General features: G+C 35.2%; 5 protein-coding genes across 8 annotated transcripts; 3 read left to right on the forward strand and 2 right to left on the reverse strand.

Moving 5' to 3' along the window:
• Positions 1 to 5,574: 5,574 nt before the first annotated feature.
• On the reverse strand, positions 5,575 to 76,964 carry LOC129253226 (uncharacterized). Of its 4 annotated transcripts, XM_054891512.1 has the most exons (8): positions 76,734 to 76,964; positions 76,560 to 76,686; positions 60,810 to 61,401; positions 10,972 to 11,087; positions 10,132 to 10,884; positions 6,818 to 6,896; positions 6,634 to 6,739; positions 5,575 to 6,462 (listed from the first exon to the last, which is right to left on the reverse strand). In XM_054891512.1, the coding sequence occupies exons 3-8, from the start codon at positions 60,892 to 60,894 to the stop codon at positions 6,393 to 6,395; spliced, it is 1,209 nt and encodes a 402-aa protein (XP_054747487.1). In that variant the 5' UTR covers positions 60,895 to 61,401; positions 76,560 to 76,686; positions 76,734 to 76,964; the 3' UTR covers positions 5,575 to 6,392. The 4 variants fall into 4 exon arrangements, with proteins under 4 accessions (XP_054747487.1, XP_054747486.1, XP_054747488.1 ...); XM_054891511.1 differs by having other exon boundaries at positions 76,560 to 76,964; XM_054891513.1 differs by lacking the exons at positions 76,560 to 76,686; positions 76,734 to 76,964 and adding an exon at positions 64,683 to 64,902.
• A 3,033-nt stretch (positions 76,965 to 79,997) lies between these two features.
• Positions 79,998 to 84,287, forward strand: LOC129253232 (V-type proton ATPase subunit B). Its single transcript, XM_054891525.1, has 5 exons — positions 79,998 to 80,119; positions 80,194 to 80,345; positions 81,275 to 81,780; positions 81,851 to 82,606; positions 82,693 to 84,287. The coding sequence occupies exons 2-5, from the start codon at positions 80,267 to 80,269 to the stop codon at positions 82,828 to 82,830; spliced, it is 1,479 nt and encodes a 492-aa protein (XP_054747500.1). The 5' UTR covers positions 79,998 to 80,119; positions 80,194 to 80,266; the 3' UTR covers positions 82,831 to 84,287.
• Positions 84,288 to 93,809: 9,522 nt separating this feature from the next.
• On the reverse strand, positions 93,810 to 101,056 carry LOC129235379 (cell death abnormality protein 1). Its single transcript, XM_054869192.1, has 6 exons — positions 100,778 to 101,056; positions 100,494 to 100,630; positions 100,273 to 100,408; positions 100,060 to 100,203; positions 94,660 to 94,938; positions 93,810 to 94,590 (listed from the first exon to the last, which is right to left on the reverse strand). Exons 1-6 carry the CDS (start codon positions 100,860 to 100,862, stop codon positions 94,373 to 94,375), a joined length of 999 nt encoding a protein of 332 aa, XP_054725167.1. The 5' UTR covers positions 100,863 to 101,056; the 3' UTR covers positions 93,810 to 94,372.
• Positions 101,057 to 109,699: 8,643 nt separating this feature from the next.
• On the forward strand, positions 109,700 to 111,194 carry LOC129235791 (histone H1.1-like). Its single transcript, XM_054869830.1, has 2 exons — positions 109,700 to 110,486; positions 110,549 to 111,194. Exons 1-2 carry the CDS (start codon positions 109,824 to 109,826, stop codon positions 111,131 to 111,133), a joined length of 1,248 nt encoding a protein of 415 aa, XP_054725805.1. The 5' UTR covers positions 109,700 to 109,823; the 3' UTR covers positions 111,134 to 111,194.
• A 5,947-nt stretch (positions 111,195 to 117,141) lies between these two features.
• LOC129249223 (heterochromatin protein 1-binding protein 3-like) lies at positions 117,142 to 118,631 on the forward strand. The gene is made up of 2 exons (XM_054888913.1): positions 117,142 to 117,752; positions 117,820 to 118,631. Exons 1-2 carry the CDS (start codon positions 117,279 to 117,281, stop codon positions 118,573 to 118,575), a joined length of 1,230 nt encoding a protein of 409 aa, XP_054744888.1. The 5' UTR covers positions 117,142 to 117,278; the 3' UTR covers positions 118,576 to 118,631.
• Positions 118,632 to 144,179: the final 25,548 nt, after the last annotated feature.

A 144,179-nucleotide genomic window follows, 5' to 3' on the forward strand; every position in this document is an offset into this window, starting at 1 on the left:
GAGAGTGCAGAGAACTGCATATGTAGGCATAACTGGTCGCACTACTGCCCTTAACGACATTCTGCACTTACTTCCTGTGGATCTGCAGGTTAAATCCATTGCTCAGATCGCTATTAGGTTGAAGGAGATTGGAATCTGGAGGCAACTTCCTGTAGGACATAGTAGCATCTTGAAGTAGATCTCCCCTTCCTTCTCTGTACTTCATACTGATCTCTCCATCCGCAAACTGGGTTTTGAGGGTTGTGAAAGGGCTATCTTCCCGAGCAGGCAAGACTGGAAAGTGGGGAGAGTCGGCACGGATATAGCTACCACTTTTTCACTGACGGATCCACGAGGGAATCTGGAGTGGAGCAAGGGTTTTCTCTAAATCAGCCAATATTTCAGTCTCCTTTAAACTACCGGAAACGAGCACCGTTTATCAATCAGATGTCTTCGCTATACTGCAAACATGCAAAATGTTAGGCATCGCTGTTGGGAGGGAGACATTAATATTTTTTCCGATAGCCAAGCGGCGATCAAGGCCCTGTCGTCGCCGTATTGCAGCTCTCTTCTGGTAAACTCCCGTAAGGAGAAACTCAAACGTATCGAACGTACATGAAACATTTCCCTTATCTGGGTTCCTGGGCACAGGAATATAGAGGTAAATGAAATTGCCGATGAGCTTGCCAGCAAGGGTCAGAACCGGTTTCAGTTGTCCCCTTCTCAGACATCGATGTCCCCTTGACCGTTGTTAAAGGAAAACTGCACAATTTCCTTCTAAAAAAACGCAAGACAGATGGGGATCTGTCTTATCGAGTGCTATTTCACAAACAAAATGGCCCCAATACGATAGAAACAGAACGCTTAACGCTTCATGGGAATTCCTCGCCATTCAATTTCCAAACTCATTGCGGTGTTCACTTGTCACTGAGTGATCGGTACTCATGCGGAGAAGCTTGGAATTCCGTACAACCCCTATCTCAGAAGCTGTGGGGATCCTGCAGAGAAAGAAACTGTTAATCACTTTCTCTGTAAATGTCCGGCTCTGGCGGCTAGGCGCTGGAGATTCCTTAGCGTCCCCTTTGGGGATGGCTTAAAGAAATTCTCCAGCCTAGATCCCTTTTATCTCCGTCACTACATCAACAGCACTGGGTGGCTGTAGACGGTTTTCTCTTCCCTAAATAAATTTTTTCGCAGGTAGTTGTCCACATTATGGTATCAAAACGGCACGTAAGTGCTACTTGAAGTGTACCTGGGGCACTCTTGCCATCTAACCTCAAAATGGCGGATACAAAATGGCGGACATATTTTTTTTAAAAATGTTGGATACTCACGAAACTTGATATTTAGGGGTTTTTGAGGTCGCTGATTATGAATATAAAATATGTCCGCCATTTTGTATCCGCCATTTTGAATTTTTCAAATCTGACCCAAAATTCGTAATCAGCGACCCCAAAAACTCCCTAATATCAAACTTGGTGAGTATCCAACAATTTTTCAAAAAATATGTCCGCCATTTTGTATCCGCCATATTGAATTTCTCAAATCTGACCTCAGATTCGTAATCAGCAACCCCAAAAACCTTATAGTATCATGTCCCATCTTTATACATTATGTACTTTGTTGAAAAATGAATTTTTTCCTGAAAATAGACGATTTTTTCAATTTGTTTATCTGTAATTGTTTATAAATTCACGCAAAACAATTTTCTTAGTTTCAGTTACATTCTTTGATATATGGATTATCATATAAATAAATTTTCTCGGTCCCATTTTCATAAATATCAAATCTGTAGAGAAAAGTTGAGAAAAAAGAAGGTGGGAACCTGACTTCCCACCATGCTCCTAAGGGTTAATAGAAAATGTGGATTGATGCATAAACATATGGTCATTAAAATAGGTGCCCCCACGTTCATACGGAAAATGTATGTTTTTAAATTAATAATAACAGATAACACATGGGCTGAAAAGCCCCGGGCCTAACACGTAGATGGCACTAGTTTTATTGCATTCGCCTCTTTTTTAGTTAGTAATAACCTTAAAAAGACAGTCCACTAACATTGCATGATATTCTATTCATTTGTTCGTGAGTTATTGTGCTAAGAGTGACGCTACTTTTGTTATTTTCAAAAAAATGGATCAAAAAGAATTTCGTGTTTTAATTTTACACTGCTTCTTAATGGGAAAAACCCGTTCAAGCGAAGCAATAGTTTCAAAAGTGTTATTTGGACTAGGCTACATAGAAACAACAACAAAACGATGGTTTGCTGACTTCAAACGAGGTCGTAAAGACACCGATGATGCACAAGACAAGATGACGTCCAAATGAGGCGGTATCACCAGAAAACCTCAAAAAAATCTACAAAATCGTTTTGAATGATCGAAAAGTGAAGTTGCGTGAGTAGCTGACATCGTAAAGATATCAAAAGAGCCTGTTTAGCTTTATATTGCATGAGGTTTTGACTGTCAGAAAACTCTGTTCAAAGTGGATGCCGCCTTTGCGCACTGTTGACCAAAATCAAGAACGTGTTAAGGGGTTATATACCTTGTGTTGGACTAAAAAATCGAAAAATTTTTATGGCATATTTTAAAAGTACATCATTTTAAAAACAGAAATTCAAAAAATCATAAAGATTGGAGCATTAGAATGTAAGTTACAGACCGTGGGACCTTATCCATAAATGTGACCTTATCCATAAATGAAGTGCCCGCAGAACTTTAGACGCAATTATCTCGAAGCCGTGTTTTTTGAAAATTACCGTCGCGGTGATCATTATTTATCAAAAACTATTTGAGCGATTTGCATAAACTTTTTTTTTAATTATTCGAAGTTACAACCTCGTGAATCTGAATGGTTCACTTTTTATGAATATTGGCATAGTTCGCTGGAATAAATTTTTTTTTTAATTTTTCAACCCCTCAAAAATCGATTTTTTGGTGCACAGCGGTTTTCATATCGGGAAAATTTTTTTTTGGGTAAATACTCGTAAACCGTTCAGATTCACTAAAAAACATTTTTCTACAATAATTATTTAATTTTTTTGATTTCAGTTGAGCTGCTCATGCGCTCTGAGCCTCTTCTAAAAAATGGCGTTTCGGGGGAGGGGCGATATCAACAATAAATAATAACATTTTCTAAAATAAAAACACCAAAATGTATTCTTCGAGAGTTACCCTTCAGTATGATATATGCCTCATTTGAATAAAAGTTCTAAAACATATTTAAAAAAAATTATAACAATCGTCCATTTTTTCGGGATCACAAGGTGTACTATATAACCCCTTAATCATTCAAAACAATGGCACAACTATATGAATTGAACTTCAAATTGCTCCCACATACATCGTATTCACCAGGTTAGGCTCCCAGTGACTACTGCCTGTTCGCAGACCTGAAAAAATGCTCGTCGGTAAGAAATTTTGCTGGAATGAAGAGGTTATCGCTGAAACTGAGGCATATTTTGAGGCAAAAGATAAATCGTTCTACAAAAGTGGAATTGAATGGTGCTGGAATGATGCGTTGTTCTTTATGGAAATTAAGTTGATGAATAGAGCGTATTTTCTTTGTGACTATTCAATTGTAGGTGGTTTTTATTTCATAAATTAATATAACAAATATTAATAATAATTCAGGGTTATTTTAAAACTTCAACTTGTGACAATAGGAACAAAAAGGAAATATTCGTGTAGTCATTAAAATAGATACAAAATAGAAATAGATACGATACAAAGAGAACTTAGTGATTTTGTTAAAAATTCTGATTAGTTATCGAAGTTTAATCAATAACCACTGTGTCCACCATCATTGTCAACGACTTTTTTAATCGACTTCGCATACAATTGATAATCTTACGGTAGGTTTCTGTGGGAGTAAAATATAATACTATAGTTTTTTGATTGCCAAAAAATCCTCTTTAGTTTTAATGTTTCCCAAGGTTTTCAATAGGGTTTAGGTCGGGGCTTGGTCAATTCTTAACTTTAACCTTGTTTTGTAAAAGTAATTCACGTACTAACATTGAGAATTGTTTTCGGTTATTATCTTGCATACAAAATGCGAAGTGGCATAATCCTCTCTATAAATGGTATCATCACTTTTAGAAGTATGCCCCTTTTAATAAATTTGGTTATGAGGTGAATAGGTCCAACTCCATACCAATAGAAGCGGTCCCAAAATCATTAAGTGGCCGTCACCGTGTTTGACTGTTTTTTTGTTAACCTCGAACTTAACTCTTGTCCTTTAGGACGTATCATCTCTAAATACATTTTTTTTTTTCATCGCTCTAAAGTATGTTATACCATTTTTTCATATCCTCTGGTCCTACCCATGTCTTGTGTGCTTAAGAAAAATTTGTCTCTTTCTTAAATTTGCTAGTTTGTTGCCTCTTTCTTTTTTCATATCCGTCGCTATCACTTCAACTTAAATAGAAACACAAAGTACATTTGAAAAGCACGTGCAAAGTCAGAGAGATGACATTGCTTGCGCGCATCGAGATTATGTTTAGTTAGTAGCAACTCTTCGAAGAACACCCACCAAGTTTCAGCCAGATCGGTATATTTCTTTGAGTTTGACATTCATTTGAGTCGAGGAAGTCGAGTGATTTTCAAAAAATATACGACAACGCATCAGCTCAAGCCTCGCTTCACATGCCCCCTATTCTCCAGACTTGGCTCCCTCAGACTACTATTTGTTCCCCAATTTGAAGGAGTGGTTGGCGTGAAAAAGAACGAACGAATGACTATATTTCAGACTTTGACAAATTCTATTATTCGGAAGGGATCAACAGACTAGAACAGCGTTAGACGAAGTGTATAAGAATAAAAGAAGACTATGTCGAAAAATAAAAAAGGTTTACCCCAAGCTATTAAGTAGTTTTTATTTTTGCACAAACTTTTCAAGGAACCATACGAGGCTTTAGGTTTTGCTTAATTTAAAATTATTTTGACAATTCAACATTTATTGCGAATTAAAAATGCAATCCAAAACGAAGAGGAACTTGATACCTATTTTGAATTGAAAATATGTCACGATTGACGTAACACGTAATTTTGTTGCGTACGATTGCGCATACGAAAACGGATGTGACGATTCGAGCCAGATGGCACTGTCGAAGTAACAAATGTTAACAGTAAATTGACTGCCAAAAGTGTTGGATGGTATTTGTTTCGATCTTGTTTAAAAGCTCATCGATAATGATGACAACTAACACCCTAATAATAGTCTTCGTTAACTTATAATTGCCCGGAGTTCTTGAAAAAAATCGTGGTGGCACTTTAATCTCTTAAACACTAAAAAAAAACCCCGGAGTGTTGGAAAAAACTCTTGAAACCTAAAAAAAAAAAATCAAATACAAATACCAAAAAAAAATTTAAAATTAAATTACAACTTATTAATTCGTTGCGATCCATTGCTCAGAAAAAGAAATTTAAATTTAGGGTGAAGTTGAAGAAATTGCACCAAATATCTTGAAGGCCTCTGCTGGACAATTTAATAGACTCCATTTGCAGTATAAATCCTTTTTCATTATACATAATTTGAGCAGCCCATTGAACGATACAAATAATAACAATGTTTTTCGTACACTTAATTTTTTTTATTATATTATTTCATTTATGAGTACAAATGTTTGCTTATCGTATGTATGTATTTAATACAATCTGGATAATGAGACAAAGTAGTAGGGATCAAGCAAATACAGACAATTTTTATGTATACATACATATATGCAAATGAATAAATGAATTTTTTACGTTCAATTCAGAGAACTAGAAAAAACGACCGAAGTTAAAATTACACATAATATGTGTGTATGTATGTAGTTGTAATTTGATATAATATTTACGCATATGTGGTCATGAGCGTTTTAGTATCTATATAAGAAGTGCTTATGAAAGTCTAACTAAGTGAATAAGGCGTATATGGCTCGTGGAAAAAATTCACAGCCGAGCATATTTGCATATGTATAGTATACGTACATATGTATGTATATGTATACTTTGTGTAGATGTACAAGTGTGTGTATAATAAGTATTGTATTAACTAGGGTAAAATAATTATTATTATTATTATTGTATAAATACAAATACAAATACAATTACAAATTATGTTTACCATATACAATATTTAAGGGAAAATATACTAAATAAATTAAACTTAATAGCGAAGACAAAAACAACTGCACTGCATTTTCGTCACAACATCTCTCCAAACGATGCTGGCTTCTCCACAGAAAAACATACATACGACATTTGTGAGCATGTCTACTGCCTCTGGCTCCGCAACGAATTTACAACTGAAGTCAGTACCAACATTTATACACCTAAAATAGTTATGGACTAATGTATGTACGTAAGTAAGTATATAGTAGCTATGAGCTATAAGCTAAAGTTGTTTGTTTGTGTGTGTATTTGTGATCATCAGTGCGAATTTTGGTGGCCATAGGTTTCCCGGAATCTCTTCTGTATCAACTGGTATGCGTTGTATACCCTAGAAATGATTTCAAAAAGATAAAAAAGCTATGCGTTAGGCAACAGGGTTAAAACATTAAATATGTTGTTGATTGGAAAGGTGGAAAGGATAGTTGCGCAAGCAGCAGCAATAATTATTATAAATAAATACGTTTATAAAAGACTTTTCTTTATATGTGTGTGTGCATACTTTTCTTTGGCCGCTTTGAAGGACTTCTTGCGCGGCTTCTTGTCGACTGTGTCTGTGCCGACTTCGTTGTTGGGCAGGTCATTTGGCGAAATCATCGTCAAGTTATCTAAAATATAATTTCAATTATTAATTATAATTCAATCATTCAATAGATGTATTTAGTTTTCACTTAAGTCGCACTCACCTGGATGGCAGAAGAAGGCGATGGAATGGCGGCCACGCGTGCGTATGTGTGGCTGCTCTGGCACCACAACACGATGTTGCTGCAATGAAAGAAAGAAAGGACATGGGTATGTTTTCATTATTATTGCTATTAATATTATTACAAATTTAGCATTTGCAAAAAGCCTGAGATAAAAAACAAACGAAAACGCAAAGTATCATCAACTACCATACATTGAAACGCATATTTTTCCTTATATACAGTTGTGCTTGCAATAATAGTAGCGCGTGAAATAGTTCATACTGTAACTTAATTTTTCTTAAATTTTCAAAATTTAAAAAACTGAAAAAAATGTTCATTAAAATTTCAAATTCTAATTGTGTAATTGTGATTTTTAATCATTTTTTTCGAAGATGTTATGCATTTTCGCAGCACAAAAAAATATATTCATAAATCAAAGCGATTTTTCAACTACTACAAACTACATAGTCCTTATTATACCAAAATTTTTCTGCTTCTGCATTGTCTTTTATTATATATACATATATATGCATATATATAAATTACATTTCATTACAAGAGTAAAAATAAAAATCATTCAAATCACAGTTCCAATATAAAAATAAGATATTATATATTATAATAAAAAGGAGTTGTATGTGTATTCAATTAACGTAGATATCCAACTCTCTTTCCATCGTTTTGGAGGTCTTCCCGGTGCACGCCATCCATTTAGTTTAGAATCTCTAGCAAACCTTACTATTCGATCACTGGGTGCCCTTGTTTTATGGTCTTAACAGTTTAACAATGTCAGTAACTTTCTTTTCCTTCCTTATTGCTTAATTTTTTACGCAATCTAGATGAGTTTTTCCTGCGATGGATTGTAAAATGTGCATTTATGTAGTGCGTAGCATTTGTTTAGTTTTCACATTTGAGCTCGCGCCTCTGCACCATGCGTCAGAATGGGTCCTATCACAGATTTGCATATTAGGCTTTTACTTTCCATTCTTAAGTACTTATTCCTTCATATTATGTCTCTAAGGCATCCTGATACCTTACTCCCTTAAGCACATCTTCCTTGCACTTCCTTAGTACGGTCACTGGAGATCTCCACCCCGAGGTATTTAAACTTTATCACTTGTCCGACCTGTTAGGTCTTCTTCCAGTTTGCGCCTTATTGGATTTTTTGATATGACTAAATTCTTTGTATTTCCATATTAAATATTTTTGCAGTGACTACAAATTTGTGTAATAGACGTAGGTCATCATCTGAGTTGGTTATTACAACATTGTCGTCCGCATAGCATATTATGAGGATGCTTGAGTGTTGCATTCGGTAATCTACTAATTGCTTGACCTTGAGATTAACGTTTTTGGTGTGCCATAAATTATTTTTTTATAAAAAAAAATAAATAAAAAAAAACTTAAATAAAAGATAAACAGTGCAAACTTTTCTATATGCCGTGTTGCTATTATTGTAAACACAGATTTTCTGTAAAACCAATTTTAAAATTTCAAACATATTTATTCGATAATAATTATAAATATTATCATACGAGCACTATGGTTTGTACGGAACCAGTACGAACACCAGTTTCTGAAATAATGGAAAGCTTTGAAACTGGAATTAGAAGTAGTGTTTATATAAAGAATATATATTTTATGTCACTCCTTCCAATTTACAGATATTTTATAAACAAGTTATATTCCTAATGAAGTACACTAGGCTGTGGGATTTCGATATAGACGCCAGACTAGCTGTGTGCGAAGGATTTTGGCATTGAAAATCCATTTTCAAAAATACTCAACCACCTCAGTAATTAAATATATCCTGATCCAAAGGTGCGAATGTGGCATATTTTATCCAATTTTTAACCTATATAGTATAAGAGAAAATATGAAAAATTTTTTTCCTCCAAAACAATTTTTTTAGCAACGTTTGAAACTCCAGTTAACTCCGGTTTAATACTCGTTTTTCAGTGCAGAAATGAAATAATTAAAGTGCCTTAGTATGGAGAAAAAATGTAACGGATGGTCAATACTGGTAATTGAAGAAACAGACGTGCTAAACGATGATCGTTGCAGTTTTATGTAACAAGAAAAAAGCAAAACCATTCAACCGAAAAAACTTGACCGGTATTTTTATGGCATTTTTAAGTTTCGACAGGTGATAATTTACGGGTTTTCAGGTATTTCAGAATATGATAAATATAAAAGGTTGCTAGAATAGGAGTAACCGTTTAAAAAATCAATAACAAAAAAATAATCGATAACAAAAATAATCGATAATTTAAATAGTATTCTATAAAAATGGTTGTTAGATTCAAAAATGGTTTGCAAAGTATTCGGTAATACATTAAATGCGTTTATTCTAAATAAATTGTCCGAAAAAAACCACTTTTTAAATTTAAAATTGGTTAACTATCTGATTACTAAACTTGAAGAATAGAAAGCTTGCACTGTCCTGAAAATTCAACAATTTTTGTGTGTGAAAGAAGGAACACAATGTTTTTGAATTAATTTTTAGTGTGGAATCTGAGCTCAGTACTTTTCTATATGTTTACGTTCTTGAATTTAAAAATTAATTAATTTAAATTTGAGTTAAAAGGGGTTGAGACACCTAAACTTATGTATTTGGGTAAATTTTGAACAACATCTGGAGGTGCAACACGAATAAGAACAGGAGCTCGGGCAAGCACCCAAAAAGAATGAAGGATTGAAGGTTTTTAGGCCTGAAGTGCTATAGTTTCATTAATAGAGCAAACTCAAGAGGAATATTTACGTTTCAAAAAAATCTAAGGTCCAGATTGATCGGCTGCTCCTAGTACGCTTTGAATTTCTCTCTGCCTGATCTGGCTTTTTGGCCAGCACTGCGTATACGAAATCAAACGTTTGCTGCAGTGCAGTTGCATTTAGAACTTTTGGTGAAAATCAGAACGAAATGGTCTCTCCTCATTTATTTCTTTTTTTTTTTGTGAAGATTTGTTTTCCTTTTTTTTTAATTGAACTGTTTGCAGTGAGCGGATTTTCGTCATTGCAAATTCTTAAAAGTAACCAGACTTTAAATGAGAAACCACATTTCATATCGGAATCTAGTAGAAGTCAATGTATGCATATCCACATACATATTCAAATTCAAAATATTTTTTGTTTTTAATTAATTCGTCGTATAAACTTTCTATGTTGTAAGAAATAAGTAAAAAATAAACATTTGCATAATCTTTAACTTTTTTGCCAAAATCTACTCTAGCCGTTTTTTCGAAAGCAAATATTTAACTAGTTTTTTCTGTAAAAATTTACATTACGTATCTAACTCCCTTCTTTCTACCACTTACCAATGCTGGATACCGTGCTTTCGTCCATATCGACAATATTTCGCCGCAGTTTATTAGTATGGCACCTGGTAAATGACCAACACGTTGCCATTTCACAGTACCCGGCAATTTTACTTCAAGGCCACCCTCCGAGTCCTGTGCCAACAGTGTGAATGTACCATAATCTGTATGTGCGCCACAGCGTACTATTTCACCGTTGGGAAACTGACGTTCGGTGGTGTCCTTGTTCTCATCATTGCCATCCACTTCATTGATTTCATCACGCGGATTCATTTCTGGCCGGAAGTCGGGCTTATCCGACAAACAACGTTGATAACTATAGATGCAACTGCCTTTGATAAAGTCATTATTCTCATCCTTATCCTCAATGATGGGTGGATAGTAGAGTAGACGCAGTGTAGACTCGTTATCGTGATCACCAGACAACATGTGTGAGTGTTTCTCCAGAAAGAACGATTGCGGTATATCGAGCGAAACGGCGAGTGCCTGCAGTATGAAACGCGAAAGGGCTTTGAAATCCTGTGCCAAAGAAGATATATGCTCCGAAAAGCCGGGTAATGGTTCCTCGGGTAGATTTTTTGTATTTAATGTGCAAATATTGAAAGCATGGCGTAGCTCGGGTGTTTTGCCATCGAAACGCTCCATGGCAGGACGCACATAACCATGGTTATCATCACCGGTGCGTATGTAAGTCTCCTTCACATCGACAGGTAGATCGACGAAGTCATCAAGATGATCCCAAGCGGTCTTTAACTGAAAGTATAAAGTATAAGTAAAATTGAGTGAGATAAGTACGCGGTGTGAAGGGGAAGTGAATTGCAGACGGGCTAAATGCATTACCTTTTCATCGGAAATGCCATGGTTTACAAGCAGGCACAGCCCTTTTTCAGACAAACATTTTTGTAATTGATGTCCAACACGATTCACAACCGAACGTACCGGAGCCTCTTCGGTCCCTGCGCATGAGAAAGAAATAAAAAATACGTTTATTAGGCTTGTAAAATAAAGTCTGCTGCAAGTATCGATGAGTAAATTTTATGAAATTAGTTACAATTAAAAATGATTTAAAAGTAAGCGAAGCAATGTCATGTACAGGGTAGGCCATTTAAAGCGGGCCCATTTGTTTCTGAAAAAAAACATTGAAAAAAACATTTTTTTTTGTGTTGATATGAAAAATCATTTATTTTGATTCAAGGAGATTTGTTCCAGCTAGTTTTTGAAAATGATATCCTTCAAATGTTTGCCTCTGGCCTTGATGGCCAAATGTGTCCTTTTTTCGGCGTTTTCCATCGTTTTGGCCAATATTTCGGCCGGTATGGCGGCGATTTCGCGTCGGATATTGTTTTTAAGTTGAGTTAGAGTCCTTGGCTTGTTGATGTATACCTTGGATTTCAGATAACCCCACAAATAAAAGTCCGGTGGCGTCAAATCTGGTGATCTCGGTGGCCACGGAAAATCACCATTTTTCGAAATCAACGGTTTCGACGGCCCATTTGGCATAATCAAGCCGTTTCGGGTAATCAGCCGGGTTTAATTTTTGTGCCATTTGAATTTTGTACGGAAACATTTTCAAATCGATGCGAATTATGCGCCTGAGTGTTGTCCTGGCGATGCCTAATTCCTGAGAACGACGATAACTCGATGTTCGCGGAGCCTCCTCAACACTGGCTCGTACAGCCTCGATATTTTCAGCAGAACGTCGTGTACGTTGTCTGGATGCGTGGCTGGTATTGCTGAGACTACCGTGGTTAATAAATTTTGCGTATAAACGCTGTAAAGTGCTTTTGGATGGCGCACTTTTAACTTTATTTTTTTTTTTAAACGCACGTTGAGTTTTCACAATTGAGAAGTTATTTTGGATGTAAAGCTGAATTATTTCAGCGCGTTCTTTTGGAGTGTACTGCTCCATGGTAAAAATTGTCTTGGACTGACGCTTCCAACGCGCTATGTCATTAGTCGATCTGACGTTCCTGTCAAAAGTTATAGGGTTGCCAGATGGGCCCGCTTTAAATGGCCTACCCTGTATTACTGACTAATTACAAATAATCCAGATAAATGTGCAAAGCAATGGTGGTCAATGCGAAAGTTTACGATGGCAATTAGTGTCAATTAAAATTTGTAACGCTGTACGCTGTGTGGAGCTGCCTGCTAAAAGAAGCTAGAAATATGAAATTGTAGCGAAATAGCTAAATTTTATAGCTGTATAGCCAAATTTTATAGCCACCTACTACTACATACATTCATTTAAAAAATAAGTATACCCTAAATCTCTCGTCTCGACACCACGGTCGACCGGAGGTTGCTAAATGATACTTTGCAATTAACTAATTTAAAAATTAGCATTTTCCTATTACGCCCTTTTTCTTTTTCCAAAGACAACAAAAACATACCCAGTGAACAATTTAAGTTTCTTCCAACTTAAGACTAAGCTAGGAGTTGAAGTACTATTTGAAAAATCTCCAAAGCTCATTTTCAACGGTATACTGTTATGACTTATAGAAGCGTGTCCAGCAAAATTAAAATTTCAAGTTCCATTACAAACAAAATTTAATTGCTACTAAATACAAGTAGATGTATCCTGCGGCATTAAGTGCGTTGCAATTTTTTAGTTTTGTGAGCAATTTAGAAAGCGTTCGTTGTTTTTACAAAATGAGTTCAGTGTATGAAAAACAATTTGATGTAGTGTTCCTATATGAACACACTAAATGTCCAAAATTGCCATGTGCATCTGTAGCAAAATATTACAAGAAGTCGAAGACTTTAAAAGTTAAAAACGTGGACGACTTCTCTGGATGGGTCCCAGAAAAAACAGAAATAACTCTCCGCAGTAAGATCAGAAGATTATTGATTTGTTTGCGATAAAGCCGAGTGTGAAGCCGAAGCAGTTTTAGGGAAAAGAGGTGTTAATGTATTCCAAGACACGATCCAAGGATCTTTACGTGCAGAAGATCTCAAATTCCGGAGTACTGCTGCTCCTATTATCACACATTGAAAACGGACTTGCATGAGCTAAAACAATTTCAGAACGAAATTGGGCAAACGGAATATTCGCGAATGAATCTTGCTTTTGCGCGAATAGTTGCATACGTCGGTCCTAGTGTACTGCTGATAATCGACAACTTCAACGAACTGTTAAGCATCCAGTCAAAGCTCATGTTTTGGGCTGCATCTCCGAAAAATGATTTGGTGAATAGATTTTACCAAAAATCATCATTGCTATCAGCTGCGAAGATATTTGGAAGAACAACGATCACGTTTAAGGTTACATTTTTTTTGTTATTTTATTTTTATTTGCTAAAAATACACATGAGTGTATGTATGTAAATACAAGAGATCATTGGAATGAAAAATGGCTGGTGAGACATAAAATTCCGTTACTTTTTGTTTATTTCTGAAATTGACGACTCCAAAAATTTTGGTAAAGGTTAAACCCTTTGCCCCATTTTTTTCAATAATTTCACATTTTTTCTTTAACGAATGGGATTTTTTCGAAGCCAAGTGGAACAGGTCCATTCATATCTAATTACTTTTTTTGTTTTAAAAATTTCAAGGAGTTCACTTTATCGAATGTTCACTATATGCAGGCACAACTGAATTTCCAATACAGAGATATGCACATAATTGATTAAAACAAAAAACGTTATATTTGTGTCGTTACATTGGAAAAATATGAGTAGTTAACATAACCTCAAAATTGATTCGATTAATTTAAAATTATAACTTTCGACAAGATTTTAAAATTTTTACCCTTTTCTATCACTACAGAAACAAGGCATATTTAGAAAATAAAAAAATAGTATTTTATTTTATTTTATTTTATTGATGATGTTTTATGTATGATTACTTCATTACGATTTTTGTCTTTTTACGTTTTGCGAGTAATAATTTGAACAAATAACCCCCGACATAAAAAAACAGCTAGGAAGGAGAAATTTTTTTAGTATTTTTTAATAAAATAAATACATACTTTTATATTTGCTTTAATGATCGTGGAAGGGTAATCTGTTTCTTTGTGGTCGTAAATGGACAAATTTTCATTTTTACTAGAGCTATTCTTACTGTTTATTTATTTTTCTTCACATAATGGCAGGAGTCTATGCTGCTAATATTACCTCTAATTTCTCCCAGAAAAGGTGTTCATTTGACCAACTGCATATAAATATGAAACGAAACAAATTTCATACCTATTTCAAAAAGCGTTTAAAATTTAAAGTCATTTTTTCTTGTTTCTGGATTCTACTTATCTCATGTGCTTGTGGTGCAAAATAAATCATCAAATTTTGTTTTTAACAACTTTTTCAACAACAAAAAAAATATTTTGACTAATTTATGTTGACCTTTACGCGCCCCCACGCGCCGGGTCGTATCGTCAACGCCACAACATCATTTTCTATAGTAGCGACGTTGACGAAACGCTTACTTGTCCGCACACTATGCAACTTGTTATCGTAAAAGTACGAGTTGTCAATATGTCTAGCGATGAAGAGGAACTTAATTTATTGTATTATCTTCTCCATCGGAGGAGAAATAAAAGAAAAAGGAAGCACTGGGTGCATCCATACATTACGAATAACTCAAACAGCAGCTTATTCATTGCCACAAGGGAGTTACAAGAGGATGATTACCAATTTCAGATTTTCGCTTACACAAATGACTATAAATTTCACACATTTTACGGAAAGTCTAAATATGCCTTTAAGAAGCTTGTAGAAATTTTGAAACATACCACGTTCGATCCGGATTCCTAATGGTAGCCAAACTACAAGTCTACAGAATATTTGACGACTCTGCTGTACGATAAGCGTCATGCTGCAAACTTGTTGTGACGAGTACGGGTAACTAACGACTCGGGTGCGGTTCGTCATTTCAACTCAAGTTTGCGACAACGAAGCGTGTGCCTCGCGTGCATTTTGTCGCGTACGCTACTTGATGTCTGTCTTGGGTATTATGAGCTATAAAATATACTCCGAAGAATCTGATGTACTTTCATACTTTTCGTTACCTTCCGATGTTGAAAGCGTTTATGACCAGTTTTTGGTCAATTCATTAACCAGCATTCGATTTTTTTATTCTATTTTTGAAAGAAATATTATTATACGATTCGATTTATTTCTTTCTCACGTATACTTAAAACGCAATTTGCTTTGCCAATACCGCCGTTTATAATGTTATCTATGTACATATGTCGCTACTACAGATAATGCCATTGTATTATTCTCAACTCCACACCGACTTGAATTCTAATCAATGGGAGCACGAATGTTAGCTATCACTTTGAAACTTCTAAGTTGAGAAAATATTTTTGCTGCTTATTGGGTAATTATAAATACACTTTAATGTACCTAGGCCTGTATAAATATATATTTACATTTATGCATCTATATTTTTCATTCATAAAACTGATTGAAGTCACTACATGTATAAGAGTGCGTATTGTGGATGTAAGCTGGTCATCAAAAGCTGAAGTTGATTGGTGTGGGGAGCGGCGCGGGTAAATATATTACTTATAAGTATGTACATATATTTAAGCACAATCCATAATCAGTCAATTTTATGGAACTTTTGTGATAATGGGACAAATTTGTTAATTATCGCACGAATGGTGATTTTTAATTTAAATTTATGGGAGCAATATTTTATGCTCACAAAATTCTTTTCACTTGCGATAAAATGTAAAAAATGCGCTTCATTCGCCAATAATGAATTCACCGATTCATACGCCAACCTTAAATGTTTAGGAAAATAATAATTTGCAATGTCGTCATCAAAATTTAATATGGCGATGATAGTCCGTCAGCAAGATCCACAATTTATGCCATGTACCAACACACAAAAAATTTTGACTGCCACATCAGGAAAACCAATCAAGATTAAAAAATCTTAAAGAAAATAAAGATTATAATACAAGGTGGCGCAAAATTAATTAATTAATCATCCAAACTAGCTTTTGTATAACTTTTCTACTAATAAACAAAAATTATTTTGAGTGATGAAAATTTGTATTTTGACATTTACGCTCTCCATTGCTTGTCTGCTTGAAAATTCCAGTTGTCAAGTTCACGAGTGTCAAATATGATTGACGCATGACGCCATTTGCAACAATTATGCGTCCTTCTATAGAGGGATTTATTTTGTGACACCTTGTATTGAAATATAATTTGGATAGCATAATATTTGGGCAAATGTTAACAGGATAAAAAAAGAAAAACGAATGAGTAAACTTTAGTTATTAAATTTGCTTCCTATAAAAGTTAAGATAAAATATATTTTATTCTCAATATTTTCGTTCAGAAAATTCCGACAAATTTTCATCAAACTCTCAAACTTAGATACGCAGTTTTGTAACCCAATCAATTTAAGTATAATAAAATTAAAGTTTGAAGTAACGCGTTGGTTTTGGAAATTTTTTTCTCTTGAAGGCATTCGCTTTTATTATATTATATTATATAATTTTTGATGCTTGGTTCTTCGTGGTTGTTTTTTTAATGTTTTATTTTCAATTATTTATATAACTCCGAAATACAATTGGGTGTGCAAATTCCGAACAATAATAGAAGTAGAGGGGTGGAAAACAGGAATGAAACCTAGCCCCGTTACGCTCAGTATATTTACTGACGGCTCAAAAATGTTAGACAGAACAGGTGCAGGGATCTATTGCGCAGAGCTAAGCATCAGGTAGCCGTTCAAGCTGGCTGATCACTGCAATATCTTTCAGACAAAAAGACATCGCGCAACTCTAAAATAAATATATGCATTGACAATCAAGTAGCAATAAAGATAATAAACTCATATGAAATGTTATCTAAAAATATTCTTAAAAGCAGGGAACCAATAGAGAGATTGTCCGTAGACGAACGGCTGTACATCTATTGGGTACCCGGACATAAAGGCATTGCGTGAAATGAAATTGTAGATGAGATTGCCAAGAGCGCGGTTTACATGCCATTTGAACAAGAAAACGACATATTAAAACCCTTTTATTAAAATCGTGAAAATCATGTGTGAACAGAATGCAGATAAATACGCCCTACTAGCACTCTATGTGGAAAAGAAAGCAGAACTATCGTAGGTATACTGAGACGCCGCACTTTGCCAGCAGCACACGCATGCGAGATAGGAATTACAAACAACGATAACTGCAGATTTTGCAATGACGAGAGGAAGAGAGGAAACGCTAGAACACCTTCTACAGGTATGTTCGTTATCTGCATTAGCTAGAACACGTATAAAATGCGTTGGAGCTCTACAATATAAGAAGTTGGAATGTACCTCGGGGTTAGTGCTTCACAGCCTACTTAGTTTCGCAAAAGGCGCTGACTTATTACTGGATGCCTACTACAGAGAAATGTGATGGTTTTCAGCCAGCCAGGCCAACCTAACCTAAAATTTCAATTATTTAGCCGTATGAACAAAATTACTATATCAACAATATCAATAATCATTTTTAAATGTATTCAAGTAATGTTCGAATAAAATAATCGAATAATTTATTGACTGAGCAATATATGACTAAACTATTCATAAATCGTATAAACGCACAGACCTACTTAAAATTTGCCTGTTTATGCATATTAAAATCACTCTCATCGCATTACATAAAAAAAATTATAACAAATGAGCTGGCGTACCCGCTGATTACAATTTGTGGGGAGCTTCTTAATGAAGCCCCATAAGCCGAGTGATGGTCATTGTTAGCAAACATCTTTTTTTTTTTTAATTCTTAGCTTGATCAATTCTTATTAATATTTTTGCTATTATTATTATTATCACAAAATAAAATCAATAATCGCGCAACATGCAGCCAAGCTGACGCTTTCAAGTATAGTAATTTTAGATGTGTATCAATTGATATAAATGGGGAAATAACAATGACAAAGTGCATTTGAAATTGAGTAAATGGCACTGTAGGTTAGTAAAAGTATAATGAATAAAATATAGGGAATTAAAACGAACAAAAGTGGCAAATTTTTGCACAAAGTTTTCTCTAGAATGTAAATATGTACATATATTAACAAATATGCACATACGTACATAAGTAACTGCATACGACTTAAAAAATTTTTAAGCACCAGCAGATGGCAGTGAATCAAACCAATGTCATGGAGGAAATGGAAATTGAAGTAGAGCTCAACTTTTCAAGCGAAACGAAATACTTGTTAGTCACTTAGATACTTAAAAACTTTGAAAATGTTAATACAGTTCAATAAAAAATATAACTACTTTATTTCGAAATGGCTAAATGAGTCACCTACCAGCCCATATCATGGTGCATGGCCAATGATGCCGGTGCGATTAAGATACATTTTTAAGCACAATTTACACATAGGTACACATCACACAAACACTCTCAACTTAAAAAAAAACCAAATACCTAACTTTGTTAGATGGTTAAATTTATAGCTTCATAGCTTTCGAATTCGCGCGCCAGTGCGCCACTGAATGAAGCATAAATCACCCTTTAAAAAAATTAGTGCTTGATAGAGCGCAATATTGCCTAAATTGTTATATTTTATTATATATGTATGTATATTTGACAGTATTTAAGCGAGTTACGTTCTCTGTTTACTTTTTATTTCACCAAGTGCACATATATTCACTTCTCGCCCGCCTTATGAAATAATTTATTAAAAGCGTACGCTGGCTGCACATTATAACAATGTTACAGGCATATCTGGCATATCACAAAAGGCCATGAAGTGCAAGCCTCATAAAGAATCTATACCAAGCAATGACATTTAGCACAGATTTACAGTTAGTTTTTTGCTGATGAAGAACGACCATATCGTTGGGTTTTCACTCTTTTCGTTCGGTTTCCGTCTCTATGGTGGCCGCACTTCGCTACGGGATGAATTTCATGGAGGTCACCCGAAATCGGTTGTTGTGCTTGATGATGCGCCTGAACTGATCAATCTTACGAACGCCATTTGACACATCTTGAGATTGAGGCATACGTGGGCATAAGATCCACTCGTATGTTCGTACATTTGGCATTCAAAAAGATTTGTTCGTATTGACTACCGTATAATTTGGCAATCGCTCAGAAAAGAGACTTGTATTGAGTGCTTCGAAAAATTGTTCATACGTATGCAAAATTATGGTGATCTACACGGATAATATTTTAAAAATCAATGAAGCTATTTTCGATTATAAATTTATTTTTGTTTGTATATTTCAAAACTTAATCAGAATGTCTAATATTTTATTTTCATTATGTTTGACTATCGTAAATTAAAGGTACAAAGGTGCGATGGGGATTTGACCGAGCTTCTACTCATATTTGTGATTTTGATGTTTCTGCACGAATGGAGGGACCTATAGTTTTATTCCTACCCGAACCGGTACAGAGTTTTTCATGAGGATATTTTTTTATGACAGAAATACACTCAGAGGTTTGCCATTATCTGCCGTAGAGCGACCGCTTTTAGAAACAACTTTTTCTACCAGTTGGTGTTTCGTGACCGTCACGCACCAACCCATTCGTAGCCATGGAGACTTAAAAATGCGATATCTCAGTGAAAAATTAAGATATTTGAGCAAACTCAACGGCATTTAAAAGAGGAAGACTTATAATTTAAAATACCACGTCCACTTTTTTATGAAGAGCAAAATCTTAAAAATGGGCAAAAACAGCGTTTTTTGCACTTTTATGTTAGGATATCTCAAAGTCCTGATCCGGATTCGGATTGTACGCAAAAAATTACTTCGGAAATGACACTACACTTTTATAGAACATTCCGAACCCATTTTTTTGCAGACCTGTGTAATCGGATGAACTATGACAAATAGAATCTAATATCAGAGTTTACTATCCTCTTTTTTCCTGCTTTTCCTTTTTGTGGTAATTTTTAATAATTAGCTAAAAGGGGAAAAGGGAATTTTATACCCGTATAGAAAAAAAGTAGGTATTCTGAAGCTGTACACTTTTTCATAGCTGTGTTGAACACAAAAATATCTAAAAAATCTTTAATTGCAAAAAAATTGAAAAATATGTCTAGAATATGAAAACATAACAGTTTCATTTAATGGTGAAAAATAGAAATGCAATTTGAAAAATCTTACCATTGATAAAATTTCACAATATAAACATTTTAATGAATATGAATTTCCAAATATAAAAAAACAACATTGTATCAACTCTACCTCCCTCAAATTCAGACACCAAGATATTTTTTTCTATTAAAACAGACATTAAATGTAAAAAAATAAATCGGTTACGGTCACATACAGTACAGTAAAAATAAGAGCCTCTTTTGATTCGAAAATAATCTAACTATTGTATTAACTTCGAGTTAACGGAAATCCTTTGAAAATACAAAGCCAAAGGCAATAAGTTTCAATTGATGAACTTGAAAACAAATAAGAGCTAATCTATAAATAAACATGTGTGTATGTAAAAATGTAAAAAAATTATAGGTGTCTTTGATTCGCCATGCGTTAGCGAATTTACGCTCGGCAACTCGGTGGTTGGCAATTATTTAGTTTAGTTTCACAACATTCTAAAAGAACCAAGAATGATAGAATAAAAGATTGCGCCTTCCGAAAACGCTACGAAAAAAACTGCATTTGGAGGAATTTTTATAATCCGTGCTTTCACAATTTAACACGCGGCACTTGCTTTTCATTAGTTAGTTTAGTTTAAATGTCATAAATCACAAAATTACCGGACATTTAGTGAATTTTTACAAACATGTAATTTCATCTTCTTTTGTTTGTTTTGTGTTATTATGGAACCTGACGTCACACTTGTCAAAATCGCGACAAATACAGTAACGGTTTTCAGAAATCGCCATCTGAGGTATTCAATTTGCCTTGTAAAAAAAACACCGGAGGACAAAGTGTGTTGCCCAAGCACAAGTGACTCAGTGAACTTCAAGAAAGCCCGAAAGGCACTTATCTATACTATAAAGGTGAATATCTGTACGTTGTCCGCGCATCACTACGAAACGACAACACCAAATGACGTACACATTTTTATACATTCATATTTTCACTTAATGAAGGTTATAGGCATTTTTTTATGATGGAACTCCCTTCCCACAGCCCCCAGGCCGCGCCACCACTCTCATTCGTCACTAATAATCCAATATTTGCTTAAATTTAATCTAAAAAATCTTAGTTTTTCCTATTTCCCACTATTTATAGCACACTCTAGACTTCATAATCCGCATAAGCTATTCAACTATGACCCAAATGCAAAGTTCAAAAACGGTTTGAGATAGAAAATTAATAAAAATAATTTTGCTTGATATTTTTCTGATTGGTTGTTTTGGTTTTATTCAACGAGGCATAGCAACGGATGCCGGGTATTGTATAATAATATTATGGTTATTAATAAAAAAATATTTTCTATGAAATTATTGTTTGTAATTCTTTTATATTCATATCCTAAGTAACTCAATCCCTGTAGGTCCCTCCATTTGTGGAACAACATCAAGACGGACACCACAAATAGGAGGAACTCGGCCAAACACCCAAAAAGGGTGTACGCGTCAATTATATATATATAAATCTCTCAAAACTACTCCTACGCGAGCGGGGCCGCGGGTTAAAGCTAGTTTTCTATATTTGACGTTATGTAAAAAGATAAGGTACTCCTTTTTCAAAAATGGGCAGCACTGCACAACTGCACCAATGAAACGTCACGCACTCTCTGTAGCGCGCAATCTTGTTTCTATCATTCTTGAGTTTTATGAGGTGTAGCATTATTCACTAGTGACGAATCTTGCTCGATAACGTTCTTGTTGCTTTCACGAGAATATTGGTCGTCAAGCGAGCAGAGAAATTTGCCAAATCGACGACCTCTTATATAAATTTGATTTGTTTTGTTTTATTGGTGTGTTAAAAAACGAGGGATTCCCTTGTCCGAAAAAGAGAGAGAACACAGGAAAATTATAACCTTTGTGAGGTGAATTAGCAAGTGACTTTGTGCTAGTGATCTCAGAACAGTGAAGTTTTCTGCCTCTGCCCCGGCAGCTCCTATTTGCACTAATTTTGTCGCAAAGTGTTAATGTAATAAATTTATTTATTACGGTAATTCCTGTCAGGCGCTTAATGCACGCTTACATTTATATTGATGCTAGTCACTGCTCAACATTTTATTGTATTGTCAAGTTCAAATTCTTACCTGTTATGGTCGAGTTTTTATTTAACTCAAACACACATGCATATGTAAATGTAAATGCGTGTATGAATTCCCTTGTATATATCAATATGCATGCTTCTCTGTATACACACAAGTACGTACCCATGTGAATATTGCGCAGGTTAGCGTGCCACCCACTACCAAAACTACCCGCGGATAGACAAAGGCCATGACAATGTTGGCAATGTTAACAATGCAAAGGAAAACAATCAAACAATCGATTTCCAATGACTTTCGAAGTAATCAATGACGATTTTGTATTGTTCGTTTGTACATAGGTACATAAGTACTTTTCAGTATATTTTTTGTGTGTGTGCTTAAGGTATTTACAACTGTTGTTAGCACACAATAAAGTTTGGCTTGGGTTTTTACTATGGCATGCGAGTTGTGTATTGAAGTGTGGCTGTTGTCGACAGTATTGTAGGAGGTTTACTAATGGCAGATTTGTTTGTAAATACCAGGATTTTGTCAACGACTATCAGGTGTGATAAGCTTTCAAGTGGCGAAAGCCAACTTAAGTCAAAAACTCTTGAATTGTGATCCAAGCAGTGATTTCACATAATAATGTAAATTTTGAAAATCTTGATTAATTGTCAAAACAAAAATAATGAATCAGAAGAAAACATTTAAATTTAATTATACACAGAGGATACGCTTGTAGGAGTAATTTGCTGCTTATTATATTTTACTGAGTTTGAAAATTTTCAGCCCGGATAAAAATTTCATTTTCTTATATGTTGCAAATTATGGAGACTTAGCGAGTTCATTCAATTAATTTTTAAGAGAACACAATTTAGATAGAAGCCGTCTTTCCATTCTCCCTATTCGCTAACAAGTTAAGTTATAACTGGCGATTCTGTAATTTAAGTAAGCACCTCGGGATTTTTTAGACCGTAAACATCGAAGACAAGCACTCGCGGTCATCGCCCTTTTTTACATTCAAAACGGCTTTAGGTAAAAGATGGGGCATACAACTTCGCACAGTACTCGGGCTGTAAATTGAAGTTGTGGCGCCCATCCTCATCTATGGGGTCAGTGTGGAAAGGATACAGAGGGTAGCGTCCATGCTTATCACAAAAGCGCTGTCTTCTATCCGCCATTGATATCTAGCGCAAATTGCAGGCTAATCCTATTTAATAAATGTATGTCCATGAAAGATTTCAGATTTTGGCACTCGAATATTCACGGAACTCTTCTGAGAAGATATATATGACAATAATTTTTCCTCACGAGTCCTAGAGAGATGTGAATAGGATAATTTTAATTGCCTTGACCCAGAGTCAGTGATTATTACCACTGACGGTTCAAGACTAAATAATAGTGTTGCGAGGCACATCCACTCAGAAGCGCTGCAGCTGAACCTAAGTTTGCGGCTACTTGACTACTGCAAGGCCCTTCAAGCTGAGCTAATAGTTGTAAAGGAGGCTGCGTTGTGGGTCAGGGACTCGTTCGTCACATCACTATCTACTCTGACAGTCAAGCTGCGACAAAATCTCAACAGTGCTAGGGTACTTCATCCAAAGTGGCAATCTAGTGTAAAGCTATTCTAAATGAACAGGTTAAGCGGTGCATCGCGAACGTCGTCAGGTTTCCTTGGCACAGAGACACTCCTAAAATTGAAGGGAAACTGATCTAAAATCAGTAAATTTCGCCTAATATGTGGGCATAATTTTAACCTAAGGCAAGCTCTGGATCAAGTCGGTCTACATCGCCCAAGCAAACAGTAGATGTACCACGGAGCCCATTTGTGAGGTAGCAAGACATATCTGGCCTAGAAGGAATTCTCCTAAGTTTGATTGTCTTGTTGGAATCACAATTTGAAAACAAACGTTTTTGCTTCATGACATGTTTTTAGAGTATTCTGTGTAGAAATGCCAAGCACTTCGACAGCTGGCTTCACAGTTATCACTACAGAAAGCTCTACACGTCCGAAAAAAACATCCGTTAAGAATTGCATACTTCTTCCATTCCCTAAAGTGATAATAAACTTATTTATTCGTTTTCCTAGTTTACTATCATGTTTGTGCTATAAAGTTTACTCAGCGGTTATTGTTGCTTATTCTTCTGATTTGAAATTGTTTGCTATCTTTTTTGCACCACATCTTCGTACATGTTTACTTGTTTAACTTTAGCGCTGTTGCTATGTAAGTATTGGCAAAATATATACGATTTGTTCAAGCATTTATTTGCATTAGACTATACATTACTTTCGTAAACAAATGCAGAACACGCTTATTGTTTTTTATGTGAGTTAAAGCCATAGTTCTCCATGACAGCAATGATTGGGAGATGTCTTTCCAGAAGAAAATAATAAGAGGCGGAGAAATATGAATCAGAGATGCGGGCATGCTTGAGGTGTACGCTGAAAGTTATAAAACAAAAAGCATGAAGTAAGTGGTTTCAAGACCGGCGTGAGTTGGCTTCAAGACAGGCGTTACTACGTCACATATGACATATATACAGGGTCCGCCATATAACTTTACGGAATTAAAAATGCTATAAAAAAGAAACTACTTAATAATTCTCAAACTGTTTTTTTATTTCGAAGTACAATCCTTCCGGTTAATGATGGAACACAACTTCATTCATGCCTCGGCTAGCCATGCACCATCCCATACGATCGGTCCAATTTTTCAACACATTTTCGATTGTATGCGGCTGTATTTCAGCTATGACATCGCGTATGTTGGTCTTCAGTGCATCAATTGTTGCTGGTTTGTTGGCATAACACTGGTCTTTGACGGCACCCCAAAGATAATAATCCAACGGCGTCAAATCGCAGCTCCGAGGCGGCCAAACGATATCAGAAGTTCGGCTGATAATGCGATCTTCGAAGACAGTCAAAAGATTGATCGTAGCATTCGCTGTGTGGCAAGTAGCGCCATCTGGTTGGAACCAAATGCCACCAATATCCTCCTCTTCAATTTCTCGGAACAAAAATTCGTTCAACATACCCCGGTATCGCTCTCCATTTACGGTTACGGCCACTCCTCGCTCATTTTCGAAGAAAAATGGACCAATGATGCCTCTCTACCAAAATCCGCACCAAACAGTGACTCGTTGTGAATGTATCGGCTTTTCTTCGAGTGCGTGCGGGTTTTCTGAGCCCCAAACGCGGCAATTTTGCTTGTTAACATACCCGCCGAGATGGAAATGAGCTTCATCCGAAAAGATGATTTTTCGGTAAAAGTCTTCATCTTCTTCAAGTCGATCCCAAGCCCATTAAGCGAAGCGAAAACAATATTTCCCAGCGTTTATTTCAACAAGACGGCGCTACGTGCCACACAAGCAAGGAAACCTTTTACGGGAAAAGTTCCCGGACCGTGTTATCTCTCGAAGAGGTGATCACAATTGTCCATCGAGATCTTGTGCTTTAATACCTTGTGACTTTTTTCTTTGGGGCCACGTGAAAGAGAAGGTCTACGCCAACAACCCAGGGCCGATTCAAGACCTCCAAGATGGAATTCGTGAGGCTATCGATGACATAGGGCAGCCACTTTGCAAATTCGGTTATGGAAAGTTTCACGAAAAGGATATTATCCTATAAGCGTGGTCGTGGTGGTCATGTGCCTGATGTTGTTTTCCACTATTAACGGCTTACCTTCCTCTTCATATTAAATAAACATCCGATCATTTATATTAAAAAATATAATTTTTCTTGGAATACCAAAATAACACCTATTATTGGAAAACCCTTTATTTACCATTGAATTTAGTATAATAAAATGCAAGTTTCACGAGGATAAAAAATCGCGTTGATTTTTGACATTTTTTTCTGCTGACGGTGTTTGAAGTTTTCTTCTATATAAAAAAATGTGGAATAAGCGTTAAATGGAGAAAATACATAAGACCGCATCCGAAAGAAATTCTCAAAAATCAATGTAATATTTTATCTACTCTTTACACAATGCAATATTATACAATTATAGCAACTACATCAATTTGCATCTCATCAAGTCATTCACGTGCAAGAAGTGCTTAACAAAACTAAGAGGAAGATGAAGATATCGCCAGCTGTATGCGTAATTTGAGGCCTAAATAATAAAGTTATGTAATGTAAATCCTTTACAATACTGCAGCATGCAATTTAAAATTATTTGCTTTGGAATTCTTGTAAATATTTGTAATGTACTCGTATAACATTTAAAAACAAGCTATGTGCTAAAATTTTTTTTTAGTATTTTCAGCACGAGAATTGGTTAATATGGTATTATACTTAAGCGAGGAATTTGCAAAAATTTATTACCTTAAAATTTTCCTCCATTATTATAAATAACTGTTATAATCTTTGCTTTCTTTATTGCTTCATATACATACATAGATTAAATTTTACACTATTGCCCATCACACAACACTCTCAGCACATATATAATATGTACACCTGTGTTCACAATAATAGCAGCGCGACATATTACAAAGTTTTGATAATTTATTTATTGTTTATTTATTTATTTTTTATTATTAATAATCTAAAAATGCAGTCTTTCTTACAAATCATGAAAAACAGATTAATGCTAAACAATTCAATCAAAAATAATTTGAATTTATAATTTACTTACTTCATTTTCATGACGAAAATGTACAGTTTACAAGGAAAGAATAACTGAGAATAATTTGATCTGGTTAAACAATTCATTTCGTAAAAGTTTGAAGTATGACAGTTCTTCCTGAAAGAAAAAGCTAGACAAATATGGTTTGAAAGCGTATTAAATTCTCTCAAATTATAAAAAATTAACGCAAATTTTAAGCATTTTTCTTAAGGTTTTGAAAAAAAAAATTTGAAATTTTTCGAAAATCTAAGTTCTTAAATTTTTTTTACAAAGTTTGAAAATTTGACTTATATGACTTTTGTTGTAGTAAAACACAATTAAATAAAAAAAAAATCAAAACTTTTCAATATGTTTCACTGCTATTATTTTGTGAATACAAGAATAGGTGGTGCAAGGTGACGCAAAATTAATCGCAGTATTAGACGTGAAACAAATGGAGCGCGAAAGGTCAAAATAAAGATTTCCATCACTCAAAATTATTGTTTTTTATTTAAAAAGTTTATCAAAAATAAGTTTAAATTAATTTAAAAAATCATGCAAATGGATGATTAATTTTGCGCCACCTTATGCATACATACATACATACATATATGAGTATATTTGTGTATTTGTATATTTATGTATCCATTTAGTTTGCTTTTAATCTGGTACAGTGGGCGCAATGTGGCTGTTACAAGTGCTCGGGCGAACACAAAACCAACGTTCAGCGCAAACAGCAGTTAATTAATTGATAAACAAATTATTTAGTAAAATATTTGAATAAACGATAATAGCGTAAAAATGGCTTTTAGAATTTTCCATTTCCACGCGCTTAAACAGCTTAAAATGTTTCGTAATGATTTTTTTAATAAATAAAAGGTTAAATTTGCCCAAACCGAGCGTCTACAATAAATTTCCGCTGCACACATTTACATACAAATATTCATACATAAGCGTATAGATTAGAGGAAGTAAAAAGTTCTTAGCGTTTTTCATGATTTTTTTTTGTTTTTTTTTTTTAAAGAATATTCAATTTCTTAGCATAGTATGAATGCTCACACGATGGCCCGACTCGACGATTTCCATGATTTGATCGAACCAGAGCGGGTTTTACATCCGACGACGCAAAATTAGTCATACTTGTTTTGTTCCTTTTTTTAATAACATTTTTAATAAATAAAAAAATATATTTTGTGTTATGGAAATCTTTATTTTGACATTTACGCGTTCCATTGCTTTTCCCTTTGTATACTGCCGCTGTCTAATTCCTAAGTGTCAAATATGATTGAGGTACAACCGCATTTGTAAATATTATAAATCTTCCTTGTAGAATAGAATCGTTGGACCCACCGCTGTGCTATTGCACTCGATATGGTATTGCATCCTCAAACCACCACACATTTTTTTATCCGGTTTCTACCTTGGCCATAATGGTACTAGAGTATGTATTGAGCTTTGCTTTTTTACCTCCATTTTGGAACGCCGTAACACACTACTGGTTTCAGCAAATTTGCTACTGGTAAATATGTACTTTTTTTCAAGCGTAATGCCACTTTCGAATCGTTGTATGCAATATACACATCGTAAGAAATGGCTTACTAGCTTACTAGACATCTAGCGGATAATGATATGAAATTTTTACTTTGCTTCTTTATTAATTTGATTATTTATTTTACGAAAGAAAAATAAGAAAAATTAAAGTGATAAAAGAGATTTCGAAAAATTGATTGAAGCTTGGTTAAAAATATTCAGGGCAAACATATTTAGACCCAGTTGTGTTCGTAAAAATAGTAGTGCAAAGCTCGTAGAATTTAAAGCTTCTTTTCTTTCGAACCTTTTCTGTCTTGCAAATTTAATCAGTGTGAATAGAATATAAAGTGTAGAAAAGTAAAAAAAAAAGTCCGATTGCGAAAAAAATGCGACTCATTAAAACAGTATTACATATGAACATATTATATTTACGTATGTAAGTATACAAGTATTATATATGTTCGTATGTGCACAACTGCGTGCTATACATAGCTAAATATTTATCAGTAATTTTTAAATGTCATTTTCTTTTGGTAAATGATAATAACTTTCGGTTACTGACTTCAGCTGGTCGCAGCTGCTAGTTGCAAAAATTTGACAAAAACGCCACAGCGCAAATGTATGTATACGTATATATTTAAGTAAACAGCGTAATCAGCAGTAACTGCAGTAGTAGTGGAGAAGTAGAAGAATGCTCTAAACACATACATACATACCCCCGTATAACTGCTTATACTTGTATCCATGCGCCAGCCACGGTTGTTTTGTAGAAAAGTTGGTACATTACTCACTAATAACTGAGAAGTTAACAGGTATGTATGCATGTATGTATGTTTATAGGTGTACATTTTATAAGTGTAAGTACGCGTGCGAGCACCCCGTACATCAACCCGCGGCCCGCTCAGGCACAAAGCCTCAATTTACACTAATCGAAGTGTATGTAAACAAACAGAAAGCATACCTGGTCAGTTTAGTATTTTATGGCGCATGAGGTTTTTGGCAAATATTTTTTTATAATTCTACTCATAAATTGTTTTAATGATGCATAATAAAAGTTCTAAATTTGTATACTATTTCGAAAATTCCCATTTCTTGTTTAGCTATAAAATTTTACAAAAAAAAAAAAAAATCTTCAATGGTCTTCAGGAAGAGGATAAAAAATAAATATTATGTATTGTATTAATTATCAATATTATTACAATATTATAAATATAGGGTTATCCAAACAGAGGTGTTATTTTGATATTCAAAGAAAAATTATATTTTTTAATATCATATAAATGATAGGATGTTTATTTTATTATAAAGAGGTAGGTATGCCGTTAGTAGTGGAAAACAACATCAGGCAAATTACCACCACGACCACGCTTACAGGACAATATCCTTTTCATGAAATTTTCCCATAACCGAATTGCAAAGTGGCTGCCCTATGTCCTCGATAGTCTCACGAATTCCATCTTTGAGGCCTTGAATAGACCCTGGGCTGTTGGCGTAGACCTTCTCTTTCACGTGGCCCCAAAGAAAAAAGTCACAAGGTATTAAAGCACAAGATCTCGATGGACAATTGTGATCACCTCTTCGAGAGATAACACGGTCCGGAAACTTTTCCCGTAAAAGGTTTCGTTGCTTGTATGGCACGTAGTCCCGTATTGTTAAAAATAAACGTTGTCCAGATCAGTACCATCCAATTCCGGCCATAAAAAATCGTTAATCATCTCTCTATAGCGATAGATAACACCTGTTATTGGAAAACCCTTTACAACTATAGGTTATTTATACAATGATTGGCTTTATGAATAGCTTATATATTTAAATTCTGAGAGAATTTCGGAACAAAGTCTTAATATAATAATATTTTATCGTCATTGCTATGTTTGAGTGCCAAACAGCTCGATCGTCTTTAGATTTTATGCCGAGAAAACCCCCGTACATTTCGAGCAATGCGCACAACTGGCGGTGCTTTACCGATTGTTGAAGTTGCGCGTTCAGCTTATAACAATACAATAAAATATTAAAAAAAATAAAATTTTTTATTGGTATACACATTTAGAAAAAACGCCGTTGAGCTGCTTGGGATTCTCCGATAGTGTTTTTCAATGCTAACTGGGACTCAAACGATTCATGATAGACCTGATAATAATTAGTTTTTTCTTTTTGGGACTGTCATCCATATCAATCATACCTTTTTTCTTCATATATTATATATAAATATTTAAACTCCTTAGTTCTATCAGAAGCTTTTAAATATAAATAAAAGCTTATAACTGCAAAAACAAATATGTTTATTAAAAGCTTTTATAGCTTGAAGTAACTAATCATTTAGTGGACTTTTTTCATAAAATCATTATCTAATCTTTTTTACGAGTATTTTTTTTTTAATTTTCATAAATATTTAAATTCCTTCATTTTTTAAAAGCTTATAAATCTAGTCAAATTCAGTAGTAACGAAAATATACTAAACACTTTGTTTACAAGCTTTCGGAACTTTAACCGACTACTAATCAATTGGCTACAATTATTGTTATTTTTTTCTTATAATGTCTTTAAATAACATATTTGTTTGGGGAAAATGTTATGCACTATTTTAGCGTCAAATTTTAATGCAAGTGGTTTAAAACTGTCTCATGTTCGATCTTTAGCTACTGGGCGATGCTTCGATTATTAAAATGGTGATCTGTGATTTTATCGATATTTTCTGCAGCATCAAATATGACATCTACCGAGAAAAGAATGGATTTCTTTTTCCCCAACATAGTAATAAAAACTTAGCAATAAACCGCTTGAGAGACAATGCAAACTTAAACTATTAATATTTTAAGAAAATTGACTTATCCAGACAAACAGAACACAGATCCGTTATCTACGACCCAAAATTAAGTTTACGTGTCTCAGCAGTTTTTTGTATCATTTTAGGAATTGATATTTTATCTATGATATTAGGTCTCTTCTATTCGCCATTTCCCCGCTAGCTATCTCTATGCTCGATTAACTTTACGAAAAATTTGCATATGAAAGCAACAACAAAGGTATCGAGAAAGATTGGCCTCTAGCGAGTATGTCTATAGCTCATTAGACGCACTGCCTTACACATGTAATATAAAGCAGTTCCTTTCCCGCGTTGCCAACATATGTGCATGTGTACCCGTTGATTCATCTATTCGCCCCTTGCTAACTCTTGACGAAAAGAAGAGGCCCATTATTAATAATTTCTCTCCATATCATTCTTATCGAAATATTTTATGGATATTTTTCAAATTTTCTTAATTTTTTCAAAAGCTTACAAATCTAATTGAATTCAGTAGCAGCAAAAATGTATTAAAAACTTGCATAACCTTAACTGGCTAACTATTTCCTACAATTATTATAAATATTTTTTTCTCAATCTTCATATATATACATATGTATGTATATCTCACTTGCCATATATAGTACATACATACATATCTATACCCGCTGGTCCATACCATAGTATACACTTTATTGTTCATTTATTGTTGCCTGATTTGCATGCAACACTCCAAACTCTACCACAATCAATTTCCTTGCATACTTCATTAGCCCTTAGACAATTGAAAATTAACTGGTAAAAGGTACCAGTTAAAAACTACTAACAAAGAGCATACTACGAGTACTACGTCCTAAAGCTGAAAGGAGGCGCACAGCTTACAAATATGAAGTAGTAACAGTGTGGAGAGTTTTTTTGCATTTACTACACACTAAAAATATTGCTCTAATATACAGATTGAGAGCACTTGCATATTTTTCCTAGGCGCTGTCTTTTGAAATATTTAAAACTCCTTTTTTAGCGATTTAAAGTATATTTAATTTTGTAACCGGAATATCCGAATACCTGCTAAGAGTGCTTCCCTTTATCAAGCTATTCAGTTTTAAGGAATCTACTTAAAATTAAAGTGTAAATAAAGTAGTTAAATAAAGTTTAGTGTTGCTAAATTTTGAGTCAAATATTTGATTTCCATTACGCTGCCTTCAACATTCTACAATAAGTGGCTCTTTGTACCACGCTGGAACCATAGGAAATAATAATAAACACAATAGGTTCAGCTTTTCAATCCCAAATTAAAGTTTTAACACATTTGCTAGTTTCTTATGTTTACACGAATTGTTTTTGATGGAATTTCGTGGCACTGATGGTGCTTACCTGCGTACTAGTTAGTACTCGTACCATAAAAACTAATACAGGTTTTTTGCTGGGTACTCACTTATGCAAACACTCGTACTAAATTCTCACTTAAATGATTTATTAGCTTGAAATTTCAATTGAAATGCGCGGAATTGAAAATTAAAATTTATATGCGTCTCGTTTTTTGTGTTATGTGTTATGTGCTACGTTATTGTGATTGTTGTTGTTGTTATACTACTGTTCTTATTGTTGTTTATGCTTTAGCTAGTCACAACTCAATTAGTTCAACCACGCGTTTCCATTTTCATTTATTCAACAAGCATTGACCGTTGGCTTATACTCGCACAAAAATAAAGAGCCAAAAAAACAGCAACTAGTGCAACAAACTGAGTAAAGGAAAATGTATATAATATTAAAATTTAAAAGCAATAAAAATAAACCGGAATTACGAAATATAAAACACGTTGGCTAAATTTTTTCGGACAAATTACTTTTTGCTATAAATTGCTAATTCTAGTCTTTTGCAAACGATCAGAAACAAAAGAACATCAGGTAATTTAGCGAATTTAATGGAAACCAAATGCATAGAATAACCTACTTGGGTTGATATAACTGATGTTGCTCCGATACTGCCATATTTTTGATACCTTCATTCGTTAAAAGTATCCATACCACGAAACTATCGGAGAGAAGTACTCAATACTTATTGATATTGGATTCATTCTAAAATGCACACAGACAACTAGATTTGAAAATGTTCCTTAAAGATCTTTCCCGTCTTCTGACGGATTACTTTTCAAGACAGAAATTAATACCAATATATATGTAGGTGGAAAATTCGTCAAGATCTTGTCTGCCTAAGCACGAGGCTTCAGTGGTGTAACAAGCTCTCTAATATTGTGAGCTGGTTTTGAATGAGCATTGAGATCCCTGACCTGATTACGTTTGAATCTAAGTTCCAAAGTTGCATCAATAGCAATTGTTCTATGAAATTCTACTTCGGCAAATGATTTTTTCAGCCCCGATGTACAAGTATTCCCAAACAACTACATCATGATCCATGAATGTATGTATAAAATCAAGTAAATAGTTGATAGATCGCTACCTGAGTACTTATATAAAGGACTCGAGTACAAAAAGTATTTTGTACCTTAACAAAGTTTCGAGACTTTACACGTCGTTACTCGTATCGGAACAACACTAAATTTAATATACTCGTATAAGTAAATTTGATTTGAAAGCGGTTAAAACTATGTGCGACCTGTTTAATATTGTTGTAAATTAAAAACAGATACTATTGTGAATGAGCATGACCATGAAAAGTACTTGAGGAAATTCCAACTAAACATCAAAGCTAATTCCATTCTATATATTTTCTTCGGACAATGGCAAAGAGCGGTAATCAGTTGAACATTGCATAAACGTGGTCTAAACGTTTTATGAAAATAGACGTTCTGCAAGAAGTTCTTTTCGCACATACGAGGGATACGTCTATAATCTAAATGGATACGTTAATAAGCTAAAGTTCCACATTTTGCGTACTGAAAATCCATATGTCATTCAAGCAAAAACTATGCCCCATTACGAGGCACTGTTTTGTTGCAGATTTTGTGCTGGCGGATTCATCAAATCGTACTGCTTTGAAAATCGTGCCGGTAACGCTCTTACTGTGAGCTTTATTGTGACACGATAACAAACTTTTTATAACCCGAATTAGATGACATGGACTTGAGCAATATGTGGTTCAACAGAACGGTCCCGCTATGCACACAGTGCATGAAAAAATAACACTTTTGTGAGCGAAATTCTCAGGGCGCATTATTTCACGAAATAACGAGGCCGAAATCTTGAGGCTACCTGAAAAATTTGGTATATCCCAGTAAGCCTGAGTCGATTTCAGAACAGCAGAAGGAGATCATACGCGTTATAAATAATAAACAGCCCAAAATATAGCAAAAGTTCATAGACAATTTTTAAATGCACATGCTGTGTTGCAAGAGAAGTCGTGGTGGGCAATTAGCGGATATTGTGTTTCATACATAAATGCCATGGCCTAAAAAATGTGATGAAATAAAAAAGCCATTTCGTCAAATTTTGTTGTGTTTTATTTATAAGGGAAAATCTGCGGTCTTTTTAAATTACCCTGTACATTACATGCGTTTTTTGTTTCTGTACCAAAATTTCTACAAAGAAGCCGCATACGGCAGATTGGTGTATACCAAACAATAAGCAATATAGGGGGGTCGCTCTATACTCGTTACAACTGCAGATTAGTCAGCTAAGCCGTTTTATTAAAAACTGTTTACACGATTCTGTATTATAAATTTAGTAAAATTTGTAATTAATTTTGGAGAATGCGAACAATGTTCACAAGTATTTAGCGCCTTTCACGCAAAAAACAGAAAAAAAGAATTTTCACAAGTGTCTTGTAAGAAATTGTTTTATATAATACTGATCTCAATACTTATGTAATACTAACTGATAATACTACACTCCAATACACCCATTTAAAAAAATGTATTTTCAACAAGCAGTCGATCTTAAATATTGTCGTTTTCTTTGTTCTTTGTTCTTTGCTGTAGTGGTGAATAAACCACAAAGCGAAAGAGGCGTGGTGCAAACGTAACTGCACTGAATTTGGTTCAAGTATTCGACACTCAGCAGTGCAGACACCACTCAACAAAACAGCTGTCAGAAGTTGTCACTTATGTAAAATGTGTCTGCGAAAAGTTAAGTAGTATTCCAATAAATAATATAGTAAAAACGAAACACTGTTTCGTCAGATTCTTGATGGCGCCTCATCAAGCTGTGCGAGCGATCGTTAGCTAGTTTTGTTGAAATTTGAATGCACAACTCAAGGTTGACATGCGTACGAACGAAGCCTTGTCTTTCAAAAGACTTTCACATATAAATGTAAACATATATTTGTAAATATGCTCAAGTTTAAGTAATTAATGGAAACATTGATATAACTGCATCAGAGGATAGAATATGTTAAAATAAGGTTTACATTTAACATTAATATTCGTAGTAAAATTATGATTAAAAACATTAGAAAGTAATAGTAAAATAGTGCATATATCGGTGACAGTTATTTACGCCAAGCTTCCTCAACAATTGGTTTTTAATGGGCAGCACAAAAGTGGTGTCTTAGAGAAGTATCTTTTTATGACAGAAGCCTCTCCATTGTGTGCCAAAGTCTAAGACTTTTTCTGCTAACAAAACTTAGATTTTACTTAGTTTTCATAGAAACTCAGAGGTTGTTACTAAGCATGCCATCACGAATGCGCCTGCAATATTTTATTTTTATACTTATAATGTTTTGTTTTGCTTCTGTGTTAGCTTTTTCTTTATATAATATGTAGGTATTCGACAGCTCGCTTTAACGCATTTCCATATGTTTTACATTTGTAAAATATAGATATATTATCCAAACTAAGTAAAAAAATTATATGGTAGCATGGATCAGAGCTTTAAATTTACATAAAATACATAACTGAGGAATCTTAAGCTTACAGCTCTCTTATTAGCTAAGTTAAGTGGAATTTAGGATAACCAGAAACACAAATTAGGCTTGGTTAACAGGACTGCAAGCCTTCCTTCTGCCAAAATATGTCGGCTCATGATTGTGAAAAATTACATAAATATGGTATGCGTAAGAAAAATATATTTTCTTCGATATATTCTTGGTTTATTCGAAATGGCAAACATTCCCATCATTTATGGAATACAATTTCATTCATGTGGATGCCTCGACCGGCTTCCTCTTACACAGTTCTGTAAGACCTTGTTGACGGTTTTTGGTTCTATCGCACCAATGGCTTGCTCGATATTCGCTTTAACGACCTGAACCGTTAATGGATTATTCACATAATGGGACGACGGCACCTTACAAAAAGTCTAACGGCGTAAACTCGTAATTTCGATGTGGCCAAATCACATTCCCGAGATGACTGATAAAACAATTATCGAACTCTGCGGACTAAAGATCGATTGCGGCTGGGCTATGTGGCATGGCGCACCATCCTGCTGGAACAAAATGTCGTTCTAATGTATGCCTTCAATTTTCGGACACAAAAAATCGTGTATCGTGCTTCTGTAAAACCCAATGATACCACCGCTCTAAGGATTCATTGGCTTCTCGACGATAACGTGCAGGTTCTCCGATCCCCAGATTTGACAACTTCGTCGGAAAAAGTGTTTTTCGAGCAAATCTTTGTCCAATATTTGTAAAATATTTCGCAAAGTTGTTCAAGCATGAAGCGATTTATTTTGATCCGCGGAGATGTGACACTGACCTCCTGTCATGATTTCCACTTATTATACCTTGAGCAATATGGAGCTAATTTGAAATTACATTTACCTCAGCGCCCATCAGGTACTTCAGGCCATGGCGTGAAACGTTCTACCATGGTTAGGCAGTATTCTTAATGTCCCGGCAATATGATAATGACTATATGAACATGGTCAAAGTATCAATCTACTGGGTTAAATTTTTGGAATTAGCTCGCCCTTTCCTCGACAAAAGTGATATAGTTTTATTGCACAGGTTTTAGTAGTTAGCAGTTTGTTAAGGGACTCCACTGGTGATTACTATTTTGATCCGAATGGTTACCAATGGTGGTATTCAACGCCCCTTATCTCTTTATATTACGAGTACAATACCTGCGGAGATCATCTGCGGTGCCATAGACCAGTGGAAGTTCACTTACCAAATATGCCAAACTATAACTTCGTCAAATGTTTCTTTGAGTTCTGTGTGGCATTTTGCATCGACGGTTAGTTTCGCTTACTGCAGAAGAAGATAAACGCAGCAGTAGATCTTTTGGGCTGAGCTCCTTGAGATCAATATTCAAAAGCGTCATTCTGTCGTAACAGATTGGAAACTCAGATACATAAATAATTAAATGCAGATTATTCAACTTCCAGGCACGCTGGCTCTGACTAGGCGTTGTGCGTTAACGAACATTTTAAACTGCCTGTACGATTCGAGACTGTAATAGTAATGACTCTGCGACAAAATACTACTTATTCTCGACTAAACCACTTCGCAAAGCCGGTTGAGGTCAAGTAAATGTTACGAGTGTTAACTCGTTACTGCGTCGGCTATTTCATTGCCCTCGACACCAGTGTATCAAAGTGTCGCAGTATTGCACCTGCTGAGCTCAATAGTTTACGCATTTACCTGTGCAGGGCATTAGACTGGGTTTACAAAAAAGTTGGAAAAGTCTAGGGCTGCATTTAAAGCCTACGTTGAGAAGATTCTGGCGGCATAAACATATTTTTTTCATCGTTCTAAAAACCGCAGAAATCGTTTTTTTATATTAAAACTTAATTATTTGACAACCGATTTAAAAAAAAATATTTACATATATCACTCTTCTTGGCTTGAGGAGTTCTATATTACGTTCCTATGTCCTTTTGAGCTAATAATATATTATTTAATTTATTTATATTATATTAACTATTTACGAAAATTCGGTTAGTGGGCTGGTGTAATGGGAAGCTGCTGTGTGTAGTCCATTCGACGAATGATTAGTGATACAGGGTTAAACATTGTAAGTCTGTAAAATATAAAAAATAAACTTGCTACCCACCGCCTACTGGATACGTCTTCTTTGTTGCAGCTCTGCAGCTCCTCTTAAGAGGGACACAATAATGGCATTAGGGAGGAAATTCTTGAAGCCATCATTCATTATTGCGATGCTCTGGCCGTTTGGCACTTGATACTTCGAGAGCGAATTTGGAAGCATTTTTCATATGAAACTAAATTTTTTAATTACTCATACATAAGGAACTATTTGTATAATATTTGCTTGCTTCACATTTTTTAGAAAAAATAATATTTGTATTTAATTGCAAGACACTGCCCCACTTTGATTGATAGAAAATGTGAATGTACAAGAACATATGTATGTCTAACCCAATTATTATTTTTAACTCGAACGAGACACGGCAAAACCCACTACCGCCAATTCACGCAGTTTATCTCTATGAATGAAATGTTGGCGCAACAACTGGACGAAGATCGATTGCATTTCAATTGACAGTCTAAATATTGCTGTTACTGTCAATTAGGCTGCTATTTCATAATATAATACTTGCGCATTCATACTTATGGCCGTATATACACACATGCCATTAAATAGTTGAACTTGAAAATGGAAAGCGTCAAAAAAATATATACATACACCAGTGCAAAAATTAAATTAGCTAGAGAATTGGTACACTTAGATTGCCATGCCGATGGCAATAATTGATTCTAAAAGAATATTTCAAGTGCTTTTTCCGGCGCTGGCGCAATTGCAACTAGTATAGTTAGTAAATATGTTTAAAATGCTGAATTTCAATAAATTTGTCATAAATGCTTTCACGTGATAATAAATAAACACAAATAGATGAGTACAAAGTAGACTGGCATACAAATATAAGCAAGGGCAGTGATAATGAATTTGTCAGCAGTACTCGTAAATAATGATTAATACAATAAATAAATAGTCGACACTTCCATTTGTTTCACCCCTTCAACTGCACTTTTTTAGCACTCAATCGCTATAAAATAGTTGTTTATTAGTTACTGTTACTGTTATATTAAAAAATACCACAGCTGACATTTTGTTGTGCTAATGAAGCGTGGTACAAGATGGCACTGGCAGGAAGTCAAGTCATAAACTCCAAAGAAATACGATTCGTGTGACCGCAAAAGTGTGAAGGAAGTGATCAATTGCTAGCTACATATGACAGGTCTGTAGAAGAGGGGGCTATGTGTGTATGTATGTATGAGCACATTTATATTTTAGTAGTACAGTGTGCTCACTATTTCGTTACATAAATATAGTACGCAGTGGAATGCTATCAATATCTGATAACAGTAACTATGACAGTCACACAGAAACAATAGAAAACTCATAATAATAGCAATTCAAATAATAATAATAAAATATCTATTAATAGAAATGTAAAATTGTTTTAGTAACCGCTTGACTTGTTGTTAACAGGCACCTCAGCGCAACTCAACTAAATTGAAGTAAAATTGATTAAACCAGTTATGCCCAGATGTCAGTTCAGTCACAAAGATGGTTACAAAAAATATTACAAATATTTGTATTCCCTTTCTTGTGATTTCGTGTGCATATATATGCATGTAAATATGTATATACTCGCGTATGCACATACGTGTCAATTGCATTTTTATTTACATTTGTGAGATCTAAATAGGCCGCAGCGCAAATAGAAACATGGTAAGAATTAACCCTCAAATGATATCGCTTGTAAACTATACGGTTTAAATTTACAACTCAAAGTTTTGTTGTTGTTTTTGTTGTGGCAGTTCAGCAAGCCCTGCCAATACGATGTAGTCACCGATCGTCATCACCTACCTCGTCTAACAATAGGCCCAGGAAACATGCTGGTTGGGCCCAGAGAGAGAGGGGTGTTAGGTGAGTAGGTTTAAGAGGGCATATGAATCGATAGAGCGGTGTACCTTCACATGCTGGACATACATACATATGTATATTGAATATGTCGGTGTCGATTCAGGATAGATAGGAGTTTAGCCAGCTACAGTATTCAGAATGCAATTGAGCCAAAGTTACGTGGATTTCACGAGGTAGTTGAAACTCCTCGTCTGCGATGGAACTCCGATAACGGCATTTGGAGGTCGGTGGTTTAGAAAAGCGGTGGTGGAGACTCCCGATGAATGTCGTTTAATGGCTATCTGCAAACTGTTCAAGTTTTGTCTTGCACTTTGCTCACACTTGCGCGACTTTCAAATATCAGCAAAATTCAGAGTTATGACTCCTACAATAAATTTATGATGGAAATTAATTCACACAAAATTTTTACATTAATACACAATTAATACACAATACTTTCAATATTTTCGTTATGAATATTATTTTTTTTTGACATTCAAAAAATGTGCATGCGAGAGTGAAACAAATAATGCCCGAGTTGCAATTGGGTTTGTGTAGTCTAAGTGCTCCCAGCATTGAAAATTGATACCCTTACTAATTTCCAAGAAAAATTATCAAAAAAATTATCAGCGAACTGGAAATAAGTCGATAAGTGTAAGGAGGCCATCCGAAAGTATTCAGTGTGGAACACTCAAAAATTTATGATAGCACCTAAGATGAAATATCCAATATATTCCCCTCCCTTACGGTCCTATACCGCGCTGCAAGAGTTCTAGTAATAGTAAAAAGCGAGATAATTATTTAAATGTAAAGAAAATAAAGCAAAATACATAATTTCATCGTTCGATTCGAATTTATTTGTGAAGGATATTTACATCAAGTTTGATTAGTCGACTGATAGAAACTTTGCTCTGAGCATAGCCGAATATTTACATCAACATTGACCTTCATGCAATTGGTAAAATGACTGTCACTGGTCTTGCAGCAGACTTAGCCTACAAGTAAATAGTCGAGGTAAATTCTTGCTTCGCTTCAAGTATTGTTTTTTGTCAAAGTTGTGCTCAACTGTTGAATTGAAAGAACATTTTTTGACCAATTTACTGAAGTGTGAATGTATTGAAAAAAAAATTTAAGTGTACTGGAAATTGAAAAACAAATTGCCTCTAAACTTGCACGTGTAAGCCGTAACTTACTTGAAAGTGCCTAATATGATCAACTGTCAATTCACGAAATTAGCTAGATAATCTATTTCACTGCTATTCCACTCCACCTTTTTCACCAGATAAAATACAAATGTTTGATTAAACAAACTGCATATTTGGGTGAGTATATGTAGCGAAATGTGGCCTAACCGTAGCCTCTTTTCTTTATATGTGCTTTGGCAATGGCGGCAACAACAACTTTCAGAAGATTTTTCATTTATTTCAATTCAAAATTTTAAAATGAAAAAATTGCACCCTAAAATTTAGCGTGCACGTAAAATTTGCTTACTATCAATCAATCAACTAACTATAATATCTTTCTAGGGTTAATTTCGTTGGCATACGCGCCATTGTGAGACAATTTGTTAAATTCTATTGCATCGACTGATGTAATTGATAAGCCCCTTCGTGCGTTAAAGTGACGCGAAACAATTAATTTCATGAATCGAGTTCGTGTCGTCGATTTCAATGTTAGATTTGGGATAAAATTGAGTGCTAGACAACACTTAATAATGCTCTTATATTTTATTGTTATGAAAAATATAATTTTTTTTATCTGACAATCAGTAGAAATAATTTCAAATAAATTTAATTAAGCGAGCTTAAATCATCGGTTAGCCAGATCTATTTGTGAGTGATTGAAACAACAAAATCAAGCTTTGAAATTGCGGTCGGGTTACGGAAATGGATTTTTAAATTAACACCTACGTATGTATGTATGTGCAACAGGGTGTCACACCAAAACAAAGATTGCGTTTTACTCTCTTGAATTATAATACAAGATAGAGGCGATTAATATCAGAAGATTAATAATGTTGCTAATGTCGTCATACGTAAATTATGTTTGACACTTGTCAACTTGACAGCTGCTGTATACAAAGTAAGTAAAAATGTGTAAAATTATAAATTAAGATTTCCATCACTCGAAATCATTGCTTTTTTATTTAATAAAGATTTATTTAAAAACAAAATTGGATGATTCATTTTACGTTACCTTGATAAAATTGATAAATTTAATTTATGCAGAGTGCTAGGTAATATATAGTATGAAAGTTTTATAGCAAAAAAAGTTAAAACCAGCAATTTAGCAATTTTTGATTTACCGCAAACATCAATTTCATGAAAGACTAAGAGGTGTCCTTTTTGTAAGTTTATGCAATTTAAAAAGAAAAACTATACAGAGGAAATTTGTTTCAAAGTACAAAAAAGATTTAAAAACCCGTGCAAATCGGAGTTATTACTGTGTACCCTTATAGAACTTTTCCAATATTTTTCATAGCAAATTTGTTTCGTAAATTTTTTAATAAAAACCTTATGAATCAGAGTTCCAAACTTTTTACAACATTCACAAAACTTTAACGAATTTCAAAAAAATTGTTATCAAAATTCTCAACCTTTTAATCGGAATCCTCACAACATTTCTGGGTATACAGTTTAGCTTAAATTATATTGCGAACATTGTGAAAAGGTTAAGGGACTTAATTATGAGAGCACAAGTGTAAATATTTTTGGGATTCATATTATACGCGAAGAGATATTAACGTCTCCACATAAGCCGATAAAAATTAAGCTACCGAAGAGAGATCACAAAGCCCTGGAGATCAATTCACAGAACCACATTGTGCGCCTGCCATTTGTTTAACCAAGTTGGAAGACTGCTCCGATATACGAGTATATACATAAGTCTATATGTTACAATTATGAGCTCATGGAACACTTCATTTAGCTCGGAATATTCTGTTTCAATAGAGAATTACTCTCGGAACATGTGCTCTTTGGACTAAGCAGGCAATTGAGAATGAACTTTTCTTTAATGAACGCTCAAGGAGAACTCATATTTGATCTCTTTTGCGGACCTTCGAGGCAGAATATTAATGATATTTAAAAATGTTCCATTTAAAGCCGTCTACCGTACAATACGAAAAACTGGAGGCAAAACATGGCCTAAACAGATTTCAGAGATGTAATGCGTCAGCCTGTTATTGATAAATCAATCAATCATTCACTCAATTAACCAATCAAAATTAAAGCCACAAACATACGCAGTTCAGACATTTTTAGTTTTTTTGTTTTGGTTAAATTGCATTCAAATTCATTGGCAGCAAGTTATTATTTTTTAGTCAGCTTCAAAATGTTTATAATACATTTTTAATAATTGAGTATTCATACAAATTTCTCACGAAAATGTGTGGTGGTAATTATTCACTTGTGGAAATAATCATTAATTCATACAACTTATATTTGTATGCACATTTATGCTTAGGAAGTTTTATTGTTATTTTTTCCCGACTTCGTTTCAGTTGACCTTTCAACTTACCAAAAAACACAAAACTCAATTGTAGTAGATATTTGGTTAAAAAACGTTAATAACTTAGGGTTATTGCACTAGAGTAAACTGGTTTAAAATGCCATCAGACACACATATAACACATATGCACATCTATATATGAATATATGAATATACTATTAATTTCTATTTACCTGCATAACTTATATGCAAATCAAAAACAGAAAAAAGCTTATAAATAAATAGTAGTCACACGTCAACGACATGTGATGGATGAGTGATTAACTGTCTGACTAATTTAATAATTCGAAAATACATTCAAATATTAAAATTGACGCAAACTAGCGCGTGTTAAAGTATGCGGGCAAAGATTGAATCGATTAAATGCGCGACAGACTATCAAATTTTACAGCCAGTGTTAAAAATATTTCAACATTGAAAACGCGTTAATTAGGAAAATGTTCGTGTTTTGTGAAAATAAAAAATTAAAAATAAAAATATTACATTAAAGAGACTAAAATTAAAAACAAAATATTAAAAAAAAAATTAAAATTAAAAAAGATAGATTTAAACACAATATTTAATTTAAAAAAAAAAAAAAAAAGAGATAGGGAAAAAATGTATATTGAAAAAAATAAATATTTAATATTTAATAAATATCCGAGTGTATTTCTGCCATGAAAAAGCTCCTAATAAAAATATCTGCCGTTCGGAGTCGGCTTGAAACTGTAGGTCCCTCCATTTGTAGAACAACATCAAGACGGACACCACAAATAGGAGGAGGAGCTCGGCCAAACACCCAAAAAGGGTGTACGCGCTAATTATGTATATATATAGGGTGATCAATCATGAGGTGCTTTTTTCAATAGTTAAAAAAAAAACAAAAATGTAAATTATGTTCAAAACCTTTATTTATCATTTGAAAGGACATTCTTTGACATTTACTTTTTGAATATGACTTCATTCAAATGTTGACCGCAACTACGCTTAAGGTGGTCCATTCTGAAGGTCCAATTTTAAATCATTCCACTGGTATGTCGTGAATAACACGCGTAATGTTGGCTTCCAGAGCTTCAATCGTAGCTGGTTTATCAGCATAGACCTTGGACTTCACGAATCCCCAAAGAAAAAAGTCCAAAAGTGTGATATCACAAGATCTTGGTGGCCAAACCACAGGTCCTAAACGTGAAATCAGCTGCTCTCCGAAATGACTTCTCAATAAAGTCATTGTTTCACGAGCTGTATGGCACAGAACGCTGATTTTCATAATACAGTTGAACAATTTGTAGACGTTGTTGCGGTGTGAGTCTTTCCATGATGAAATGCCAAACGCTGTTCAACAAATCCACGATGACAGTTTGCCACAACTCGCGCGCGATCTGTAAAAAAAACGCAAATGAAAAAAACTCCTCTTAATTGATCACCCTATATAATAAATAAATTAAATATTTAAATAAAAAAAAACTAAAATTAAAAAAATTTTACTTAAGAAAATAGATTAAAATTTAATTGAAAGAAATCAATTAGGTAGGTAGGTGAAATGTTTGAAGTGCCAGTTTGGCACTCCTCAAGCAGCACTAAAGCGCCTTCGAGAGGAAGATATCTACAGCCAGCCAGAGCTGTTGAAATTATGGAGAAGATTGATGGGATTAAGGTTGGCGCACTGCTCCAGGCTGTCGAAGAAAGGAGCAGTTATCTTAATCGTCTAGTTGCCAAACCCAGACATTTACAAAGAAAGATCTCAACAATCTAATTGAAAGAAATCATTTAAAAAAAACAAAAATTAAATATAAAAAAATTATCTATTCTTTAAAATAGAAATGTAAAGCATCATGCTTTAAATTATTGAATCAATTGCTTAAAACTACAAAATAGAATTGCAATAAATTTAAAAATAAATTTTAATTGAAAACAAAATTAAAATACAAAGATTGTATCAAAGAAAATAAATTAAATTTAAAACAAATTTAATTGAAAAAATGAAATTAAAATTAAGAAAAGAAGAAATAAAATGAAACTGAAAAAAGGAGAATTAAAATTGAAGAAAAACTGATTAACTAAAACAATTTAAACAAATTAAAAAAGAAATTAAAATTAAAATATTTGAATTAAAATAAAAAAAAAAATTATAAAATAAAATTTAATCAAATACAATTTAAAACTAAAAAAATTAATTACCGACAAAAAATGAAAAGTAAAAAGAAAATTACAAAATAGTTCTAATTAAAGAAACTATACAAATTTAAATTACAAATATTAAATTCGTTCTTTATAAAAGAAACGTAAAAACAGTCAACTGCTTAAACTATTCAATCGAAAATCAAAATTCAAATAATTATATAAAATATAAAATAATAAAATTCATATAATTAAAATTAAAAAAAAAAAAAAATTGAAAAAACATTGAATGAAAGGAAATAAAAATTTAAATTTAAAAAAAATTTATCAAAGAAAACAAATTTAAAAAAATGCATATTAATATAACAATATAAAAAAAATTTTATTTAAAAAATGTAATTAAAAAATTATATTAAATAAATAGGTAAACAATTTAAATTAACAAAAAATAGAATTGAAAAAAAAAAATTTACATTAAAAATATACAGAATTAAAGAAAAAACAATCAAATAAAATTAAAATTAAAAAAAATTTTTTTAAATATTCTGAGTAAAAGTTTGAAATTTTCTGAAAACTTGAATTTTTGAAATTTTTGTAAAAAAGATGAAAATTCGATTTGTATGGTTTTTATTGGAATATAAAAAAATATATAAAACTTTAATAAAAAATAAACGCATAGGCAAATAGTGAACATAAGAGAAGTTGCTTTTGCAACTGCTGTGGTACGTCAATCATATCAGGTCAGACCATAAGTTCGTGCGTTTTTTAAAGGTGGTTTTAAAATTAATAAAAAAGATGTTTAAAGTATTTATTAATCATAATATATTTTTTTCATTATTTACAATGTTTTCCCAAAGTTTAGGCAAATTTTTAATTCCCTGCCCTAAAAATTTTTTGTCCTTGGAGTCAAAATACGCTTCGATATCCCTTTTTATAGCTCCTTTTGGGGAGTTTGATAGCTGATCGGAATAATAATCAGCAGTTATCGTCTGATTTGGTTTCACAATTTCCACATTCACTCTCTGATGAAGTTTGGCGACGGAAAGTCTATGCGGAACCCATTTTCCCAGCCTTGAAACCTTTCCCAACTGAACCAGGTGCCTGTGAACTGTTCCATGCGATGAATTTAACCTCTGAGCTATCATATCGACTGTCAAATTTGGCTCAGCTTTCACGAGCTCGAGCAAGGCGTCGGAGTTAAAGACTGATCGTCCTGAAGATCAGTGCGCGGGTGACTATATTTAATGCAGTCTTAAATATATTTAGAGTCTAAACACTACATCAATAGCATTTTTAGGACTTGATCGTTTTACCCAGAATTCCAATACGGGTGAAATGTGCTTTCACTGCAACTTTGCTTCACTTTAGTGTTACAAAACTACTCTAGTATTTTCACTTAACTCTAGACTTAACCACTGTCACGCAGCACTGTTTCAAGCTCATAAATTATCGAAACATTGCAAACTTCTCAGTCAACAGAAGTTGTACGAGTATACATAGGAAGTAGACGAATGTTGTACATATTCTGTTACAAAAATAAATAATTTTTAAATATCCCAAAGCCTTTTAATAGACTATACCAGGTGGCGGTAAAAGTAAATTGATCGCACAACAAAGCAATAAATTCCTTTATTCAACTCATTCCTATAATTGCAGAATGTAATTATCCGAATGCATTATTACCCATCGTAAAATGTTTTTTATTTGTATACAATGAGTTGTGGTTCGTTGTGCTGTGAGCACTTGAAAAGCAAAAAACACGCATCAATAAGCCACAAAAATTATATTTTATATGTACGAGTATAGGCTATAAAGAGCTACGCGCCACCGATCAGCTACAGACAGCCCAAGTTTATGTGGAAAAACAAATAATAAAATTTTTGCAATTTCATTCCACATTACTTAGAATCCATCAATAAACATTGCATTTTCCATGTCTAATCGAAAAATTGATGGTATTGAAATGTGAAAAATGGATTTCGCTTTGAGCGTGCGGATTTCAACCGAATTTCGTACAAGGGACGAGTACAAATATCTACAGATGTTTTTTGGTTGGTTTTGATCTTTTGTACATTTCAATTGAATTTGCTATTTTAAGCTAAAGATTTTTATATTACATACATACGTATGTACATGAAGATGGCTATTTCGTTTTTTTCTATGGTTATTTGCCTCTTATTTCTTAGGCTAAATTGAACTGAAACGATGACAAGTTAATTGTGGATAAAACCAACGAGAAAATAAACCGGCTGCTGCCAAACTCTCAATGCCTGAATCCTTGAATAGAATTTGAAAATTTCAAAATATCAAACCAATAAAAATAAACAATACTAAATTTCAAGTAGTGGCACAACGCAACGCAAAAACGAATAAAATCGCATCTAAATAACACACAATTTATGTAAATAAACCAAATACAATTTTTATTTCAGTAAAAAATAGAAACAGTTGCGCACTCTATAATTAGCTTGAGGGGGGAAAAAACAGATCAAAAACCACACGAAACAATAAATAAGTATAAAAATAATTACGTCAATTACAAAATCACTTTGGTGATTTGCTGACTCAGGTGGCTGTGGTGGACGTACTGGCAGCAATTCGAAGTGCACTTTTTTGCTGCCTTTTTATGTATTGCTATGTTAATTCTTGCGATTTTCACGATCGCGGTATTGTCGGGATCTCTTTGATATATTCGCGGCATTCCGGGATTAGTTCAGGGATTTAAGTATCATATATATTCATTATATGGCAACAACTTAAATCGAAAAAATTACATCAATTTTAGAGGCTCTGCTACCATATAATAAATAATAAATATTAAATAAAGAAGTTTTAAATATACTTTTCTATTAAAGGTGCAATTTATTGCATTAGTAAAAAACAAAGGACCGTAGGTTAATTTATGTGACAAAAAAAAATATCGATGCAAAAAAAACTGAAAAAGTAAACAAATGCATTTTGCGATTAAAATAATTTAATAATTTTAATTAAAATTTAAATTTAATTTTCGAATCACTTACAACTTAAGCGGTTTGTGAATAACTACCATTCGGAGTTCGAAACCCAATGAATGAAACACCTGATAGAAAGTTTTTTCTAATAGCAGACGCTCCTCCGCACGCAATGGCTAAAATCCGAGTGTAAGTATTTCTGCCCAGAAAAAGCTGATAAAAAAGAATCTGCCCTTTGGAGGCGGTGTAAGCCATTGTAGATTGGGTTAGGTAAAATGGCTGTTCATCTAAGAGTTCCCTTGGATAAAGAATCAAATTCGTCCATTGTGATATCATACAGTGGAAAATATGGGCGAAAGAAAGCAGAACAGAAGGGAAAACTAAATTAGACGACTAAACGATGGCTAATTATGTTTGCGTTAACCGCTTCTAGCTATAGACGAAATTCACCAGGCGTGTGATATCTAAACCTACTATATCCGCGGTTGCAGCAAAAAAATGAGAGCAAAGATGAAGCCGGATTTTCCTGCCTCTATTTTATATGCCTCGTAAAAAGTTACAAAATCCCGAAAAACCCGGAATGCCGCGATTGACATTCCTAGTAAGTGCATAACAATGAGCAGCAGCAACGGCAAAAAACAAAAAACGAAAACCAGCAGCTGTAGCTGGAGCAAATATGGCAATAACAAGTTCATTAAAATATTTTACTGTTTTGCCTCAAAACCGAATGAATTTCCTGAAACAGAATACTCACTCGCATTTGCTCTGTGTGTGTTAAGTGGTGTGCGAATGTTGTTTATTTTCATACCCTTTATGTGACGTGCGTTTAGTGGAATGCGAGGATGTTTATTTTTGGGATATGACTCTTCTTCTTCTTCTTCTCATTAAAGTATCATCTCTTTGAAAAATCTTAGTGCAGATATAATTCCTTGACCATAGCTAAGTGGGGTTGTACACGGTCACTGGAAAATATTCATATGTAGAAAATGTTTTCTAAGTGTGGTCGCCCCTCGGCAAAACTCTGAACTACGCATAGAAACCATTTGCAGTTTTGCATTAGTAGATACCTCAACTTGGAGCACAACATCATGTTGAACAACGCAAATTAGAGGAAAGGCTCAGCCTAATAAAAGGACGTACGCGCCAATTAAATCAGTAGATCTAGGAAATTTCCATATTTATTCAGAAAAGTTAATAGCTAAAGAAAAAACTATAGAAAAGCAAATCAGTTGCAGAGTATTTGTATTGGTAAAATATAGCGCCAATACTGTAATGAAAGCTATATTGCATATTATTTACATAGAACTAGCAATAACTTCGCAAGTGAATGGAAATCAGGGACTTTCCCCACTTGCGTGGACTTCTATATATGGAACCATCCTCCATAGACCTTGAAGCTGTATGAGCTTAACGAGTACATACACATAGCGCAGCGAATAAAGATCAAGCGGCTTCGTTGACTGGGTCGTGTTGTCCGAATGGATACGCACGCTCCGGCTCTGAAAGTGTTTGATGCCGTAACATCTGGTGGTGGCAGAGGTAGAGGAAGGCCTTCCTTTACGACGCCATGATGAGAACAACTAGCTGTCAAGCTCAAATCAAAAAAATATAAGCCGTGTACACTTTTTTCCCTTCTATCGGTCTTGGTGTTAGATCATCCATCTAATTCACCGGTATTAAATGGAACAAGAATCGAACCTACTGAAGCTGTAAAGCTGAAGCAGCTGACAGAAGATTTCTACCAGTGTTGTAAGGGTATAGTGAAGGTGCCAAGCTCTACAAAGTATGTGTGCATACAGCTTATATTTATAAATCCATCGCAGCTCTATAGCATTAATTTATGTTTCAACTCTTATAACTTTTACCTGGAAATCAAGTAATGCAATCAAGAACAAAGAACAAATAATACAAAACCCAAAAACGACACACAAAAAATAAAAACCTGATTAATGCCTAGCGAGAATGCAAGTGACAGATTTGTAATCATAATTACTGACGTTAATTACAAACGTAAATGCATGTTGTATTTGATACCCAACCCAATAAATACATACACAACAAAAGTATGTACATATGCGTTCACAGTATGAAATCAAACGATCTCAAGTGAGAAGTAGTTGCAAACTATTCTCTTTATGCCTGGTGCAAAACGATTGCCGACTGAATAAGTTTTGATACAGATTCAGAGTTAATTTATATGTAGATGGTAAAAGTACTCGTAAGTGATAACCAGCTGTTCTTTTATGATTTGTAAAAAGTTCTGACCGGCGCAAAATTGAACATCCAAGTTGGTTTTTGAATAACTTGTTTTCCAAATAGAAAAAAATGATTTTGGGTGATGTAAATCTTTATTTTGGCCACTCCACTGCTTGTCCTGTTGTATACTGCGGCTGTGTAGTTCACAAGCGACCAAATACCTAACCGGAACGACCCGGATTTAGGTCCGGCCGAAGACTGTCACTCCAGCAGCATTCCCCGTACAGGTATGGGCAATAATTACAACACTGACGTACGACGCGATTTGCAAAAATTATAAATCTTCCTACGGCGTGATTAAAAATGCGCCACATCAGCATAAAATGTGTATTTATTTTTAATTAAGAAAGAAAAAAGAAAACTCATAATTTGGCGAGCTAAGAGAATCGCTATTACAATTATTCCAAAAGCACAGGCCCTGAATGTCGAAAAAGCTAGCCAAATGTTTACAGGTTCAGATAATTGCCATACATATAGTATGTACATACGTACACATTTATAGATGTAAAGGGTGCCATTGAAAACAATAGTTTGGTGTTAAGCTGTGTGTACTCCCTAAAAATGGGCTAGGCTTTATATAGTCCGATTCTCTGTAGGGTTGTATAACATTGATGCCGGATGAGTGGGCGATCTGTTAGAGGGGAGCATCAGAATTGAGGTCGACCGCGCCACAGCGCCGATACGTTCAGTGACGCATGCAAAGTAAACGCCATAGAATTAGGCACGTCACAAGGTTCTTTTATTTGTATTTTAAATTGCATACCAAGCTTTTGTTGTTATTATTTTAATATACAGCTGTGTTAAAACATGTGATATCTTCTGTTTGTTTTTGATATACTATCAGCGTTACGTGTGTGCATAACCAGTTTTTTTTTTTCAAATTCCGTTTGGGAATTTACCTATGTATGTATAGATAAAATTTCAGCGGAATCTGTGTTTAATCTGTAGTTTATTTTTGTTAGCGCTATTGTGGCTGGTTTCATTTGTTTTAAGCCAAATAAAGTAAAAGATTTATTTAATAAATTGTTGTAGATTTTTATGAGAGTAAATTCCCGTTCATTAGAAAAACGAATCGCACACAAATGACTCAGCAAGAAAAAGCTCGCTCGAAAGCCACATTTAGCGTGGGTTTTTTTCATTTTTATTTTTAATTTTTTTAATCACGTTGATAGCATGCAAACTGTATGCATAACTAATTGCAGCGATTTACTACTAAAATCATTGTGGATCAAATGTAATGTACTTTTAAAGCGTTAATTGCAGTATCATGAAAGTAAAGCACTAAAATAATAAAACATATACACACACACATTCAAAAAGCACGCATACATACAAGAGAATAAGAGCGAAAAGGGCATAGTTGTTCTAGGGAAATTAAAATTGTCTGTGTATCTCTTTTAAAACTAAGGGTACTTTCCAAACTGGGAACCCTGTAATCTTTTGGTGTGGGATGAAGATTGAATAAATTAACCAAGTATTTGCGTAATAAGATGTTTAAAAAATTATTAGCTGGTACGCAGAATTGGCAAACTTCTGCCACTAAAAAGTGCCACTTAGAAACAGCTGCCGTTTAGAGGCGGCTGAAAACTATATTTCTAAAAACTGAAGGGTGCGGGTTGGCCTAAATACTAGCGAGGTATTTACACTACATAGTATATTTACTATTTGTTGTTTAATTACAGTCGATTTTAGCATAAAAAATTATAAAAATGTACATAACTCATACAACCTTGACTGGTTTAGGACGACGGGCTTCACCAATGTGACAGCAAATGTACAGCGAACCTCAAATTTGCGTTGTGCACATAGCGCTGTGTTCAACTAATACTATAAGTAGTGTTCATATGGAAGAAAGTACAGCACGTGGCTATAGAAATGGTACAACAACTCCAGTACAGAGAGCAGGCAAGTCGGAGGTGCGACCGCCAAGAAAGTGCATAAATAAACTAGCACAACTACTCAGAGGTGCAAATGCAGGTAAACTGACGGCACCACATTTAGAAACTAACTTTTTTAAGGTATGAATATGAAAATGGTGGGCGGGGTACTGATCCAGGTATTTAATATATTTTTCATACTAATAGTATAGTGCATTCTACAACAGTAACCATATTCAGTAATATTCATAGCTCCAAACTTGATACAAAATTCGCAAAAATTTAACAAATTTCAATTTTCTTTTTGGTTATTCAGTTGTAAAGCCCATTCAATATTAGTATAACAAAGTGCAAGTTTCAAGTACCTCAAAGGTCACGTGAGTTTTTAAGCTTTTTTTTCGCTGATGAGGCGCTTAGCATTTTTTTCCATATAAAAGACTACCGACTTTATTTGGATGAAAATTCTCCACACCATATGCAAACAAAATGTTAAAATGCACTTTATTTTATTAAAATTTAATAAGCCATAAAAATACATTGTTAGATATTTTCTAATGATTCTGATTAAAAAGTAGAAACATTTGATGACAATTCTTTCAAATTTATTAAATTTTTGAGAATTTAGTACAAAGTTTGGAACTTTCGATTTAAAAGGTTTTTGTTATACAATACAAGAGTATAACAAAAACCTTTTAAATCGAAAGTTCCAAACTTTGTACTAAATTCTCAAAAATTTAATAAATTTGAAAGAATCGATTTAAAAGGTTTTTGTTATACAATACAAGAGTATAACAAAAACCTTTTAAATCGAAAGTTCCAAACTTTGTACTAAATTCTCAAAAATTTAATAAATTTGAAAGAATTGTCATCAAATGTTTCTAAATTTTTATAATTAAAATAATGAAAAAAACAAATTTCCATGAAAAATATTTCGAGTATTTTATATATATATATTAGGGCGGGTCGATTTAAAAATCGCTCATTGCTCTGTGAAAATCGTATTCTAGGGATCAAAATAAGAAACTTGGCCGAAAGAACCATACCTCTAAAACGAATTCTGGGTCGAACGAAAAATCCCACTTTGACCCATTTAGAGTGCTCCAACCGAGTCCAAATGTATGTCCGACCCCCACTAACTTTGGACGGCCGATCCACCCATGCCAGTGGCACCCCCCCCTGGAACTCCCCTCGGGGCTTTCCCATACAATCATTTCAAAATATCACCATTTTTGGCCTTTACATGAGAAAAGAAACTAAAAAGTTCGACCCAAATTGGGGGACATCAGAATTTGTTTTAGAGGTAGGTATGGTTCCTTCGGCAAAGTTTCTTATTTTGATCCCTAGAATATGATTTTCACAGAGCAATGGGCGATTTTTTTGCCTCCCCACAAATTGACCCGGCCTAATATATATATATATATAATTGGCGCGTACACCCTTTTTGTGTGTTTGGCCGAGCTCCTCCTCCTATTTGTGGTGTGCAACATCAATTCCACAAAATGGAGGGACCTACAGTTTTAAGCCGACTCCGAACGGCAGATATTTTTTATGAGGAGCTTTTTCATGGCAGAAATATACTCGGAGGTTTGCCATTACCTGCCGAGGGGCATTAGAAAAATGTTTTTCTTTTTCTTTTAATTTTGGTGTTTCACAGAGATTCGAACCTACGTTCTCTCTGTGAATTCCGAATGGTAGTCACGCACCAACCCATTCGGCTAAGGCGGCCGCCATTTTCGAGTATTTTAACAAGATAAATTTACTCAATTGTGTGACCACAAGTGTACATACGAACTTATATAAAGTATTCAAATTAAATTAGTTGAAGTATTTCACAGTATTTGTAGGAAAATTTTTTTATTAAAAACGGTTTTAATTTATTAAATGCATACTTTTTAATATTTATATAATCAAAACTGTTTTCGCTCGCGAGCTATAATTCTGGGCCTTTTCTATTTGATTTTTCTAATCTAGAACAAAAAACCAAACTGCTTAAAAACTGGTGCAAAAATAATCACCCCATCGGAAGATTTATAATTTATCCAAATGGCGTAGTAAGTCAATCATATTTGACACTTTTGTACTGGACAGCTGCAGTATACAAACAGACAATCAACTGTAACTACCAAATGTTTTGTGGAATATAGTCCACTTTATGTAATTAAAAATGCAGAAAATCTGGCATGATTTTTGGTCTCTAAAACTAGGAAATTCTTTTAGAATAAAATTCAAGCGCTGGTATAAAAATTTCGCTTCGAAGTGAGCAAAACTTGATCTTGACTAAAATATAATATAATAAAGTAGCGCAAAATTAATCATCAACCGTGTTTTTGAATAGCTTTTCTAGTAAATTAAAGAAAACAATATTTTGCTCGTGTGCTTGTTACGCAGCTGTCAAATATTACTGATCTTCCGAATATAAATCTTCCGATAAGGTGATAAATTCTGAGTCATCTTGTACAAGTATTGAATACCGAATACTGCAATTAAAAGTTCAACTTGACAATTTTTTTTTTTTTAATTAATAACAGTACTGACTGCAATATATATATAATAAATCTATATAAGTAAACATACACTCGTCAGAAAAATGCATACAATTTAACAAAATTTGTTTTGTCGAAAAAGCTTATTTAAATGATTTACACCGCATGAGCTTATTTTTTGAGCATTATAAAAACACTGGTTGCTATGCTTAACATCTGAAATATGAAATGACAAAAATGTAAAGCGTTCATACATACATACATATGCACACATGCACTTAAATGGCTTAGCTTGGATTAGCCTCGAATTGAGTCAAGTTCATGGAAGTACGAATACGAATACAATGTATGCACAGAATAGGAAAAACAAAGATATGCTTTAAAATTCAAAACAAAAACTGCTTTATACATTCGGCTTTAATGAAAAATAAACTCAATTCCTGTTCAAGCAAATTTGTTTAACAATAAACGTGGTAGAAAGAGCTCTGGGTTCATGGAGAAGTGGTTTATTGCAAAAAGTAAAAAACAAAAACATTTTTGAGAAATACTTAAGAGCCACATTTAACCAACAAAACTCAGTAAATAACGAGACTCAAATATCGATATGAATGATTGACAAAGTACTTCGTAGGTTAACTAAGGAGTTTTTTCATGGCAGAAATACACACAGAGGTTTGTCATTAGCTGCCTTCAATATTTACGCAAGTCAAGTTAGTCAAAAATATTTAGAGCAATTTCGAATATGCAGTTGAATTTTGATATAATGAAATGTATGTCTGCACCAGTTCGGTGTTTTCTTCCAAAAAAAATGCCGAGCGATCGTTGTATGGAGAAAGTGTACAATACCGCCAACAAAAAAAATTGTGAAAAATCAACGCGTTTTTGAGCTACTTGAAACTTGCACTTAATATCAAAATACAATCAGCTATAAAACTGATTAACCGAAATTTTTCTAAAAATTCTTATTAAATGAAAATGATGAAAATTTGCTATAATATATTTTTCACAAAGTCTGAAACTTTAATTTATGTGGTGCTTGTAGGAGAATAAACTATCTATATTTTCTTAGAAAAATTATTAAAATTAAATAAGAAACAAATACATTGTTAAAACTCATCAATGAGCCTTAGTGCTATAATTCTTTACAACAGCGTTTTACGAATGTGGTGAATGACCGCAAAATTTTAAATTTTTAATGTTTTTCTCCCAGAAGTGAGGAAAATTTTATTTATTGCCAGTGAAAAAGAATTAGTAAGCGCTTTCAATGGGTTTGGCTCATTTTTGTTTGGATGATAATATGCACAGTCTGCGACAAAAATATAGCACAACCAACTACGTGGTTAAGAAAGTGCTTTTAGTTATAAGGATGAAAAATCGTTTCTTTGGGAAATACATTTTGATTTATTTATTAACATTTTTTTGGAAATAAGTTTGTTGGTTTATTTATTAAATTTTTTTTAATTTATTTTAATATTTATTATATTATATTATATTATATTATATTATATTATATTATATTATATTATATTATATTATATATTATTATATTATATTATATTATATTATATTATATTATATTATATTATATTATATTATATTATATTATATTATATTATATTATATTATATTATATTATATTATATTATATTATATTATATTATATTATATTATATTATATTATATTATATTATATTATATTATATTATATTATATTATATTATATTATATTATATTATATTATATTATATTATATATATATATTATATTTATTTGTTATAATTTTTTCGCTTATTGAATTTTCCTTTGGAAATATGTTTGTTTAATTATTAACTTTTTTTTAAATTTATTTTAATATTTTTTTCGCTTACTTTTTTTGCAAATAAATTGTTGATTGACTCAACTTTTTTTTTAATTTATTATAATTACTTATAGTAGTTTTAATTTCATGGCTACAAAAAACATTATATAAAAAAACTACTAAAAATTTCGAATACCAAATTACTCTCATTTCAACGTGTATTTCTGCAATTCTCTTTATCCAGTTTTGAAAATTAATTGAATACAAGAACATAATAGAACGTCAAAGGTTTATGTGCCAGAATCTAGACCTATTTCTCTAACATAACTCGGCTAGGAAATTTCATTACACAAAAACCCAATTGGGTGAGCTCATTAGAATCAATTGCGATCCAATTAAGTTTTTGTGTCGTGAAACTTCGTGCCATAGTTTCGGCAGTAGAGCAGACCGAAATTGTAGTTTCTTTTCTTTATATCTTCTCCGGGAGATGGATTTGCAATGGGGTAGAAATAGCCTAAAGCAGACGAGATGTCTTCGTTGGTGTAGTACCGGCCCATTTCGCTGCCTAAATTACGCCGGTTTATTGCACCACGTAAACAATTTATTTATGCCGAGTTTATTTCTATTCTAACAAAAAAAAAAGGTTTTGCCATATGCAGTCACTTGTCTTTATATGTTCCTTGCCTTTAATGAAATATAATAAGTTTACCTTAAAAAAAATATAATACAAAAATAAGAAGAAGATTTAAATGACCAACTGAAGTTATTTCAGTTTCATTATGAACGAGCACTGAGAATTTACGTGTAATTGAACTCTTTGCCTTCGTCTAAGTTTATATATTTTTTCTTTAATTTCGACATGTGCTGCATTTTGTCGCAATATTTCCTGCACCTCTGTACGTTTTGAATCTTCTTTATCCTGATATTTATGAAGCTTTTTACGAACAAGTGAAGCATAGGTAGACATTTTTTTTTAACCTATTGCTAAGGTTGAGTGCTAAATGTGTTATATTTTTGAGGCAGAGTGTATGTATATAGTGCATATATACAATATTATAATACAATGATTTAATTATTTATTGAATTTTTTTGTTAATATGGGTACTATAGTTGCATACACATGCTTTTTCACAATAAATTTATAATTAGAATGAAACGTGAATTCCGATGACTGAAGTTAAATTCACATGAATAATAATACATACATATGCATATAAAAGGTTTATTGTATATTTATTGTGCATTACTAAATAGTAAGCAAATCCGCCACAAATCACCCTTGCAATTTCAATCATCATGCAATTTTGCAAAACTGAGCTTTAATTTAAGAGAAGGGCATGAGTATATGTACAGATGTATGTATGTACTCGTAGTGAAACCGATAGTAAACGCCGTGAAAGTAAGCATCCCTATTAAATAAATGTTTTCCTGAACTGGTTAAATTTTGCACAACTGACTTCCAATGCGAATAAATGTAGCTTGAGAAAAAGTAAATTTTTGAGTAGTTTCGGTTTATACACTAGAAACTAATTTCTAAAAATAGTAGAAATGTAGGAGATATACACTAAAATTTTGATTGAGAGCAGTAAAACATATTGTATTGCTTCATTATTTATGGCCGCCATTTATATGTTCGCCTTTGACTCGAAAAGTATTTGAAATAATAAATAGGATTAAATTTGATTTTAGATATATTAAAAACAACTCCAACCAAGCCTGCTAAGAGTTAGGAAAATAATAAAATTTAGAAAAGTATATTTTTATATTTTGAGTCGACTTTCGACCATTGGACGGTCCCTGTTATACAGATAAAGCGTTGCGCTGTGTAAAATCAGCTACTTCGCTTATGCTTTGTTTACGTTGTTTTTGGAGTTTTGTTCGAACAAAAACAGAGAAGCCTAGAACTACAAATTTGCGATCCATACGAAAGATGAAATTTCTCTCGAACCTTCGACCAACACAAAACAAAATAAAAGAAAAAGATAAAAAAAGAAAAAAATTATAAAAAAAGATTAAAAAAAATATATAAAAAATTAAAAAACAAAAATTTTAATAAAAACTAAACAAAAACCCAATTTATAAAAGAAAAGTATATAAAAACAAGATAAAAATAGAAAAAAAATTAAAAAAAAAAATTGAAAAGCATTATAAAACAAGATTTAAAAAAATTGTAGAAAAAGATTAAAAAAATATATATATAAAAAAATTAAAAAAAAAAGTATTAAAACAAATTACAACAAAACCAAATTTATAAAAGAAAAAAAAAAAAAGAAAAAATTAAAAAAATATATAAAAAGAATTTTGTATAAATAAAATAAGTCCTAAATTTAAACGAATTTTGTATGAATAAAAACATTCCCACGTTTTTTGTTCTTAACATACTTATGTACACTGACTTTGTATGGTATCCGCATTAATGCTACAATAAAGTTTTTTCACCAACCCTTCATAGATAATAGGTTCTGTCGTCTTCACTTCAACTGTTTGCGGTCGCATTAAATTTGGACATGGATGTTGTACTGGTCGGAATTAATTTGCGTTGAAAGAGCGGTGATACACAATGTGCAACATTATGAAGGAAAACTAGATGTATTAATTCTATTAATAAATGCAGTATAAAATAAGTGATGTTCCTTGCTGTGGTGGCTGAGAGCAGACATACGACCGAAAAGAGTTAATGGTAATTTTCTCAATCTGTGATCTATTTACAATACATTACCTGTTGAACTACCAATTTCGTTTTCACTAAGGTCCGATTAGCTAAATAATTTCTAAAATTTTACACAATAAATCAGAAAAAACCATTGCAAATACACGAAATCTGTACAGCAGATGAGTTTTGCTTACAATTAATGTGTGTTATTTATCCTGATGTTTCGTGTGTGGCATTTTTATTTTTGTTTGTTTACTCCAAAAATTTACTTTTAATAATGGAGGGTACAAGAAGAAAGGGTGTTGGCACAGTGACACACATATGATATTAAAAATAAGAGGGAGGAGAAGCAAACAATTTTTTTTTGCATTTTTATTGTTCTTCGATACGCCTCTGATTCTGATTCAATTTAGATAGACGGTGAATTCACAATAAATTTTCCCTTAAAAAATATAAAATTTTTCGAAAGTTCTAAAATGTTAGCAAAACTAAGTTGCATTCATAATTTTCAGTACTATCAACAGTGAGAGTGGCTTTTTAAAGCCTGTGATAATCACCCAGATTACCACCACCTTGTCATGTTCTTACGCCAAGGAAATGAACAGAATAGCTCAGAGATGAGCGCATGTTGTTTGCTGGCTTGTCCACGCTTTCCTAATGAGAATTTTAGAGTGCAGGCTAAAGGAACGGTAACGCACTAAGAGAAAGTCGGAAAGTCTTGCGGAATTAAACTGGAAATACACATGCACCTACATATAATATATACTCGTATGTTTTATATGACAAGATTGCCAACGCTATTCGTTAATGCACCTAATAGCTATAATATACCTTAATGCACATAAAGCAAAACCGTCGCCGGTAACTCGTAAACTCAAGCAGATTCTACTACTAAACCTAATTACATATAATCAACCTTGCCCATGCATAATTCTATGCATTCACCTATAAATCAGGCATATATATAGTATATACATACATACATATGTACATATTTACACAGAGATAGTTACTTTGCATTGTTATGTGCGCGCATTTCTATGTGGAAGTGTATAAATGGTAATTCGACCTTTATGTAAGAATACAATAATATATGTATATATGTACATCCATGTATGGATGATGTACTTACAAACGCTGTAGTTACTTACATATGCAGTACTAGGTATGTTTAATGAGAATGCTCATAATAATTGCAAAGCAATGGCGGCAACATGCAACTACAACTACAAGCATGCGATTCACTAATATACTTATATAAACACATATACACATACATACATATATAACGCTTACCGCAATGAGCGAGATCAATTATCGGCACCAGACCCTTGGTCAGCAATGTATCAACTTTATCGTCATTCGCTTTTGTTTTCAACATTTTTGTTGTCTGTTCTTTTTTCTGTTTTTTATTTGGTTTGTTCTTGGTGTTACTGCGGATGCTGTAGTTGTCTGCTGCTTTTGCCTTTGCTGCTATTTCTGTGTTTACAATCACCAATTGGTACTGACACTGGCACTGTTGCTAACTTATTGCTTTGGCTTTGGCTGTTTATTTACTACTCTGATTATGCCAATTGCAATGAACGCTGACGATCGTCGGTCGCTGTCGATGCGGCTGAGCAACAGAGAAGTTCTATGATTGTTTTAATAATTGCTGGCTGTTGCCTTGGAATTGTTCTGCGTAGTAATAGTTTTATTGCCCAACTGCACTGCCAAGACTGTTAATCGCTGCTCTGACTATTGTAGCTGAATATGACAATGCGTTGCTTATCGCTCCTTATATTGCGTTGGTTCTTTTGGTGGGTGGAAAAATTTTATTTTAATTGTTGAATTATTGCAATGTCGCTGTTGAAAATTGTTTTTTGTCGTATTTTGCCTTTGGTGATAGCTGTGAAATGACGTAGGTAGTCGATGTCAAAAATGTTATTTATTAATGTAAACATATAAAAGATTAATGAAAAAAGCGGTTTATAAATAAACGAAGACTGCACTGTTTACGTATTTGTGGTAAATTAATTTATTCTATTATAATTGGCAGATGATTAGTTGCTAACTAACAAATTTGCTTGATTGTTACGCGCGAAAAAGTGTTGTGCCATTTCCAAATTATATTAATATATATTTCGGAGTCTAATCACAACAGACTTATATTGAAGCGTTTACAGCTTTATCATCGGTTATTGTTTGGCTCTCGAATTTTCACACTTCATTTTCCCTCCTATTGGCAACTATTTTTTATAGGTTTTCTATGGAATGTATAAATATACCCTATGTACATACATATGTATGTACTAGGCGCTAATTTTTGGAATTTTTAAACCGAAAAACGCCTGAACTTTATTCAGGAATGTCGGTTTAATCCAATTCCAATTGGCATTTCTATAAATCTGTATGTCAATTCCAACAATTATTTTCCACTTCGTTTCATAGTTTTTATTTATCTACTATATTATTATTGCTAAATACTATTTTATTATTATTGTGTTCTTCGCTCTATTCATAGGTATAGTATTGTATAACACTTTATTTTATTTGATTTGATTTTATTAACCTTAATTTTTTGTATTTTATTTTAATTTAATTTAATTCAATTTAGTTTGAATTAATATAAATAAATCAGACTCCATTTTACTTTTTCAATTTATTTTATTTGTGTTTTATGGTATTGGAAAGCTTTTTCAAATTTTTATTTTTTATTTTATTTTCTTTTATTTGAGTTTAATTTTCTCTAAATTTTTTTCGTTAATATTATATGCCATTTTAACGTATTCTATCTTATTTTATTTTACACTTTCTTATTTTATTTTATTTTATTTTATTTATTTCAATTTGATTTAATTAAATCTCATTTAATTTCCCTCGGCTTTTTTAATTTTCCTCTATTCATATTATTGTATTTTTTCTTCTTTCTTTTTCTCTTTTATTTTGTTCTGTCTTATTATTAATTTTTTTTTTAATTAATTTTTTTTTAATTCAAACTAAAGATTTTTATTTTCAAATTAAAGTTTATGAAATATGATAATTAATTATTATTCTAAATATGTTTATTTTGTTGATAATAAGGTTAAACACTTGTTTAAAGTTTAGCAATTGCAGTGATCACAAAATAAATTTTTTTTTCCAATCGATCCACAAAATAATCAAAATTTGGTACAGATTATTGAAGAATCAACGACCACTGTTACTTCTACTGATTGAATTATTACGTTGACATGTCTAGGAAACTACTGCTGGATCTAGCAGAACAACCGTTGCATTAAATTACTTGTCTAAATTGCTTTATTTAACTTTTTTTGGTTCTTATTCTTGTTGGTATACATTTTTTATTGCAAATATTCAATATTACATTAATAAACTTTAATTTGATTTTAAAAAAATTTAACTTGAAATTAAAAATCTTTAATTCGCTTTTAAAAAAATGTAATTTGAAATTAAAAAACTTTAATTTGAAGCTAAAAACCTATACATACTGTAATATGTATTTTTTATATATTTTTATTTTCATATTTATTTTAATAACAAATAATAATATTATTTTTATTTAAAATTTGTATTTCAATTTGTTTTATTTTACTTTATCTTATTCTTTTTAATTTAGTTTATTTTATTTTTTGTGGTTTTGTTTTATTTAAAATATATATTTTTTTTATTCAATTTCATTCTTTTTTCCGTTACTATATTATTATTATTGTCTTGTTATTATTTTACATATATTGCATGAAAATTGAATGAATATTGTATAAAAATATTTAAAAAAGCTGCAACTTTTCAAACGAAAAATTTGTTGTTTTGTTTTATTTAAAATGTTAGTGTTTTATAATTTTTTTTTATTCCAAACTAATTTATTTTAATAATTTGGTTTTATTTTATTTTATTCAATTTCTTTTTTCTCTCTACTATTATTATTGCGTAGAATACGTAAATGCATATTCATTTAAGAATGATTAAAATTTGTATGGTTATTTAATTTAATTTGTTTTTTGTTTTACTTAGTGTTTTGTAATTTCGTATTTCATTTATTCAAATTTTTTTGTATTTTATTTTATTCAGATTTATTTTGCTTTATTTGGATTTATTTTATTTTACATTATTTGTATTTATTTTGGTTTATTTTTATTTATTTTAGTTTATTTCAGTTAATTTTACTTTACTTCATTTCATTTTTTCATGTTTTTCCATTTCTTTTTATTTATTTATTTCACTTAATTATTATTATTATTTTTTATTTTACTTTATTTAATAACATTTTTTGTATCTTGTTTTATTTTTATTTATTTATTTAATTTAATTTAATTTTTAAATACTTTATTTTATTTTGTTTTATATTTATATTTTATTTCATTTTTTATTGTAATTTCTTTTATTTCGTTTTGATTTAATTTAATTTTACTTATTTTTTTACGTTTTTTTATTTTATTTTGTTTTTTTTTTTTGTTTTTTTTTATGAATTTTAACTTATTTAATTTTTATTGTGTTTAATTGCATTTAATTTTATTTAAATTAATTTTTTATTTAACATTATTGCATTTCTTTTCATTTTATTTTATCGTATTTCATGAGATTTAATTTAATTTTAATTCATTTCATTTTATTTTCATTCGCTTTAGCTATGCGTGTGTGAAAAGAATTTTGTTTGTTATCATAACCCTAAAAACTCAACTATTTTCATATTCATGGATCACTGCACTTTATTGAAGATTATTTGTGTTGCTGTTGTTGCTTCTGTTGCTCCGTTTACACGTACAACACGAGGGTTGACTTTTTGCGACTGGCACACGCTCAGCGTAAAAATTGGTGTAGTTGACAAAAATTTGCGAGTTTTTTTGTTTATAAAGCATATATCGCTTTTAGTTGTATTGTTTTGCTTTCATATCACCAACGAAGAATACAACTCTCGATTAACTGCACGTTAACAGCGTGAAAAGTAATGTAGATACTAACTACATACCAGCATAAAAGATATCTCTTATATATGTACATATGTACGACTATATAGGTATTATCTGTACGTTTGAATGTATTATATTTGAGTAAGTCTGCGCCGCGGAAATTTCGGCTGATCATCACAGATTGCGATACTAATCACTATTGATAAATGAAAGCACTGACAAATTGATTGTGCGAATGAGTGAATAGGTGTTCGGAAGGTTTGTATGCATGTACTCGTACCTGCTTATGTATGTATGCACAATACAATAATATAAATATATGTATGTAGCTCCCCACAAGTGATTAAACAAATTGTGCAATGAAAGCGGACGTTTTTTGTCAGCGTGTTCGCGCGTTGATTACTCGATCGAAAGAACTTGTGAATGATCGCGCGACGACTAGGTGCACCGACGATTAGCAGTAATTGGGCGCGTGAAGGTGGGTTCAGTGGGGTGTGGTGCTTTGTGGGACAATTAAGCCAAATGATTTACGCGTTTATGCCGGTGACGGTCACAGCAAGTCGCCGCCGCTTTGCTTACTATTTTCATTATAAGAAGCTCAGATTTTTATTGCCTTTTTCACTCTCGACTGATTCGCACATTTAAATAAATTCTGCTGTCATCTAAGTATGTTTTATTGGGCTTTTCAATTAGGGCAATTTTCATGCTTGTCACATACCCATATTCAGTGATCAACTACACAAATAGGTAAAGGTGTCGTCCCTAGCCGTACAATTGTACTCTTAATAATGAAATTTTTTTTATACCTGTTCGCTTTTTATTTTGTTTTTTCTTAGTTTCTTTTCCTTTTTGGTTTCAATTCGTTATCATTGTTATTCTATGTGGGCATACATACTTGGGTGAATAAGAATAAGAAATAAAATATTTGCTTAATCAAAAAATGGCATGAAAGAAATTGTGATAACCGCATTAGCACATTTTTACCTGTACCAAAGCGAAATGCGGACTAAAAAGCCAGAACTTTGTAGATGCGAATAGACGAAATCATAGAAAAGAAAAGGCTAGATATTAGAAGAGAGCTTCGCATGTAAACATATGTATAAGTATAGTCAAAATTGAGACCTGTGAATTCGGTAGTTCGAAACGGATGCAGAGTAGCAATCACTTGAATATCATCCCAGCAGCAGTTGAGCACTGGCTTTGACAAGATGTTATTTTTTTCCGAAAAATATTTCTCAACTAGTACAAACCCCTGCTGGGTAGTCATGTTAAATATAAGCAAGTCTGAAAGGCATTTTTTTATGAGAAAAATTTATTACTCACGCCAAATAGTATTTCAAAATAGCAAAAAATCAATAACAAAAGTTAAGAGAAACATAAAAACGTAAAAAACTAATTGCTTTAGGTAATTTTTTGAAACAAAACTCTACGTATTTCTAAAATAATTCATCAGGGGCTTTACATAAAAGGTGATGACAAACAAAATTATACTTTTATTAAACTCCTTTAACTGAAAGTTAACACATCGAATCAGTATGTGTTAATTTTATTGTGTCCATGTATATATAAATTCACTTCGTAGTTTCTGATTCTAGAAAAAAAAATATGTAAAAAATGACGTCGAAGCAACTTAACATGGGCGAACGCAATGTGTAGTTCCTTAAAGAAATCAAAAGTAATTTGAATTTTAAATTAGTAAATGAAATATTTACCTATAAGCATTTTAAAAGCAAGATCTGCTTTATATAGAAATCTTAAGCCTATGAGAGTGACAGTGGAAGTATTCCATTGATAATGACTAGGCCCTGTTTTGGCCCAGCTTGAATAGGAACTTCAACAGTAAGGATGGCATGAGCCAACGCGGCGCTGCTGGAGAAATGAACTGCCAGCAGATTTGTACCTGCAAAACATTAAGAAAGCACCAAATAAAATGACGAAAAAAGTTAGGTCCTCAAAATACACCGTCGAACAAATTTCTAAAACGAAGCCGCAATACCGATAGACGATTCGAATTTTCAATAAAAAGTCAGAATTTCAGCTAATCTCAGATACCTGGAAATGATCGATTTTATACAAATAACGTTCAAAATGTGATTTCAATGTGAAACTATTTGAAATATTAATCAAGGCTTTAGTTCAAGTGAAGTAGTATTGCAGTGAACAACAAAGTAGGTATCTATACCACAATCAATGTTTTGGGTAAACTTGGATTCCTTTCCTTTAAAAGCATTATTCTGCTGGCAACTTTGTTTTCAAGCCTAACAAAGTGTCGTCTCTTTACGCTATTAAAATGCAGAAATTTTGAAATAAGCAAAAAGTTTATTTTGTACCAAAAGAGGGTAAACTTGGATTCCTTTCCTTTAAAAGCATTATTCTGCTGGCAACTTTGTTTTCAAGCCTAACAAAGTGTCGTCTCTTTACGCTATTAAAATGCAGAAATTTTGAAATAAGCAAAAAGTTTAATTTGTACCAAAAGAGGGGAAACCCCCAAACTTGCGCAAATGTTGTGCAATAGAGGATTTCTTTAAAAATTTAAATTCTATGTTATACAATACGGCCGAGACAATTCAGAATCAGCTGATTTGCTGACTAAAATTGTGTTGCCGTCTGAACAACGACTCATTAGAAGAGCGTAAAAACACGTGTGAAATGAGCGGGCACAATTCTGCTGCCGAATCCCATTTGACGTGGTAGCCGAAGTGACCAATTGCTTCTGATGTCCAAACCTTGTAATAATCTATCATCCTCGGGTATACAAGAACAACTGGAGAGCAAAGAATTGTGAAGAACTCAAAAAAAATATATATATAAAATATGCAAAAATGGCGTCCAACGGTCATTGGAATATGCCACAATAAGTTTTCTTAATGCTCTACCACCAACAAATAATTCTTATGTCATTCCAAATATATTTTTTCACTTGACTACTACTACTCTATCTTTGAAATGGTAAATAGTGCAAAAGCGTTAAATCGGCGAATTTGTGTATAACATTAAGAATTATTCTCACCGAGCTTTTCAACCGAACAGGCACAAAATGTGGCTAACATATTTCAATATCAGGTCGTTCAATTGAAACTTTATGATATTCTTTAATTCTTTCTATCTCTCTCGCTTTTTCTTTTAGCGGAGATATTTTCAATTATAGCGAGTCGACAACAATTTTTTTATTCAGGGCCCTGCTGGACGATTTACTAAATTGACGAATTGACAAATTGACCTAAAATATATACAACTTTGTGAAATTGCCAATTTTCATAAATTGACCATTTTCGTAGTGAGTTTTAATCATTTAATACGGATATTCAGCGAAATCGAACGCACTTTGGTAAATTGCAGATTTTCTATTGTACTTAATAGAGGCCAGAGAGGTCATCGAGGTATGACAGCTGTCATAATAAAACAGTGCTAAACAAGAAACTCTCACTTGAAAGACCCTGTAGTTGCCGCATATTTGGAAGATGGCATACATCTTGTAGATGCACATATGCATGTACATATATACATATGTATTACCAAGAGAAAATGCACAATGCCATCAGCAGGAAAAAAACTTAAAAATTAGCGCCATGTTTAAATCACTTCAACCCTTCTTCACTTTATTATACCAAAAGTTTCATAAACATTCTGAATAAAAACTTTAAAATTTTTATTGAAAATTCTAAAATTCATATGGTTCACAGGTTCAGTTTAAGAATTAACTATGGTACATTTTCGTTGCAATTCATTAAAATTTAACACCAAAAATACAAAATGTCAAAATTTATAATCAAAATGGATGCCGCGTTTTTTTCGAATAAATAATAAAATTACCAGCAAAACATTTATACAGGGTGGGCCATATAGCGTTTGCTTTTTGAACCACCTATTTTTTTGAGAATGGTAACACAAATGACATGTTAAATGTGTTCATAATTTACTTAAAGGTTTGACATTTACGAAATGGGACGCTATACGCTTGAACAAATGGGCAGCAAATCGTTTGACCGAAGATGAGCATTTTTACCGAAAGATCATCTTTTCTGATGAAGCTCATTTTCACATCGGTGGCTACGTCAATAAGCAAAATTGTCGGATTTGGGGCTCAGAAAATCCACACGTTACTGTAGAGAAGCAAATGTATCCATAACGAGTCACTGTTTGGTGCGGTTTTTGATCTGGCGGCATCATCGGGCCATTTTTTTTCGAAAATGAGCGAGGAGCAGCGGTTACTGTAAATGGCGAGCGTTACCGTGACAAGCTCAACGAGGCTTTGTTTCCAAAAATTGAAGAGGATGACATGGACGACATTTGGTTTCAACAGGGCGGTGCAACTTGTCACACTGTCAAAGTTACACTCGAACTTTTGGCTACCGTTTTTGAAAACCAAATAATCAGCCAAAATTCCGATCAATTGGCCGCCTCGGAGCTGTGATTTAAGCTCGTTGGACTATTTTTTGTGGGGAGCCGTTAAGGGCAAATGCCATGCGAACCATCCAGAGACGATTGATGCTTTAAAACACGAAATCGAAGTTGCCATTCATGAAATTGGAGCCCGAACAATCGAAAATGTGCTTAAAAATTGGGTTGATCGAATGGTCTACTGTAAGGCCAGTCGTGGCAATCATTTGAACGATATTATTTTTCATTCATAAATGACAATGTTCAATCTTCAAAATAAAAAAAAAAGTTTGAAAAAATATTGATTAGTTTTTTTTTTATAGCCGATTCGAAAAGCAAATTTTACATGACCCACCCTATACGAGCACAAGTATGAATGTCTAGATTTAAAAGTATCTGAATGTAAATGCATATTATGGTCATATAACAGTATTTCGCACCTGGGCGATATACAATACAATACAAAATTGGTATACTCGTACATACATATGTATGTACATACGTCGTATTGCCAACTGTTAAGTGAAATAATCTACTGAGTATTAAAAAACTAAGTCTAACGTGATAGCCATTAATGTTTTACCGCTTGTTTGTGTCAGGGAAGACGAAAACTTGTAGAATAGAATGGAGGCTTGAGGAAATATTATGTGTACATACATTTATTTATTGGAGTTAGCAATTAAAGTTATAGCGATTACACGTTAGTCTAGATGAAAATAATTTCTAATCTACATATTGTTGTTTTGTCGATTTTCGTTTTTTTTTTATTGCAAATCATCGAGCACGTCCATTTTCTACGTCATCAGAATCACAAAAATTTGATATGAAATTCCCACTTATTTTTCAACTGAAATCATGACTTGATCTTGTTTCTTACCCAGCAACCGAACTTAATCAAGACGCCGATGAACAGTTGGCACGCGAGTACTGAAATACTACTGTAAAACTTCATATTCGCCTTTCCTCCAAAACACTCATTTCGATAATTAAAAAAAAAAGGAAGCGGCTGCTTAAAACTTAAAAGGACAGTAATAGAATGGTATTAGGGAATAGAAATAAAAAAAATTATAGAAATTCTCGTAAATAATAATTGAAGCGATTAAGCACAAAAACCAAAATAAATTTTCATAGATACCGGAAACCGAATTTTTTGGTTCTGTTCGCGAAGTTCATAGAAGGAAGTATTGGAGAAGACGCTAAAATATTGATTGATCGTCGTACTCAACTTGTTGGCCTTTGTCCTTCGACTACGTGGAAAATTTTACATAAGGATTTTGGCTTACGTGCCTACAAAACGCAGCTCGTGTAAAAATTGAAGCCAATTGAAGCCAAACGAGCACCGTTTGCGTCGTAATTTTGCTCATTGCGCTTATTTAGATTTATTATTCAGATGTACTGAAAAAAAGTAGTCAAAAATTGGACTGCTCGAGCGGACCATGTAACTCGTAGCCGCGGTGATTATAAGCCCGATTTCATATTCAAAAAATAAATGCCGTGAAATTATTTGTCACATTATAACAAAATAATTCAATCCAACAATACTTCTGTTTTGTATTTTTATTTCAAGTTATCAAGTTTTAGGAAAATCATCATCTGACTCAGCGAAGGTTGCACCTTATGGTCTAAATTCTCCAGCTAGTAAAACTACTTCCATGGAGTTAACATTACAAAGCACCAATAGAAGCGATGTTTGGTCATACCTTACTTCTCTTTTAATATTCATGCATTTCAAGCATGAGGAATAAAATAAGTTTGTTTTTATGAAAAATTCCTATTCCATGTCTCCATTTTTGAATTAAGCCCAATTTTTTATCATTGAAGTTCAAAAATTATGTAAATCAGTTGAGGTTTAAGGAACGAATGTTGCTAATTGACGCCATTGGACTTCTTTCTTTGACAATTTTTGAAAAGAAAGGTTACCTTCGTCGAATGGCCCATGAAAAACCCCAAGAAAACGAAATTCAACACGCTATTGAATTGAGCTAGATAACATCGTAAATTTATTCAAATGAGCGACATCAGCCACGGTTCTTGTGTTAGATAAAACTCCAAATCCACATCGTTTTTTTTTATTTTTGCTTTAATTTTAATGAAACGCAAAACCGGTGTGAGCATATTGTTGTGCCAACAAATTCATATACAAATTAATCATCCAATTTTGCATTTTAACCACTTTTACTAAATAAAAAAACAGGACTTTGTGTGATGGAAATCTGTATTTAGACCTTTACGCTCTCCATTCCTTGTCTCTATTTGTATACTGCAACTGCCTGGTTTACAAGTATCAAATATGATTGACGTACAACGAGACATTTGCAAAAATTACAAATTCTCCGATAGCGTGATTAATTTTGCACCACCTTGTACACACATATGTACATGCGTGTCGTTGAGTTTACGCTTCTAACAACAACTTTGCTGACGTACTAGGATTTTTATATTTTTGAAAATCTCTGATGACAGTCGCATTGTTTTCCGCTACGTAATGCAGTTACTCAAAAGGAAAATTTTGCGCTAAAATTTACGATAAAGCACGCTTAGTTATCTGCATATCTACAAATGTACGTATGTATGTATATATGAGCATACATATTGTATTTCCGAGATGACTAGGTGACACTTTTATGCGGTAAAATTTACATTTCTACAATGTGACTTTAAGATTTTGATTTTTACAAAACAGTTAATCAAACAGGTAAGAATATCTTTAAGTATTTGCCAAACCAATAAGTGCCTATACCTACATACAAACGTATGTAATATATTCATAAGTATATTCGTGTATGTGCACAATAAGTAACCGCACACTTATATCTCAGACAAACTCTTACTTGCTTTAGTATGCACAGATAACAATATAAAGTTGAGTAATTAACTGTCATGAAATAAGCTCGTGATCAACTACTGTATTTTCTGTATATATGGAAACGGACATATATATAATACATATATACATATATACATACGTGCAGGTATAAGTGTTTGGAAGTTTTGTTTTACTTGGTTTTACTTTCTTTTTAGTTCAAACGTCTTAAAGTTCTAAGCAATACTTTATGGTCTATAATAGTTTTGACATTTAGAGATCGATCAAATATAGGAATATATTGCAATTATTTGTTACTCAATTAAATCCCAAGATCGATCAAGTGGTGTTAATGAAAGTTAGAGCTTAATATTTTGTGTACTCAAATCGTATGCTTGAGATACCAGCGATGACACGTCTTTAGCGCAATGCGCGTCTCTAGCTCATGTCTGGAGCATGAGTCCCGCTGAAGTCTATGAAGAATTCTGATGAAGAGATGGTCCCCGGATCTCCGAATTAGCGGCTATAACATCCACTGCTTCCGATTCATGAAACGCCTAAATGTTAATTTTAACATCGTCTTTCAAATGATAGTGTAGCAGCTTTTCAACAGGGCATTAAGCTATACACCGTTTATGCTGACTTATCCAAGGCTTTTGAAAGGATTTCTTATGTTATCCTCTTTAAAAATTTAGCCTGTCTTCAATTTCACTCAGCCTTTTTGAGTTGAGTTGCCTCTTACTTACTCTTCTCTTCAGCAAGATTTCTGCTTCCGTCTATGTATTCGTTGATCAGCAACTCGCAAGATTCTCAATTGTTGCAAATCGATATTGATAACGTTAGCAATTGGAGTATCAAGGGTCGTATTTCACTGAATGCAGGCAACATTTACATATTGTTGTTGTTGTTGTAGCAGCATAAACATTCCCCATACTTACATACGGAGAATGCTGCTGGAGTGACAGTCCTTGGCCGAATATAAATCCGGGTCGTTACGGTAACGTAGAACCGACTGTCGTGGAAACGGGCAACATTTACTCTTTCCCTTCTCTTAACGTTGCAATACCATTACGCCCCCATTGCGCGTAAATGAAATTAAAGACTTGGGTGTAATCTTTGACTCAAATTTTACTTTCGTGAATCATATTAGTTTTACTATAACCAAGTCATATGCCATGCTTGCTTTCAGTAGACGTGACCCATATACGCCGTAGGTAGGTAGGGTAGGTAGGGATGGTTGCCCAGAGAGTAGGGCCCACTTGGACGAAAGAAGTTTGGTGCATTCTTTGTGATGAGCTGTAGCTTTTGTATATGACGTTCGTTCGTTCGAGGCTTGAATACGTTTCTTTCCATGTTGCTGGGGTGGAGAGAACTCGGAAAGTATTCTTACGCCTTGCACTGAGGAATCTACGCTTTTCAGATCGCACCGCCTTCCTTGAATTAAGATTTTTATCAATAAATTTAAAGTCTTTGCAGATTAGGAAAATAATCTTGTATTTGTATTTCGTCTTCGATATATAATACTACGTAGTGTTGTTTATAATGTCGTGCTCCTTGAGAGGATTTTCTTCAATATTTCCAACAGGTCCCTTCGTTTTTCAAAGTTTTTAATATAGGCTTTCTTAGGTCCCTTGTATGCTCGAAATGCTCCTATTACCAAAACCTGAATTGAGTTCCAAAGAATCTCAAAATATCACTTCATGGATTCTTTCAGGCTCTTTTATAAGCAGGTTGATTTAAGTAATCTCTTATTCCTACTTACATCTGAAATAGATACATCTTAGCCTATGAAAATTTTTTAATATACATTGTGTTCATTGACTAAACAAATAAGTAAATATACTTGGCGCGTACATCCGCCTCCCATTTGTGACGTGCATATTGAAGTTCTTGTACAAATGGGTTGGCCTACAGTTTTACGCCGCTTTCGAACGGGAAGTGGAATTTTATGAGGAACTTGTCATAGCCGAAATACACTCGGTGGTTTGCCATTACTTGCCGAGGTCGACCGGTACTGGAAACAATTTTTTAATCATTTGGTGTTTCATGTCTGCAGTAGACTTCGAGCTTGTGAACGTTAGTGCTCACGCACAAAATATTCGTCTATGGCGGCCGCCAGTTTTTATATTTCGTATATATTTCTAAAAATTAATAGCAATGGAAATAATAGTTCGCAGAATCCAAAATTGGTGTAAATATTATAAGAGCTTTTCTTACTTTGCAATTTTGTTTTCTGTGCGGCAAATTTCCACGAATATACTTCAGTTTATTCAGGTGAAAAATCGCAGCGATATTTAAGCTCCAGCTAAAACTGGCTATTCGCTGTCACCAGAAGAATTTATTAATTCGTCATCGATTCGTCCTCATGAAATAAATTTTGTATGGAATTGAAAATGTAGAAATCGAAATTTTTGCATCGATTTGGTTACACGTTAGTCATTGGCTGTTCATTGAATGCCATCTCGGTAAAACTTTTTAACTGGGAACATCATACAATATAAGTAGATGATCTACTTTTTCATGCTTAACTCCCAATCCGTAATTAAAAAGCGTGATTTCCCATACAAAATTTCTCTCCTAAAATCTGAGATTATAAATGAATCCTAGATAATAACCATACTTTTGGCAAACCACCCCTTGTTTTCTTTGTAATAGATCAGTATTTTTACGAGTGTAAAGAAAAACGTCAGAGTAAAAACTAAATAAAATGGATGCCGGCAAAGAAAACAGGTTTGTAGACATAATTCTAATAAAATGTTTATTAGGTATTCTTAACTATGCATTCATATGACAGAAAAAAAGCGTGTGTCCATAAACGTGTACCCTCGTATTACTTATTATAAAATGTAATATCGAATTTCGCATGCGTATTGCTGCCATCATTTTTGCAACCACAGTAGGCGTCCTTTACGGATTTTTCCAAATGTGTATTATTAGCAGCCAATTGCGCAATTAAATAAACTATTTCTTCACTTTGCCTTTTCTTCATATCGTTAATAATAATTAAAGAATCCAAAAAACACCGAAATATTCCAGCAAAATAATTTCTATGAAGAAAAACCATTCACAACAGTATTGAAAGCTAATTGTCAATTCTGCAGGTAATCTGCCGTATGTGAACGGGTAGATTAAATTGGTGGATTTATTGGTAATTAATGCATATGTGAACGTACTTTTAGATTGGCAGTTGGCGATTTAAAACAGCTGATTGGTGGTTTGCCTATTGACACTTAAATTGCCCTTTTGCAGTTCGTTACTTGGCAATCATCTGCTTTCGGCGATTTTAAAAAATAAAATTTACCGAGAAACGAGCTTGGTGTGAATACCTCTAGCATGTCACTGAAGGTTAACATATGTATGTACATGCATACATATATACACAGATGTAAATATTACCAACAATGTTTGTTGTTATACTGTGCGGAAGCAAATCAGGTATTGCAATGCCGCATAAAATTCTCATATTGCACGTTTTGTTTATTGTGAAGCAAATTAATCACAAAACACTTAGTAATCCGTATTCCACAATATTTCGCAGCAGAGTTTTAGCTGATTACTGGTCATACTTTCAGCATTCCGCAAAAATGAGGATTAAGCAATGCAGGTCTTATAAAGAATTATTAGCCGGAAATTACCATTCAAAAATTAAAAGAAATAAATGACAATAAAGAAATAAAAACAATAAAACAGCGAACATTAGGGGCATCACATTGAGCTCGGTAAAGTTATAATTTTATAACGTGAGATACTTTCCTTGTTGTTGTAAAATTTGCCGAGCATCGAATAAACCAATGCCGAGCAGCAAGTCAGATAAAGATGGTAAGCAACTCGGTATTGCAGCCAGATCTTTAAAGAAATAAGTATACTTTGTTTATTTTGAACTATTTGTTTTTGTTTTGTTGTTGTTGTTTTTCTTTTGTTGCTCAGAGGAAATTAAATTTGCTTATTTTCCACATTACCGAGAAAGAGAGAAAATAAGTTAGTTACGATTTAGAAAGCTTATGGAGTTACCGAATACCGAATTGTAATGTTACCGAATTCGGTATGACAACCGCTGGCGAAGTGATCGCACTTAAGGAACGTTCACAGAATTTCAAATAAGTATTGTATTAAAAACAAGATGATGGCAAAACAGGAACAATTTTCCCGAGGTGGCGGTACCACTAAGGTAATAAAATGACACGCCTCGCCACTCCACTGCACCTCTTTAATTAATTGAGGAGGGAAGTGGCAGAAGAGTGGTTGCGCTCCACTTCAATTGAAGTGTTAAAAAGTAAAAGATAACAGGGTGAAGAAAACGGCGGGCGGTATGCGGCGCTTTTGAGGGCGCATGAGTAAGCGACTTTCACTGAACTGGCGCTGGAAACATGCGTACATACATACATATGTACATTTGTAAATACATATTTACATGTAACAGTATATACATAGGTATTTCCGCAACGATTTGTCACCACCACCACGACTGCCTGTCGGTTCAAACGTCAGACCCAATCACGCTACTAGCACATGATATTTGCTGGTTAAGCATTCGCAATTCCTGTCTGAAAAATAACATTGCACTTCATGTTGCAACAATGACATCCCGCTCGTTGCACAACTTTCCAGTCAGTATTGGCCAGCTGCGATTGGTGGTCAACACGCAGACGTGGCGTGCCAATTCAGCATCTGCAGCAGAAGCCGTAAAATACACAGAAATTCGGCAAATTATAAAAAAGAGCAACAACAACTTCATCTGCCTATCCGGCTGCACGCTTTGGTAATATTTTCTTTTTTCATGCTGCTATTTTAGTGCAGGTTTAAAAATAGAGTTCCATTGCTTGCAGCTTTTGCACTTATTCAATATGTTAACAATTTAACAGTTTGCTTCGTTTTGAATTTTCGAAAGTGCATTTGTCATTCGTTTACTTGCGTCAATATTTGAATTAACCCATATTAATAAAACAAAAACGATAGAGGAAAAATAAAACTCACTTCGCTCCACAAATGCAAATAAACAAACATCGAAATTACACCAATAACAACTACGGCGGAACAACAGTATTGAAAACGAAGACTGAACCGCGACCGCGATCACTGCGACGGAACAAGATGGCAACAACTGTAGCAATGGGGATAGCGAACTGGCAATATGAACATTGGCGACACGCAATACAATGAATTCACACACACTATGAACGCTCCAACGAACAACCGAACGCACTGTACGCGTGAGAATTTTGAACTCGAAGCGGCGCACTACTCCACTCTACAACGTCGTCCCCAACACTAGCTCCAAAAACACAAAACACCACATACACGAGGACGGGCAGCAGCCACAGATATTTGTTTTAACATTTCCAACGTTTCCGTCAAATTCTGCACACTTGCTAACCCAGTATTTTGAGTTTGTGCAATTGTTGCTACCCGGTATTTTTTGGCTCGGTTTGGTATTTGTTTTGTTACTATCGTAGGTGCATGTGCGATCAGTGTACAAGGTTGCATTTGCTTTTTTGAAAATTATATAAGAAATTAAAGTCGACTATGTATTTAGTATAATGAAAAAAAGATGTAAAGAGGGGATAGAGAGGTGTACCTCCATCTTAAAACTGAAAACCGGGCCTTTAGTTTTTAAGTAATTTATTGTTAAAGTTGTGTAATTTAGCGAAATGTTGGTGTGCCAGACATCTCAAATAAGAAAGAAGTTTGTGGAGAGAGCCGTGTACTGGAAGGATGTTTGTAAATCTACACAATTTTTTGCTTAAGTTTGGAATTGAGAAACATTTTTGAAAGTATGTTAACGGAAAAAACGTCACAGGAGACAATTTAGATAAAATTAACTCCGGTTACTCCATCCATAGTATTTTTACGTAGAACTTATTTCCGCGTATATTATAATTTGCCAAACAATAGTGAAGTTCTCGAAGGCACTTTGAAAGCAAATAATTGCAAATCTATTATTTTGGGACTTATAAAGGTTATTCGTGAATCAGTTAATAACATCTCCACCAATTTAATTAAATCAGTCATTATACTTTGCCTAAAATCGCCCATTTCGCATTATACTAAATCCGACCTGTTTATGCTGAATGCTAAGTGTATATTTTTATTCATACAAAGCTCTTTACTTTGTTGCAACAAATGCTTGATTTTTTGCATTACGAATCTAAAGCTAGAAGCAACTCTGTAATCTTCGAAAAATTCGTAATTTCGAACAATATTTTGAGCGCCCTCGTAGTAGTCCACTGCTTCCAAAATTTGTACACGAATTTTGTCAAACTCTACACTCGAGGTTTTTAATTCCTCATATTTTGTAAAATAGAAAACTATAGGCATATATTACTTTGCCGTAAATAAACTACTTTATTTGACGTGTTTAACACTAAAATGAAGACACATATTAATACATATAAAAGGCAAGCGTTCTGCTCACCAAGTATTACTTTAAATGTACATATGTACGCATGTAATTCCATTGCTTTTGAAAGCCTACCGGCCGAAAATACATATCTAATTTTTTTTAAATGTGATAGAACAAGTTTTGCATACACATTTCATGTATTCGCTAATTATTACCAAAATAAGAAAATAGTAAAAAATGTTATAGGTGAAATCTTGAGGTGATAGATGTGGTGTTTTCACTTTTTGTGTGGTGAGAAACATGGTGTGGTGTCTATATTGCCGCTATTCTAAAATTTGTAACTAGAGAACCTTTTAAAACTCAATTGTACTAAAAATACATTAAGCATACATTTTTTGAGCATCCTGCACCCTTTTATCAGGTTCTTGCATCTGCTTTTCCATTTTCATTGTGTGGTGAGAAACATGGTGTGGTGTCTATATTGCCGCTATTCTAAAATTTGTAACTAGAGAACCTTTTAAAACTCAATTGTACTAAAAATACATTAAGCATACATTTTTTGAGCATCCTGAACCCTTTTATCAGGTTCTTGCATCTGCTTTTCTATTTTCCTAGCCATATATTTTTGTTTTCGCTTCCGATAAGAAATGAACAGTTTTAAAAAGCAAGTAATAATTTTGATTTTCATTTAACACCAGTTAAAGAGAAAAAAATCTTTTTGAAGTGAAACTTCTTAGGCGTCGATGGATGAGCGAGAATGGAGAAAAAAAATTGTAAGACCATGCAACGTTTTGGGCATTTTCGTACCGCGACAGAGAAAAAAGATATAACGTAGAGGAAAAGGAGAGAGAGAGAGCTATACCTTATATATGTCTTAGATACTCTTTAGGCTATTGTTCCTGAGTTTTTCCCTGCGGTTGCTAATTTCTAGTGAGAAATAACGCTGCCCACTTTTTGACGCTTGCTTGTTGGTGCAAACTTGTGGGAAGTATATTTTTGGTGCTTACTTTTTGGCGTTATATTTCCTTGGTGCCTACTAATTTGGGCGTTTTTTGGTCCCAAATTTGTTGGCACTTATTACCGTTTCCTGGCTAGTGCTTGTGCGCACTATAAAGTGCTATCCATTCCGGCGTCGGATTTATTGGTATTGTCTTGCGGTAATTTGTGCCGCTGCTGTGGTCCTGGAATCGCTGCGTTTGTGCGGGTGATAAACGCTCGGAGTAGTGCGCGTTGTTGCCACGGTTTGTGTCCGGCGTTTACCTACACCGGTCGACCCTTCTCCGTTTTTGTAAATTTTGTTTATTTGTATTCTCTGCAAATGTTGTGAATTTATTTAGATATATATTCTTTCTCGCCCTCTCTCTCTCTCTCTCTCTCATTCTCTCTCGGGTCTCTCCTTTTTCTTTGTTTGCCTTGAAAGTTTCACTTCAAGTCTCTGAGACTTAGAAAATTTTGCCCTCGCCGTTTAATAATTTATTTCTTATAATATATTTAATGCATGAAATGTGTAAGCACGAAATAAATTCTTTAGTGAACTCTAAAACAAATTCTATATAATTTAAGAATCTAAGTCTCTTATCATACATATCTATCGTCTAAGAAAAGAATTCGGTGTATTTAGTTTACTACAGTTGTCGAGAATTTATATCAGTACCAGAGTACTCACCACATCAGTAATAAAATTATATATTTCAGTAATAAAATTATATATTTCATAATAACTTCAAAGATCTTCTTCACTGCTATTTGATTTGTTGCGGGGATGGTGACTTAGGTAAATAAACAAATCCTTTTCAAAAATTTCATTAAGCTTTTAAAAAATGTATGATTGGTTTTTCAGTGCTGGTTTACGTATGGTGTGTGCATTTAAACCTAATTTAACTGGAGGGCATAGTTAAACCAGCACTGAAAACTGGCCTTAGGAGAGAAATATATATGTTCAAAAATTTGGGGTATATTCATACGCTTAGCCAATACTACAACCATGACCAACTGTCAGTTGCATGCTGTGCAACTCTGTTATTGGTCACATGACAGCACGTGACAGCTGTATATGTCACTGTGAATTTATATTTTCTACACTTCAGTGTGAATTTTTCTTCGTACTCTGTCGAGCTCATAACGTTCAGCTGACTATCCTACCAGAAAAATTATCTGGCTCCAGTAGAAGAGAAATAAATCTTATTGGGAAATTGTGCGTGTGTGAAAAAAGAAATTTGAAATTATTGTTGGAAATTGAAAATAATCGAAAACGTCTTTTGTTTTTAGCTGTATAAAAGTTTGTGTGCCAACAAACTATTTTGTGGGAGTCACGATCGGAGTGTAAAAAATTTGAAATAAAATGGCTTTATCTGCAAAACAAGCTAACAGGGAACATGTCCTGGCCGTTTCCAGGGATTTCATCTCCCAGCCACGTTTGAGTGAGTAATAAAGAAAATTGAAGTAAATATGTAGTGGCGCTGATGGGGCTAGTGAAAAATTACTTATGTCCGCCATGACAGTCTGTGGAGCTGCGCGAACATCGAGGCAAAGCAGAAATGGCAAAAATCGATAAATATTCAATGGAGCTGCATTTGATGGGGGATTTTTGCCTTGCCCGAATTTTTGCAAATGTTTGACCCATTTTTCGGGGATAGTGCAGACATTTTGGTATAAAAAGAAGAAGTTATTGTAGTCATGAGACCTTGTATAAACCTAGAATATTTGCCTTTTAGTGGATTTTTGAAGCTATTAACCGTTTTAAGTGTAAAGTAAGTCATGTGACTTCGTTTTGCTGAAAATGACAGTAGCAATGATGGGGTGGAAAAGCACCTGATCAAACGGCAATCATTGGACCAACATTTTATAGTGGTCTATAGCGTAATATTACTATTTAAGATTTCTTCGTTTGTCATATTTTTTATTTTATTTGCTTTTAATTTATTTTATTCTACTCTATTCTTATTAAACATTCAATAATTAAACATTCAATGTTTCGGGAAATAAACAATCAATAGGTTCAAAGTCAATTTATTCTCCTGTGATTCTTCATTTGCATGTTTTTTTGAAAGCTAAGCTAAAAGTATCCATTTATGTAATTATTAAATCCAAATTATCAACGTCATTTTACGCTTTTTCCCATTCTACTGTTCGTTACTGCTCTCAATATGCAGTCAGCTGACGTTCACTAACGTTCGTTACGTCGTTAGGTTTCGCTTATCTGCTTCGATAAAAATCGGCAATTAACGTCGTTTGTATTTGTTGCCAGCAGTATATTCATGTGGAATATCATGAGTTTAAATTAATATTATTTATATCTATGATGTAAAAATTGTTTTTAAATGCATACAACTTTACTCCATATATTTAGCTTACAAGACCGTGTCTGGTGTCAACGGTCCTCTGGTCATCTTGGACGAAGTAAAATTCCCAAAATTCGCCGAAATCGTGCAATTGCGTCTTGCTGATGGCACAATTCGTTCTGGACAGGTGCTCGAAGTGAGCGGCTCCAAGGCTGTCGTTCAGGTGTTCGAGGGTACTTCAGGTATTGACGCTAAAAACACAATTTGTGAGTTCACCGGTGATATCCTGCGAACCCCTGTGTCTGAGGATATGTTGGGTCGTGTGTTCAACGGCTCCGGCAAGCCCATCGACAAGGGTCCCCCAATTTTGGCTGAAGATTTCTTGGATATCCAAGGTCAGCCTATCAATCCCTGGTCGCGTATCTACCCTGAGGAAATGATCCAAACCGGTATTTCGGCTATTGACGTGATGAACTCCATTGCTCGTGGTCAAAAGATTCCCATATTCTCGGCTGCTGGTTTGCCACATAACGATATCGCCGCTCAGATTTGTCGTCAAGCTGGTTTGGTCAAGGTAGAATTAACCATACAAAGGAAATAGGGACATTTTAAAATTATAATTTTTGTTTTGTAATATTGTGTAGGTTCCTGGTAAATCTGTTTTGGATGATCACGAAGATAACTTCGCCATTGTGTTCGCTGCTATGGGTGTAAACATGGAAACTGCTCGTTTCTTCAAACAAGATTTCGAGGAGAACGGTTCCATGGAAAACGTGTGTCTGTTCTTGAACTTGGCCAACGATCCTACCATCGAACGTATCATTACTCCACGTTTGGCTTTGACTGCTGCCGAATTCTTGGCATACCAGTGTGAAAAGCACGTGTTGGTCATTCTTACCGATATGTCCTCGTACGCTGAAGCTTTGCGTGAAGTATCGGCAGCCCGTGAAGAAGTGCCCGGTCGTCGTGGTTTCCCCGGTTACATGTACACTGATTTGGCTACCATCTATGAGCGTGCCGGACGTGTTGAGGGTCGTAATGGTTCCATCACACAAATTCCCATTCTTACTATGCCTAACGATGATATTACCCATCCAATTCCTGATTTGACTGGATACATTACTGAGGGCCAAATTTACGTCGATCGTCAATTGCAGAACAGACAAATCTATCCACCAGTCAATGTGTTGCCATCGCTGTCACGTTTGATGAAATCTGCCATTGGTGAGGGCATGACCCGTAAAGATCATTCTGACGTCTCCAATCAACTGTACGCTTGTTACGCCATCGGTAAGGATGTGCAAGCCATGAAGGCTGTCGTCGGTGAAGAGGCGTTGACACCTGATGACTTGCTGTACTTGGAGTTCTTGACTAAATTCGAAAAGAATTTCATCTCACAAGTGAGTCAACTTTATTATACTTACTTTTCGATACATATTCTTTCAATACATATATATATTTACACTTGAAATTCTTTCCTTCAAAGGGTAATTACGAAAACCGCACCGTCTTCGAATCGTTGGACATTGGCTGGCAACTGCTGCGTATCTTCCCCAAGGAGATGCTTAAACGTATTCCAGCTTCAATCCTCGCTGAATTCTACCCCAGAGACTCGCGTCATTAAATTTATTACAAAACTTGTTGCTTTGCTTTTTGTTTTATTGGTTTTACTTATAAGCTGCAGTTTTAATTCAATGCGCCATCAACATACATATATTCAACATTTATTGTTTGTATAATAAGCGCGTTGGAAAGTCGTTAAGGTCCTATCAAATATACTAAATATTTAATTGCCAGTTCATCGAAAAACCGCGGTAGTAAGTTTAATTGTAAAATGGGATAAAAATACATCTGCTTTTAACTGCAACTGAAACTAATTAATCATAGCTGGGCGAACATAGTTAGCAAAATAGGAAACAGAAAAATAAAAATGTAATAAGACGTGTTTGATGATTAATACGTCCGCTATGTGTGGCGTTACAATATTTTATTATAGTTTATGAAAGTATAAATGTGTTAGATAAATTGTATGCACTTTTTGAACGTAATTGAACATTAAATTCAAGCAAAACTCAAAATCATGTAAAGCATAAACAAACCGATAACACACACAGTAACAATAATGTAAATAATTAAATGTTTAGGAAGGAAATCAACTATTGTTAACGCAACAAGAACGTGTTCTTTCGTGTTTCATATTCATTTTGTGTAAAATTTTGTAAATTATATCAGTGTTTCCGCTATTATTCTACATGTCGTCTACTACAAGAAAATCATTGTTTGATTTAATAAAAAGAAAAAGAAAATTTCAGTGAAGTATTTAGAAGGCATAGATTTCACAGAATTCTATAAACCCCAGCCCATACAACCACCACCTCTACCAACAGTTGGAGTTGATGTATCGTTAGATTGTTTTCGCCGTTTTTTAGGTTTTAAGTTTGAAATCCCAGCTTATAAGCCAAGTTGCAAACATTACATGCACAACACACACACACTTACATATAGAGCATTCCAACTTAAATTTATTTTTAATTAAAGAATAAAAATGTTTTATTCATGCATGTTTGTTGCTACAAGTATTAACCTCACCTCTCTGTTTTAAACCGTCTCACACGCACACAAACACAAGCCTTTGGCATGTACAGCACTTTAAACCGTTTCAAAAAATGGGCAAACTCAGTGTCAAAAATCCACCGCTGGCCCTATTAGCCAGCAACAATCCAGTCCAAGTCAGACCGTAAACCAGTCGATTCACTTTACACCTTGTTTTCTCTTGTTTGAAGTTTTCTGCTAATCATAAATTATTTATATACATACACAAAATACCACTTGGGTATTTTCTTTGTGCAAATTGTAAAAGTTATTGAAACTAACCAAAAGTAAATGATAATTACAAATAACAATAATACTTAATAATGTTTGTTGTAAACAATAAAGTAATTAAAAGAAAGGCAAAAAATTGTAGAAAAAACTATTGAATATAAACTAAATACAATTTATGTATGTATAAAAGAAATTTTTTGAAACTATATATATCAACTACAAGAATAAAGTGGGAGAAAAATGTATTACTCTGTTAAATGGATGTTTTTATTGCATTGCAGCCAAAGGTAAGTTTTGGTACTACGCGTACACAATTTGTTAAAAATATAAAATAGAATAATTAAAAATTAGATCTATTAATTTCTCACTGCGCGAAATCTCTAACTTTCTCCCACGGCTATTCTCTTTACCACCTGGACGAAGGAGGCGAAATTACAGCTAAAGGTAAAAGTCGATGACACACCAATACGGACAGTAAGCAACTCCAACATTTTGGGAATCATCTTCAATTGCAATTGATACTACGGTCCAAAACCGCAACAAGGTCCTCAAAGTGCATGTCAGCAATACTTGGGTGCAAAGACAAAGAAATGTTGCTGGCGACCTTTAAAGCGATTGGCCGGCCGGTGCTGAACTATGCTGCGCCTGTCTGGTCGCCTGGCACATGTGATTTACAGTGAACAAAGCTACAGACATGCCAAAACACTGCCCTAAGGACTGCGACAGGATGTCTACTGATGTTCCCAATACAACAACTTCATGAGGAGGCCTTTGAAGGAGCATAATAAACTGCGCAGCAAGCAGTTCCTGCTAGTGTGTTACCGCAGGTCTCACCCACGCAGACACGTGTTTGAGCTTGAGCCACCTCCCAGGCATGTCAGGAGACACTTCCTCAACTACGTGGACGCGATCCAGGACAAAACAGACAGACCACTCCAGGATCAGACAGTGTACATCGGGAGACCCTTACCACTTTCCTAAGCTCCCGACTTCCGAATGCCGTTATCGGAGTCCAACCACCACCTATTGCAGACGAAGAGCTCCAGCTTCCCCGAGAGTCCCGCGTAACCTTGGCACGATTACGTTCTGGATACTGTAGCAGGTTAAACTCTTACTTATCCAGAATTTACCCCGACATACTAAACATATGTCCGTCATGTGAAGACGTCCCGCACGACACTAACCATCTTTTCACATGCCCTGTCGAAACAGCAAGTTTCCTGGGTCAACCGTTAGATGAGCTAGACGAAGACGACCGGTAATTACACTACACTGACAGGGCAAAGTTACTGCTACAACAACAACAACAGACTCATCCCATAGACACTTGCTCAGGCACGTCAGGCGGCATCTCTTCCCCTACTCTGACGAGATCCAGGACAAAACACATTTACAACTACTGGGCCGGACAGTATACAGACAAACACTATACGATATTCATCGGGAGACATTTACCACCTTTCTAAACTTCCGACCTCTGAATGCCGTCATCGGACTCCAACCGCCACCTGTTGCAGACGAAGAGCTTCAGCTACTGTAGCAGGTTAAACTCCTACCTAACCAGAATGTCCAGCATGTGAATCACATTCCGCATCAAACCTACTCATCTAACACCGCTCTCGCTCTGAACCCAATCTGTCGAAACAGCACGTTTTCTGGGTCTACCGTTAGATGAGTTAGACGAAGATTACCGGTAATTACATAGCACTGACAGGGTGTAGTAAACTGTTACAACAACAAAAACAAGATCTTTAATTATAGCTCGATTCAAGAAGAAGACTAGACCACTCGAAATATGCACCTAAAATTTTTTACCTGCTAGCGTAAAGTACTGACTAGTTAAATTTTTTCTTCTTTATTTGATTATTCGAGTTTGCGAGTTGGCGATCATACAATAATTACTTTCACATTAAAATTTTTTACTACTAATAATAATTAAATTTAATTTATATTGCTTACAATTTCTCTATAGTTTCATGATTTTTAGCCGCATTCCAAAGTTCAGCTATGTTGCCAAGGCCTGTCCAGCTCCTGATGTTACGCGACTACGTAAGCTGCTTTCTGCTGACACATCGTTTTCCTTAAATTTTACTCTCTAGTATTAACTGTAGAAGATGATGTTATGAATTTTTCAACATGTGACCAAGGCACGCAGTTTTGCGACGCTTTATTGTCTGCAGAAGATCCCGATCACGTTTAATATGACGTAAAGCTTCCATGTAAAAGACATGCTCCGTGCAGGGAATTTTTGAACTTCTTCTATACACCTGCATTTCACAAGCCTCAAGTCTGTTCATGTAAACTTCACCAACAAAAAAGTGAATCGGTATCCAAATATACTGCTAGGTGCCGCAATTCCACATGCAAACACTGCAAAATACCTTGGCATAATGCTCGATGCTAAGCGTCGATGGAAGGAGCATATAAAACTTAAACGGCATGAAATCCATCTGAGGGTAATAAAAATGAAAGGGCTAATTGATCAAAGCTATCCATATATAACAAAATATCTACATATACACAAACAAATTATAAAGCCTGTGTGGTCCTATGGCGCGCAACAATGGGGTTGTGCCAGTCAAAGTAATATAAATATACCTCAACGACTCCAGATATTCTCAACTCACCTTGGTTTGTTCGCAATAAAGATATTCATCGTGACCTCAAGATTACTACAGTCGCTGAAGAAATTAAAAAACAAGCAGAAGCCCACTCCTTCAGGTATCAAAGGCACGTGAATGAGGAAGCTGACAAATTCCTCAACACCTCAGGCCTAACCCGACCACTTCTTCCAATCAAACCACATGATCTGGCATGATGGCTGTTAACTTAAGGATTTCTTCACAAAATTCTCTTTAAGTTACTAAAATTGTACTGCTCCTTAGTTTATTTGTAACTAGTTAGTTGCAGTGTCAACAAACAGTGGTATGTATTTTATATTGTATCTATGTTTGTAATAATAAAAAAAAGTCTGTTCATGTCAGCAACTTTCAGTGCCCAACATTCCAGAAGTACAGATCACAGGTAGCACTTTATGAAACGAATTTTGTGTTTCATGATGAAATTATGGCAGCTGAAGGCTTTCTTAAATTTGCAGAAGTGGATTTCGCCATTTGCACTCTTGTTCCAATTTCATCAGTTTATGCGCCCCAGTTTTCATTGACCCAAAGGTCACCGCCCCTTTGACAAAGGTATTTGTAGCTCGACATTTTTCTATTGGTTCGTCATTTACCGTTAGTGCATAAGGAGTGCCTGTAGGTTTCCTGCTGACATGCATAAATTTAGGTTTTTTCTATTTAGTCCTGATTCTTAGTTCGAATTGCTGCCCGCTATTGGTGACTTTATTCAATAAAGGTTGCAAGCCAGGCGTACTGTTTGCTAAAAGTGTAGTGTGATCGGCATTTCTGATCTTGTTTTCGATAACGCCATTGACCTTTAGGACTTCGCGTGCGTTTCAAAGAGCTTTTTGGTATATTTGTTTATTTAGTAGATGTTAAAAAGAGTAGCTCCTAAATTGGTTATGGGTTGGAAAAGTTATGCTTAAAAAGCATTTCGCATAGTATTGAAAAATGTCTGGCCCTGGTAGATGATCTTATTGGATCGGATGATGGCGCGATTGACGAACTTGAGTATGACTTGCCTTTTCTTCAAACGAAGACGATATCCCCTCGAAAGTTCTATTAGAATCAAACACATTCGCATATAAGAAAATAGCAAATATTATACAATAAAATGTATTCTTTTATGTATAATTTAATAATTATTTTCCAGGTAAGTAATAAATTAAAATTATAGGACTATGAATAAGTTCGTGCGGTTTTACAACAGATGGCGTAACTTGATTATTATTCCATCGATCCACATTTCCAAACATTCATTGGAGAGCTACTGTCGTAAGGCACAAACGTCAGTATAGGTTTTTTATTTGAAGCGTAAACAACAATATTTTTACCACACTTGAAAATGTCGAATTTCGTGCCAAATAATGTGTTTTTGCGGGGAATTCTTCTTCATTATTTTAATATGAAGAAAAAAGCAGCCGAAAGTCATCGTATCTTGGTGGAAGTTTATGGTGAGCATGCTCTAGCTGAGCGAACGTGCCAGAAGTGGTTTGCACGCTTTAAAAGTGGTGATTTTGGCTTGGAAGACGAAGAACGCGAGGGTGCGCCGCCAAAGTTCATGGATACCGAATTGGAGGAATTGCTCGATCAAGATCCGGCTCAAACGCAAGAAGAGGTTGCAAAAACTTTGGGAGTTGATCAATCAACCATTTCCAAACGTTTAAAAGCCATGGGAATGATCCGAAAGGTAGGCCATTGGGTGCCGTATGAATTGAAGCCAAGAGACGTTGAACGCCGTTTTATGGCATGCGAACAACTGCTTCAACGGCACAAAAGAAAGGGTTTTTTGCATCGAATTGTGACTGGCGATGAAAAGTGGGTCCATTACGACAATCCAAAACGTCGGGCAACGTATGGATACCCTGGCCATGCTTCAACATCGACGTCGGCGCAGAATATTCATGGCCTGAAGGTTATGCTGTGTATCTGGTGGGACCAGCTGGGTGTTGTGTATTATGAGCTACTGAAACCGAATGAAACGATTACGGGGGATGTCTACCGACGACAATTGATGCGTTTGAGCCGAGCACTGCGAGAAAAACGGCCGCAAAACGCCGATAGACACGACAAAGTTATTTTGCAACATGACAATGCTCGGCCACATGTTGCACAAGTGGTCAAAACATACTTAGAAACGCTCAAATGGGATGTCCTACCCCACCCGCCGTATAGTCCAGACCTTGCGCCATCCGATTACTATCTCTTCCGATCGATGCAACATGGCCTGGTTGACCAGCACTTCCGTAATTACGATGAAGTCAAAAAATGGATCGATTCGTGGATTGCGGCAAAACCGACCGAATTTTTCACAAAGGGAATCCGTGAATTGCCAGAAAGATGGGAAAAAGTAGTAGTAAGCGATGGACAATACTTTGAATATTAAATTTGTAACCATTTTACGTCAATAAAGTTTCAAATTTCGAAAAAAAACCGCACGAACTTATTCATAGTCCTATATATTTTGCTATTTTAGTAGTTTTTTCATTTTTAACTCAATTTTTATTTAATTTATTGTTTTTTTGTTTACTGAAATTTTTCGATTATTGCAACTGTTCTTTTTTCTGTTCGAGGTAAAAGAGGTACTATTAATAAAATTAATATTTTCTCACTTAATGCTACAACGTGGCGCAAAATTAATCATCAATTTTGTATTTGAATAACTTTTTTTTACTAAATAAAAGAAAAAAATATTTTGAGTGATGGAAATCTTTATTTTCACTTTTACGCGTTCCATTGCTTGTATGTTTGTACTCGTATTTTGCAGCTATTAAATAAATAAATAATTGGCGCGAGTCTACGTACTCCCGAATGGTAGTCACGCACCAACCTATTCGGCTACGGTGGCCGCCTGTTACAAGTGTCAAATAAAGTTTTTTTTAATAAGAGGTGTTATTTTGATATTGAAAGAAAAATGCTATTTTTTAATATAAATGATCGGATGTTTATTTCATTATACAGAGAAAGGTATGCCGTTAATAGTGGAAAATAACATCAGGTAAATGTCCACCACGACCACGCTTACAGCACAATATCCTTTTCATGCAATTTTCCATAATCGAATTGCAAGGTGGCTGCCCTATGTCCTCGATAGTCTCCCGAATTCTATCTTTGAGATCTTGAATGGACCCTGGGCTGCTGGCGTAGACCTTCTCTTCCACGTGGCCCCAAAGAAAAAAGTTACAAGGTGTTAAATTACAAGATCTCGGTGGCCAATTGTGATCACCTCTTCGAGAGATAACACGGTCCGGAAACTTTTTCCATAAAAGATCAATGGTTTCGTTGCTTGTGTGGCACATAGCGCCGTCTTGTTGAAAATAAACGTGATTAATTTTGAGCCACCTATTCTACTATTGTTTTTATTTAAAATTAGGTTTTGAAATAAAGAAAAATATACTCTCGACTTCAGTTGTTATTTATTGGTGAAATGAAATTTTATTGGGGAAATTTTTCCATACATCCTAAATACTTTTAATTAAATGGGCTTAGCTTTCCTCCATCCCACTACTCTTTAAATGTATGCCACTAATAAGGAAATCTACCGCTTGGTGAGTTCATACTGACATATTCTTTTATTATTACAACAGGCAAACAACTTCAATCCAACAATTTTGAATTATTTAAAATTTTCTTCAAATAAAAGGATCACTCGCACCAATTTCGTTACTTTGGTGGTTTGTTTGTTGGGTTGCTCCAAGCGAATTTTTGAGTTTTTTTGAGTTTTTTCTGTTATTTTGATAATTTTCCACTTTCCCACCAGCTGATGTATAGCAATTTTATTATGTACAAGTACAATTTAAAACAAAAACTAAAAAAGTCGCAAGAAAGTGAAAATTGAAAATGATTAATCAAGTTACTTTGATTGAAGGTAAAGAAATTTGTATATCTCAATTAATTGTATGAAACTCATCTAATAATGCATATTTTCTATTCAATCTCACAGAATTTTTACTACAAAATTATTTACTTCCTTTTTTTCCTTCACGTTTTGATATTTTACAATTTAACTTCGCACCTGACCGTTAAATGCCAACTGCCAAACAGCTGTTTGTTATTTTTCCAACTACCAATTAAATTCCCAAGCTCGCAATCGCGGCGCTCTCGTTGGATTTACACAAACAAAATATACGTAAAGCCGCCAAGTAACGAAGCAATGCGCTTGGTGTGAAGACCCGAAATGTGACACACGCATAGAAGTCTCGCTAACATAGGAAAAGCAAATGGGAGACGATTTGAGCGTGGCTTGATGCTGCTTGATAAATGTCACAAGATGGTTGGTTGGTTTAAATGGTGATTCTTCCTGAATCCAACTAGCGCTTCCGCACCCTTTTGTTGCCACATCCTCGTTACCAACTTGTTTACCAGTTATTTACAGCATGACTATATCCAGTCTGTGTGGTTCAGGAACCTATCAGGTTGTTGACATCTAAGCCAGACAGCTGTTCCAGACTCTCGAACAGCGGTTTACCCAGGGTTAACATTCTATCCTTCCATAGGGCAGGACATTCGCAGAGGAAATGGATGATTCTTTCCTTTTTCTTCGGTTGTTTACAACTGTTTGGCTGCTTGTTCTCTCACAGACCAAAAGCCAGTTATGACTGCCGTGAGTCGCTTCGTTTCATGTTGATCAATGTTAAGGTTTTTTTGAGCTTGTAGGTGGGCCACAACGTTCTGCTAATTTTGCATTTTGTCTGGTCTCTCCATCTACAATCTGCGATTTGGAGGTATTTTAGGGAAATTGCACTCTTGACTGCACCTAGTGGTGTGAATACCGATTCTGCAAGAGCGATTCACCGATTCATGGCAGATCCCCTTCTTGCCAGTTCATCCGTTTTTTTATTACCTTCGATGCTCCGATGTCCCGGGACGCAGATTAAGATAACTTTATGATTTTCGCTCAAGGTGGTGAGGCTATTCCTGCTTTGCTCCACTACTTTAGAGGTTGTGTTAGCTGAACCCCGTGCCTGGATTGCAGCTTGGCTATCCGAAAGAATAGCGATATTGCCCTTAGTACCTTACAAGCTTCCCCAATTCCCAGTACTTCCGCCTGAAAGACACTGCAAGCATTAGGGAGACGCATAGATCTTTCAATTTTAAGTCTGTAAGAATATATGCCAGCTCCAACACCACACCCCATTTTACTGCCATCTGTATAGACTGTAGTGTCGAACTTGTTTAGTGAGAATCCCTTAATTCATTCTTTCCGAGATGGAAAGAGATTGACAAAATTTCGACTAAATGTCACCGTCGCACAGTGCGGCCGATTCCCGAAAAGCTGGCCAAAACTCAAAAAATTAAGTAATTGATTCAAAATTTCTTACTCGGGGGTTGTCGGGGTCGCTGATTACGAATTTGATCTTAAAATTTTGAAAATCCACCCCCTTCCACCCCTATTAGCCACCCCCTCACGTGAAATAGCGTATATTCTAGAACATAATCAAGATGCATGTAAATTTATATGTTTTCGGGGTCGCAAGGTAGTGATAGCAGCTGAATCTTGTTTTATTCAGTAACCATTACTTTTTTGAGTAACCTTTAATAGGTTTCAAAGCAGCATATGACGGCGTTGTATTACTATACAGTTTGAAAACTCAAATTTTATAAAAAAAATTGCAAAAAATGTATCTACGTATTGCTGCAGCTAAAAATTTTGTGTCGAGGTATTGATATGTACTAAAGATTTCTCGTATTTTACTAACCTTCCGAAGATGATTCCATTTGGTTTTGTTAAATTTACTCCATTGCAAAATCTTTCAAATGTGTACAACTTTCACTATTCATCGACAGTAATACGATGCTCAAACGAAGGCCACGTTGCGACTGAAAATACAGAGGATACTTAGGGTACAGGACGTTGCTATGAACGGTTTTCACTACTCAAGGCATTCCTGTAGCCAACCCAAAGACAAAAAAACTCTATCTAGAAACTTTTTTTTTCGACTTTTGGCCAGCTTTTTGGGAATCGGCCGCACTGTGCTCCGGGACGATGTAGTCAGTCCTCTTCGATGTATACTGGGTTTGTCGCAGTAATAGACTGGCATGGCCATGAGCTTTTTCCTTCCAGCGACCTGCTTCATTTAACCTAAATGCACTCATTGTTGCCATCTTCTTGATATGTAGATCTACCGGAATAACGTGTGTCAGAGCGTTCAGGGCCTCCCTAGGACATGGTTTGATCGCATCGACTGTTATTGCATAGGCTGATCTTTGTATTCTGCTAAGTAATTTGATGTTATATTCTCTCTCTAGAGCTTTCCCTCAAACTACCGAGCCATACGTTAAAATTGGTCGTATAACCGCCTTGTACAACCATAATGTATACTTGGGTTGAAGACCCCATCTTCTTCCCAGCATACGTTTACAGGCATATAAAGCGATTTCTGCTCTCTTTATCCGTTCTTCAATGTTTAATTTCCAGCTAAGTTTGGAGTCCAGAATTACCCTAAGTACTTTGCACTGGGTGAAAGTGAGAGGGTTTGTCCGTTAATGCTTGGTAGAGTAAAAATTGGTACCTTATATCTGGTCGTAAATAGCATGAGTTCTGTTTTACGCGCGTTTAAATTTAGGCCACAGCCTGTAGCCCAAGAAATAAGCTCGCTTAGCGCCCTTTGAATGATCCCACTGATCGTATTGGGACACAGTCCTGATGCCATTAACACCACATCATCAGCGTACGCGACCACTTTTACCCCTCCTCCATTAAGTTTTGTTAAGATTTTACCAATAGCACATAACCAGAGGAGTGGAGATAATACTCCCCCCTGTGGAGTGCCCTTGTGGACTCTTTTTGTTATGTTGATATTACCCATATTTGCTCTAATTATCCTGGTTTCTAGCATAGAGATGATCCAATTACTGATACAATTTTCCACCCCTAAGTCTATTAACGCCCGTTGGATAGCATCAGTGCTAACGTTATTAAATGCGCCTTCTATGTGAAGAAAAGCTGCCATAGTGTACTGTTTGCTTGCTAGAGAACCCTCTAGGTGACTTTTTTAATAATTATTTCGTCTAAGAATTATTCACGACGGACATCTAGGCACCACTTTTCAAATATTTTTTTTTTTTTTAACACCGTTCAGCTCACGAATGACACTGAGTTGAGCAAACTTATGTTTGATTTTTTCTTTAAATACAAATATTTGCTTTTTAAGTCAAACTCTGAAACAGATTTGGATTTTTTATGATTTAATTATATTCCCTTACATACATATTCTCTTCACATACTTACATACATACATACACTTTAGATAACAATTAGTAGCTTAATAATACCAGTATGCAAACAGATTTCGAATATGACCACAGAAATGTACAATGATTTTACAAATTGTAGTTATGAATCACCATAAAACTATCCAAATGCTTCCAACTTAATCTTGAGGCCTAATTGCTGCCAAACAGTATAGTTTTTAAGTACAAACTTGTATTACTGCTATTAAGAAATGAGGAGGGTGAAAATTGGCCAACAATTTATGAATAACTATATTTTTTTGTTTTAGGAAAAATCTTTTTTTGATAAATCTAAATTAAACACCATTCCCCAACCTATGTACATAGTTACCTCAAGACTTCACTGATCGCAAAAAACAAACAACAACCAAATATTATAACACTCAAGTAAGTAAATAAGTATAAAAATTATAATAAACTGAACAAAAGTTGAATTAATTTGATTTTAACTACTTATTTTTCGTTTCGAAATGGAATATTTTTCCTAATTCCTTAAATTTGTTTCAAACTCAAAATCGCCACCGCCAACATAAACCACAAACAAAATTGGCTTTTGATTACTCTGGTAGCTATGGACGTATCACAAGGTGATTCATTTTTAGCGCCAAAACGACAGACACATTCACCGCGATCACATTCCATCAACTGTTCGTCCTTGGTCTGGTTTTTAAGATGGCAATGTTTATTTTCGGTGCAGTACTGACCGATCTCTGTAGGATATGCGAAAATTAACGATAGTATTCCATTTTAATTTTTCCACTCTCCGAAAGCAAACTTACGTGGCAACAGTTCACATTTCATTGTGTCCGTGACTAGCGCATACTCCTCTTTACAGCGGCATTTGCCATTTTCGCAGCTTCCTCCTGGTCCCATCGGTATATGGCATTGCAATGACTCGAGGCAGGTTTCGTTGAACCTTCGTCTATCCAGACAATGTTTCGATTTGTTTGAGCTTATAAAGCCCGGTTTACATACGCACTCACCAATTTCTGGTAGACAAAATTGATTTGGACCAGAGAGCATGCATTGCCTATCATTTTGGCATTCTGGCGAAAACCCTATAGGAATAGAGATATAAATAATACTCATATAGTAAGCATTTTAGGAAACGAGGGTGCTGTATATGGATTACTATTAAGTTCTTGAAAAGCTCCAGCGATTATTTTTATAGTAGATAATGTGAATGACTACTTTTAATGTGAGGCGTTTTTAGGACAAGGACTCTCTATAGAAGCTGGATGTTCATACACGATGAAGTCCAAAATAAACAAGAATGGCGTCATAAAAATGTTTTTGATGGCGCCATCTTTTTAATGAGTTGGTGCGTTGGATGTTACATCCCGAAATGATTTCCACTGGAAGTTGGTGACATTCGGTTCAGTGGAACGAAAGTTATTGCGTCTAAAATGTCAGTATGTTTGAGTCATCGGTACAAAAATGAGTTTCAAACAAAGAGCTAATATCAAATTTTGTTTTAAAATCGGTAAAACGTTTACCGAAATATTGTATTTGAATTGATGAAAAAAGTTTATGGCGAGGATTGTCTATCTCGTGCCAGAGTTCATATGGTTCACGTGGTTTACACGCGTCAGTGATGGTTGTGAGGACATAATTGACAATGAACATACGGGCTGCCCAAAATCAGTAATCACCGAAAACTTCATCGAAATTGTTCGTAAATTTATCAAAAATGAACCAAAATCATCATTGAAATTCATGGAATCGGAGTTTATTATCTCCAAAACATCGGTTTATCGCATTTTAACTGATCATTTCATTTTGGCTTACAAAAGGTCTGTGCACGTTTCATTTCGCACAAGTTTCTTCTTCTTAAGGCGCGCGATAACCGCTTACGCGATTTTGGCCGAGATTAACAAAGCGCGCCAGTCGTTTCTTTCTCGTGCTAACCGGCGCCAATTGGACACACCAAGTGAAGCCAAGTCCTTCTCCACCTGATCTTTCCAACGCAGAGGAGGCCTTCCTCTTCCTCTGCTACCACCAGCTGGTACCGCATCGAATACTTTCAAAGCCGGAGCATTTGTATCCATTCGGACGACATGACCCAGCCAACGAAGCCGCTGGATCTTTATTCGCTGCGCTATGCCTATGTCGTCGTAAAGCTCATACAGCTCATCGTTCCATCGTCTGCGATATTCGCCGTTGCCAACGTGCAAAGGTCCAAAAATCTTACGCAGAATCTTTCTCTCGAACACTCCAAGCGTCGCTTCATCGGATGTTGTCATCGTCCAAGCTTCTGCGCCATACGTTAGGACGGGCATGATGAGAGTCTTGTAGAGTGTTAATTTTGTTCCTCGAGAGAGGACTTTACTGCTCAGTTGCCTACTTAGTCCAAAGTAGCACTTGTTGGCAAGAGAGATTCTACGTTGGATTTCAAGGCTGACATTGTTATCGGTGTTAATGCTGGTTCCTAAATAAACGAAGTCTTTTACAACCTCAAAATTATAACTGTCAACAGTGACGTGGGTGCCGATACGCGAGTGCGCCGACTGTTTGTTTGAAGACAGGAGGTACTTCGTTTTGTCCTCGTTCACCACCAAACCCATTCGCACAAGTTTACTGAGGACTAAAAATTGCTCAGAATTCAACACTCGAAAGACCTCATTAAAGAGGCGAGAAAAGGCGAGAACTTCCTTTACAACATTTTGACTGGTGGCGAGACCTGGTGTTTCAAACATGACCCTGAAACTAAGCGTCAAAGTGCAGAATGGAAGGCCTCCGACGAGCTACCACCTAAAAAATCGCGTTTGAAAAGGTCAAAAATTAAGTCGATGCTCATTTGTTTTCAAGATTCCAAGTGAATTGTCTACAAGGAGGTTGTGCTAATGAGCTAAACCGTCAATGTAATTTCCTATCTTAGCGTTTTGAAGCGTTTGTTGCATCGCATTCGTCGAATTCGCTCTGAATACCGCGAAGGAGGAAGCTGGCGGTTATTGCATGATAATGCACCATCTCATCGATCCACTCTTGTGACAGATTTTTTGACTAAAATCGCATTTTAACCATCAATCACTCGATGTATTCGGCTGATATTATATGACTCCCTGTGACTTCTACCTATTCAGAAAATTGTATCTGTCCATGAAAGGAAAACGTTTTGCATCCGTAGAGGCCATCCAAAAAGCTTGTACCGACATCCTGAAGGACATTCCGGTCAATGATCTGAAACACTCTTCCGAAAAGCTTTTAGATCATGCAAAACCCTGTATAGAGGCAAGAGATACAATCGTGATTATGGATAAAGTCATGGTATTCAAAGGGTCTTAATTTCTACATGGAAGAATCGTCGAAAATGATGTTGACAAGCACAACTGCGTTAAGTAAGAAACGATCCGCCCGTTCCTAATGGGACGCATTTAGGTCTGGCGTTTGTTGTGCAAAGGAAATTTCAAGTCTAAAAGAGTTGCAGATGTTATTCTATTTATCATTTACGCCATATTTCTTAACATTTAAAGAAAATTGTGAAAATCTCGTACTGATTTGTTTTGCGCTAAGTGTTTCGAATTTGGTTTGCTAAAAATCGATTCCCTGCTGCAAAAACGATTTTTGTCGCATTGTGAACTTGGCGTTTTCACATTTGGTATTTCTATTCTATCGAGTTGTGTTTTAAGTATCCATTCGGTAATGATCGTTTACTGCTCTATTAGTGGCGGGAAATCCAGGCCATGGCAATAAAGTGTTGCTCCAACTACAGATAAATCAAATAGTTCAATGAATGTGGCCTTGTTCCAAATACTAAACTTGGTTGCAGGAGGTGTTCCCAGTATTTATGTGCTTAGAAAACATCTTACAGCTGGGCTTTTTCACTTAGCAACCGCACAATTTCAGAAAAACCTACTTGAAAAGAATGTAGATCAAACTTATCCTCTAATTTGTGTTGGACATGTTGGTGTTGTCCTCTAAATTAGGGACCTTACAGTTTTATGCGAATCCTTTGCATAACTGCTATTGTCCGACAAAGAACGACTCTGCTAGAAAGACATTTTTTTGGTCCAGTAAATACCATCTCTTGGGACGAATGTCTTGTCAATTGAGAGTGACTGGAGAGTTTGTGTGTTGAACTCTTATATATTATATATTTAGTTCGCCAGCAATTTAGCAAATGAGTTCCACCGAAAAGTTGAGGGAGAAATTGTAGATAATTTGAATTAATTTAAAATTGTCAGCTTTTTATGGAATTGCGTGGTGTTTCACTGATTTCTACTATACGTATATATCAGGAAGGCACGCGCAGACGTCAGTTTTATAAGCACACTTTTCCCCATTCAATACCGTAAATTAGCACCGTTTTCAGTTTTTCATTGATAAAGACGAATCTTTTCATAGACAAGAAGCTCAATGAGTGATGGACAAATTCGGGGTTTTAACTAGCGCTCCTTTTCCAACACTGAGAAATTTATAGGTTTCTTGCGTGCCTGAAAGAAAAACTGGTTATGGAAAACCTCGCTAATATTATGCCTGTCTCTAACACTTCACATTCCGAAGACTGATCATTCATTCTGGAAGAGTTCGATTTAAGAAGTCTCTTACTTTTAATATACTTTCAAAGTGATCCATTTAAAGTGATGACATTTAAATCTCAAAGACTGACGAGCAATGGAGCTACATTTCCCGCTGTGTGCGTACCGTCACCGAAGAAAAAGTCGAATTTCGGTGAGACGAAAAAACAATTGGTGCGACTAGGAATGTCACGTCAATCGGTCCTACGTTACCGTTATCTGGCTTTACGAGATGCGTGAGGCTGACTCTTTAAAATGTTTTATTTTGATTTCGTACGTAAATATTATCCCTTCAATATACATAGGTTTTCCAATAAGAGGTGTTATTCCCGTAAAAGATGAATGGTTTCGTTGCTTGTGTAGCACGTAGCGCCGTCCATGTTGAAAATAAACATTGTCCAGATCAATACCATCCAATTCTGTCCATAAAAAATCGTTAATCATGTCTCAATAGCGCAATCCATTCATCGTAACTGTCCAGTTTCATTTTCCAAAAAGTGAGGTCCAATGACTTCGCCGGACCATAAACCGCACCAAACAGTCACACGTTGAGGATAGGGAGGCTTTTCAACAATAACTCTTGGATTTTTTGGGACCCAGATTCGACAATTTTGCTTGTTGACGAAGCCACCGAGGTGAAAATGGGCCTCATCACTCAAGATATTTTTCAATGGAATTCCGGATAATTTTCATACATTTCAACGACTCAATCAGCAAAGACACGACGTTGTTGATGATCACCCGGCTTGAGTTCTTGTGATAACTGGACTTTATAAGCCTTAAGACCCAAACAGCAAAATGTTCGGCTGTTCTTGAGCGACATGCACGGGTTTTATTCTTCACATCACTAACTTGTCGCAACAGCTCGAATTTTTTTCACCAATTTCTGTATTGCGGTCCGACAAGGTGCTTCACGATGACCCAAAAACATTCGAGTTTTACGAACCGTCTGTGCCAAATTTTCACCATTTTTAAGGTGAATTTTAATAATTTCAATGCGTTGTTTAAGCGTGTATCGTTCCATTTTTATTAATGGCGTAGTTTTTACTTGTCAATATTAAAAAATGAGAGCTTCAAAAGTAACATCTACCGAAATAGCGGGCTATTCAAAATAACACCTGTTATTGGAAAGCCCTTTAAGTCTCTTTTATGGAAATGCTGAGCAATAAACACGAAAATTGGTATTGCTGGCACAGAGGAACATTACGAGTATTACGAGAAAAGAGAACGCCATGAGACTGGGATTTGGTACTTGATTAAGAAGCTAAGCGGAATGAGCCGTCGGATATGTTCATAAAAACGAGAGATACTGTATTCGAAAGAGAAGGCTTTACGCCAAACTGATGCCGATCGATGTTTAATATAGTTAATAGTCACACCTCGTACATATGAATGTATATACAAGGTGGCACAAAATTAATCATCCTAATTTGTTTTCAAATTACTTGTTTACTGAAAAATTTTTAATAATAATAGTGTATGGAAATATTTATTTTCACCTTCACGCGCTCCATTGCTTGTCTGTTTGTATACTGTCTGTCAAATATGACTGACGTACGATTTGCAAAAATTATAAATCTTCCGATCAATTTTGTGCCACTATGTAGGTATAAGGACAACTGCTGGTAAAACGAATACTTTGAGTTAAATGTTTTTACTCACTACTTCGCGAAAGACACATGAAATCTTCCTGTATAAAATTTTCATTGCAAGTACAAATTTTCGTGTCGTTGGCACAGTGACTGAAAACAGCATAGGTCCTACATTGTGAGTCCATTTCGCAAGGCTCGCCCAATATTATTTTTGCTAAAAAAATTAAAATTTAATAGACTACGACTAAAATTAATACTTCGAGGTGAATGCTGTTGTACTCACTAGGAACGCATCGTCTTTTGTCTTTCGTGGAAATATAATTCGCTTCGCAATAGCAGAGATTATCTGATGGTTTGCATTCGGCATGCGGCAAATTACATGGACAGTTACCACCGATTATATTGTTGGTGCGGAGAATCTATGGAGTAAGTAAATTATTCGAATTTAAAAAATATTTTCACATTCACTGTAGGACTCATAACGGCGTTGAAAAATCAACTCACGTTCGGGCGACAGGTGGTTATCGAATGCGTTGCGTTGTTATAACAATGACAGGCACCACCTACACAGGTAGAATTGACATCCTCCGTTTCGTAATATTGGCATTGCTCACTGTTGGTGCAAGACTTTTCCATTAGATCTTAAAAATGTTAAATGTCAAAAGAATGAAAATCAACACAAAAAAAAAAAATAATAATAATAATAAAATAAAATTAATCCAAAAATATATATCCCCATAATATTAATTAATTGATTAAGAACGGTTTTTTTAATATTTTTTTCGCACCTTCGGACAGTATTGCTAAAGATAGGTTAACCACGAGCAAAAGCACATAAGCGATTAAAAATTTCGATTCGTTTAATTTCAACATTTTGCAGTTTTCACAAAACTTAAGCAACAAATTAAATGTAAATACAATATTTTGAAGTTTTCGTTAGAAAATTTAAAAATTACAGAACTCAAATTAGTTGTGAAAAACTGCAAATTCTTTGCTTTGGCTTAAGACAAAAAAACAAAACAACGAAATATAAGCTTGCCGAGACTAGTTACGTGTCTCGTTAGGATTTTATTAGAAACTACTAATCTTCGACAAATATTTACCGTTCATTGTAAGCCGAATATTTGTCGAAACATATATTCATATGTATATTTGTAATTTCTTACTTAAAATAATGTACATATGCATAGTAGGGTGGTCCTATCTAACTATCCTGATATAAGAATTTTTTTTTTATAAGCTTAGTGCTAATAACGATTATATAAACTGAAATTAGTATGCAGCGCTAGCATCAGCATCAGCTGTCCGGAAAGTATCAACGGTTCTTAGACCTTATGTTTTTCTTCAGATGGGTTCATAAGAAGTGAGAAGGGGTCAGTTCCAACGAAATTCTGTTGTCTTTTGGCATCGAGTCCTGGGAATAAAGCAATTATACGGAAAACGCTTGTTGAAGCATCGCAGAAGGGGCATAGGTTGATCTGGCTGCTTTCTAAAAGATGAGTATGTATAGGTATGGTGTGTGTAATTCGCCGGCGTATAACCGTGTGCTGGTTTGATCCGGTTTAGGTTGATTCTGGTGTAATGATGGAATGATGGTGTAATGGAAGCCTAATTTGAGCCGTAATTTTTGATTAATGAGGCGATATACAATACTTCGCTCTTGATGAAAAGGCTGGATGTAACCCTGTGGATAAAAGTTGTGTATGTGGCCATTTTGTCCGCGGAGGTATTGCCATCGATGCCAGTGTGGCTTGGTAACCACAATTACCGCTTGTGGTAACTTTGGTGTTTCTCTCGCAAGGTTGGTCGTCCAAAAATATCGTGGAGGAGAACGGTTCAGAAATGTCATGGAACGAAATTGGGCTTCTTGCAAAACACAGAACCAGATGGAGATGGTTCTATACTCCGATGGGAGAAAAGGAACCGATGATTATAATGATGATGATAATCGAGAATGATAGAATGCATAGTGCTGGAAAGTGAGGTTTTATTATAGTTTATGCATCCACAATTGAGAACGCGGCACTTGACTTTTATTATTTCTTTTCATATAAAAATCAAAGTATTCCCTTCCTGATTCACAAACCTTACACGCGAAAATTAAATTATGCTGACGGCACTCAAATTTTAAGAGAGCAAAATAGCGATTTGCGGATGCCGCCACCTTTGTATTCCTTACATCGTAGTTTGGAGCACGTTTGTTGGACAAAACCAAGACGCGCATCAGAAATTGATCGAGGAGCTCCGATCAGCCATATGAAAAAATGTGTGTTTTTTAGATTTTCTCCAAAAATTAGGCATATTTCTTGTGTAAAATATATATATACACATGCCCCACAAAGTCTGCGTTCACCCTACAATAACTTTTTAGTGAATGAAACACACAACCTGATTTTATAATTTTTATAAATTTGTATATATTTATATGTTTATTATATGTTTAAGTTTCAAAACAAAAATAAATTTCAAGATTCTCACACATAAGTTTTTAGATAACGGTGAATAATGGCTGTAACAAGTAAATAAAGCGTTCATAAAGTCTGCGTTCAGTCTTAAAGGCTAATACAAAAACATGACATGCTATATGCAAAAATTAAATCTAATATTTAGTTGGATAACCACGTTGCTTCAGGACTTCATTGAAATAGTTTGATTTCCTCTGCTGTTATCTTCCTCCATTCTGCCTGCATGACACTCCGCAAAACCTCTTTACTAGTAATTACTTGCTGACGAATTCTTTTTTCCAATAGATCCCACAGATGCTCGATGGGGTTAAGATCTGGGGACTGTGGCGGTGTTTTAAGCTGTTTTGGGGCGTTGTACAAGAGCCAAAGCTTAACGATCTCGGCTGTGTGCTTCGGGTCGTTATCTTGTTGAAACCAAAATGTTCTTGATAAGCCGAGATTTGCTTTAAATTCCGTTTTAGTATGTTCAAGTATCCCCATTTATCCATCGTCGAATCAATAAATTCTAACTGACCCACCCCATTTGCCGCCATGCAGCCCCAAACCATAACCCCGCCACCTCCGTGCTTAACCGTGCCAACAAGATTTTGCTTTTCAAGAGCAGTTCCAGGTTTTCGTCAAACAATTTGACGGCCTTTTATTCCGAATATACAAATTTTACTTTCGTCTGAAAATATTACTTTTTTCCAGAACTCGGGAGGCTTATTTATGTACTCATTAGCAAACTGAATACGTTTACGTCTGTTCACAAGAGAAATGAAAGGCTTTCTTCGGGCGACTCTACCATGGTATCCAGGTTGACGTAGAACTTTTCTGGCAGTTTCAGTTTTTTGTTCAAATTTATTTCCAAGTGGTGGTGTGTTTATCTACTATCTTTCTTTGTACTATACATCACTAATAATCGGGAAATAAATAAAATGAAAGGGGCCAACCCCCCTCATAGAAATGGGTTCAAACACCTAAATCCGGATGAGAATATATCTTTTCCACTATAAAACCCGAAAATCCAAGGGACGGGGATTTCATACCTCTACCCACAATGCAACAAAATGACAACCATATCCTACGATATATATCTAATAGCCACCGCGATCGTTAAAAACAACACTGAAACTAAACCGCTATCATCCTATAATGTTTTCCAGATAGAAAAAGGTCTCAAACATATAAGTTCAGAGTACACGGAGGTAACTGAACTTAAATCTGTTAACTTGCTGATTAAGGCAAAAAAACCTTGATGCGGCAGAAAAATTCATTAAAGCTACCTGTATTGATGCTGTACCGGTAAAAATATCGTTTCACAAAACCTTAACTCAACATAGGGCAGAATATACTCGAGAAATATTATCAACCTTTTTGAAAAAGATTTATTAGAAGGCCTTGCAGACCAAAAAGTGATTGAAATAAGGAAAGTGATGAAAGTAACGAACGGTGTACTGACACCAACAGGAGCAGCAATTGTAACATTCAACCTAATCCGAAGATCTGAAAAAATTAGCTTGGGCTGGGAAAGGGTCACAGTTCAGGAATACATCCCTAACCCTATGAAACGCAGAAACTGCTTGAAACTGGGACACACAAAGAACTACTGTAAAAGTATTCAGCTATGCAAACAATGTGCTACGCCACCTCCTCATGATACTTGTCCGAGAACTTTCTCTGTTAATTGCAATATTGATACACATACCTCCGAAGACCCCTCCTGTCCTACCTTCCTCAAACATAAATCTATCAACAAAATTAAAATTGAATGTCGGTGTACTGTACGTGAAGCTTGGAAAGTGTACAATAGCAACCCCACTGCATTCCAAATATAACCCAAAAACAACCATACAAATAAGGCCACATATGTACAAATTACAAAAATTAATAACATCGAAAGAACACATAAAGAAAATAACGGTTTGGTCATCGCACCGGGTAAGCAACTTTTAAATAACTAGCATTCAAAGCCAAGAAGTAATAAGTCAAATCAACAACCAAACTCAAACCAGTAAAAAATCGCCTCAAAATAACATTCAAAAACAAAGTACATACTCCGACATGAATACATTGCCTACAAAGATAACAGAACAAGCAAAACAAAACCTGTATATATAATTATACTGAGTTTTACTGAGATGTGCCTGTTTTTGCGATGGATTTGACCAATGGAGCCGATTACTATAGTTATTTTGAATATTGTTCATTATTACATTAATAGGTTGCAGATGTTATTCCATTTATCATTTACGCCATATTTCTTAACATTTAAAGACAATTTTGAAAATCTCGTACTGATTTGTTTTGTGCTAAGTGTTTCGAATTTCTTTTACTAAAAATCGCTTACGCTTACGTTCTTCCTTCCAATATTTGTAATATTTTTCATTCTAAACTTTTTACGTAATTTTTTTTATAAAAATATCGTTCAAAACTATAACTAAAATATTTTAGTTAAAGTCTTAAACTTTTTAAAAAATTCACAAATGCTAAACAAATTTAAAAAAATCGTCATCAAACTTTTAAATTTTTTAATCAGAATCTTAAGGATGGGCATGCTATTTTATAGCCCACTCAATTTTAATACAATAAAATGAAAGTTTGAAGCGGCTAAAAATAACGCTGATTTTTTATGTTCTTTTCATACGATGTTGAGAATTTTCGTCACTTAAAACATAGATTCTTTTAAATAAATTAAATTCTTGTGAATTGCTTAAAGATTTGGAAATCTAATTTTTGAGTTTCTTATACACTGAACTATATTTTTATAAAAAAAGTTAAATTTAGCACGAATATTGTAAAAAGTGAGTTAATTATGTAAGAACAAGTGTATATATAAATATACCTATAAATATATATACACTTATATAGGTATATATTAAAAAGATGCTGTGAGAATACGGTATAAATTTTAAATAGTTTTGTTTGTTTTATAAAATAAAGTGGACCACCCTAGCGTATATTTCTGTGTATGCGTACGAGTACAGTTAATGCATGGATTTTCGGAGAGGTGAAATGGTTGAAGTGCCAGTCTGGGCTCTCATCAAGTAAAGCGCCGTTTTGGTAGTTGAATAAAATAAAGAAAACGTTATATTATCTTTTCCTTTTGCTATTCTAAGGCGATACAGAGCTCAAACCATAGCTCCTATGCTCTAATCATCTACAATAAATAGGGCAGTCAAAAAATTTATCTAAAACTCCTGGCGCTAAAATCATCGAACTGGCAACTAAAAACTAAAAATTACGCTATTTAACAGATTTTCATAACCTTTATTCCAGTTGGAACTTTAGTTACAAACAATAATTACATTGTATAAAAGTATTAAATTTTTAATTTCATATTTAAAACTTTATTTAGCAACAGAGACGCTGTTAAAAAATATGTTTTACGGCATTCAATGTGCAGGTCGCAAAAACAACCTACCCATGAGTCTGAATGACTTAAGGTACAAAGATCATTAGAGCTCAAAGATTATGCTTTGCAAAAGTATTCTGTTTGATACTCTCATTTTTGATTAGAGCTCCCAAGAAAATGAGAGTTCATAGATTATTCTCTGTATAAACTAATTGGTCTGTTATGGTCAGTTTTTCTTTCTGATAAATTACTATGTAATTCATTACTAACAGCTTCCCTTAATTGTGTTTAAGATTCTGAACCATTTAATACCGGAATAGCTTTATAATTCGCTAGGCAGTCCGCCTGCACAGCCTATTCAAATAGTTCCGTTGACTATGACCCATTGTGTAGGAGCTGGCTTCCATTCGGAGCTACTCAACCTATCTCGGTCAATTAGACTTCCTACCTATGCCAGCGTGTTCCAGGCAGAACTTCTAGCGATCAGAGAAGCATGCCAATGACTAAAACTCTAGAAGGAAGTTGATGCAAGGGTAGCCATCTTTTCAGACAGTCAAGCAGCTATCAAGGCCTTAGACTCTAACTCCATTTCATCCTAGCCAGTCCTAAAGTGCAGAGAGGAACTGGAATTACTTATAGTAGTCATCGGCTTGAAATTACTCTGATATGGGTCCCTGGGCATAGGAACATACGGGGTAATGAGATAGCGGATGAGCTAGCAAAAAAGGTTCGACACTAGACATAGCAGAGGCAGTGTCTCGACCCCACTCAACACATTAAAAGCATCCATTGCTTCACACTATCTTGCTTTAGCCGAAAGAAGGTGGATGCAATTAACTACATGTATTGCAACAAAAAACACATGGCCGTCGTACAAAATCCAAAGGACGAATGATCTGTTAGGATGTTCTCGGCCAAACATTTGACGTATTACTGCAACCCTTATAGGGCATTGGAAAGTAGGGGATCATGCAGCTAGACTCAACTTACCCTTCAATCCCATCTGCAGAAGCTGTGAAGCGGAAGGGGTGAAGGAAAGTCTTTTCCACTACTTATGTGAATGTCCAAGGCCTTTCTTGCAGCAAATGAGATCTCAGACATCGAGATAAAGAATTTGAATTATAATATATTAATATATTAATAATAAATTTAATTTTTTCAGTGAAAATACACAACCACTTCAAGAACAACAACAAGAACATGGCCCATTGTAGAGTAGGTCGAAAGAAACATTGGAAAGTGTTATCAAAAGTTTTATTTACCACTGGTTTCGTTTGCATGCTTCGCCTACAGACGATGCGATACATTACCCATTGGCAATGATTTTCTGTAATTCAACCAAAATCCGCCAATTAAAGCATTGATTTATCTGCATGCTAGATCTTACGGGAAGAGAGAACCGCACAGAGGAAGCTTGATCTCCGGCATAAAAAAGTATTCACGTGATGTTTTGAACTCTCCCCTTTTATAAATGGTATTTCAAGAGACACGTCTAGATATTGTTTTAAAATAAAACGTGTAAAAATTTACTATAGATTCTTCAGGTTTCACATTTAGGCGCATCTTTTGATAGACGATTTATTAAGCATTTGCCGCATGGGATCATTTAGGTAAATTGGTAAGATCTTAGAGCGAAAAGCATTCTCAACAATGAGTGTTGAGCACGCCATTTGCTGAATTTTAATTAATTTTAAGTTCGAAATTATTTGGCCAACTTTAAGTAGCCATACTAAAAAGTCTAGCGTGGCTATTCCCACGATTTTCAGGTTAACGTTGCAAGAATTACCCGGATTTACGTGCTACATTACTTGTCTGTTTGTATACTGCAGGTGAATAGTTCACAAGTGCCAAATATGAGTGCCATTTAGAAAAATTATAAATCTTCCAATAGGATTATTAGATTATTAATTTTGTGCCATTTGTTATCAAGCGAAGCACTGCCACAGTGGAAACAGCAACTAGTCAATGATTACATAGAAAATCTTACAGAACAGATTTGAACTAATCACTAAATTTTACTGACTAAATTTTAAAGCAGTTAATGCAGGATTGATAAAATCACCACTTCCCTATTACATCTAGTTTTTGAGGTAAAAGTTCGGGGCGAAAATTTCTGCATCAAAAAAATTTACATTAAGCCACATCTCAACGATAGTGAAAATGCCATATTCCGAAGGCGCACTTAACATACGAAATATCAGACTTACATCGGAGTCTCGAATTATTTTGTACCAAATTTTGTGGAAGTTGCAACACTTGATTTGAAAAAAAGAAAAGGCCAAATAGCTACATTTGCAAGCTAAATTTTCAGTTTCAAGAAATCAACTACAGATGCTCGGGAGCTCCCATTTAAAGGGAGTCCGAATTGCCATATTTTTTATAAGTCTGTAGCAGGCAACATGCTGTTCATTAATGTTAACGAAGTTTACAACATTATCGATAATATCATCTTTTGTAACCGAGTGTTTAAATGATAATATGCGTGTGTCAGTGACTTAAAAAGCGATAATAGCTCAAGCTTTTTTTGACATTTCTCGGACTGGAAACTCTCTTACGCCGCATAGTAGTCGTATTATTAGGGTAAAAAGCTATAATTACTTACTCAATGATTCCATTCAACTGACGGTAGAATCAGCACTCGTTGAGAAAGAGATGGCTAAGCAAAAGGAATAGGATTATTTACTGCAGCAGGAGCACACGAAGTTTTGTTGTTAGCAATCACACAACTCACCTTAGCAGAAGAGCGCCAGGGTGGCAAAACAAGTGTGTTAACAAAAACAACTTAAGCGATACTCAAAGTGGTCGGAGAGTGAGTGATATTTATAGCAATAAAAGAGTAGCAATAAAAGACGAGTTTATGGGTTCGAAGATACGGTCTAGATCAGACCGTTAACCGGCTCTCAGCGAACTTGAAGGAATCAATTGATTGGCTAACGCCACCGGTGCCTTGGCAGCGGTTTATTTATGAAACAACGGAGATTGTGTTGGTGGTATACGACAAAAATTAAAAAAGTATGCCCTCATATCGCTCATTGAAATATGAAATGAGCGAATTGGGAGAATCGACTGCCGAGTACCCGGTGACGTGGCAGCTGAAGCTGCTCAACCTTGGATTCAACAAAATAATTTTTTAAAACAAAAAAATTCTGAACGGGAAAAATTTAGCCGTGCTGTAATTTTTTTTTTTGTCATTTTCTTCATCATTTTTTCATCCACCCATCCATCACCGATTATAAAATCGCTCTTCTAAACTCATAGCCAAAATATCGAATGACTTAAGTCAATTTTCAGGCCAATACTCAGGGAATAGATAGCAAATATGCCTATTCAATATGGAAATCTTGACACTAAATTTAGTCATAGGACGCGCGCAACACGCACTGCGCAACTGATTTGTCATATTTTCCACAAAAATCACCTATTTTTATGTAAATGTAGCAAGTTGGTACGAGTTAAAACTAAACTCGTCCGGATTCTATGCCAGCAAAAACTTAATATCATTTGCCTCTGTCATTGTCAGTTGAACTATGAGGTAATGTAATTTCACTTAGGTGACGAACTACTGAAATTAGGCTATAATGAAAAACGAAAATATATAAATTTGCTGCGTAGTCTCTTTTTGTGTTTCACCTGATTTTCGTACAAGTACGCAATAAAATATTTAATAAATTATACAATTTTCGATAGTTTTAATTTGTAAATTTTTTAAACAAACAAATAAGAATACGATTAGAAATTCGAGTAGTTAACTTGAATACCAAAAGCATAAAATTTTTTTCTCTTAATGTTAATTTTAATTTTTTTCTCATTTTATTTTCTAAAAAATCTGCGCATTCATTTATCCCTTTGAAGCTAGAAAATACTTATTTACACATGCATACAAAATAACGTCATTACAAGGGTTAAAGAAACCGTTTCATTCATTACTGTAACTACAAAAATTTGAGAATTTGTCCAACTTGAATAGTCATTTCGAAATACATAAATGTGATTGTTGTCCATTTTATTGTTGAATACAAAGTCCCTTGTAAAATTATGAAATTATTTTTCTGCCAATCACTTGAAACCTCTGATGATGAAGAGGAAGAAGCGGGCGAAGAGGAGCAAAGTGAGGAATCAGCTGAAGATGATGATGGAAAATATGGTGTCGATAGTGAAGAGGATATGCCAAGCGATGGTGTGGATAAAAATGGCAGCGGAGACAAGCTCGTTAGCGGAAGCAGTAGTAAAGCGAAGATAGAGAAAAATAATGTTGAAGATTCCATAGGCTCTCTTAAAGTCAAATGGAACAAAGCTGATGAATCGGAAAACGACTCCGACGCTTCTGTGAGTACTGATGCAGATATTTCCCTGAGAAGTGTTACTGGAAAACTGGATATTAAAGGCGGAGAAGAAGGAGTTCAAGTGAAAAAATCCACTGAGATGATGGTGGTTGAGGCTATTAGAAACCTTAATGAGCGTGGCGGTTCTTCGGTTTTGGCTATCAATAAATATATTAAGAATAATTATCCACAGTTGGATGGTCCGCGTACGCTAAGACTTATTAAGCAGTACATCAAGAAAGCCATAACAAATGGGAGATTGGTACAAGCGAAAGGTAGCGGACTGGGCGGCTCATTTAAGATGTCCGCTGAGATGAATCGTCTGGAACAGCGGCAGAAACGCAAAAAACTCATGCAAAAGGCCAAGAAGGATGCGGTAAGTGGAAGCTTTTTACCGAATATTTTGACAAATTTGATTTAATGCTTAATTTTCTATAGCCTGCTAAAAAAGCGGCTAAAAAGCCGAAATCTATAAAAAAGAAAGCTGAAAATGGCGAGTCAAAACCAGCAACCGTCAAAAATACCACAAAAACAACAAAGGCAACGAAGGCAGCCAAGCCAGTGGTGAAATTAGATAACGCCGCTGAACCAACTGCAAAGCTACCAAAAGTATCAGCAACAGCGAAAAAAATGGCGAAAGCGACCGATTCAAAAAATTCGAACAAAACTGCCAACAAAAATGTGAAACCTTCAACGATAGCCAATAACCAGCCGCTGGAGAAACCCAAAGTGACGACACAAAGTAAAAGTGCCAAAGGTATTGCAACCAGCACAATGAATTCGACAGCAGATAAGGAGGTGAAAGGATCACACACCAAATCTGCATCGACTCCTCCTATACCCGCAGTATCAACATCATCACCAAAAGCGATGTCGAAGGGAAAAGCAGCAGCAATGCCGAAAAAGAAACCACTCGCTAAAGGTAAAACAAGCGCTCCAGAAGTCGCTGAAAATGGTGCTGGCGATGCGGATACTCTAAAGCCAGCGAAGAAGCTCGCAGGAAAGAAAACCAAAACCAAATGAAAGCTACATATATTGGAGGAAAAGTAATTAAACACTATATGTTGATTTTTATTATATTAAATCGGTTATTTATTTATTTACCCATAGCAACAACCTATGATAAAAGGTAGATAAAAGTACTTAACAAGTAGTAACATGCGGCTTGAGTGGTTTTCAATAGAGGTACTTACTTTTTTTTAGCAACCGTTGCCAAATTAGTAAATATTCGCCACAAAGAGTGAGCAACCCATGACTTAATATTTAGCAAATGAAGAACCAACAGCTGATCTTTCTTTACGTTCCCGGATAGTGTTGCTGCGTCTTGTATGCATTCATATCCGAGTAGCGGTAACAAAAATGTTATTACTTCAGAAATTAGGTATTTGAAATTGCAGTATGTAAAATTTATAGGTGTTATTCTGTGGTCCTTGAATTAAATCTAGTATTTGTTCTGGAAATAACAAAAGTAGCATCACTCTTAGCATAATAATTCAGGAACAAATGAATAGAATATCATGAATTTTTAGCAGCTGTCGTTTTAAGGTTGGTACTTACTAAAAAAGAGGCGAATGCAATAAAACTAGAGCCATCGATGTGTTTGGCGGGGGCTTTTCATCCCATGTGATATACCTTAGGTATATATGCATATGTATATTATTGTAGTTGAATAGGCCAACTGCGGATCAGCGGTTACCCAACAGGGACCAGATCCCATAACCGGAACGGTCTTGAACGCTGCAGAGCTGCAAAGTGTTTTGTGACAAGCTCGAACAGAAAACTGTAGAACTTTCTTCTAAAACGAAGAACGGAAGAAAAGATGTTCGGTTGATGGTAGGTATTATTATAGGACACAACCCGATTTGCCTGTCTTGATTAGAGGATGCTGATAGCGCGGAACATTTTCTCTGTAAGTGGCCTGCCTCTGCTAAAACAAGGCAGTCATGAGAATGAGTAATATTCGTTCTCTCAAACTGGAGGATATTTTCAGATTTGCTAAAGAATCAGGAAAATTCTCACAGTACTAGATATTCCTAACTCTATTCTATCCTATCTCTTTCTTTCTGTTACCCCTTCCCTTTCTTCCATGACTATCTACCCTTTTAGTTTCGTCGCCACTTTTCGTAAGTTGAAAAATAAGAAACCTTCTAATTTTCTTATATATAAAAATTAATGTTTGTCTGTATGTCATCGATGAACTCAAAAACTACTGGACCGATTATTATAAAAATTGGTATACGATATATACATATGTATTTTCCACGCAAAAGGTTTGTAGAATGTGCTCATTGATGCCACCAGGTGGCGCTGCAGAGTAGCAACTTCTGGCCCGTTCAACCGATTGTCATAAAAATTAGTATGACCATGTATCTTTACACAGAGAAAACGAGTGTGACATATGTGAATGAACAATGTCTCACAAGAGAGCATTCGAAGCGCTTGATCGTACACTGCGAGATTTGAGAGGAAACTGACGAATCTTCGGTGGCGCACTCATTTTATTGTCTGGTGATTTTCTACAAACACTGCCCATTACTCCACGTTCAACACCCGCTGATGAACTTAAATCATCGGTTCTATGGCGTCAATTACAGAAATTGACTTTGAAACTAACATGCGTGTACAACTACAACGGGATGCATCGGCTGGAAATTTTGCAAAACAATTATTGGATATTGGAAATGCCAACAAACTTCTGTAAGATCACAGAAAGCATCGACGAATTGGTGTAAAAAGTTTTCCTAAAGTTTGCACAAAACTACAAAAACCCTCATCGGTTCAGTACGAGTGCTATATTAGCAGCCAAAAACATCGATGTCACCATCAACTTCCCCATTCAGCATGGAATACCCAGTGAAACGACAACATATAAGTCCACCGATACTGTGGATAATCAAGAGGAGGTTGTCAACTATCCAACTGAGTTCTTGAATTCGCTTGATTTGCCAGGCATGCCGCCGCACGTTCTTACATTGAAAATGGGCGTACCCATCATTCTTCTTCGAAACATATATCCACCACGACTTTGCAACGGAACCAGACTCTCAGTCAAGAAAATGATGAGCAATGTTATCGAGGCAACAATTTTGAGTGGAAAATTCAAAGGTGAAGACATATTGTTGCCACGTATCCCAATGATCCCGATAGATATGCCATTCGAATTCAAACGTTTACAGTTCCCGGTGCGACTCGCTTTCACAATGACTATTAACAAAGCACAAGGACAATCGTTACAAGTGTGTGGATTAAAATTTGGAGAATCCATGCTTCTCACATGGACAGCTCTATGTGGCTTGCTCACGTGTCGCAAAACCTTCTGATTTATTCGTGTACGTACCAGATGGAAAAACAAAGAATATTGTGTATCCCACAGCACTTCAATAAACATCGAATTGAAACTAAACTTTGTAATGTCACAATTTTTTCGAAATAATAAAATGGTTTAGAATGAATTGAATATTTGTGTATTGATTTTTCTTTAAAGTTATTTTTCTTAAATTTATTTTAGTTGTTGACATAGCAACGCGTGCAGGGTACAGCTAGTGTACTATATTTGTAGATCCGTATCGTAATATTTGCGCAATCATTGCTAGGATGCACTTTTCAGACTGACAACTTTATGACTTCATTTTAGTATGTGGTGATTACTGAACCGATAAATTTTATCGAAAATAAAAATGAAAATGCTGCTCAGCAAAGTGCAATTTACCCTGCATCATTTTTGATGAATATCCATGTATCCATCAGAATAAATTTATGAATGGAGTTCAATCCCGTTTATTATATTTTCAAAAATGCTACTGGCAACAAATCCAAGAGTAAACTACGGTGAAAACGTTACCTTAGAGCATAAGTAACCGCAATAAGTAACTGCCGTCTTACATTCAAGGAAAATTTTTATCAAGCGGAGGTGGATTTTTATAATTAAAATATTTCTTTAATTTTCTCATAATAGGACTATGAATAAGTTCGTGCGGTTTTACAACAGATGGCGTAACTTGATTATTATTCCATCGATCCGCATTTCCAAACATTCATTGGAGAGCTACTGTCGTAAGGCACAAACGTCAGTATAAGTTTTTTATTTGAAGCGTAAACAACAATATTTTTACCACACTTGAAAATGTCGAATTTCGTGCCAAATAATGTGTTTTTGCGGGGAATTCTTTAATATGAAGAAAAAAGCAGCCGAAAGTCATCGTATCTTGGTGGAAGTTTATGGTGAGCATGCTCTAGCTGAGCGAACGTGCCAGAAGTGGTTTGCACGCTTTAAAAGTGGTGATTTTGGCTTGGAAGACGAAGAACGCGAGGGTGCGCCGCCAAAGTTCATGGATACCGAATTGGAGGAATTGCTCGATCAAGATCCGGCTCAAACGCAAGAAGAGGTTGCAAAAACTTTGGGAGTTGATCAATCAACCATTTCCAAACGTTTAAAAGCCATGGGAATGATCCGAAAGGTAGGCCATTGGGTGCCGTATGAATTGAAGCCAAGAGACGTTGAACGCCGTTTTATGGCATGCGAACAACTGCTTCAACGGCACAAAAGAAAGGGTTTTTTGCATCGAATTGTGACTGGCGATGAAAAGTGGGTCCATTACGACAATCCAAAACGTCGGGCAACGTATGGATACCCTGGCCATGCTTCAACATCGACGTCGGCGCAGAATATTCATGGCCTGATGGTTATGCTGTGTATCTGGTGGGACCAGCTGGGTGTTGTGTATTATGAGCTACTGAAACCGAATGAAACGATTACGGGGGATGTCTACCGACGACAATTGATGCGTTTGAGCCGAGCACTGCGAGAAAAACGGCCGCAATACGCCGATAGACACGACAAAGTTATTTTGCAACATGACAATGCTCGGCCACATGTTGCACAAGTGGTCAAAACATACTTAGAAACGCTCAAATGGGATGTCCTACCCCACCCGCCGTATAGTCCAGACCTTGCGCCATCCGATTACTATCTCTTCCGATCGATGCAACATGGCCTGGCTGACCAGCACTTCCGTAATTACGATGAAGTCAAAAAATGGATCGATTCGTGGATTGCGGCAAAACCGACCGAATTTTTCACAAAGGGAATCCGTGAATTGCCAGAAAGATGGGAAAAAGTAGTAGTAAGCGATGGACAATACTTTGAATATTAAATTTGTAACCATTTTACGTCAATAAAGTTTCAAATTTCGAAAAAAAACCGCACGAACCTATTCATAGTCCTATTAGCACCCCCAGAGTTTTTCAACGATTTTCATAAACACATAAATTGAGGGCTCGTGCTTGCAACCCACTGCGTGCATAAAACACTAAATTGATAGAAAAGGTTTTTTCTAATAACGGCGGAGAAATATGTTATTTTCTTCACACGGAAGTTTTTAATGAAATCGGAGTGAAGTCCGAACGACTGAATTTATGGCTATAGCTCACCGACAAATAAGTCCAGAATTCAGAACTACTTCTTCGGTGAAAGATCATGTGAAAAACAGGCATGATTTAATGCTCCCAAGCCCAACTGGGTTATTATTCAAGTGCTTTGTAGTGTCATAATACTCGTAATAATAATATTTTTTTCTTTTCCGCCTTCAGCAAAAACAAATAGGCTTTTGGTTAACCGACTCGTGAGCATGCAATATTTAACTGATCATAAGAAATACACAAACTTTCTAGATTTAATTTAACACTCTGCAAGGCTCTCATCATGCTCGTCCTAACGTATGGCGCAGAAGCGTGAACTATTTTTTTTTTGTTTTTTATATTTGTTTATTTATTTTCAACTAATATTATTAAGTACTACAATAAACAATAGTATTAGTATAGTAATGATGTGTCGTACAATGTCTCTAGACGAGCTCTCAAATACGTATATTATCTGATGTCTAGTAACTTTTCCTTAGTATTGAAATTAATTTTGTTTTAACTTACAAGTTATTAAATATTTTATACCTTTGATGCAGGGAAAAAGGGAACAAAAACGATGCATAGATTATTGTTTATAATAAAAGGCTTAAAAGTAGTAAAAGAAGGTAGTCAGACTAGAAAGGTGGTATGAATTATTGTTGCGTGTCATTTGTTAACCACCAACAGTTTTTAATAGTAAGGGTGGATTCGATTTTGAAGCATGAACTATGACAATATCCGATGAAGTGAAGCTTGGAGTGTTTGAGAGAAAGTTTCTGTGGAACTTTTTGTACCTTGCTTGTGGCGACGGCAATTGTCGCAGACGCTGGAACGTTGAGCTGTATGAGCTTTGCGGCGACATAGACATAGACATAGCGCAGCGAATAAAGATCCAGCGACTACGTTGGCTGAGTCATGTCGTCCGAATGGATACCAACGCTTCGGCTCTGAAAGTATTCGATGCGGTACTAGCTGGTGGTAGCAGAGGAAGAGGAAGGTCTCCTCTGCGTTGGAAAGAACAGACGGAGAAGGACTTTGCTTCACGCCGGTTAGCATGAGAAAGAAGCGGTTATCGTGCCAATTAAGTCACAAAGAAGAATACAGCATAAATTATCTGTTATTTATTTCATTGCCAATATTTCTCCTTCTGATAGTTGTTTCATTGACCGCCGTCGTCTGGTTTTGAGCGTTTGATTTGTGGATATCCGCTATCTCCAGGGCATGCTTCTTGAACAAGGTTTCTGGAACACTTTTTCTGACATTAATTTTTCACCACGGAAGGAGAGAGTGGATTCATTACTTCGCTTGGGCGTCAAAATATAAAGCAGTAGTGAACCCTTTTTTTAGATTGCCAAATTGTCATTAGCTATTTAGCTTACGTTTTAAGCCATATATGCATATGAGCATTTGGAAGTCATTTCTTATGCCAATTGCGTTTCATCGCATCTATTCAGCTGCTAGTTCACTTACCTATTGGGGCAACACTTTTTTGTTCTCTTTTTGACACCAGCCCTTTCTATGTTGCTTCCTTTACTTTCTGATTAAAATTTTGGTATTCAAAAAACCAAATTTCAAAAGCAAAATACTTCTAAATGTTGTTGTTACTCTAGTGCTATCACCTTGTATAGATTCGTCTTGCTTTGCACAACAAATTTCTGTCATCTAGTAAATTTGCTTAAAATATTAAAGAAATGTAGATATAGAAGAAAGTGAATTAATACAAATTTTCGTAAGTTTATAAAAAAAACAAAAAAATAAAACAAAAAAAATGAAAAAATCTCTAAAAAGAATAAACAGAACTAAAGAAATGCTGAAAAATGACCTGCGGTATTTCAAACAACGGCAAGACCAGAAGTCTACAGCCGAATTTGTTGGATATAATAGCTCGGATTTAACATCTTGGAGTTCAAATGCGTCAATGCAATATCGGAAGTTCCATCCAGAAGCTTTGTTACTGAGGGTGTTGAAGGGTCTGAACGAGCCTAACGGCTCGTCGGTGGTGGCTATCAAGAAATATATTATCAATCACTATCCATATGTGGATGGGAAGTTTACCCTCTCTGTTATCAGGAAAATTATTAGGAGGGCAATATTCAAAGGAAAAATTGTCCAGTCCCAGGGCTGCACTATGGACGGACTGTTCAAAATATCGGGTGGAGAAATTAAAGTCAAGCAGCGGCAAGAGCAATTTAAACATTACAAGGAATGTGTAAAACTGCGAGAGCAGCAAAAATTGGAATTGGTAAGTGAATGTATGGGTATGGCCTAAATGTATGATATATTCAGAGAGAAAACCACATGAATTACAGGAGAGAAGAATAAATGAAAGCAGAGCGAAAGGAGAAAAAAGACGAAGGTCATTCCCAAACAAACACATAAAGCAAGGAAAAGAAATCGTAAACACTGGAAAGAAAGCGCTTGCTCCACCGGCTACCCAGCAAGCTAAAGCGAAGAAAAAATTCATTCCAAAACCGTCGCTTAAAAAAGATCCAGCAGCAAAGGTTACACCAGCAAAGATTCCGCCAGCGAATGTTGCTCCAGCAAATGCTTCGCTTCCTGCAGCAGTGTTTCGATTGGGAGCAGGATCTTCCAAGAGTTTTCTACCAAAACCACAAATAGTTGATTACGCCGATGCAGCTATAGAAACAGCTAAGGTTATCAGCTCAGAACTGCTGAAAGCTGCACTTCTAAAAAACGCAGAATATACACCGTACCTTGCGGTATTTGATAACATTGATTCAAAGGGTGCCACTTGTAGTTCTATGCCGTTGAAGTGTGAGAAAACTATAAGACGACCCACCGTGCTTGTCAGCTTCTCTACAGCACAGCCCAGGGTGCTCAAATCTAATACAAAAATGACGCAGGCGTCGGATCATGTAAAACTGAAAGAAATTAACAAAAAGGAAAACCTGGATACTCATCCAGGTGTAAGCTTTCCATCCCCTCCTGCAGTGCCTATCGTTAAGAAGAATGTTACATCAACAAAGTTCACTGTGGCTGTAAGTAATGTGCGGAGAGTCCAAAAACGCACCAGAGGAAACAAAATTACTAGAGTTGTTAGATAAATAAGCGATGTTAAAATTTTGTAAATGTAATAAAAATCGATGTATGTACACATGTAGAGAGGATAGTTTCCTTAACTAGAGTTTGATTGAAGATTTGTCTTCAAAGAGGGAATACATAATAATTTATATTTTTGTGAAAATTTACTCCCAAATAAATGTACATACATATATTTTTGGTAAAGAGAGGCCCGGATAATAGGTGCTTTTACCATCAAGACTTTTCTGCGAACATCCATTCTTTTGTATGAAATCGTGACAAATTGTATTGAAATAATATTATGCAATACGAGTAAAATTGTCAAAGGTAGCGCGGGGCCCGCATGACAACAATGCATTTCCCGAGATTTTCGAGTATACTTAGGATGAGAATCTCGGTATGATTTTAGTACCGTAAGTCTCGGCAATTACTAGCACCAAACTCGTGATAATAATAAATACAATTTACAATACAAAATGAACAATAATGCAAATTATATTACATACTTTACCTTCTTTGAAGCGCAAAAAATCGAAGGGTTCTTTCAAAAGTGACGGCTAGACTTCAGTAGTGAATAGTTCTTAGACTGCACCTTTTTTATGTCATCTTTGAGATTTGTCAAGTAGAAATTTGTAAAATTTTACAGGACAGAGTAACGCATTAAAATTAGTGAAACTTATTACGAAAATATGCGTGAAACTTATTACAAGCATATGCGGATGATGTCTGTGCGCTAACATCGGATAAATCCTTAATGAGGCTTTGCACGAAAGTGCAGAGGATTCTTGACGAAATCAATGACTGATGCATGAGACAAGGTCTTTCCGTTAATCCGAACAAAACAACCATAGTCTTGTTTACGAGAAAACGGAAATTTGATGGACTCAGTCTTCCAACACTGAAAGGTGTGAGGATTTTTCAGCAATGCCGTAGAGCCTGTGGTAAAATCTGGGATCTGAAACCTGCTGTGGTCCTATAGATATACACAGCACTTATCAGACCAATCATCATTTACGCTTCTGTGGTCTGGTGGCGACGGAGCATAGATAAGTCCATAATCCGGGAACTATACAGGCTGCAAAAACGTGTATGTTTGTGCATCACGGGTGCCATGAGTATAAGCTTGGTGATGCCCTAAATGCTATGCTTGATTTGCTCCTCCTGGATCTTAAGATACAACAGGAAGCAACAAAACCAATGTGTAGACTCCATAAATATGGTTTCTGGCACGAAGATGGAACTTCGGGACACAGAGAAATCTTTAAGTTGCTATCCGAGCAGTATCCACTGTTTTTGGCACCTAAAGAAGACCTGATATCCACAGTTTCATTTGGAAGGAAATTTGATGTCAGATTTCCATTGCGTGAGCAACGGAGCAATCCAGAATGCATGCAGGGAGATTTGACGGATATTTTCTTTACCAATGGGTCCAAGAATGAAATAGGGTCTGGAGCCGGATGGTACTTAAACGATAGTAAGAAGTATCACTATGATATGGGGGAAATGGCAACTGTTTTCCAAACAGAAGTTTTTGCCATCCTAAAAGTAGCCGAATAGATAATCAAGAGGAGATGGAGCGGGAAACAGATTGGAGTTTTCAGTGACAGTCAAGCTGCACTGAAAGCGCTGGAGAACGTGAAGCAAACCTCAAAGATTGTTCAGAATGTAAGAAGAAGCTTAATTCAGTCGCAAGACAAAGCAGGGTTGTACTTATATGGGTTCCGGGACACTCCGGTGTTCAAGGAAACGAAATTGCCGACGAATTGGCCAACCGTGGATCAGCGGTTCCCCTACAAAGGCCAGAGTCAATAATTGGAATCAGTTTCACAGGAATCATGAATTGGATCAGCGATTATGTAGGCTACATAAAGAGCGATGGTCCACTTGAAAATCTCCTCCAATGAAAAGATGTACAAAGCCTCGGATGAGAACTTCCTATACTTCCAAACGAACTAAGTACTACGAGTTGAGGGCATTCACCTGGAATGTCCGGTCCATTTAACAGAAGAGAAGGCGGTACCTTTTCCTTCTATGAACACCTGGAACGTTCTGTTGAGCTCTACCCTCGCCCTGACATAAAAATCGTAATTGGAGACTTCAACGCCAGGATGGGCAAAGAAGGAATTTCCCACAGTCGGAAAATTCAGCCTGCACAGCGAAACATCCGGTAACGGACAGAGACTGATCGACTTCGCCGGGACCCGAAACATGGTAGTCTGCAGCACCAGATTTCAGCATAAAAGGATACACCAAGCAAGGTGGCTGTCTCCTGATCGAAAAACGCGAAAGCAGATCGATTATGTTGTGATAAATGGAAGACTACGCATCATCCGAGGACCCAACATCGACTCGGATCATTACCTCGTTGCAACCAAACTGGGCACACGACTCTGTGCAGCAAAAAACCTACATCTAACTACGCAAAGAATGTTTGATATCGAAAAGCTGCAATCACAACAGACAGCCGGAAGATTTGCCACTCGACTCTCTCAATAAACCGGCATGCACGAGCAATGGAGCAACATTTCTCGTTCTCTACGTACCGGTGAGCCCGAAAAAACAGTTGGGAGGACGAGGAGTGTCATGCTCCCGCAGAATAAAAGCCATGTGGGATTGCTACCGGGAGCTATGAAAGGAAGAGGAACGTATTAGCCGACAGAAGAAACGAGAGGCCGAAATTCGTGAGTACGAGAAGCTTGAGATGCTGGCCAATAGGAACAACGCCCGAAAGTTCTACCGGAAAGTTCGGCAGCTTACAGAAGGTTTTAAGATCGGGGCGATATCCTGTAAGAACAAAGACGGCGATCTGGTGACTGACATCCAGAGCATTCTTAAATTATGGAGGGAATACTTCTCGAACCTGTTAAATAGTAACAACTGCGCATGTCACAGAGATTGTGAAGATCGTCGTCCACGGAATTGTCGTTCCGCTAGCTGACCATGACGAGGTGAGAATAGCGTAGTGCGTCTAGAGAACAACAAAGCCGCGGTAGCCGGCGGACTACCGGCTGAGTTATTCAAACAAGTCGGCGAGGAGCTGGTAAGGTGCATGCTACAGATTCTATGCAAAATATGGTCGGATGAAAGCATGCCTGCCGATTGGAATTTAAGTGTGCTCTGCCCAATCCATAAGAAGGGCGATCCTGCAATTTGTGCCAATTACCGCGGGATTAGTCTTCTAAATATAGCCTATAAGGTTCTAGCGAGCGTATTGTGTGAAAGGCTGAAGCCCACCGTCAACCAATTGATTGGACTTTATCAGTGTGGCTTTAGACCTGGGAAGTCCACCATCGACCAAATATTCACAACACGCCAAATCTTGGAAAGGACCGATGAAAGGACAATCGACACACACCATATTTTCGTCGATTTCAAAGCTGCATTCGACAGTACGGAAAGGAGTTACCTTTATGCCGCGAAGTCTGAATTTGGTACCCAGCAAAACTAACATGGCTATGCAAGTTGACGTTGCTCAATACCAGCAACAGGAAAAGTATCTGAGACTCGGTATATTTTGCTGTCGCCGTTTAATCATTTTATTTCACGCGAGCATGAAAGGAATGCTTAAGTGAACTCTAAAAAGAATTTTTTAATATTAGTTTCTCCTTATTCTCTTTTTACACAAATTTTTTGCGAACATAGTTATTATATAAAAAGAGAATTAAGCGTAATTCCCCTTCTTTTTGTTTGTATATTCTCGGAGCTCGACGTCACAATAATTGGAAGGCGCAATCTCTTACTCTATCATTCTTCGTATAAGATGCCATCTTTTTCCGCGAAATATCTGTCGGGAGTTGATTTTATAACGTGCGCAGTGTTTCAGCGGCTATAGTTCTCATAGCGCTTGGTATTAGCATCGCAACTAAAGGGTGATTTTTTAAGAGCTATAGGAAAGTTTTTCAAAAACACACACGTAAAATTCAGAAAAATGCATAAAATTTTTATTTAAGTCGATAGTACAGTCCATATAATTTAATGTTTGAAGATTATTTCACGCAAATGTTGACCGCGACTGCGCTTCAAATGGTCCATCCGCTTAGTCCAATTTTGGCATACTCTTTCCAATGTTTCGGCCGGTATCTCACATATAAATGCTTTAATGTTGTCTTCCAATGCGTTAATTGAAGCAGGCTTGTCTGAATAGACATTAGCTTTAACATAGCCCTAAAACATAATCTAATGGCGTTATATCGCACGATCTGGGTGTTCAATCGACAGGTCCCGAACGTGAAATAAAATGTTCACCGGATTCGCCTCTCAACAAGTCCATTGTTACGCGTGCTGTATGGCATGTGGGACCGACTTGCTGAAACCACATGTCATGCAAGTGGGCAAAAAAGTCGGGTATCATTTCACGGTAGCGCTCACCATTCACAGTTACGTTACGATTCGCAGCATCTTTGAAGAAGTACGGTCCAATGATACCTCCAGCCCATAATAATTTTCCACGTTGTTGAGTAACAGAGGCCCAATTGCTGCGAACGGCGACGAATCGATAATTGATGGTCATCATTAACACTGGCCGATACAGCTGCGATATTTTGTTCAGTTCGCACTCTACGTAAGTGTTTTGGTGGTTTGATGCCCAATAATGTAAATTTGGTTCTAAATTTAGTCACAATAGCTCGAATAGCCCCTTCAGTGGGTCGATTAAACTGAGCATAAAATGGAAGAAGCGCGCGATAAACTTTCTTAGCAGAACACGCATTTTTATAATAAAATTCAATGATTTACAAGCGTTGTTCGTTTGTAAGACGATTCATTGTTAAATTATAGACCAAACTGAAGATGTTTGACAGTGAAACAAAACACGAAACGTGCATTAGCTGTTTAAACCAACTGTTTAAAAAGTTAATAGCTAAAAATCACCCCTTACTTTCTTTATTTTCTTACTTAAGAACATTTCACAGCATGAATAAACAGTGGATTAAACTTAATTTCCTTAACCTTCAATGTAGCCAATTTCCTTGTAAATCATACATTTAAATTTGTGAAGCTTGTGGCCAGTCGGACGGACCAAGTAAATAAGGAGTAAATGAATGTGGAAAAAGTATTAAATATTTAAATAGCACTAGTTGCACGAAGAACAGCAACAAACATTTCGTTAGCCGAAATCGTGCCGCATCCAAAACTGAGCGCACGTACATACATTAGAGCGGGTCGAAAGTCAAGTTAAAAAAACTACACTTATTTATGTTAAAAGCTAAAAAATATTTTAGACTGTCAAAATAAGTTTTTTGCTACAGTTTTCGGATTTCATACTCGTTTTTCATATTTTTATAAAGGTCACGACGACTAAATTATAACTGAACCAAATATTTGCGTTGCAGTCGCCGTAGCCGAATGGCTTTGTGTGTAACTACTATACGCTAGTGACCGGGTTGGAACTTCGGGCATGAAAAACAAAATGATAGAAAAAGTTTTTTTTTTAAACGGTCACTCCTCGACCGGCAATCACAAACCTCCGAGTTCATTTCTGACATGAATAAGTTTCTCATAAAAACCATCTGCCTTTCGGAGTCGGCTTAGAACTGTATACCTGCATTTGTGGAATAACATCCAAATCGGGGCAGGACCTGTGCCAAAAAAAAAGGTTTTTAAAAACTTAATCGAATACTACTGAAGCAAAACTTTAATGCTTTTTTGAGGTAATTAATTTTTTGAAAATAAAATGGATTTTGATCGCACAAATCTTAGTTTATTCGTGAAATTACTCGTGAAGTATGATTTCCGAGAAAAATAACACCTGTAAAGGAAATGTAGAAACGTGAAATATTTAAAAAAAATGGTATCCAATCTTTTACAAGAAATCGAACATAGAGCACCAAATAAAATCGTTTAGGCGGTTTTCAGGGTGGACCAAACAACTTTTTTTTTGATATTTCGAGTTACTTTCTAAGTAAGGTTTCAAATAGGGGTTTACTTTAACAAACTTTTTCTGTACGAAGACTGTTCCTTCCTAATTTACACATATTGTTGAATAATATGGCTCAACCCTTGGCCTGACCAAATAGCCGACACATTAATCTTACGGATTTACGTGCGAGTTGCACAGCAAATTTTAAAACTGTTGAGATAAAGTTTGTTCGCGTATGTACGCGGAGAGGCATACCGAGAAAGGATAGGAATTGTACCGCTATATAAATCGCTGCGTGAATTTCATTAGCTAATTTTGAATCCTCCAGCAATCCTTAGTTTAGCTTTAATGCACTTTATCACTGTTGGCACAAAAACAAGAAATTAAGACAGGATTTTAAATAAATATGTTTCTTTGCATATTTTCAACGTAGGATGGTCGACGGTGCGTTATCATGGTGCAAAATCGACGAGTCTTTCATTTTTGGCGATTTGTTTTAAATAAACATCCAATAAAGCTCAAATAATAGCCCCTATTAACTTATCAACTATCTGACATTCTGGAGCTCTCCACTCAGTCACCTTATGGCTGGATTTCGTGTCGTACGCATAAACCCACGTCTCATCTCCAGTAATTATACGTTTGATGAATGAAGGGTTGGATTCAGCCATATGTCTTGATGCGGTTCCGTTTTGGTATGAAATTCAGGTGCTTTACGGCCAACCTTACAGCAACACAGCGCAAACTGAAATCATTAACTAGGATGCCCTGAATGGGTTCGTAAGCAATGCTCAAGTCTTCTGCCGGCTCTATGCTGCTCTTTGCTGCTATTGATCAACTTTTATTTCGCTTTATTGATGTTTTCGATGTCGACGGCCTGCCACTATGTTTGTCATCTTTGATAACTCACGATCTCCTCTGAAGCATACATGCCACGAGTATGATTATCGAAACATTCTCCCGTTATTTCTACAGTTTTCGCACCATTGAATCAATTTTTAACGCAAAATTCAATACAAACTCGTCGTTGCAAATTTAAATCCATTTGTAAAATTGTAAAAAATCGAAAACACGGAGGTAGATTTACTCAAGACGGCATAACTTTTACAAAATGTCAAGCAATGGCGATCAAATTTTGGTAAGTTTGTTAAGCACAGACATAGCAATCTAACAATGAAAAACCGCGGACTTAGCGCGTTACCTGGCGGTTGTTCCGGGAATTTTTCTGTGGGACTGCCCACCTGTCGTTGCTTAGGAACAACGCCTTCTTACTGCTTGGAGCGCTTCTATCTGTATGTCACATTTTTCTGGCAGAAGGATCGCACAGATGGTTGAGGACTTCGCTAAAGAGTGGTGTCTCTGCGCTATTACTGCGGCTGCCCGCTTCCTCGTCACCAGACGCAATGTGTAACTGTGTGCTTTTCTTTGTTTTTGCTTGTTTTAGAGGACACAATGCAAATAATGCGCTGACTATAGCGCGGGAGTAAGGAAGGAAAGGATAAGTTTTTGGGGTTGAGGAATGAGATTTTTTTGTTTTTGTTTTAGAAACAGGGAAAGTAGATACATTTGGAAAAGTGCGAGGACCGTGCTTTACATGGGATTCGAAACCACAACCTCTGGGAAAGTAGGTAAATTTTGGTCCTACAACCTCTCTGATGGCAGGCTAGTGCACTTACGCTTTAGTCGCATGAAAATAAAAAAAAATCTGTTATTTGAAGTTGACTCATCACTTGCTTTCAGGGAATGTTTCTAAATTTTTACCACCATGTGAGCTTAAGTCTCTCGCGACACCGTACTTCTTAAATACACTCTGTCTCACTTTATTAAGTCCATTTGTTTTTATGCAAAATTTCTTTTCAGAGTTGTCCAAAAAAATATATATATATTTTTGCCAATAATTTAATTATGTTTTAAGAAAACTGATTGCTAAAAAAGTTCTCTTCATCATATGTGTAAAATGGAACTTATTTTACCTTGACAACTTATACTTTTTGATTCTAGTGATAAAGGCCTCAGATGAAGATATTAAATTAAAAATGTTTTATTACTTGTTTCATTGAATAATCTGTGTGACCACCATTCTTTAAAATTACTTAAAAAATGCGATTTGCTATAGAGTCATAAAGTGAGTTAAGGAAGCTCGAAGAAATCCGTCACCCTTCTGCGTTAACTGCAAGAACTAATGAAATGTATTCTCATACACTTTATCATTCCTGTTACTGGAAGGGTTGTTGGAATAGTTAATAAATTGTATGATATATTGGTACGAAGTTTATTCAAATAATGATTCTTCCCTCGAGTTTGGTACGAGCTCTGTATTCCACCCTGACAGCACCAACAGAAAGATTCTCTATATCAGAATTTTTTTTCCTTTGCTTCCATTTTCAAAAACTATTTCTACGATTTTAGGTATAAATTAATTTGCACATCTACTTATTGAAGCTACAATGCCTTCGTCTGGCGATTTCAATACAATATATATATTAGGTGGTGTATCTTTTCGGAACAGTTCGATGGATTAAATTTGTTTTTGGTGTTTACTCGGACTTCATATTGGCAATTTAAATTGTTTTTTTGAAGTGAAACTTCTTCAAGGCCATGCAACGTTTTGGGCATTTTTGTTCCGCGAGAGTGAAAAATGATATAATGTAGAGGAAAAGGAGAGTGAGAGCAATATCTTATAATATATAAGTATATTTAGCGATGGACAAGTATAACTTATATAAGTGTACAAGGGAGTGAGAAAGAAGCACATCATTAAGCTTAGGGAGATTATTTGGATAGTACTCGTAATCTGTATGTTAGTGTTATTGAGAATATGCAAATTTGTATTTAATTATGTATGTATGTATGTATGCATCATATTGGCAATTTAAAATTTATTTTGCATTGAAACTTCTTAGGCGTCGATGGACGAGCGAGAATGGAGAGTAAATTTCAAGGCCATGGAACGTTTTAGGCATTTTTGTTCCGCGAGAGTGAAAAATGATATAACGTAGAGGAAAAGGAAAGAGAGAGCAATATCTTATATAAGTATAATATACAATAATGATAGAAAGAAGATTGCGCCCATCAGAGCGTACGTGACGTCACGTTTGCTGAGTTGTGCAGTATTACCAACCATTTGCTCTTCGCAATAAATTTAGTGCTTTTTTATACCGAAAATGCGAAAATTTGGAAGTTTCGAGTTTGTTTCTTTTTTTTTAATTTAAAGCTACCGAAACTTTAGGTTAAAAAACAAACTTTATTATTAAACAAAAAAAGGTTAGAAAAGGTCACTCTGAGAAGATTTTAGTGCTAATGAAAATTAGTTGGTTTTTATAAAATTTGATATTTGGAAAGTGTGAATTTAATTTTTGGCTCCATTTAAGGTTATGCAAAAATATTAAATGCCCCTCTCTCAACTCTTCTTAAGATTGAAAACCTTTTTACACATTTTAAAAAGCCTTTGAATTTATTGAATGCGAATTAAAACCATAGAGGTGTAATCGTTTCTTCCGGCCATCAATCCTTAGTGAGACATAGGACATTAAGAGTTATATATTACTATACTATACAGAAAATACTAAAGAAACCATACTGACTTTTTTACAAAAAGAGTACCTTATCTAGTTACATAACTTCCAATATAGCAAAAAAGTCGTTCCCTTAACAAAAGAGTCTCGCCTAAAAAAAAAACTCATAAATTAAATTATACATAAGCATAACACATTTATTTAATATAAGAAAACGCACATTTTAAAGACAATTTGTCACGCATACAAAGTTCTTTAAGTGATTCAATAAAAATTTGTTGGGTTATTTTCTTTGAATGGGCATTTTAGTGCGTTTTTATATCCAAAGCTAGGCAACACTGCAGTAGCGAGAGAGAGATTTAACTGTCGAAAGCAGAAGAACACCAACAACACCTGCAATCGCGGGCAATGCCACCAGATGTTAAAAAAAGTAAAGCTAAATAAAACTGAGTGAATTATTTAAATAATTATTAAAAAATGTATATTTTACAAAATTATAAACATGACATTTTAATTAGAACAACTAGAAAAATGTCATGAAGAAAGAACTAAAACTCCGAGACACAAAATAATAAAAATAACAAAAAAAAAAAAAATGATAAATCAAGTTACGAAAATGGTAATCTGGAAATACTGAAGCTAAAATCACGTAACTAGTTGTCAAATTCGTTGAGCGCAAAGTAACGGGAGCACGATAGGCGCCACCTCATTATTCTTTCCATCATGTATAATATATTTAGCGATGGACTAGTATAACTTATATAAGTGTACAAGGGAGTGAGAAAGAAGCACATCATTAAGCTTAGAAAGATTATTTGGATAGTACTCGTAATCTGTATGTTAGTGTTATTGAGAATATGAAAATTTGTATTTAGTTATGTATGTATGTATGTATGTATGAATATATGTATACATGTTCTTGCGGGTACTATATGATGGGGAAATTGGGGAATTCAATCGAGTGGTGCCATTTCGGAAACTTTCAATAGAGAGTTTCTAGTTGTTGATATGTGTTTATGGATGTGTGCAAATACATTGCGAATTCTTCGTTTAATGAGTCTACATACATACATAAGTGTGTGTGTACATATATTGGTTGTATAAAAATAATTTCAAAGTTCGATAACAACTTTATTACTACATGCATATTAGGGCGGGTCGATTTAAAAATCACTCATTGCTCTGTGAAAATCGTATTCTGGGGATCAAAATAAGAAACTTTCCCGAAGGAACCATACCTCTAAAACGAATTCTGATGTCCCCCAATTTGGGTCGAACGAAAAATCTCACTTTGACCCATTTAGAGTGCTCCAATCGAGTCCAAATGTATGATCGACCCCCACTAACTTTGGACGGCCGATCCACCCATGCCAGTGGCACACCCACTGGAACTCCCCTGGGGGGTTCCCCATACAATCATTTCAAAATATCACCATTTTTGTCCTTTACATGAGAAAAGAAACTAAAAAGTTCGACCCACACTGGGGGACATCAGAATTCGCTTTAGAGGTATGGTTCCTTCGGCAAAGTTTCTTATTTTGATCTCTAGAATATGATTTTCACAGAGCAATGGGCGATTTTTTTGCCTCCCCACAAATCGACCCGGCCTAATGCATATATACTTACACACCAACACGTAAGTTATACTTTAAAGTTAGTTTACAAAACAATTGTTCATTGTCATAATTTAAGCTTCTATACGCTCATCTGCTGTTTTTTTTTTTGTAAATTTTGTCTATTTGTATTCTCTGCAAATGTTGCGAATTTATTTAGATATATATTCTTTCTCTCTCTCTCTTTGTCATTCTCTCTTGGGTCTCTGCCTCTTTCTTTGTCTGCCTGGAAAGTTTCACTTCTGTTATGTGTACTACGCTACACGCACTTTTTTTTAACAAAGTTTAATTTTACCGAGCTTCCCCTAAATCTCCTTCTAAGTAAATACTATTAAATATATGATTTTTGTTTTACTTTTAGTTATCATAGTATATACATAATCGAGACTCGAGGTATTATCGGGAAAAGTTTTTGAAAGTCAAGGAGTATATCTTTATGTTTTAAAGATCTATTGTTTAGAAGCGAATTTAATGATGGTATACACAATGTAGGTATATATATGTACCATACTTATATATGCTATGTTATGCATTATTCGGCGCGTCGCTGCCGCAGAAGAACTAATTTTATTGAAATATTTATTTTGTTTAGTTATAATGGGTATAAATTTAGCACATTTGTTGAAAGTCTGTGATTTATTAATGAGATTTTATTCAAGCGTTTAGAATATACAATATTTTTCAATATATAATATTTTGTTTTTCCGTCTTTAGCTAAAATTAATAAACTTTTTGCTTGTGGAATGAGCAGATCTTTTCCGTCAGATTTTCCATTTAGAATAGTTGCCTCGATGCTGGCATAATGTGACAGTTTGTACGGCGGTACATCAGGATGATCCAAGGTATTTCTATGTAACAGAATCGACTGCAATTTTCTCATGAATTGCGTGATTTATTTTATTTATGTCGGTGTTTTTTGGTACTGAAAATGCAAAGCTATTTATGATTTTTATAATTAATTTGATTTAATTTTCGGAATTGTTCAACGTATGACACAATTATGCAAAAAATTCATTGGGAATAATATTGATTGTGTGGAGGATGGTTCCATGTGTAGAAGTCCACGCAAGTGGGGAAAGTTACTGATCGCCATTCACTTGGGAGTGGCCAGGATGATTCTTCTACATATGGTTCAAGCAGCTCACAACGTCCGGGATTAGCCCACGTATCCTCTGGGTAGATTCCGAACACCCGTTCAGGAGTGAGCTAACGTGAGAAGCATTCCAGGATAGCTGGTTGTGCGCTGGGTTTGGGACCCGCCACTTAAAAACACGGGATGACATCGCAAGGACAGCGCCAGACTGGAATCCCCAAGGAAGCCGTAGGTGCGGGAGGTCAGCCAACACATGGAGGCGACAAGTAGGAGCAGAGGCGGACAGAGCAGGCCGTTCCCGGAGTCAAATTAAACATCTAGCTCTAAACAAACGAAATTATAACTTGTTTATTGAGGCTCTATGTTTCATCTAGGAACTATGGAAAAAAAAATATATATAATATTTAGTATAGGAGTTACCCTGCCTTAGTGAAAAAAAAATGTGGGAAGTACCCTGTCTTGGTTTGTGTGTGAGGTGCCACGGCCCCTTATTATAAATTAATTTTACTATGCCTATATCTTTCTGGCAATTGCTAGTAATAAGTTGACTAAGTTTCATTGCAGTCCGATTATAGGTTTGAAAGCTTTTAAAATACGAACAAACAATTATATATTATTGTAATTTTTATATACATATACAACTAGCTGTAGCCGGCGCGCGTTGCTACGCCAACAACTAAAATAAATTTAAGAAAAATAATAACTTTAAAGAAAAATCAGTACACAAATATTCAATTCATTCCAAACCATTTTATTGATTTTGTTTATTTCGAAAAAACCGGTTGAACGGGGCGGAAGTTACTACTCTGGAGAGCCATCTGGTGGTGAGTGGCAGCAATGAGCATATTCTACAAACCTCCGTGTATGTACATATATATACCAATTTTTACAATAATCGAGCCAGTAGTTTTTGAGTTCATCGAGGACATACAGAAAAACATTCATTTTTATATATAAAGATAATATCCGGAGCGTAGAGCCAAATCAAAGTTGCTGAATTCGTGACGGTTGTTAACAAGTTGCTTGAGATTATTCCAGTTAGTATTGGAGTTCCTTAGATCGGTATCTATCATACACGTATGTCGCCTGAAGGTTCTATGTCTACTACAGCTTCTTTGCGAATTCAAATAAAGGACAGCTCTGCAGACTTTGCCGGCATCTTTGTATGGCCGATTCGCCCGAACCATTTGCGTTTGATGGTTAGCTCTATGGGGAGAGGATTGGTCGATTCCAATAGGTCTGTATTGGAACTGAAATAGTCAACCTTAAGAGATTGCGCAACCAGAAGTTGACAAAAGTTTGCAGTTTCCGGATCAGAATCACAGATGATAACGCCCAAGACTCGCAACCAAATAGCAGCACGGATTTGAAATCGGAACTGAAGATCCGAAGCTTGGTCTTGACTGATAAAAACTTTGATTTCAATATCTCTCAAGATAACAAACATCCTTGTTGTTCGAAATGATTTCGTTATTTATTATTTTAAGCCAAACTTCGCTTGCACGCTTCACACTGAATATATCTAAGTAAGTCTGGGTTTTTTTTTAATAAAGCCATTAATTTCATTGAACCGCTAAACCTCTCTCCCCCTTGGTTGCGCGCATGTATGTACATACATGTTCAATATTAAAAGAGGTAAGAACACGATGGTATCACTTTGTGATGGTTACTGCTGACATGGGTTCAATTGTAAGTGAAAAGAGTATGTTTTTCAAAAATGTCCTTGTATGTCCTTTTATGTTGCTTACTTAATAACTAGTAGTGACACAGATAATAAGATCAGCATTAAAATTTATTGTGTTGTTATTGCGCATTTTCTTTGATATAAAAGACATTTGTGTAGGTAATAAAATTGAAAGGGCTATAAAACGGCATACACAGAAGTCTTTAAAATTTATAATTCCGATTCAAATTTTTAAAGATTGAATGCTATATTTTAATCGGAAATCAGTGAGAATTAAATTAAAGAAATTAAATGTCAAAATTATAATCACAAAGTTTTCGTGGCTTGTTTTGCCGAGGGCTGTTTGTATGCACGCACGTATTTACCTTTCCGTTTTCTCCCAAATGTGTAAATGTTTGCATTTATTTCTTGTTTTTATCTTTCTAAATATTCATATCCATACTTAACTTTACTGTGGAAGAAAATACACAATATGGTCCACGTGGGAATCGTGCAAATGCTCGTATGACAAGCGTCGCTATGAAAGTTACTGGCACATTTGAAAAAAATAGAAAAAAATGTGTAGAAGCGACTTGACTCAGAAGAGCGTTAGAAAAATAAAATGTGTGCTTACACCATTGAATACTCGTATGTATGCCGAAAAATTTCGCTAATGAATAAAGTTTAAATTTGGGAATAATAAGGCACACTGATGGACTAAAACGTTTTTGCTATTAGAAAAAGCACAGGGTGGTGATGTTTTATTATGTTAATGATTAGTAGAGATAGATGAGGAATAATGATGGTTTTTGTATCTTTGAAATGCCGTAATTGCTGTTTCACATTTATAGCTTCAAATATCTGGATTGAAGAACTTAAAAAGATAAGAAAACAGATTAAGAAAACTTAAATAAAATTAAATATTTCTGGAATGAGCTTTTTTTATTATAATCTGGCAGATAATTTCATGGCATTTATTTCTTGAATATGATATCTGGCATTTGGCCGTCACGGCTACGAGTGGCATGGCCCATTCTACTACTTCCTCCTATAAATCTAAATGAGCCCAATCAGGAAAAATGCGTCACAAACGACGGTCATTTCGCTTCAATACCTGCATGAGGCTGTATTTGGGTTGGTGCGTGACTACCATTCGGAATTCAGAGAGAACGTAGGTTCGAATCTCGGTGAAACACCAAAATGAAGAAAAAGTTTTTCCTAATAGCGGTCGCCTTTGGGAGCCAATAGCAAATCTTTGAGTGTATTTATATCATGAAAAAACTCCTCATAAAAAATATCTGCTGTTCGGAGTCAGCTTGAAACTGTAAGTCCCTCCATTTGTGAAATAACATCAAGACGCACACCACAAATAGGAGGAGGAGCTCGGCCAAACACTCAAAAAGGGTGTACGCGCCAATTATGTATGTATGTAGGTCCCAAACCCAGCGCACAACCAGATATTCTGGGTTGATTCGTATTTACACATCCCAAGTGAAGGGTAATCAGGCACTTTTCCCACTTGCGTTGACCTCTAATATCGCGAATATCGCATGCGATGGAACAATGAGCTGTATGAGCTTTATGGCAACATAGACATAGCGCAGCGAATAAAGTTCCAGCGGCTACGTTGGCTGGGTCATGTCGTCTGAATGGAAAGAAACGCTCTGGCTCTGAAAGTATTAAATGCGGTACCAGCTGGTGGTAGCGTTGGATAGATCAGGTGGAGAAGGACTTGGCTTCACTTGGAGAGAAAGAAACGACAGGCGCGCTATGTTAAACTCAGTTATCGCACCAATCAAGAAGAAGAAGAAGAAGAAGAAGAAGAAGAAGAAGAAGAAGAAGAAGAAGAAGAAACTTTCTATTGTTGAAAACTACTTGAGTCTGGGGATCCGCCTTGACTAAGGTTCTACTTTTGTTAACCATTTAAATTGTGTTATTTCCGCCGCTTACTCCAATCTAGCTTTCTTAAAGCTTCATGGGAGAGACTTTATACTATAAAATCGGTGTTTAATTATGTTATTTTATTTATTAATATTTATGCATAGTACTTCAATTTGGAACTAAGTAAATTCATTTAGAATTAGTTCTCTATACTTTAAGCAATGTATTTATTAAATAAGATATATATAATTAATAATTTTTTTATTGTATATAGAACAAAATATTTACTGCCTGTCAAGGTATTTAACACACTATTATTAAATTATTATTAGTTAGGGTGTTTTTTTTAGAGGTTAGGTTTTCAAGATGAAATAAAACGTATATAATTTAATGTTATGGCCAAGAATTTAGCTTTATTATAAAGATAAGGGTTTGCCATTATGTTTTAAAAATGATTTTGGGCAAGTGGCCGCCGCGGCTGGCTCGAATAAATTCCAGCCGAGAGGCCCAATTTTCGACCACTTTTTGCAGCAATTGGGGCCGTATGTCAGCAATAACGCGCCGAATATTCTCTTCCAAGACGTCAATCGTCTCGGGCTTATCTGCGTAGACAAGCGACTTCACATAGCCCCACAAGAAATAGTCCAGCGGTGTTATATCGCACGATCTTGGAGGCCACGCCACAGGTCCACGGCGCGAGATAATGCGCTCACCAAAAGTTTCCTTCAATAAATCGATTGTTGCGTTGGCTGTATGGCATGTAGCGCCGTCTTGTTGGAACCAAAGGTCGTCCACATCAACATCGTCCAATTCAGGCACGAAAAAGTCATTAATTATGGCTCTATAGCGCTCTCCATTGACTGTAACATTATGGCCGGCTTCATTTTTAAAGAAATATGGACCAATGATTCCCTCTGCCCATAGAGCACACCAAACAGTGACTTTTTGAGGATGTAACGGCGTCTCAGCAATGGCTTGTGGATTATGTTCACTCCAAATGCGACAATTTTGCTTATTGACATACCCATTCAACCAAAAGTGAGCTTCATCGCTGAACAAAATTTTCTTGTGATGCGTCGCGCGAACCGAACCATTATTTTCGTAATAAATTTGCACAATTTGCAAACGTTGTTCAGGTGTAAGTCTATTCATTATGAAATGGCAAACCAAACTGAGCATAAATCAAGTGACAGCTGTCAAAAAGACCATCTACGAAAAAAGTAGTGCCAACTTGAAAACCTAACCTCTAAAAAAACACCCTTTTATATTATTATATTAGTCCGATCCAAGTTGGAATATGCTTATATTATCTGGAATCTATTTTATGCCTCAAACTATGATGGAATTGAGCGAGTACAAAGTATTTTTACTCGTTTCAGCCTTCAACCGCTTCATTTTTTTTGCTCCATATCTATCTTACAATGCTTGCTGCTTGCTGATAAATCAGAAATTTCTTGCAAGTAAACGAAATATAGAGTTTTTAATGTTTATTTTCGATGTGATCAATGGCTTAATTTACGGTCCATTATTAGTTGAGCGAAAATCACGATTCAATTATAGAAGGTTAGGTAAGTAAAATGACAAGGGCGCTTTGACACTCCCTTATTTTAGGGCTGCATTTACGAAGGATGGAGAAAGAGGGACAAATGTGTTCCCCTTCTTGCCTAAAGGTAGTAAAAAAGTACGTAAAGTAGCTAATTAGTCCTGTAATTGGAGAAAAACTAGGTATATTGGTTATTTAAACTACATTAAAACAAAACAACAAAAAAATTATTGTTTTCTTTTAAAGCAAATATAATATTTATAATATTTACTTAGAATATTTTCGATGTTTATCTAACAACACAAGAACACGCAGAACTATGTTTTGTTACTTAAGTATGTGTTTTAAGTTAGTTCGTAGTTGTAAAACAAATATTATATTAGTTAGATGTGAAACAAGAAAAAGTAAAAACATGTAATATAGTCTCTAATGGAGTATTTTCATTACATTAAAAAGGAGATCCTGCTAGTAAACTAAATAAGCTATATAAAATAGATTTACGAGTATATTTTTATTACAAGTTTAGTAGTTTATACTTGGCCCTAATATTAGTAAGTCTTGGGAAAATGTATTCATATGGTCAAAAACAAATATTTCATATATTGCTAATATAATTCAGAAATTTACGTTAATCAAATGCGATGAGAAAAATTGCGGAAAGTGGCTCCTATGGGTGTTGAAACGCTGCACTGATTCGAGCAGATGTAGGGACGTTGAACTTGCGTAGAAACAAAAAACCTGTAAACTAGAAGTCTTAAAAATTGTTAATTTCAAATATACATATAACTACGACTTACGTCCCTTGTAGACGGGAAGTGCGAGGACTTGATCTATGTCCAGCGTACTGTTCTAGACCCGGTTCGGAAGCCAAGTCGATTTCAGTGGCACCAGCACCAGACACATAACGACCGTCACGTTCTAAACACTTGAAGTAATTTACACCATCACCACAGCACGCTCATTGTCATCCAAGAAATTTTTCGAAGGACCACATATGACAATGGTAGAAATACACGCATTCTTGCCTTTGTTTCTAAAAAGCACTACAGTTCTACCACTTAGCTCTTCAGCACACCTCCCGCTGCACTTACGCGCCTGTGAACTCCTGCAAATAAAAATTGTAAATACAATTTATTTACAAATATTGTAACATAATTTACTAACTGTGGTATATGTAAGGTGACCGCGATTGTATTTGCAATTCTAACAACCTATGAAGGAAAAGATTTAATAAGAATTTGTACAAATGCCTGATCGAGATTTACATGCATGAGTATTCACAAACCAGTGCTGCCTGTATCAGAAACACAACTTCAAATGATCGACTATAACCAGAATCAGGACATGAATGAAAAACATTATTAATTTACAATATAATTTTAATTTTTTTATTACAATACTTACCCGAATGTTTCCAATTACATAAACGGTTTTCAACGAATATGAATGAAGCTACGTGTCAAAATGGAAACAGTGTTGCCGACCATATAATTTGGTCCAAAAGTTTAGTTTTTACTACAATTCAAAAGTTTTTTTGTGAAGCATGTACTTTTTTTACAAAGAAGCAGCACGTTTTCAAATAAGGGAGCCGATTTGTCAAGAGGGAGCGAGAAAGCTGCTTACTTATCTAACCTTCTATAATTGAATCATGAGCAAAAACGTTCCAATAGACCAAACAGAACAAAACGTTTCCATTACCTATTTAATGTCGCATCAGTTAACCTCATTATTTTTATTTTGCCCCTGTTACTTGAGCAGTTAATGAAATTAATAAAATCTATAGAGAACTAGCATTATAACGTATTTTATTTTTTAATTTTTCCTCCTGTCACGCTTCAAAAATTAACCTTCATCCGCCCTACTTCGGCTACGCTATCCTCGGTATTTCTGCCTATACCTCTTTCTTTGACAATAATCAAGTAACTTCATCAAAATACGAATAATGTAGCGGGTTAAATTAGGGCTATTTCTTCGAAGTGCGGTCAAAAGCAATTAGTACCATTATAATCAGCATAGAAAGTTACATCGAAGTTCACTTTTGGTTTTTTCCCGCGAAATGGCGCGTGTTTTTTCTTTATGCGGAACAATTATAATTTTCAAAAGCGCGTTGTGAATAACACTTCAGCGCAATGTCAGCGACTCAAGTGCCGGTCGTAAAAGTCCAATTATGATGCATCGGAAATTTAATTACACAGGACTACAAAATTAAATTTTTTTTTTATATGGGACTGATTTAAAATGTATTTTTGTAGCCTAAGCACATTTCCGGCGTCAGCTTATACAAAAAAAAGGGGGACGAACAATCAAAAAGTTAAGCAAAGGACATCAAACTGACAACTTAAGAAAGCTTGGCCTTGTTTGAAGAGTTGGCAACTCTGGCCATATACTTCGTTGCTACAAAAATTAATTGAAATTTTGAATTGGTTTAAAAGATTAAATAAGCAATATTTTTCGAAGTTTCCATTAAAACCAACGAAATTAATTTTTGAAGTGAAACTTCTTAGGCGTCGATGCACGAGCGAGAATGGAGAGTAAAATTTCAAGGCCATGCATCGTTTTGTGCATTTTCGTTCCGTGAGAGAGAAAAAAGATACAACGTAGAGAAAAAGAAGAGAGAGAGCTATATCTCATATATATACAGGGTTGGCCATATTAAACTGACCCATGTGATTATTAAAAAAATATGGAAAAAGAAACATTTTTTTGTGTTTCATTGTGAAAAACATTTAATTTAGTTCAAGGAGATTCGTTTACATCACTTTTTGAATATGATATCGCGCAAGTGGTCGCCCTTAGCACGTATTTGGATATGTACAGGGTTGGCCATCTTAAACTGACCCATGTGATTATTAAAAAAATATGGAAAAAGAAACATTTTTTTGTGTTTCAATGTGAAAAACATTTAATTTAGTTCAAGGAGATTCGTTTACATCACTTTTTGAATATGATATCGCGCAAGTGGTCGCCCTTAGCTCGTATAGCGTAATGTGCCCGTTTTTCGGCGTTTTCCATAGTTTTGGCCAGCGTCTCGGCCGATATGGCGGCTATTTCCCGTCGGATATTGGCCTTAAGTGCGCCTAGTGTCTTTGGCTTGTTGACGTAAACCTTAGATTTCAAATTACAGTAAAAAGTTATAGGGTTACTCAATAGGTCAGTTTAATATGGCCAACCCTGTATATATTAGGCCGGGTCGATTTGTGGGGAGGCAAAAAAATCGCCCATTGCTCTGTGAAAATCATATTCTAGGGGTCAAAATAAGATGTCCCCCAATTTGGGTCGAACTTTTTAGTTTCTTTTCTCGTGTAAAGGCCAAAAATGGTGATATTTTGAAATGATTGTATGGGGAACCCCCCAGAGGAGTTCCAGGGGGTGTGCCACTGGCATGGGTGGATCGGCCGTCCAAAGGTAGTGGGGGTCGGTCATACATTTGGACTCGATTGGAACACTCTAAATGGGTCAAAGTGGGATTTTTCGTTCGATCAGAATGCGTTTTAGAGGTATGGTTCCTTCGGCAAAGTTTCTTATTTTGATCCCTAGAATACGATTTTCACAGAGCAATGAGCGATTTTTAAATCGACCCGGCCTAATATATATCTTAGATACACTTTTGGCTATTTTTCTTGAGTTCTTGCATGTGGTTGCTAATTTCTAATGAGAAATAACACTTTTTGGCGCTTATTTCTGTTTCCTGGCTAGTGCTTGTGCGTACTATAAAGTGCTATCCATTCCGTTGTCGGATTTATTGGTATTGCCTTGCGGTAATTTGTGCCGTTGCTGTGGTCCTGGAATCGCTGCGTTTGTGCGGGTGATAAACGCTCGGAGTAGTGCGCGTTGTTGCCACGGTTTGTGTCCGGCGTTTATCTACATTGGTCGACCCTTCTCCATTTTTTGTAAATTTTGTTTATTTTTATTCTCTGTAAATGTTGTGAATTTATTTAGATTTATATTCTTTCTCGCCCTCTCTCTCTCTCTCATTCTCTCTCGGGTATCTCCTTTATTTTTAATTTAAGTTAAAAAACTTTTTTTAATTCATACTTAATTTGATTTAATTTGCCATTTCCCTTGCAAACATTTTTTATTATAATTAGTTGGTTGCATGAAATGTCAAATGCCGAAGAGACGCCAAGCCGTTCCTCGACCGTCGATTCTACGTAACCGGAACGACCCAGATTTATATCCGGCCAAGGACATCAGCAGCTTTCTCGTATATATATGGGGAATGTTTATGCTACTACAACAATAACAACAACGCGCACATGATTTTGTTACCTTTCCTGTACACAAAACTTCTTGGCAAAGATAAAGTTGAGCTGAAAGATTTAATCTACACTTATTTTTGAGCTTAAAATATAAGAGTTGCCACCTGTACATTAGATAAAAAATTAAAATAATAAAGTGCGTTTGCCCACTTTTAAAGATTACACGCTTTCTAGGATAACGAAAAAGGCCTTCAACTTTTATGTGTAGAAAACGCGGAAGGCCACCAAGATGATGGATTGTTGATATCCAAGAAGATGTACGATGCATAAGTGCTAGATGGGGTGAGCAATGAACCTAGATGTATGGAGAGATATTGTGAACGAAGCACTGACTCACTCCGATCTGTAATTGCCACGATGATGATGAATAGATATTATGAAACAAAGCCTCCTAACGCGTATGTCTGTTTGTTCAAGCGCGATGAATTCTAAAACTACCGAACGTATTCCCGCGCGAGTGTCAATAATGGATTAAGTGATACTTGACAAAGTTTCATGTGAACTACCGTGGGGAGCCAGAGCGGAGTTTTTATAATTCAGTAAATAAAAAATGCCAATAATTTTTGCTTCAAATTGCTGTTCAAAGAATTAATTGTACAAGTGTTTTTTGTATACTTATTTTATTTGATTAAGTCCTGTATGATTTCTGCTTGGTTTAACAAGTTTATCGTAATTAGTGCGCTAAAAGTTATTCGCTTCTACGTAATCCCCGGCGGAGATACATACTATACATACGTACGAATGTAGGTATGGTATATAACTGAGTAAATTTTATTTAAACGGTTTTAAAGTCAACAACTAACTATGAAATGAAAATATACAAACGAAATTCTCATATCGAGGCGTATTAAATAAAGTTTTTGTTGATAGTGATGTTGCTTTTTATTACTTGAAATGCAACAATAAACAGCAATAAAATGACAACGTGAGATAACAGCTTTGAAAGTGATGGCATGTCCATCTGATAACGGCATGGATGCGTGCGTGGATAGCGCGCCTGCTCTCGTACATATTCATAAAAGTCGAAAAGTTGTTATTGCATTTGCTTCTTGTTATTCACCTTCCCTATGCTGTTGCTGAAGATTACCATTACATGTTGTACAATGTGAATGTTGATGATGATTACGTTTATGGCGATACTGATGTCAGTAGCGTCACTCCTGTTACTTGACTGAGGCAAGTCACTAGCAGTCTATGCTGGATAAATAAGAAGTTAATACTAAAAATTTCAGCAAGGCCTGTTGTCACGCAAGCAGAGGGAATGGGGTGAAAATAGCATAAAATGAAACAAAAATACATTAATACATATATTTGCTTAAAGAGTTTTTTTTTTTAATTTTGAGAGACAGCTTAAGGAACAAAAAAATAAACACCGCTTATGCGGCCAGCGCCTTGAACCTTTGAGCATATAAAAAGAGAAAAAAACATTTGCTGCTGTTTACTGTCACTAGCGCCAGAAAGGAGCATAGAACTCATTAAAAAATAAAACCGAATTGAATGTCACGCAGTGAAACTATCCCTTAGCGGTTAAGATGACGATGCTATCTCTATGGCACCTACACCTCCCAACTGTGCCAAATATTACACTTGGAGCGACCTTGAATTTGACTCAGTTAACAGAGAACTGTTGATGGCCGTACTCTCGAGTGGCTATTTGAGCAGGGTAGTGCTGTTTGGCGGAACTATCGCTTTATTAAATGAGTGATATTCAGTTGGTATCAAACCATAAAATCGGCAAATAAGAACTTTAAATATATGCGTAAAAGTTCACATATGCGTGCGTGTATGTATTGTGAAGCAAAATTATATCTAAATTTGAATAAATTGCCTGCTTTGAATATGTACATAGGCACATATTTAAAATTTTCTTGTTTAAATTGCTTTCTTCTTAAATATTTTATTACACTTTAAAGTAAATTTGAGCAGTAGAAAGCTTAGTGAACCGGTTGAAAAAGCTTAGTTGCTGTTAATAGATACAGAGTGTGTTTACTGAAAAATAAAATGTTTCTTACGCAAGTTCAACGTATTTAAGGCAAGTGTCGAAGATGCATAATTTTAAAAAATTTATAATAATAATGCTTAAATGCCCTTTTTCTTATGTCTCTCAAGTGGTAAAGAAGCACAAATTTAAAAATTTCCTGATAATAATGCTTAAATGTCATCCTTCGAGTTTAATTCCTGTTTATAAGTTCAGTAGCCTTTTCTCGTCACTTTTTGTGGACGATTGGGAAGGTTTTTCTTATGAAAAGATTTTCATAGCGCCTAGATTTTATTTGATCGTTAATCGAAATAAGCAACATTTTGTGGTTTTGAAGCTTATCTTATTGTTTTTTGAATGAAAAGAAAAGTCTGATGTTCTGGTAGAAATGGCTTAACTCCAAGACTTCTTCTTCTCTTCTGCAGCTTTAGTTACAGCCGTGTGAAATTTCTGCAATTTCAGCGAAATGGGAATAAAACTATCAAAAGGTAGGGGCTCGAAATGACAGCTGTAAATTGTGTAAAAAATATGTTCATTTATCTTAAGATCACCTCATTAAAAAAAATACAGTATTTCCGATAATAGTGATCATAATTTGAATCGTAGATGAAAAGTAATTTTCTTCTCTTATGAAAATTATTAAAATACTGATAAAAAAGGTCACTTAATTTCGGAGCAAAATAAATTTATCATCTCTCCGTTTTTAAATCTACCATTATTTGTCGATTCTATCACTTGAAATGTAAAATAAGCAAATCTGTCTATTCTTGGGTAGAATCAATAAGAGTACCATGACCAAACGTTATATGAACTAATGCATTAACTAAAAAAATAAAAAAAATAGTTGTTCTTTGTTAAATCTCTTTCCCGCTCATGCATTTAATACTATTGCCTTCTGTAGCTTATAATTTTTAATCATACTGTAAAAAGCTCGCATAACACAGCGAAGTATTACATACATACATATATTTGGAAGCATTCGCCTAACAGAATTGGTGAGAGTATGCGCATACTCAATAGTAAGTGTAAGAGAGCACGAATGCTTATCTTAACGCAAACATTTTCACAGCTGTTTAGTTGTAGTTGCTATGGGATGTGGTGGGTGGTGGTTTGTTATTGTTTTGCCGATTTGCCCGCTGCTAACCTACTCTACGCCAGTAGTCGGCCAGTGGGACATCGCGAGCGCCACATTAACAGCGTACTGTTGTTGCCTAACCGATTAACACAGATTCCCAATTTTGATGTTACACCCGCAATGCCGTTTACTTGTGTAGCTCGTGTAACGACATTGCCATGCGTTATGTCGAATTAACGAAGCACCCAAACGTATAAGTGACCTAGCGATGCTGTGCTGTTTGCAGCAAAGTTAGCTGAAATGTTTCCTACACGATATGGATGGTGTTGAGATTGAATGTTGTGATGAAGCTGAGGCAAGCGTTGAATGGCATTGTTGACGCTGATGTTGCTGTCGACGTTGACTTCGTTTTGTTTGGCTGCAGTATTGTTACTCCCACTTGTGTTTTGGTTGGTTCACTCTTTCGTGGCGGGCTACGTTAGCTTGCCAAATAGTCTTTGCTGCTGCGTACTCGAATATGAGTGCGTGAGAATAAATTTTTGTACGTGTGTATATGTAAACAGATAGTGGGCTTATTGAGGAAGGACTGGGTGAAGGAGTTGAAGCGCAATGAAACTAAGTGCAAACAGTTGAGTTAAAAATATGGGACTTGATTTCAATTTAAAAAATTTTTTAGTGCACGTGAAAGTATTAAAAGCGGTTTATGCGATATTATTACGTATTATTATATTGTATGGTTGCAGAAAAGTATACAATTGTAAGACGTTCACTAAACGCGCGCCAACAGTGGCGTTTCGGTTTATATATTTGAACGCGAAATTTTATCGCACAGTTTTTTGGCACTGGAAAATTAAGATCAAAACATCTAGAAAAGATTTGAAACTAAGAGCTTTTGCTTGGAGTTGGTTATTTATTTTTATGCTTCTAGGAAATAATTTAGTTATGGATACAGATCAACGCATTTATACTATACTTAAAAATGTAAATGTGATTTTACTATGTACTCAGTTGCGGATAAACCCCAAGAAGCACTTGTTAGCAAATGTCCCGACTATTCGTTCGATTGTAGGTTATATTTCGTTGTATTCATGTTTCACATTTTTCATACCCTTTTTGCTCCTATATCCAGTTTAATAGTAACGGGTCATAT

The sequence above is a fragment of the Anastrepha obliqua genome, chromosome 1 (assembly GCF_027943255.1).
Source record: "Anastrepha obliqua isolate idAnaObli1 chromosome 1, idAnaObli1_1.0, whole genome shotgun sequence".
Classification (NCBI taxonomy): Eukaryota; Metazoa; Arthropoda; class Insecta; order Diptera; family Tephritidae; genus Anastrepha; species Anastrepha obliqua.

Excerpts from the sequence above, each read along its gene's own strand:
- LOC129235791 (XM_054869830.1), top strand. The coding sequence starts at position 109,824 with ATGAAATTATTTTTCTGCCAATCACTTGAAACCTCTGATGATGAAGAG. Across the intron at positions 110,487-110,548 it reads AAAAGGCCAAGAAGGATGCG|CCTGCTAAAAAAGCGGCTAA; the intron begins GTAAGTGGAAGC and ends AATTTTCTATAG.
- LOC129253232 (XM_054891525.1), top strand. The coding sequence starts at position 80,267 with ATGGCTTTATCTGCAAAACAAGCTAACAGGGAACATGTCCTGGCCGTT. Across the intron at positions 80,346-81,274 it reads CATCTCCCAGCCACGTTTGA|CTTACAAGACCGTGTCTGGT; the intron begins GTGAGTAATAAA and ends CCATATATTTAG. Across the intron at positions 81,781-81,850 it reads GTCAAGCTGGTTTGGTCAAG|GTTCCTGGTAAATCTGTTTT; the intron begins GTAGAATTAACC and ends AATATTGTGTAG.
- LOC129253226 (XM_054891512.1), bottom strand. The coding sequence starts at position 60,894 with ATGTTGAAAACAAAAGCGAATGACGATAAAGTTGATACATTGCTGACC. Across the intron at positions 10,885-10,971 it reads ATGGCATTTCCGATGAAAAG|TTAAAGACCGCTTGGGATCA; the intron begins GTAATGCATTTA and ends TTATACTTTCAG. Across the intron at positions 6,463-6,633 it reads TTCAAAGCGGCCAAAGAAAA|GGTATACAACGCATACCAGT; the intron begins GTATGCACACAC and ends AATCATTTCTAG.
- LOC129235379 (XM_054869192.1), bottom strand. The coding sequence starts at position 100,862 with ATGTTGAAATTAAACGAATCGAAATTTTTAATCGCTTATGTGCTTTTG. Across the intron at positions 100,631-100,777 it reads TTTAGCAATACTGTCCGAAG|ATCTAATGGAAAAGTCTTGC; the intron begins GTGCGAAAAAAA and ends AACATTTTTAAG. Across the intron at positions 100,409-100,493 it reads TAACCACCTGTCGCCCGAAC|ATTCTCCGCACCAACAATAT; the intron begins GTGAGTTGATTT and ends CTTACTCCATAG.
- LOC129249223 (XM_054888913.1), top strand. The coding sequence starts at position 117,279 with ATGAAAAAATCTCTAAAAAGAATAAACAGAACTAAAGAAATGCTGAAA. Across the intron at positions 117,753-117,819 it reads AGCAGCAAAAATTGGAATTG|GAGAGAAGAATAAATGAAAG; the intron begins GTAAGTGAATGT and ends CATGAATTACAG.